The 144,179-nt window shown below is 42.4% G+C and overlaps 2 protein-coding genes across 4 annotated transcripts; one reads left to right on the top strand and one right to left on the bottom strand.

Annotated features, from left to right (window-relative positions):
- Nucleotides 1–35,099: 35,099 nt before the first annotated feature.
- On the bottom strand, nucleotides 35,100–90,056 carry Wasf1 (WASP family member 1). Of its 3 annotated transcripts, none has more exons than XM_052751480.1 (9): nucleotides 89,921–90,056; nucleotides 51,181–51,341; nucleotides 47,221–47,355; nucleotides 43,271–43,424; nucleotides 41,855–41,972; nucleotides 40,584–40,753; nucleotides 39,144–39,323; nucleotides 37,021–37,649; nucleotides 35,100–35,962 (listed from the first exon to the last, which is right to left on the bottom strand). In XM_052751480.1, exons 2-9 carry the CDS (start codon nucleotides 51,311–51,313, stop codon nucleotides 35,805–35,807), a joined length of 1,677 nt encoding a protein of 558 aa, XP_052607440.1. In that variant the 5' UTR covers nucleotides 51,314–51,341; nucleotides 89,921–90,056; the 3' UTR covers nucleotides 35,100–35,804. The 3 variants fall into 3 exon arrangements, with proteins under 3 accessions (XP_052607440.1, XP_052607438.1, XP_052607439.1); XM_052751478.1 differs by having other exon boundaries at nucleotides 40,584–40,756; nucleotides 89,921–90,054; XM_052751479.1 differs by lacking the exon at nucleotides 89,921–90,056 and adding an exon at nucleotides 70,313–70,443 and having other exon boundaries at nucleotides 40,584–40,756.
- Nucleotides 90,057–90,764: 708 nt separating this feature from the next.
- On the top strand, nucleotides 90,765–142,793 carry Cdc40 (cell division cycle 40). Its single transcript, XM_052751477.1, has 15 exons — nucleotides 90,765–91,134; nucleotides 105,742–105,828; nucleotides 115,852–115,981; nucleotides 122,189–122,272; nucleotides 123,879–124,018; nucleotides 125,167–125,263; nucleotides 127,294–127,433; nucleotides 128,197–128,271; nucleotides 130,326–130,371; nucleotides 132,289–132,390; nucleotides 133,662–133,777; nucleotides 133,996–134,129; nucleotides 138,548–138,624; nucleotides 140,292–140,436; nucleotides 141,253–142,793. Exons 1-15 carry the CDS (start codon nucleotides 90,946–90,948, stop codon nucleotides 141,428–141,430), a joined length of 1,740 nt encoding a protein of 579 aa, XP_052607437.1. The 5' UTR covers nucleotides 90,765–90,945; the 3' UTR covers nucleotides 141,431–142,793.
- The last annotated feature ends 1,386 nt before the right edge of the window (nucleotides 142,794–144,179 follow it).

Below are 144,179 nucleotides of genomic sequence, written 5' to 3'. Positions count from 1 at the left end.
GAATCTCAATTCTGTGCCTCCAGCCTACAGTTATTACACATCACACACCACATGCTCACATGCACATGTGCACACACACACACACACACACACACACACACACACACACACACACACACCATACACCACATACCACAAAACTCTTTTGTACCACTGCCACTTTTATGTCAAAAGTTCCCTCAAGCCGGGTGGTGGCGCACGCCTTTAATCCCTGTACTTGGGAGGCAGAGCCAGGTGGATCTCTGTGAGTTTGAGGCCAGTCTGATCTACAGAGTGAGATCCAGGACAGGAACCAAAACTACACAGAGAAACCCTGTCTCAGAAAAACAAAACAAAACAAAAAAGTTCCCTCAAAGGGAATGGGAAGTCCGAGACCACTCCAGGCAGTCCAAAGCCAGGACCCAGTGACAGAGGGCTCTGGCTGGCTGCCAGCTTTTCTGCCTGGAGGGTATGCTTTCTAAAGAGTCCTGAGGAGGAGAGACCCTCAGAGAGGCTCGGGGAACGGCTGTCCCTGCAATAGTTCCTCAATTTCTACCCCACCCAACTCCCCACTCCTGAAAAGATCAGAGAAAGGGCTGTGCTACCCTTTAGATTGAAGGCAGAGTTCCAAGTTAGTGCATTTTTAAGGCAAAAATGCCACCTGCTGTCGGAGCTCAGCCAGAACCTTTCCTCTGGGAGCCTGTAATTCAACACATACAATTCCCTTCTCACTCCCTTCTTCCCTCTCACGTCCCCCGGTAACCTGCCCCTTCCTAGGAGTAGTCAAAGCAGCCTGTGCTGGGGACTTCTACAAGGCATGGTCCTGATGACTTGGGCCTGTCTAATTCAGAAGCAGGGATCTCAATCTGCCATCAAACCCCACACCCTCTGAGGGCTGCTGCTCCCACAGCAAAACCCTGGGCTGTGGGTGGCAGGAGCCTAAGGAAGAAATGAAAATAAGATCCCTCTCCCCACTCACTGGGTCTCTCCCCATCATGTTCTTGGGTACACAGACCTTATAGTTTGTTTTGCGCTGCGGACCCAAAATTACAGTGGGACCCAGTGACCTCACTGCAGTCCCTAGAGAAGGCTGGCATTAGCCAAAATGTCAGAACTGGAGTTTGGGGGGACTTGAGGGCATAGAGTGGCAGTGGGTGATGAGTGGGTGAAGTGTTGGTCTTTTGGCCCTTGCCACCCAGTCTTTGAAGCAGATTTGATGTGTAGCTGTGAGAAAAGCAAGTATCCAGGAAAATGCATGGGCTCGGGCTCGTTGTCATTGAACGTGAACTGTCTCTCACGACCCCACCTTGAACACTTGCTCCCTTGGTGTCGGAGCTGTTCTGGAAGGTTGCGGAACTTCTGAGACTGCAGTCTAACTAGCACTGGTGTCTCTGGGGGTCACCTTTGAAGTTTACAGCCAGGCCTCACCTCCATGAGCTTTCTGACAAATGATAGGACCTGCTACCATATCTTCCCTCCGGGGGACCGTATGCCTGAGTCAGGAGCCACAATGACCCTCTCCTCTCTTACACTGCTTCTGCTTCTGTTGGGTATGGTCACAGTGATAAAAAACAAACAAACAAACAAACAAAAAACCTGACACAGCTTCATGCCTGGCTATATAGAAAGGAGAGGATCCAGCCTGAGGGCTGCTGAGGACATCCAGACATGCTAGTTTAAAAGGCTGTATAGTCAGAGGCACTTGGCTGTTGGACTGTTGGCTGTGACAGGAACATTGGACTAGAAATCTAGTGCATGGCCAAGGTCACGAGGAAACTGTTAAAGCAGGAATCCAGAGAGGGTGGTGTGGTGGTTTGAATGGAAATGGCCCCCATAGGCTCATAGGAAGTGGTATTATTTGGAAGGATCAAGACATGTGGCCTTGTTGGAGTAGGTGTGGCCTTGTTGGAGGAAGTATGTCCCTGAGGGTGGGCTTTGAGGTTTCAGAAGCCCAAGCCAGGCCCAATGGCGCTCTCTCTCTCTCTTCCTGCTGCCTGATGATCAGGATGTAGAACTCCCGGCTCCTTCTCCAGCACCACGTCTACCTACAGGCCACCGTACTTCCTGCCATGCTAATAGTGGACTGAACCTCTGAACCATAAGCCAGCCCCACTTAAATGCTTTCCTTTATAAAATTTGTCATGGTCAGGGCGATTCTTCACAGCAATAGAACAGTGACAGAGACAGACTGGGACAGCTCACTAACGCAGCAGCTCATGGCTGAGTGGAGAAGGAGCTGGCAGAGGGGCCCAAGCAGGGATCCTGAGGAGCCAGGGACAGGACAAGCACAACAGCGGGACCTGGAAGCTACTCAGAAAGACAGTCCTCCATGAGATCCTCCTCGAGAGACGTAGTTCATGTGATAATCTGGTGGAGCTAGATTTGCTCCCCTGCCGTAACTATCAAGACAAAGGGTACAAAACGACCTTTCTTCAGGTTGACAACCAGGTGGCTCAGCACAGGGTCTCTAAGAACAGTTTGTGAGGAGACACCTGGTGGAGACACAGCCGGCCGCTCTGCTGAAGCTTCTGCAGGCTCAAACTAGGGAGAAAGGAACCGGGTCCTGGGCCCAGAGGACAAGAGAGAGAATTCAGAACAATTTCTTCTTCCACCTCTTCTGAGAGCTTGAAGTGCTTAGGACTCTGCCTCCTCCTGGGCCCCCTGAGGCAGAGGGTGGAACTAGCTGCAAGTAGCCTGGTGAGCAGTTTTAGGTAGGGGACCTAGGGGCTGCCTGGAGGAGAATCAGACAAGAGCTTACTCCACCTGCAACGCCCAGGCCCACAGAGGCAGACAGGCTGTGAAGAAGGGTAACCCACACCGAGGAGTGCTGGCCACCTTCGCCCCCTGCTGGTGGCTGCCCTGGCTTGGTTGGATTTGCCTGAAACTGGCCAAGAAGTTCAACAACGCTCAGAAGAAGCCCACCGGTCAGTCCCAGAAGCCCACCCAGTGGAAAAGAAGCGAGCCTGCCGGGCTGAAGCTGAGCCCTTCCCCGCGGCCGAAGCGGCTTGGTGCCTTTCACTCCTGGTCCCTCCAGTGTACCTAAGTGGGGAGCCAAAGAGCCAGAGCTCCCACCAACAGTCCCGGGGCAGCCCAGAGAGAAGAGCAAAGCTGAGCCTCGGCCCCGGAGTCAGCAGAGAGGACACAGACTTTCCTCAACACCTGGGGCCTGGCCGGATCAGGAAGCCAGGGAAGGATGCGAGGGAAGGGCGGGACAGGCTCACACCCAGCCACCACCCACACCCTTCATTAGGCGAACGACAGTCCCAGCTTGTGTCGTGTGTTTCTGTGAAAGGGGGCTGAGGAGAAAGGCAACGTAATGTTCGTATGATGTACCTCACCCACCAAATGTATTACCCTCTGAGTTTCTGTTTAGAACAATTGTGCTTGTCAGATAAGACAGGAACTCAAATTAGGCTCCAAGTGTCACCATTTGTAGTAATTACAGTCGCACACAAACAATAGCAAAACTTCAACAACGGCGCTGATTTGAAACATTAACTTTCAGAAATGTTCCCAGTTGAATCTACAATCAACTTCTATTTTTTTCCCCCTAGAGATAGAACAACAGGTAATTACTTAAAAGAATCAGGGGAATTTTCCATGTACCTAATTTGTGTCCAGAAATAGCTAAAAAACACTTTCCTGAAATGGACAGAACAATTCTCCATACACTTGCTGTCACGGCAGCAAGTCTCCCGAAGTGGGTCCCGAGGAAGAAATTCTACTTGAAAGACATCTGTGATTTCAGGCATGTCAAACTTGAAATGTGCACGTATGACTCTGTGGGTGTGTGCGTGTGCGCCCATAATAGAGTCCCTGTGTTCCTCATTCTCTTCGTAACCCACGCAGAAGTGGGCATGAAGTGATTAAGTTGAAAATGGGGAGAATATCTTCTGGAGCCACACAAAGTAGCACCGAGTCAGCGGCTGCTGTGCTGTGGGGGGAGATCTGGTAACTATAGCAACTTGCTTTAGAAGTTGTTCTTTTCCTGCCAAAAATCAGGTAGGCCCTGGAGTCCTCCCACCGTCACATGGCAGGGAGAGAGAAGCCATTCAGGAGAGGCAGCGGGCCAGCACACAAGAGGCACACGAAGCAAAGCAAACCTAAAATTCCTGTGCTCTGCGGGTCCGCGAGGGAGCAAGCTGGCAGCCGAGGAAGGGCGCGCAGAAAGAGTGGGTTTTACACCCACACGAACAGAATGAGATTTCTCCAGTAGCCCGGCGGCAGCCATGCCAATATAACCTGGCATGGGACCCAGAGAAGGATCAGTGTACAGACATAAAGAGCCAGGACCACCAACAGGAACCCAGCCAGCGCCAGGATTTCCCCTTCAGGCTTCTGGATAAGCCCTCACCAGTCCCTCAGCGAGGAGGCGAGAATGAACACCGAACTCTCCCATGAACAGATTCTGTAGTTGTGCCATTTTTAAAAACTAAAATGAACTGGTGGCAAGTTCCAAATAGTTGGTCCCGTAGGGTGAGCCCGGTCCGTCTCACCAACACCTTTGTTATTGTTAGAAAGTCTGGAGCAAACACCTTCTCAAATATGGCTAGACAAAGGCTCCCATGCACGGTGAGCCTTCAGGTCCTGGGTGTAGGCAGCAGGCAAGTGTCCCACACGGAGTGGCAGCTGTCACCTTGTGCAGGACGCTCTCCTAAGCCCGCCATCCAGTGCCCTGTCTCCACCCCGTCGTGATCACCCCCTCCACTTGGTGGCAGAGTTGGCTTCTCCTCAGTTGAGCACCTGGTGCAACTCTCTTCTCCCCAGCTCCACACGGCCAAAGTCTCCACGACACTTCTCCTCCATCTGCCCCTGCTCCCCACTGGATCTCATTAACAGCATGGGTCTATACCTGTGTGCTGATCCTGCCTCTATTTATATCTGCAACTCGTGGAGTGATCGGCCCAACCACACAGATGTCTAACAGAAACCAGACACGTGTGCCCTGTCTTCTCTTAGGGAATGAGCGACTCCACAATCCAAGTGCAGCCTGCATATGAGCCCCCCGGAACCCCGCTTCTCTCCTGCCTGGGTCCCCGCATTGCCGTCTCTCCTGCCAGCTCTAGTAGTCTCCTGAGTTTCTTACAGTTTCTCCAGGAGGCAGCCAGAATCTTTAACAACACACACACCACATCCTATCACCACGGTGCTCAAGCCCCCGCCCCAACACATACACCAGACATGTCACACCCAGAAGAAAGCCAGAATGCCTGCCTCTCCTGAGCTCAGTGTGATCAGTTGCTGCTGCCCGCTCCATCCTTGCCCCTTCCATCCCCGCCCCTTCCAGTCCTCAGCCTGCTCTTGAAATTGGTTTTCTGTCTTGACCTGCACACTGCAATGGCTCGTTCCCTCTGCCCAGGTTTCTGTTCTCTCCCTGCTTAGTTTAGCAACGTGCCCGCCCCTCTCCATTCCTTTGTGGTGTTCTGTGCTCCTCTGCTACACTGACCACCACTTCTATCCTATCAGAGGCAATCTGTCTTCCTCAGATGAATGTGAGGTTCCTGAAAATGGGTCTTTTTTCTTGTTCGGTGTTTTTTCTTTCCCTCAAGACACAGAATTGCTATAGTATCTGATACCTGGCCTGTGGTAAGTAAATATTTGTAAATGTTGACTAACAACAACAACAGAAGTATACATTTGTGTAACATGTTGGCTGTGTCCTGGTTCAATGGTTTTGTTTTTTTTTTTTTTTTGATTTCTTATGAGTTTGTTGCTAAATGATCTTTAAAAAAAAATCAGGTGGTAAAATATCATTCTGCTAGAAAATTGGAAACATTGAGAGTTAGCACATGGCGCTGTATCTCATGCCTCTGACACATGAGATTTCAGAACGTTAGCTAAGTGGAGGCTAAATAAGGACAGCAGGACTCTGTTCTATCAGACAGACTTTTCATTGGGGCTACTGGAGGACATAGGGGAGATTTCTCCCTCCCCACTCCTTTCCTAGGAGCAGACATGTGAACAGTTCCTCCCAACCTGTGTCCTGTAGGCTCACCCATTTCAGGCTTATCAACCTCCCAATGTAGGGGTGTTCGAGAGGGATTCCCCATGCAGATGTGCAAGTAGACTCCCTCCATATCACCACAACATTTTTTTTTTCGAGACAGGGTTTCTCTGTAGTTTTGCACCTTTCCTGGAACTCACTTTGTAGACCAGGCTGGCCTCGAACTCACAGAGATCCGCCTGCCTCTGCCTCCCCAGTGCTGGGATTAAAGGCGTGCGCCACTACCGTCTGGCTTCACCACAACATTTTAATAACTACTTCAGTGATAGCTCATGAGCAGTAATGATGCATGCACATTTGCCAGATGCAGTCTAGGGGGGCTGAGCAGCACGACCAGGACAGAATCTAACGTTCCAGTCCCCAAACACACAGAGCATGACTCTATGAACCACCTAACCTCTCTAGCCACAGTTCAGTGCCAGAGGATGGGGCTGGATAGTCTGCACCATCCCTGTGGTCTCTTGTGATAGAGAAGCAACCAGCCACAGTGGCAATTATTGAACCCTGAGGCGCTACGTAGTTTATGTACTTCTCACTAAATCCCAATAACATCACGACAAAACAGGGCCCACTCTTATCCTAATTATTCAGCTGAAGAAACTCAAGAAAGCATAGAGAAACTGAAAAACCTGCCCAAGGTGACTCACAGAGCAGCTGAGCTGCAGAGCTGGATGCAAAGCCTGGTAGCCTACCTGCTGATCATCAGGAGGTGGGAGGACTCACTCCATGAACCATGGGCAGGAGAGGCTCCCACAGACCCACAGAGCACCTTCCCTCAGCACAGGGGAAAAGCTACAGACAAGAAGGCATGAGTGATTTGTCCAACTTGACACTGTGAGCATAGGCAGGAGCAATGTGGATTCTCATGACTACTTAATCTTAGGGATGGTCATCCCCCAGTAGCAAGCCTTTGGACCTGGTTTACTCCTCCTTTGCTCAAAGACATACAAAAATAGATGATTTGAATTGTATGTATCTTCTCTGCACTAGATCTACACCTTTTAAAACAGGTTTAGGCTGTCTTTAAAAAAAAAAAAAACACCTGAAATTTTATTTGGAATTTGGATACAGAATGCAACTGGCTTTCATAAGGAAGCTACTAACCACCATTTTGAGGTCCAAGTTCTTCTCCACAGGGGCTATCCTCACGGGTCCACTGAAGGCTGAGCCTGCATAAGCTGAGGCTAAACTAGACTAGCCTCTCCACCACAGTCTACAGACTAGAATTTAAGGCTTTTTAGGCAGTATTCTCTCAGGTACACTGGGATTTCCTGAGTCTTTTAAAAGATTTTGTCTTTTAAGTTGCATGTATGTGTATGTATGTGCCTAACAGTGAGGGTGCCCAAGGAGGCCAAAGGCATCAGATCCCCTTGGAGCTGGAGTTATGAGTGGTTGTGAACCATCTGACGTGGGTGCTGGGAACCACACTCAGGCCCTCTGCAAGAGCAGTAGATGTTGGTATCTGCTGAACCATCTCTCCAGTTCCCCATCCCCAAACACTTTACAAAACTGCATGGGACCCCAGCACACTGAAGCCACCGTAAGTTCAAAAGCCACTCACCAGCTATGTAAAGTGGGAACAGGATGCAGTAATTGTAAATTGCTTTTGGAATGGAGGCCAAGCGGCTGTACCTTAGTTGACTAGAGACCTTTGTTGATTTTGTTGAAAAAAGCCATGTGTGTGTCTCTTAGACTTCCAGAATGAGGGTGGTCCTGAGCCACACGCCCCATAAACCAAATCCTTTCTTTCCATACTCTCTGGGGAGACTGCCTGCCTCTTTTGTGTGTGTTTGTGGGTCCCTCTATGTAGAGCAAGTCTGTGGAGGACTCCATATCTCTAGACCGTTACTTCCTTATCTCGTTAACTGTGAAAAACTGTTCACAGGTCACAGTATTGAAAAGGCACACAATACAGAGTAGACAGGGACATGTCTCCCACTTCTCCATTCATGTCTCCTTTCTGCTGTCACCAGTCAGGAGCTTTGGAATTTCAGATGTGGAGACTGCACATTCAAGAGGATGCTACCGCGATAACACTATAAACTCGACATAGTCTAGTCACCCAGCACAGCCTCTGCACATGTCTGGGAGGGAGTCCCTAGACTAGGTTCCTGAGGTGGAATGCTATGAAGAACACCATTCCATGGGCTGGGCCACTGGACAGAGTGAAAAGGAGAACCTGAACTGAGCACTTCATCTCTGCTTCCTAACTCCGGATGCAATGTGTCCAGCTGCTCACACTCCTGCTGTCCTGACATCTCCACCGAGGTGAGGAGCTGTACCCTCAAACTGTGAGCCCAAATCAACCCTGTCTTCCCCAAGTCGCATTCATCACATATTTTATCACAGCAATAAGAACAGTATCTAACAGTTAGGTACATGTATATGGATTAACTCACATGGCAACCTTTGACACGGGTCAGAACTTGTAAATTCTCATAGTCCTAATCCCAAGGACCTGCTTAGTATGCTGAGGAATACCTGCTCTTTGCTGACCAGAGGAGGGAGCTCTTCACATCTTACTGTCCACCCTTCCTCAAGCCTCACGATGGAGAAGTCCAGTTTTGCTCTTCTGTGAACATGTGTCACTCTACAGTGGTCCTGCATTTACAGTGAAGGACAGATGCTTATGGATAACAGGCCACTCACGACTCCCTAACTTCAACTGGAAAGTGTATGATTCAAAGGGATGTATGGTCCATTGTTGCCCCTCCCCAGGAGCAATCTTTCACATAGTAATTGAGGCAAAGGATGAAGGCCTGGGCTGTGTTACTAAATGCTAGAGTTTAGGAAGAAGTAATGGAACAATGCAATGAGAAATTTGATGTGCCTCAGAAACCCCTGTTCAGGGAGTGTGGAGAAAGAACTGAACAATTCTACACCTTATAATCTACAATCTACACCTTATAAGACTCTACGCTCAGCATCCAGAAGAGTGGATCCCGTCAAACAAGACTTCTCTGGAAAGGGCTTCAAATGCCTCCTTTGGTGGGCGGGCAGTGCTGAATCTTGTACTCATCAAATTTGCGAGACCACCAGCCAGCAGGCACGTCTGTGAGGTAGTTTGTCTCTCACCCTCCTCTGCCTGTATTCCATCGTAAGCTGCTGCCTGATCCCTTGGGACATTCTGCTACAGGGCTGCCTGTCTGACATCTGCTAAGGTCGTGAACAGCATGAGGTGTAGGCTGATAAAGACAAAAGCTGTCTCTCTCTTGGGGGTAGTTACATTTTAAAGAATACCCTGGAAGAAATAAAGTCTTTTTTAAGAAAAAGGAAGGAAGGAAGGGATGGAGAGAAGAATGTACGCAGGAGAGTGAAATTAATGGACCCTTGAGTAAAATTTTCTCAGGCAAGCTAGCTGTCCTCAAATCACATGTAGCTGCTTGGTTACTAGGTGAATTCTGCTGTCCTGACCACTCACTTTCAGCGCCTCTCCTGCCTCAGCATAGATTACTGCCCATTGATAAACAGTAGTGATGCAGGAATGACTTTCTAGAAGTCCATTCAGTTATTTCAGAAGCTGTCAGTACAGGCTGAATAATTCTTTCCCCTATTTCCTGATAGGCTGTTTTGGCGGGGTTTTCTGTGGTCCATAATTGGCCTTGCCTTACTTACTGGGACTATGAAATATTTCCTATCTTGTGGAAGAAAGCAGAAAAAAATCCCATTGCTACATGGAAATCTTTAATAGACACATGGTACTTCTAAAGAGGTAACTCTCCAACCATCAGCAGGATGTAAGAAACTGAGTCAGGTGATGTGTTATCAATGACTACACATCTTCAGACAGAGCCAGAGGCTCAGTAACGTACACCCAATGGGAAGCAGTTCTGCTCTGCCTGGGCTCAGCAGAATCCAGGCACAGAGGATACTCACCACTTAACCCCCTAGAGGTGCCCAACACTGGAAACATTCCATCTGAAGCAGCATGGCCACTGTAGTCAGCCTATTTGGGTCCAAATACTGCTACATAGATGACCGAGCACAAGCCATTTATTTAACCTCTCTGAGCCACAGTTTCATGCAGGAGGATGGCACTAGCTGGTTTGCTACGTTCTCTGTGTGCCTTGCAGTTCCACACACAGCAACAACCACAATCAGACGTTACACTTGTCATCATGTGCCTTGACTCCTCTAAAGTGAGGACACTAATGGAATGGCACAACACACATGAAAGAAACATCTAGTGGTTTCATTCAATCATGGAAACATTCTGTACTACTTTAGATTTTGTACTGTTTTGCAATGAATTTTAGTTTGTTAAAGTGTGTTCATTTTAAAAATAAGCATTAATTTGTCTGTTTTTCAATATTCTGGTGTGTGAGTGACTTGGGCACGGCACACTCGTGGACGTCACAGGACAAGCACACACAGGCTGCCATCTCTTTAAAAATGTGTATACCACATAAGATTTGGGGGAGGTAACATGTGCATCTGAACTATCATCTCAGTGCACAGCAGGTCTGTGACCTCCAAGGCTGAAGTGAAAACCAGAAGCTGGGGAGATTTAGGTAAAGCTGAACAGAGAGAAAAATGAACATTTTGTTTTTGTTTTTAAGCCACAAAGTTTTTATATTGCACCGTGGAGCTATACAAACATTTGTTGAATATTCATGCCAAGCGCTCTCTTTTTAAATGAAATGCCTGTTGCATAAATGTTAATTAATGTTTGTTGATCTGTTGAAGAGTGATGGTAATCTTCAGCATTTAAATTTAGAGGCTGAGAATGTTTTATTTGAAAGTATCACCACTTAGATCATTTATCTGCAGTGTTTGGCATTTAGCTTGGGTGGCTTTTTCTAAAATACAAAAGAAAAACTACTTCATCTTGTTTTGAAGGGGTCCTAATTTGATGGTGGTTAGCAAGATCTCATTACAAGTACCCAGGGTCATGGTGTTGTCATGCCAGGGCTGCTGCCTAGAGTCATGTCTGGGTCCATGGCCCTGCAGTGGCTGGGGTCTGGGGTGATGTCCATGGCTCCTGTTACCACTGAGGGCTCTTCAGATGCTGAGGGTCTGGTCAGTCACCTGAGACCATGTTGGTGTCTGAGAACCATGCTGCCACCAGAGACATACTGATCTGGGTGGCCTGCACTGCCACCAGGGCTATGGTGACGCCCAGGCCCAAGCTGCTGCAGGGGGCCATATCTGGGTCTGCGGTCCTGGTGTGGCTGGGGTCTGTGATGGTGTCTATGGCTGGTGTTAGCACAGGGGGTCATAGCAACCACATGTGTGAAAATCTGAGGGCTGTGCTGAGCCAGCCTTGCCCTTCACTGGCCTTGGGGTAGATGGCCCTGCCCCTCGCTGGAAACTGCAGCTGGCAAACTGGTCAGCTTTGGGAGAGACAGCCCTACCCCTCAACACAGGTGCAACAGCTGGGCAGCACACTAGAGCTGACTCTGTAGTTGGGGATGCAGGTGAGCCGACTCTGATGGTGTGAGAGCAGGAGAGCTTATCCCCCCACAACTCATATACCCCCTATAGCAATCAGGAGACAGGGCCCAGCACCTCACCTGGGCAAAACAGCAGAGCTGGTCCTGGTGGTGTGAGCATGACATGAGGACCTGAGAGCAGAACTGGCTGGGCTCCTTGCTGCAGGCTGCATTGGGTGAGCTAGCCTGGGCAGTGCTGGAGAGCTCATCCAGGTAGTGACAATGAGGGAGAGTTGGCGAGCTGACCAACCCAGCTACCACCCAGGCCTAGAACCAGGGCAATGAGTTGGCCCACCCCAACATCCACCAAATCTATGAACTGTTGGAGCGTGTGAAAGGGACAAACCTACAGATCCAAAATTGCAGGATCCCCATGACACAGGACAACAGGATATCCAAAAGGAGCTCAGTGAGAGCACAGTATTAATGGTGTAGCAGAAGCCAGCGGCCTTGAGCCAGACCAATGACTGACAGCAATGAACACTTGCAAGTAAAGATGAATGGTCTAAAGGGTAAACCGTGTGACTCAACGGGCCACACTACGGCTTCCACGACGAGACTCTTCTCTCTCTCCTCCCTCTCTCTCTCTCTCTCTCTCTCTCTCTCTCTCTCTCGTTCTCTCTCTCTCTCTCTCTCTCTCTCTCTCTCTCTCTCTCTCTCTCGTTCTCTCTCTCTCTCTGGTTCTGTTTTAGGTTTTCTTTTAAATTTTGTTTTGTTTTTGTTGTTGTTGTGTGTGTGGGGGGGGGGGAAGGTACAAGGGCAGAAGGAGGAAGTGAGGGGATGGGGAGACAAATGGGATTGGGATGCATGATTCAAAATCCACGAAGAATCGCTCCCGCCTTTCGGCCTAAAGTCACAAGTTATCATAAGGCAGTTGTTACGCCTATGGTTTTTCTTTTAATTCACTTTAACAGCATTAAAAATATAGTATTCTGAAAGAACTCTGGACTGCACATTTTCCTTGATAGTAATTCTTTCCTGGAGATAAAAGGTCTGAAACAAAGCCTAATAAACTATATTGACAAATTACATTAACACAGATGTCTGGAAGGTAGTTCAGGTTAAAATATAGGAAATAAATTAATGTTTAGTATGTACGTTTTCTATAAATCAACTTACTTTTCTTTTCTTTCTTTCTTCCTTCCTTCCTTTCTTTCTTTTTTTTTTTTTTTTTTGGTTTTTTGAGACAGGGTTCCTCTGTGTAGCTTTGCTCCTTTCCTGGAACTCGCTCTGTAGCTCAGGCTGGCCTTGAACTCACAGAGATCTGCCTAGCTCTGCCTCCCAAGTGCTGGATTTAAAGGCGTGTGCCACCACTACCCGGCTCTATAAATCAATTTTCTAAGAAACCCATGGAAGTATTAACTTGGAGCCAGTTTGGGGATGGCTCCACATCCTCTGTCATCTGACTGATTCCTCTGTTCTTTTTCTCTGGCTCTAGAAGAAGCAGATCTTATATTGGACAATGGATTGCCAAGTACTACTTCGTCTGTCATCTTGAAAGGCTACATCTTGAAAGGTCACTGTGAGTTTAGCCAAGAAAAGCACAGGGTTCTTCCTGACCGGAAGAGGTCAGCTGGCCCATGGCAGCCAGGGACGAACACATGCACCTTTAAAGTTTTGTTTGTCCAGAGACCATTTATAGACTCTTGACATTAAGATAAATCAGACAAGACCCTCAAGCCATCTCAGATTGTGTAAGTCAAAGATACTCAAGAAACCTGGGGCCCAGACCTTCTCAAAATGACCAGTCCCTTGCTCTTATCATTCATTTTGTGTAAGCCTTCCCAGTCGTGAACACCTCCTCTTACAGATCCTGGAGCTAACAGAATACATGGCTAGAGACAAGCTCCTCTGTGATCTCTCACTAGCCACAGGAGAGCTCTGCTGATGAGATGGGGCGAAGCCCTAGTCTCCACAAAGAGAAGCAGGAGGTGGGGTGGGTACAGGGGTGCCACAGACCACAAACTCTCCCAGCACCATGGGCAGAGAGAGTAGTAGGGAGGAAAGCACAGCGTGGGGTCGGTAGGAGAAAGTCCTGGGAGTGAGACGGCCATGGCAGAGAATAGCAGCTATCAAAATTAATGTCCCCACACGATGTCATCGTTCGACAACTATATCTCGGTATATATACAGGTACATTTTGTGTTTCTCCCTTTCCTTCTTACCCTAGTGTGGTCCCAGCTGATGACTCTTAGCATGACTATGGTCTCTAGCCAGGGGCATAGTTCAGTTGAGAGCACTTGCCTACCCCTCACAGGCCCAGCCCTTGCCTACTGTAACTACTACCATACACTTTGTATTTATCTTTTCCACGCATTTATTTGCATTTTTATCACAAGTGTATATGTGAACACATGCATCTATTCATATTTGTTTTATGTGTACATATATGTTCAGAAAATGTAGATATCCCTGAAAAGTACATGGCATTGTTTTATTGTAGAGCTTCCAAACTGTAAACACATAGTATACTATTTTTCTGCAGCATGTGCGTTTCCATGCAGTATGTGTGTTTTCAACCATGGTTGTGTGTGTTGATTAGGCTGACCGACTGTCATGCCAGAGTCGTATTCCAGTGTGGGAACAGACGTCATTGATTTGCTTGGTTTCTTGTGGATGGCATACCCTAGACTTCACGTATGAGGATTTTGTCTTCCCAGAACAAGGAAAGCTCTTTAACACGTTCGTGCATACCTAAACAATTCAGCTGCTACGCAGGGTGCCCCTCCCCAGTGCACCTTAGATCGTCCAAGCACAGAGTGTTCGGCAGTGACATGTGGACCAAGAATGACAGAATCCTCTCAGAGAGGTTAGGGACACTCAGCTCACACTGCTAGCAGGGAACAGCTAGGACAGGCTGACGTCTGCTAAAGGAAGGTGGGTGGTTCCAACAGTGTGTTAGCCGTGGGGCTGGGGGTCACCGGCCAGGAGAGATCAGCAGAGCCCAGAAGACAGCAGGAGGGTCTAGCAACCTAGAACAGTTGTGATGTCAAAAGTGGTGAACTTGGGCCCAGACAAGAAACTATCCTTTCCCCGCCCCCTAGAGAAAGGAAGAGCCTGTCTGGAAGGGGGGACTTGTCCGAGCATAGAGGCGGAAAGCCATCAGGGCCACTGAGCAGTCCGTCTCTCTGCTCTCTCCCACCCCCCACCCACAGGGCTGGAAACTGGTCTGCGGCAGCAGGTGGCACTTACGTTAACCGTAGGTTTACCTTCTGCTGGGTTACAGGGGACAGAAAGGGTGGCGCTCTAGGAAGCTAGAGGAGGAGACATTTCCACTCCATTGGAGGGACAAGGGCTGGCGAGTTATAGCCAACACAGGAATCAAAGTAGAAGAGGAGGTGTGGCCCAGGGCCAGGGCTTGGGAAAGGTGTGTGGGGGCAGCAGCTCTGAGGTTTTCTCTCAAGGCAAAGACATCCTTGAGAAGGATCACAAGCCCCTGGCTGAGGAGAACCACAAACCCCTTACTTACCTAGACAACATAATGATTTCTTTTCAGGAGTTGAGGAAACAGTCTTAGAAATCTTACAGGTAAAAACCCCAAATCATACAAGTATAAATACTTAAATATATCAAAATATCTAAATTATGAAATTGTCCTTTTTCTTACAACTTTACAGTTTCGACATAAAAACATAATTTCAAAAATTGTATTTGAAAAAGTTTTCAGGGCTGGCAAGTAGATTCAACTGTACTGGCTAGCATATATTTCTTAGAATGAAGAGAGCTATGTGGGTGTTTATAAATTTTACTTCCTGAGTAACCAATCAAAAGTCTTCTGGCTTCTTGTGCAACAGTGTACTTCTGATCTTCTAGTGAAACAAGCTATGATAGACTCATTCATTACTAGACTTCTCACAAGGAAAGTTGTGGCAAGGGGCTGCAGGCTCAGTATTCTGAGGAAGATGGCCTCTGCATCACTCTAGTTAACCAGACGCTCCCCTCAGGACCCACCGCAGGAAGCTGCAATCCTAATTAAAACCAGCTCTCTTCATTTCCTTAAAATTAACTGCGGATTTGTTACATTGTGTAGGTCTGCCGGTCTCTAGACCAGCACAGGCAAAAGGGCTCCATTCCTGTCCATCTCTCTTTAGGGGTCACTGTTATAAATTACGATTGGATCATAATAAAATTGTGTTTCAGTCAAGTATAAATTATCACTACTGTTTGGAACTTAATTTTTTTCTTTTATTAAAACACTCAGAGGTATCTTCTGCCTGATCCACTTGGCATTAGAGTGGCACCATGACCACACAGAGAATTTCAGATAATTAGAAAATAAACAGGGTTTCTCTGTGTAGCTTTGTGCCTTTCCTGGAACTCGCTTTGTAGACCAGGCTGGCCTCAAACTGTTCAAAGCGACTTCTACATACAAGACTGGTACTATCTCTCACTGTAAGCCACATCAATTACTAACCATACGGTTAGCATTTACAGGTGCTTCTAACGTGACCATCAAGCTCCTAATGCAAAGCATAAATTACGATGGTAGTCTGAATTAGAACAGGCTCATATATTTGAATGCTTCGTCACCAGGGAGTGGAACTGTTTGAAAGGATTAGAAGGATTGGGGATGTGGCCTTGTTGGAGGAAGTGTGTCATTGGGGGTGGGCTCTGAAGTTTCAAAAGGCCCAGTGTCTCTCTCTGCCTGTGGATTAGGATGTAAAGCTCTCAGCTACCACTCCAGTACCACAATTCCCTCTGCCATGATGATAATGGACTAAACCTTTGAAACTATAAGCAAGCCCCACAATTAAATGCTTTCCTTTATAAGAGTTGCCTTGGTTATGGTGTCTCTTCACAGCAATAGAACAGTGATGAAGGTAATTACCAGCATATATAAAATCTTTGTGACAATATTTTTAAATGATTTGTTCCAAGTAACAGTAGAAGCCAGGAAACTTTATTATATCTTATACCAGGGAAGGAGCAAAATGATACATTTGTAACTGTATTTCTAATAACCATGCTTTGGAGATCGTAATGCATTATATTCACGTGGAACCATGATATAAAATATTATTTCCATGAGATGAAATAGTCATTTCCTTAGAAAAATAGCAGGCATTCAAACTCTCAACCACCAAGTTCCTTAAGTCCTCAAAGGCATTCTAAGTACACACACTTCCAGGCTAATGTTATTCACAACAGAAGTGGATTTGGGAAAAAGTGGACCTCAGTGCAGGCTTATGCCTAAGAGCTGACGGACTGAATATCTACCACGGGCTTTAAAGAGGTTTGACTAAAAAGTGCGCATGCTGGGCTGGCAGGAAGGGTCAGGGGGTAAAATGCTTGCTAGAACTTGAAGACGAAGAGTTCAGATCCCCAGTGGTCTGGATTCCCAGCACCACGCAGACACTGGATAGGCATGCCAGCCTGTTTACAATCCCGGCATGCAGGAGGAGAAACAGCACCTCTCCAGAGCAAGGCGACTAGCCAGAGTTCTGACACAGAAAGGTGAAGAACAGCCGATGAAGACATTGACATCTACCTCGGGACTATACACATGGATATGCACACACACACACACACCACAGAACCACATACATATACATGGATATGCATGTACACAGGTACATCCCCCCACACCCCTACATGATCATATGCCCACAGATATGCACGCACACATGTACATCATATACACATTATGTTAAAAAGTGCACATGGCCAGGCAGTGGTGGTACACACCTTTAATCCCAGCACTTGGGAGGCAGAGGCAGGAGATTCTCTGTGAATTCGAGGCCAGCCTGGTCTACAGAGTGAGTTCCAGGATAGACTCCAAAGCTACACAGAGAAATCTTGTCTCGAAAAACAAACAAACAAAAACAAAAAATAAAAGCAACAAGAACAACAAAAAGATTAAGCTGGGCAGTGGTGGCACATGCCTTTAGTCCCAGCACATGGGAGGCAGAGGCAGGTGAATCACTGTGAGTTCGAGGCCAGCCTGGTCTACAAAAAGAGTTCCAGGACAGCCAGGACTGTTACACAGAGAAACCCTGTCTCAAAAAAAAAAAAGTGTACATGTAGAATACACATCCCATCTCAGACTAGACAGTAAATGATATAAGGCTTTAAAGTTACTGGGATATTTGAGACAGACTGGTTGGGCGTCTCTCCTATTCTGGCAACTTTTCTGTAAGGAACATTAAGAAACCAAGTCAGTGCCCAGTGTTTGGAACTGACAGAAGGCAGGGCATCAAAGTGCGGAAGCTAAATTCCTAGCCAAGCACACAGGAGCTCCCTGGGGCCTGGGACAAGTTTCAGTTCTGACATTGGTCATCCTCTTGCATTAATTATAGGAGGAAAGGCTTTATACAGCTTTGTATGCAGAGCAGAAAGTGCCCCTTTCTGGTCTGGTGTTAGAGGCTAAACTCTGGTTCTGAGAGTAAGGCCTCCTGCTAAGATACACCCATGCTGTGGATGATTGATAAATAAAACACTGATTGGCCAGTAGCCAGGCAGGAATTATAGGCAGGACTAGCAGAGAGGAGAATTGAGAGAACAGGAAGGCAGAGAGGGGGAGATGCCAGCCTGAGGTCCAGAGAGCATCATGTAAAGGCAGCAGGGAAAGCCACGGAACTCGTGGTGACATATAGATGAACAGAAATGGGCTGAGTATAAGAGTAAGAGCTAGACAATGGTAGGCCTGAGCTAATGGCCGAGCAGTTTAAATAATATAAGCGGCTGTATGTTTATTTTATAAGTGGGCTACGGGACTGCCGGGGCTTGGCAGGACCTGGAGAGGAAAACTCTAGCTACACACCCAGTATTCAGAACTATAAGCATTAATACAAGTGAGGCTGAAAGCTAAAAGGAGAAGTTAAGTCTCAGATGAATTCATGGCAGGGCAAATCCCAGATAACCTGATCAATAGGACCATGGTTAGATTCACTCTGTCCAAACTAGGCGTAAGATTTTATTCTACTTGTGGACTGAATTCCATGGAGCTAAAAGAAGTCCTAAGACACCTGGGAAGCAAAGGGCCACCCACAGTAACAGCAGTGTCGGATGTGTGTGATGGTTTCCTGGGCTCCAGGTCACATGTGGGTGAGGACCCAGATACAGACGGATTAGCACGTTAGTGAGCCGTGCACACCAGCAAGCTATCACAGAAGAGTGATGCTTTGGGGGACCTGCTGCTTAGAGCAGAAAATTAGCCAATTCTTTGCTTTGGCTGGAGATTTTTATCTCCCTTCCTTGAGTCACGCACTGTAAAAACATCCGTGAAAAATGACCAGAATGAACAGTGGTCAAGCTGTCATGGAGGATTCCCCCGAGTCTTGGTGATGCAGGCCCAGTGAGCAGTATCGTGCAGGCTGTCAGTCATAACCCACATACTTGGGGCATGTATCTAACGTGGGCGTGCTGCAAAGGAAAACAGCAGTTAGGAACAGATGGATGGGTAGGGAACAGTAGCCATTCAAGACCTCATCACTGCTTAAATTGTAGTGGGTGCAGGAATAAAGCGGGCCCCTTCCAAAATGAGGCTGGACTCCCTAAGGAACATGGGAAAGGGCTCTCCTGTGGGTGTTGTCTGGTTTCCCCTTGCAGCTGCTTCTTCTTCCCCAGATCTTCTTTTTCTCTTGTCCTCTAGGGTGGCATGCTCCTGGCTGGTTGGGCTCCTCTCTCTTTCATGTGTTTCCTGTGCCGGGGTGTGGCCATTTGTGTCTTGCCCTTCACATTGCGTGTGATTTACTGACAGTTCCAACTTTACAATGAAACTCTAAGTTTTCAAAAACACAAAGACCACTTTAAAATCCAAGATTCCCCAAGCCAAGCCACAGTCTAATGTTTGAATGCAAACATTTTTATTGCATTTATTCATTTATTTACTGTATGAGGGCACGGATAACCTGAAGGACCCAGTTCTCTCCTTCCATCATGTGGGGCCTGGGAATTAAACTCAGGTTTTTAGGGCTTGGTAGCAGGCACGTCCACCCACTCAACCATCTCCCCCACCCATCGCGACTAGTCTTAGTTCTTTATTTTTCTAAATGAATTTTAGGATGAGTCTAACAAACACCATGAACAACTTTCTTAGATTTCTTTATTGGACTTGTATAACTTTCTATGTCACTATCTATGCACAGTTTACACCCACAGGGTAAAATACTAATGATGGAAACATCCTGCTGCTGTAGAAGCAGACTGACCTACCCCCAGTGCACACTCACATGCGGGAATGTGACCTATGAGAGAGTGGCATTCTAATTCCGTGGAGATAAGATAGTTTTTATTCATAAAGACAACTGCTAGAGTCCATATTTTGTACCCTAAACAAAACTAAATTCTAAATGGTTAAAGACTTAACAGACTTGATATGCAAAGCTAAGCTTTAAAGCTTCCCCGAGAAATTGAATAAAAGCATCTTTATGACCTCAGGGTATAAGAGATGCCAAGCATAGGCCATAAAAGAAAGTAACAGTAAATCTGGCTATTAGAATTTAATGATAAAATTAAACTCATCACGCTCAAAGTGAATGGGCAAGATAAGTGAATGGGCAAGATACAGATTAGGAGACTATATTTACAGTTCATATCATTATGCAACATAAATCAGTAAGAACAAGAAACGTTCTGTAGGAAAATGGCAAGGGATATTAACAGACAATACACAGGGAAACTTAAGTGGCCAGCCAACGTGTGGAAAATGATAACTAAAGAGAGATTATTTCACGGTCCACAGATTTGTAAAGATTATCAGGCAGTGCCTATATTTGTTGGAACTATCATAAAAGGAATTTTAAAAAGAACAACCATTTAAAGGACCTAGCAGAAAAGATAGACGGCATGCATGAACAGAGAAGGAATTCCAGCAGAGAGAACGATAAGCATGAAACAAAAGCTCTACAAGTAACAAGTCTAGTAACAGCGCTAATGGACTTCTGAAAGTAGACTTGCTACAGCCAAAACACCAACAAACAAAAACATCCCCAGTGAACTTCAGAGACGGAGCAACAGAAACAACCCCGAACCGAAACCGAAAACAAGGAGTGTGTGATGGTCCCGAAGGCAGACAGAGCAGCTAAGACTCGAGACAACATCACACTTGGGAGCATACAGATAATGGGATCCCAGAAGAACACGAAAGAAGAAGAACTATTTGATAAGATGATAAAGGTTGTGAAGTTTCTAAAGGGGCCGATGACCAGCCAGATTGGAAAAGCCCTGGGTAATCGGTAGGCTAGTCCTCCTTGCTACATGAGATAACAATGAAAGCTAACTAAAGCCTGGAGACGGGAAAGACTAGTTACTGTGGATACACCGCACCGAGAGGCCAACAGAAACAGGGAGCATAGAAGGTGTCTTGTTCAGTGTCAGCAAGTTTCCTAAAGTAACTTCCAAAGGAGGCCCTGCTATACACACTCCATGGGGAAACGCGAGCTGCTCCAGCCCTGCCACTCTTTATATGTGTAGGCAGTCTTTTGTCTGGTATATTAGCAAATATTAATTGGACGATGGAAGGAATGATTAAGAAAGCAACATTCGGGTACCAGGACTCTCAACACTTTCCTGTTAGCCTCATGCACTGTAATAAGCCACATCTATTTCTGCTTCTGTATGTTTAGCATCTCACAGTAACTAATTCTGATAATAATGACGCTAATTCATGCATTAAAAAAGTTACTTTAGCAGTCATTTACTGATTGTTTCCTATGAACTTCAACCTAGACCGAAGGCTGAGGGCATAAAAGTTAACAGGATATATAGTTCTTACGGTTCTGGGGAGATGGTTCAGCCAGGGAAGTGTGCAAATGTGAAGACTGAATATGGCAGTGTGCACCTGTAATCCCAGGAAGATAAGGAGGTGGAGACAGGAAAATCCCCAACAGCTTGAGGGCCTGGTTTACACAGTAGCAAAAACGAGAGACCCACCTTAAAGAGAAAGATGAAGACCAACACTTAAAGTTGTCCCCTGATCTCCCCATGTGCACAGTGACACCAACAGCAGACACCTGCACACACGCGTGCACACAAACACAAACACAAGCATGTGTACACTCATACAGATTAAGAGTCTCAGAGTCCAACAGAAAGGTCAGTAATCTCAGCAAGTAATTATAATACACTCTAACAAATGATACACTAGTATTTCAAATGGAAATGATGTCCACGTTATTTCTTAAAAGGTAAATAAATGCATAGTAGCTTCCAGCAAGAACGAGGATTTTTGACAAGTTGTGGAGCTGGATGAGGCTGGGTGCAAACCTAGCCCTTATGCCACATGAACTGTTATAAGATGCAGGCCATGTTGCAACTCAGAGCCTCAGCTCCTTCATCTATGACATGGGGATAATGCATGTCCCATCCTGTTCTAATATCAGAAAAATCAACAGAAAGAAGCCATGTAAACTGTTTGGTAGAGCGCCTGCCACGCAAAATAACAGAGGGCTGGTGGGTCATGATGGCAGTAACGGTTGTTGACACTTCTCTGTAGGGTGTACAATGTTAACCCTTAGGAATCTGAAAAGGGGCTGTATCCACAATGGTAGGGATTCTAGACACTAATATTTTTTTAAAAATATGCACTGGACCAGGAAGCAGGAGGAGAAAGATGGGAAAGACATGGTCTATGCTTTAGCAGAACTATTATTACTGGAGGAGACACCTGGGAGGAGAGCATTTGTGATCAACAAAGACTCTACAGTTACTCAAGTTAAAACAGCCCTGAATTCCAAAACACGTGTCAAACACACAAGTGCCTTCAGATGTATTTATGATAAAGCTGTCCACCTCCAAACGGTGCCCTGAGACCTGAACAATAAACTAGCCATCTGACAGAACCATGAGGCCTGTCACTTCCTATTTCTCAGCCCTCACAACACTGCTGGACACACTGTCTCCACCTCGCACGGAAGCCTCCGTCTCTATGCTTCTGAACATTCCCCTTAGCGAGTTAAAAATAGCCGGCATTATTCACAATCCCCTTTTTGTTGCCGTTGTTTTGACATGTCTTAAAATGCAGCTGCATGCAACAAACAGTTTAATTGTAAGTTTAAAAAACTGTGGAAACTGCATTTTGGGTTACTCACACGCAAGATGAAAAAATGGCCACTAATTTTTGCTTTTATAAGTAACAAAATGGGCTTTACATTGATTTTGATGTGGATAACTGAGCTAGCCAATGTCTTCTGATAATGGTGGGGTAGGGAGTGCTAACCTCTTGCTATGGACAACCAGAAAAGGAGGACAAAATATAAAAACAACAACAACAACAACAACAACACATGCTTGAAGTTACCTGGGAGGTCGGGTAATGAAGAATTATCAGGTCAAGATGGAAAGGGGGGTGTTGATGATTCAATGTTTAAACTCCCCTAGGAGACTCTAATGTTTCCTGAGGAAACTGTTGAGAGAAAAGCAGTACTTCTGCCAGCCTCATGGTGCTAGGTGGCCAGGTCCAGGGAGAAGCCAAGTCAACCTCCCTACTTTAGGCTGAGGCTCTAAAGGGTGAGCCATGGGAATGCCACTGAACCAGAAGACAGGCTTTGTAAAGACAGCAAGACAACCTTACTGAATATGAGCCCCTGGTAGGGTTATCTATCACCAGCAACAGGCTGTAGCACAGCTATTCTTACTATATCCAACGAAATAAAAAGCAGCATTAAAAATGTTGACAGAAGCCGGTGTCGTGGCGCACGCCTGTAATCCCAGCACGCAGGAGGCACAGGCAGGTGGATCTCTGTGAGTTTGAGGCCAGCCTGGTCTACAAAGCGAGATCCAGAACAGCCAGGGCTGTTACATGGAGAAACCCTGTCTCAGGAAAAAAAAAAAAGGTTGACAGGAAACTGGGGACTTTTAAAAAGTGATAAACTGTACAAATGACAAACACTGCAAAATTGCACACAGTTGCAGGCTCGGCTAAGGCTCCCTGAATCCTGAAGGAAGATGGAAGGGCGTATTCAAATGGGACAAGCGGGAGTGTAGCAGCTACAGAACGATGGCTGCTAAGAGCCCGGGAGACAGGAACACCCGACTGAAAGGCCCCTGGAACTCTAGGGGGACATCAAGAAAACCTGGCAGAGAATGTTCCAAAGCGATTCAAGACACCACAGCACAGATTCAGGACACCACTGGATTCCCAGTACCATAGACAAGATGAAACCAGAGTAGCAGACAGATTCTGCCACTCAAGGACAGTAAGTACGCCAATAAACTCAACAGTGAAGCTGGAATGGACGCAACTGATCATCTAAATACATAATTTCCTATCCATTAACAAAGTCAGAAAGACCTTGTTTTTTAAAAAATCCCACAGGGGGTGGTGGGTGGGGGAGATCTATTAACCCAAACAGGTTTAAACGCTTAAAAAAAAAATAAAGATACAATGTCAATCTCACACAAGTTGAGAAAATGCAAGCAAGAACATATTTAAGAGGGCAGTGTGAAAACAAGTGAAACACTTGAAAAAGACATTTTAAAAGGGGGAACTATTTTTTTCTCTTGATCAGCAAATACAAAATCTCTTGACAAAACGTTAACAAATCAAATCCAACAGCATATAAAAGGGGTGATGATCAAGCATCTACTTTTAGAAATGCACATTTAATAAACTAAAGAGAAAACCGCATCAGATTGATATATAGAGGAAAAAAAAACACTGACAAAATTCAACTCCGTATCAGTATTAAAACTTTGCAAATGGGGACTGAGAGAACTCTCCTCATGTGGTAAAGGGCACTATGAAAGCCCTGCAGGTTATAACCTTCGAGGGAAATACGGGCTTTCCCCTAGTGATGAGATCAAAGCATGGAAGCTTTGGGCCCTTACCACCCTTACTCAGCGATGCACTGAAAGTTCCAGCTAGAGTAACAGAAACAGATGACATGTAGATCAGAAAGAGAGCACAGAAACTGCTCACAGGTGACTGAAGATCTGCTCATTAGGGGCAGAGTTCTTCAGACTATGTATCTGTCTTAGGAAGCGATCTTGTTATGTAGCCATGGTACTTCCTTACGAACCAGGCTTGATGCAGACTCCGGATTCCCGTTTCAGCTTCTGGAGGCTGAGGATTATAGGTGGGCATGTGCCATCATGCCCAGCTCCTAGAGATGTGCAACTGAGCAGCTTTGGCTACACCAGTGGCCGGGAGCACGCAAGGCACACGAGAGCAGCAGAAATAAAGGCTACTCAATGATCAGGCTATGCTGCCTCTCAATGTCTTGTCTGTTATCTGCCTACCCGATTCTAAATTTGTATAGAAAAGCAAAGGACCAAGATCACTGAACACAAATGCACAGGAAAACAGGAAGCGGGCTGTGTTCTGGTTATCAATCCTTATTTCAGTCTGTAAGAAAACTGATACTATTATGAGGATGTGAGCTATAAATACCCAGGTATTTGTCTATCTGTGTTTTCAGTACTACGGTCTACACACAATAATCAGTTATAATCTAGATGAAAACGGCTTCTAGAAGTGAAGACAGGACAATCACTCTAATCTTGGCATAGGAAATTCTTAAACAGAACACACATGCACACACACAATGATAAAATGAACTTCCTTTAAATGAGCAATGTTTCCCCAATGGGCACCATTAAAAAAAGAGTGGCTGGGATGTAGAATAGATGAATGTAAGAGGTGGGGGAGAGGAAGAGAGGGGAGGGGGAGAGAGAGAGATCACAAAGGAAGATGATATGGCTAGCAGCCACATAAAAATATGCTGTGTCTTATTAGAAATCAGAGGGAGTAAAATTAATTAAAAATACAAGGACACACTGCCACATATCCACTCAAATGACTAAAATGAAATATATAATCCCCAAGGCCAAGCAAGGGTGTGAAGAAACAGAATTAAGACTGCTGGCAGATTACACATTTATCAGCTGTTTTGGGAAAGAGTTTGGCATTATCTTGTAAGACTAAGGGGTTGAGTGTCCCATGGCTCAGTCCCAAACATGAAGTAATCACCAAAAGTAGAACAGATAAAAATACTGTGACACTTATGTCACAGCCTATCATAAAGCAGACACTGAAAAACACATAAACCTCACAAAATTGTAAGATGTCAGACACACAAAGCATATCTGTGTAATTAAAGAAAAGGTTTGGGCCGGGTGATGGCGGTGCACGCCTTTAATCCCAGCACTCAGGAGGCAGAGCCAGGTGGATCTCTGTGAGTTCGAGGCCAGCCTGGTCTACAGGCAGCAAAACAACACAGAGAAACCCCGTCTCGGGGGGAAGAAAAAAAAAAAGGGTTTATTTATTTATGCATACCCCCAAATTTAGGCAAAATTATATACAACAAAAATTAGATTAAACCTTCCCATTGGGGAAAAGTTACTCATTTCCTTATGCTAAGGTTAGAATGATTGTCCTATGTTGACCACTAGAGACTGCGGTTCCCATCTTTTACATCCCGACTGTAATCTGATAACCTGTGGTTGGAGTTTGGGAAAAACTGGCATTAGAGGCGTCGTGAGAGCCGCCTTTGGAGTAATGACAGTATTCTACTCTGTGATCTGAAAGGGAGACAGCTGACAGATTATGGAGCTGAAAATGTTATCTATTTTCCTATATACATTTCTCACAATAAAAATATTTCAGAATGAAAGCCTGGTATCTACTCAGCGCTCTTACAAGTAATGCTAACCAGTTTACAGAGAATTACCCACATTCTTCCGCTTTTCTGAAAAGCCGTGTTAATGGTAAAAAGTCTACTGTTAAAGAACTGTGGAAAATCAACCAATCCAATAATTAAAACTTTGGTCTCATCTCAATATGCTCTAAAAGGTAAAATTAATAGGACCACACATAAATTCTTCTCTGACCCCAGGACCATGTCTTCAAGAGAAAATGGATTCCTGCTGACAGAGTTAACAGGGCAGACAAGATGGCTCGGACACGAAGGAGGCCGACATCAAATCCTAAAGGGCTTCCCTCTGCTCTTTCTTTGTTCTGAACTACATCCTCATCACGACAGTGTCACCTCTGACAGCACGCTCAGAAGGAAGACTTCTGGACCGCAAAGATGACCACGTGAAGGGCAGCTACAGCTGTAAATCTGGAAAGAAGAAAAATTCTGCAGGTGAGGCAGGAAACGAGGGTCCACATCCGAACCTAAGAGAAGAGGGTCAGGGTGATGCAGAACCTGGGGAGGAACGAAGTCTCACGATGAGAGGGTGGTTGACTTGCATGAGCCGACGGTTCAGAAGAGCCTGTGAATGCACTTAATGGAGGAAAATCAAACAGCCTGTGAATGCACTTAAAAGAGGAAATCCAAACAGCCGTGTAGCGAATTGTGGGAAAGCTTCAACATGGAAATATAATCATGGAATTAGGTCAGGCTGCTGGAAAACAAAACCAACAAGCAAACCAACTCCTATACAGACTGCATACCGGAGTCACCCTAAGTTCAGGGTCACCAACCTCAACAACTGCTTACCGATAAATTTCTCTACAAAGCTCTCACTCCACTCACCCCCAACCTTAATGAATCCCCTGATCTACCTGAAACTCCAAATAGCACCACACATCCTTCCAAACCTGCGTCTCCCTCGATATTCCCTTATAGCCTGGGCCCTAGAAGTCATCTTGACTCTGCCCTCTCCAATAACCCAGTGGTTCTCAACCTGTGGGTCGTGAACCCCTCTGAGGGTTGAACAGCCCTTTCACAGGGGTCACACATCAGATATCCTGCAAACCAGATGTTTACATTATGATTCATAACTAGCAAAATTACAGTTGTGAAGTAGCAATCGTTGGGGGTCACCACAACATGAGGAAATGTATTAAAGGGTCGCAGCGTTAGGAAGGTGAGGACCACTGCTCGAAGTATCCCTCTCTCTCCTGCCAGCAGCCCGTCGCCTATGCTAACTATGACTGGTTCTAATCACCTGCATACACGCTGCTAATTCATTCCCATCTGCAGTCACCAATTAGGTTTTTAAATTATATTCTCATGTCGCCTCTCTCCAGTTTCACGGCCCATGGAGTAAAATGCAAACTCTTTTGAGAAGTTTTTCTGAAGACGTGCTCATGATTCATCCCTCCCTACTCTATTTCTGGCCATTGCATCCCATGCACAATATGCTCCAAACCTTTCTTGCCTTTCATAAAAACTTGTAACTTTTTTAGAAAAATTTATTTATTAGGTATTCAGTGTTCTGCCTGCATGTATGCCTGCATACCAGAAGAGGGCACCAGATCTCATTATAGATGGTTGTGAGCCACCATGTGGTTGCTGGGAATTGAACTCAAGACCTCTGGAAGAGCAGCCCATGCTCTTAACCTCTGAGCCATCTCTTCAGCACCTATCCTGACTTCTTAAGTTTGGTCTCTCTGGTGGTTTGAATGAGATTGGCTCCCATAAGCTCATATATTTGAATACCAAGTCCTCAGTTGGTGGAACTGTTTGGGAAGAATCTCAAAGCCTGGTCTTGTTGGAGGAAGTGTATCACTGATGAGGGCTTTGAGGTTTTAAAAGCCTATGCCATTCGTAGTTAGCGTTCTGATTCATGTTGTGGATCCAGATGTGAGCTCTCGGTTACTGCTCCAGCGTCATGCCTGCCTGCCTGCCTCCTGCTATGTCCCCCATGGACTCTAACCCTCTGGAACCATGAGCCGGTAACTAAATGCTTTCATAAGTTGCTGTGCTGGATGGTTTTATGTCATCTTGACACAAGCTAAAGTTATCCAAGTGGACGGAACCTTGATTAAAAAATAAGATCCAGTTGTAGGACATTTTCCCAATTAGTGATCAATGGGGGAGGGCCCAGCCCATTGCGGGTGGTGCCATCCCTGGTTGGTGGTCCTGGGTTCTATCAGAAAGCAGGCTGAACAAGCCATGAGCAGCAAGCCAGTAAGCAGCACCCTCCATGGTCTCTGCATCAGTTCTTTCCTCCAGGTTCCTGCCCTGTCTTCCTTGGATGATGAACAGTGACGTGGAAATGTAAGTCAAATAAACCCTTTCCTCCTCAACTTGCTTTTTGCTCATGGTGTTTCATCACAGTAACAGAAACTCTAAGTCAGTTGCCTTCATCATGTTTTGTCACAGCAACAGAAAAGTAACGAATCTATTGCTGTAACGGGCCCGACCATGTGGCTTTTTAGAGGTTGTGGAAGACTTTGGGACTTTGTTCTAGGAAAGGGGTTGAATGCTGTAAGCCGGGCTTGAAGTGCCATCCTAGTGAAAGGTTTCTGTACGCCAATATTAAGTCTTTCCGCTGACAAAGTAAGTCAAATCGAGCCGAATTCATTAAGTAAAGGACCAGGTTTAATCTGAGCAAAGCATTCCTGGGTGATTCAGGAAAGGGAGCAGGAGAGAAATCACACGGCCATTCTAAAGTGGTTTAAATACCCTGTAGTGGCATGGGGTGATGACGTTCCCAAAGTGGGTTCCTGCTATGGTAAGCTTTTGGTTGTGGTCTTGGGCAGCCTTGGAACTGGGCTTTGTGGAGGAGAGTGTTTCTCTGAGAGGGTAGGGTTTGGTGGGGGAGGAGTGGGGCGTTCTCAGCTGGGGTGAGCTGTCCAGGGGAACACTTAGGAGGAGCTTGGAAGACAGCAGTGCTAAGATCAACGTGGACTGTGGAGGCCCAGCTAAGAGGTTTCAGAGGGGAACACTAGCAACTGGGCTAGACACCATTCCTGTGATATTCTGGCAAAGAACATGGCTACTTTTTACCTTTCTCCTAAGGATCTACTCGAGGCTAAACTTTAGAAGAGTTTTGAACTAATTTTGCCGGCAGAAGAGATTTCAAGATACCAAATATTGATTCTGTCACTTGATTATTAGTAATGATCCCCAGGCAGGTGACAAAGAGCGAGCAGGGCACAAAGAGATACAAAATGTACAGTTTGAGGAGAAAAAGAACACCAGGGACTTGAATGTTGAGCCAAGGTTTGTGCTGAAGGAGAAAAGGAGAAATGGAAGTTGGAGGCTTGTAAAAAAGAAAGCTTAAGCGACAAAGGAAAGCAACAGCAAATCGAAGTTTATGCAAATGGAATGCGAGGGGGGAGAGGCAGTGTCTACCCCAAGCCAGCAGCCAAATGTGGCAGCATGTGCCACGTGGTTCCGCCTTTAGACTCATGGGGCGGAGGCAAAGGGGTTAGGAACTCTTCCTCCGTTGTTAAAGAAAGCTTCTGAGGCCGGGCATGTGGCAAGGGAGTCCCCGAGAGGCCGCTGCAGAGATCTGTGAGAGTGAGGCCTGGGTTGCGTGGGAGATTCCAAGATGCTGGAGATGAAAGAGCCGTGGGGCAGCTGCCAAGAAGAGCTACAGACGGGATGGGAGCAGCCTAAGGAAGAGACGTGTGCTGCGGTCAGCAGAACTGGAAGGGTATAACCACCTAAACCCTGACGTCAGACCCAGAATTACAGAATCTGAGTTTGTCCTGCTGGGCTTCAGTCTTGCTTTGATCCAGGATTTCCTCACTATGTCCTATTTCCTTCTTTTGGAATGGTAATGTATATTCTGTGCCACATTGGACAAAGTATGTGATCTGCTTTATTTTACAGGGGGTTATAATTAAGAGACTGCCTTGAGTCTCAGAAGAGACTGGATTTTTAAACTATACTGAGACTGTGAAAGACTACGGGAACTTTTGAAGTTGGACAAAGTGCATTTTGCGTTATATGGCTTCGGGCCTGTAAGTGGCCAAGGAGTGGAATGTGGTGGTTTGAATGAGAATGGTGCCCACAGGCTCATATGTTTGAATACTCAAGTCTTCCCTTGATGAAACTGTTTGGGAAGGATCAAGAGGTGTGGCCTCATTGGAGGAGGTGTGTCGCTGGAGTGGGCTTTGAGGTTTCCAAAGTGCACCGCATTCCCAGTCTTGCTCTCTCTCTGCCTTATGCTTATATATCAGGATCCAAGCTTCAGCTATGCCCCAACACCACGCCTTGTCTTCCAGAGGACACATTCACTGCCAATGGTCATGGTCTCACCCTCTGAGACAGAAGACCCCAATACACTCTTCTCTAAGTTGTCTTGGTCATGGTGTTCTGTCACAGTAATTGAAAAGTGACTAACACAGTCTCTGTACTGTAAGCTTCCCTAATAGAATGTTCACTGTGCTTTGTGAACTTATCTGTACGCTCAGAAAGGAGGGCTCTGTCTATTCACTGTTGCGGCCCTGGTACCCAGGCATCAACCCCAAAGGCATAAAAATAAAAGTCGCTCAATAAATAGAAATAGAATAAAAATAAATAGAAAAATAAATAAAAATAAAACATCTCTCACAGGAAGATGTGCTCCTTTTAGAGCGGTCTAAGTATTTCCTATGTATTTCCATTCAAGTTAGAAGTATACTTCATGTCTTTCATGAATACAAATAAAATATACAGTAAGGAACACTGGAAGATGTTAAAATCGAAAACATACTGTGATTGAATAAGTCTTGTGTCCTTTTTGTTGTTTCAGGTCAGAGAGGTAGATGGGGAATTTTATTAGTCATGAAATTATCTGTGTTCCATATCAAAGATAGTATTAGAAAAGGTAGCCTAGAGGCAGGATGGATGAACAAGAAAATTATCAGGAAGTCTTTTAAGTATAACACACACAGAATCCCCTAAGGATACACATGCACACACAATAAAATCTTCAAAATCATTTCACGTTTACAAATAAGAGAGCATATATACCCCCAAAAAGACTTCAACACATGCTCAGTTGTGTGTGTGTGTATGTGTGTGTGTGTGTGTGTGTGTTTCCCCTTAAAGTAGAAAAAGCCAGAGCAGCTGGCCTTACAATAATAAGAAAAAGGTATTGATAACTAGCCTTTAAAAAAAGTGTATCAAATGCCCATTCAAGGCTGTATTCATTCTTCACTCAGAGCCTGGCTGGCAGGCTTGAAAAGGGGCAGCAATTACTTGCATTCTACAGTCCGGTCATGGAGAACATAAATAAATGTGTTCTTCATACAGCAGTGAATAAATGGGGGTGCATTATATGTATTACAAGGGCCTATGCATTCTGCTTGGCTTCAGTAAGTTGCCTTTAATTAACTACAATTATTTATATCCAACTAAGAAATTCCCTAATTTGCATTTTATTAGTTCAACACAGAAACACTATCTTTCAATCCTGATTTGCACAATGAGCATCTTCTTTTAGAACTGGTATATATGCAGCTCTTATCAAGTGTATTTAACAGAGATGATGGACTAAAAAACAAATTTCTTTAACTATTTAGAAGCTTGAAATAATTTATCTTATAGTTACTTCACTTTAGGAAGAAGGTTTTTAAAACAGCTGGTATCAAGAGAAAAACGTAATGTAGGTTGGAGAGATGGCTTAGTAGTTTTAGTTGGAGAGATAGCACCTGAAGCTCTTGCAGAAGATCCAGGTTCAGTTCCCAGCATCCACAGACCAGCTCACAATTGTAACTCTAGTTCCAGGGGATCCAACGACCTCTTCTGGCCTCTGTGGGCACCACGCACACACATGATATACATACAGAACTACAGGCCAAACACCCACAGACATAAAAAATTAATCTTGGAAAAAATAAAAATGAAGTAGACTAAAAATAAAAATAAATAAATAAATAAATAAACACCAGTGCCATGTTTACTGAGGGCAAAGTTAAAGTTCTACTTTGAAAGTAAGTCATGAGAATTCCCATTAAAACACAATTTTGCTTTCTACACTAAGGAAAAAAAAAAAGACTTCAGAAATATTAATGATTGTCTGCTTTTGGCCAGAAGGCACTCCTACACTTTCTATTTACTGGAATACACAGAAAGACACACACACAGGAACACACAGAAACACACACACAAACTGATGATAGCAAGGCTAGCTTCCCATCAACTCTTACTGAGATTAACAGAGATAGACATTTCCACAGGAGGGAGTATTTTAAGAATCCTAGGAGACAGAACAAAAGAGAAGGCATTTCTGAAATTGCTTCTAACACTACTTCTGGAGTTGCCTATAAGCGCCCAGCTGTCTTGTGAGTATCTATTTGGCAATTTCAAAAAGGTAGTAACTGTGATGCGAAGTGGGATGAGTATTTGTTGAGGAAAGCCTGCCGTGAAAGAACCAGAGAAATTAAAAAAGGAATATAGTTTCAGTTGTGGTGTCCAGAGAGACTTCATGAAAATATGATGTGAGAGGATGTGCAAGCAAGGGTAGGACTTTCCAAAAGTAAGACCACAGGAGGCACTTCTTAATTCATGCAGCACAACCCAAATTAATTGTTTTGTCTCTGGGATTCAGCTCATCTGCTCACGTTATTACGAGCTATGGAGGACCATGGTGGCGGCTAAACATGGCTTTTAAGCCTGAAGCTAGTGGATATCCCTCACTTAGGACAGCTAAAGAGAAACAACCTTTCCCTCTAGAGGTAATGGCTGCACTTCATCCCAACATCACTATTGCAAGGGAGCATTTCTCCCCACCTCTGACTCACCATTCCTGGGAAGAAGAAAAGAAGAGCTCACAGATGCCAAAGGGGAGCTGAAAGTCTCAAGCAGGTTAACCAAAAACTGTCGGCTGGATCTGGTGACACGGTGGAGAATGGGTGCCCACAACATACACTCATCTATGCTTTTGGATAGCCCTGTTGGATATGGAGAACAGTTCAGCCATAAGAAGGTGGCCATCACCCAGCAGCTTTCATTCTCCTTATGGAAATAGAGCTGACCTCAGATAACCTGTTTAAAAGAACTCTCTAGCAAAGTGAGCTGAATACCCTACACGAAAAGGGTATTTTGACTCTATAATGGAAGCTGTATCTGGATTCTTCAGTCACGGTATCTCCCAGAAATATTTTCAAAAACAAAAGAGGCTCTATAAACTATAATAATATATACCTCTAGGCTTTACTGATAAGCACATCTACTTTATTATTAAAAAAAAATATCAATTTTCTTTTGTATTTCCCTTAACTGTTCAAACCCCACACCATTATGTTTTGGTTATTTAGTGATAGTTAATCTTTTTTATACATAATTTATTTATTCTTATTTTATTTGCATTGGTGTTTTGCTGCATGTATATGGACTGTGTGAGGGTGTCAGATCTTGGAGTTACAGACAGTTGTGAGCTGCCGTGTGAGTGCTGGGACTTGAACCCAGGTCCTCTGGAAGAGCAGTCAGTGCTCTTAACCACTGAGCCATTTCTCCAGCCCGCAATAGTTAATCTTCAGGCAGCGAACCTGGTGCATGTAGTGGCAAGCAGCAAGAGCCCATCTCCTAAACAAGGTGAAAGATGACAATTGACACCCCACGTCACTTTTGGCCTCCACATGTATACCGTCACGTGTGCCCCACTCCATGTGCATACATACGTATGTACAAACACATACAAAGATTTTTTTAAAAAACTGCAAGTTGTAACTTTTTAATTATGATCACACTTAAGACAGACTTTAAACTGCCATATTCTAAGTTTTAATTTGATACTGTATTTTCCTAAGGCTGGAAAGGAGCTTGAATGGCTTTAAACTCGTTTTAAACTGTGGGTCGCAACCCCTTTAAGGGGAGTGGTCAAACAACCCTCTCACAAGGGTCACATATCAGATATTCAAATTTTAAATTATGATTCAAAACAGTAGCGATGAAAATAATTTTATGGCTGGAAGGTCACCACAACATGAGGAACTGTATTAAAGGGTCTCAGCACTAGGAAAGTTGAGAATCACTGTTCTAAACTAAGCTATTTAAAAGACTGAATCAAATCTTTTATTTAAACTATTAGGAATTTTTTTACTCACAAATCAAATTGCTACAGCTGAACTTAGTTCATCATTCTATTTTACAAAAATCATAGGTCACTGGTTATTTGCTTAAATACCTCCCATATTATCATGATAGCAAGTGACTACAAATCAACCACCTATTTCCCCAATAATGCTTCATGAAATAACTCACCTCAAAACTTAGATGCAGGACAATGAGCACTCACCTTTTGTTCATGAGCTCCTGTGTCTGGTCAAGTTTGTCTGCCTGTTTACAACGTGCCCAGAAGCAAGTGAACCTGGGCTGGGCTGCTTTAGCGGTGTCTTTCCTTGGCATCATTCTCTACACGGGTTCTGATCTGTACGACAGCCCGGAGACCGGGAAGGGGGAGGGGACAGGCATCAGGGAGGAGGCCTAGGTGTAGAACTAGTGTACTTCAGTCAGCCACATGCACCTTGTCTGCAAGTCTCGGAGACCCAGAGTCAAGGAATACAAGGCACCTCTTGATGAAGAACTGGAAAGTGGACTGCAAGATGTGGACACAGGCTCAAGCTACCTAAAATAACAACAACGGAACTGACCTGCCCTAATTCCATTCAGTTTAGCTTGTTTCTTCTGAGTCCAGACCTTCCCACGCAGCCCAGGCTGACCTCAGACTCTCACCCATGTCAGCCTTCCAAGTGCTGGACCGCACCACAGACAAGCACAGTCACAGACGCTTCTCTTAGCATCCTTAACGCAAGTCAAGATGTTAACGTGCCTCCCATCACCTCGAATTGACGCAAATACAAATAACTCATGCCTACACAACCTGTTCACCTGGTGATAAACTGACAATAAGGCACGCAGAGGGCAAGGCGTAAGGAGGAATGTTAGGTAACAAGGAGCTGAATGTAACTGTGCAACTTCAGAAAAGCATGGCATCAACGTTCCCTTACGTAAGAGACAATCTGTATTGTAAAAACCTCAGAGGACTTCCACAGCTCAAGTTGTTCCTCTTTCGCACACTACCTATGCATTCAGAAGCTACCTTATCCACAGATGCATTCAAAGAGCCACACCGGGAACCTTTCAAAGGAAGCATTTATTACATCAGATTGTTATTCTCACATTATGTAAGTTACACATATGCTTATTCTGAGTATTTCACATGGAAAAAATTTAAACTTCTATAGGCAAGCAAAACTGTACCACACAATATATAAGTGGGAAAGGGGTTCTGCTAAACGCTCAAATAAGGCAAGTATTTAAAACAATAAAATGATAACAAAAAAATTAACCATTCCTTAAGAGAATCCAACACTACGAGCTCAATGTTCTTTCTGAGTGTTTTCATATAATCGAGGCAGTGTTTCTTCATTTAAAACATCAAAACATGGAATAAGGCTCATTAACAGACACAGCTGCCTTCAAGATTTCATTCTCAGTTGCTTTCTTTAAATTTAAAAAAAAAAAAAATCACAAAGTGCACAATTAAGGTATACCAAAAACTGAAGCTGCTACTCTAACAACGGCTGTCCATGCTTAATACTTAGTGGTTTATTGGACCAAATTAGATTTTTCCAGGGGGGGAAAAGATAAGCCACTGTAAAATATTTAGTCTGAAATATATGCTAATACTTTTCATAGAAATCAAAAATTATGGAGGAAAAGGGTTATCCATTATGAGGAATAGGAAGCAAAACACTAGAATGACCAAACATTTTCAAAGAACAAGCGCCACAAAGGACATGTGCATTCAGTCTTGCAATACAGAGCAATGCAACCTCCTTACTCCAGCCAGTCTACTTCATCGAACTCCGAGTCATCTTCTGAATCGCTATACTCCACAGCAATGCGGCGAGACAGGATGGTGGCAACATCGTTTTCAATCCGTTCATGCTTCGCTTCCTGTTCACGCTGCTCTTCTACCTTTCGTAGCTGAATACCTGATACAGTGAAGCCAAACCAACCATTTAAAATCAGAATGCAAAAACCACACACAATCCTCATGGATTAAAACTAAAGGTGTATGAGAAATACTAATGGGAAAATAAAAAGCAAGCGCCACTAAAAGAGAATTTGAAGGAACTGTATTTGAGCTTTAAGTCTTTTGCTACATAATCACCTATAAATTAGATCCTGAACCCCCAGCTATTCCTGGGGATATCTGTATTTATCCATCACGCTCTGCTGCACCTTATGCTCATCTGTAACCAGATGACATACTTCTACCACGTCTAGGGACAAATAAACTGCTGAATGTATCTTCTGTGGCCTTATTGTCCCCTGTCCTTGAAGGAAAGGTACTATCATTCTCTATATTCTTACTTCTGCTTAGGAAATGTGGAAATAAGAAATGAATAAACATATCTTTCTTGTTTCTAAGCGAAGAACTTTAATCCTTTAGAGGCATCTGGAGAAACAAATGTCAATTACACCCCAAATAAACAGCTTCTGCACTGAAAATACTATTTTGAGGAGGTTAAAAATATACAGAGGGAGAATTTTTATTAAATTTTCTGTATCACAGAAGTCTAACACTTTAAGTTTCTGCTTTTCTTTTTCAGACAGTCTCATGTAGCCCAGGCTGGCATGGGACTAACCACAGCCAAGAATCACCTAGAACTTCTGATGCCCCTCATGCCTCTAGCTCCCCAGGGCTGGGATTACAAGTGTAGGCCACTATGTCCAGGCGTATGCGGCACCAGGGATCAAGTCCAGGGATCTGTGAATGCTAGGCAAGCACTCTATCAACTGAACCCCACTCCCAACTCCAATGCTTTCGATTTCTCATTCACTTTAATAAACCCCACTAAGTATGAAAATAGGTTAAATGTTATATTTTTCCTGAAAGTCATTTAAAATAGATGTCCTACATAGCTCTGTTCCTTAAATACCATTTGTAAAAAACCACGGTCACCTAAAAGTTTATAAATGAGGAACACAGCATTGTCCTAAGTATTTAGAAGGTTTCCAATGCTTTTCACGGCTCTGAGACAATTACCTTTTCGTATTGCTTCCAGTAGTACACTCCTTGCGTCACTGATGACAGGTAGGGTGGATGGATGACGCTTTGGCTCAGAAGCAGGTATAACTTGTGATGGAGGAGATGGGGGCATTAATGGAACATGGGGACCTGGGGCAGTAGATGGAGCTGGATGGAGCCCAGAGGGAGGGTGAGCAAGAGCTGCAACCGTGACAGGTGATGATGGCCGGATGCCAGGCGGAGGCAGAGGAGGCGGTGGTGGGGGTGGAGGCAGCCCCTGCACTTCCCCTTGTGGGAGTGGATGAACTGGTACAGTCTCACATACTGGGGCAGCTCTAGCTACTGGTGGAGAAGGCTGGACTAGAGGAGGAGCAATTGGAGGAGGAGCTGGGTGAAGAACGCCAGGGGCAATCTGAAGAGGGGCTGGAGGTGGTGGTACTGCGGGAGCCTGCAAGGCAGTGGCTGGAGGTGGAGGTGGGGGAGGTACTGGGGGGGGAGGAGTTGAAGTCATCGAGGCTCTTAATGAAGAAGTTGACAAGGCAGATGGAAGAGGTGGGGGAGGAGGTGGGGGGGTGGGGCTCACAAACACAGGTGTTCTGCCTGCAGCTGGCGACTGGGGGCGATTTTCTATCAAACCTGTAGCAGAGCTGAAATGATAGAATCTACAAGTTACTGAACAGGAAACCAAGAAGAAAGTGACTGTAGAAACTATAAATGACTGCCGGGAGCTGCATCAATAGGCCCAACAACATGTTCCTATAGACATTTTATTTAACAGTATTTCAAAAGAATAAGAACTAAAAGTGTACAAGAAAACTAATGGGTGGTGTGTTGGTTTGTAATAACCTCTGGAACATCAGTCAGTGCTCTTAACCACGGAGCCATCCCTCTCCTCGGTTTGTAATAATCTAACTTTCTCAACAGGCTCGACTTTGTACGTAACTCACATCCACTCGGGAATTTCCTGCCTACTTTAGTCGACAGTGTTCAATCCTGCATTATGATAGGAGTCTGTAGTGAGGCACACTTACACACCGCGGTCGCTGTGCTCACACTCATGACGGTGCATTTACACTTAGCACACTGCAGTCGCTGGACTCACACAGCAGTATTTGGCTAATGTGATGACGGTGCATTCACACTTACCACACCACTGTCGCTGTACTCACACTCACAGCAGTATTTGGCTAATGTGATGACGGTGCATTCACACTTACCACACCACTGTCGCTGTACTCACACTCACAGCAGTATTTGGCTAATGTGATGACGGTGCATTCACACTTACCACACTGCGGTCGCTGTACTCACACTCACAGCAGTATTTGGCTAATGTGATGACGGTGCATTCACACTTACCACACTGCAGTTGCTGTACTCACACTCACAGCAGTATTTGGCTAATGTGATGACGGTGCATTCATACTGAAGCTGTTAAGGCTCATTGTATGTCATTTCAGTGAAGCCAATGCCAGCTCATTAAAAACCACAAAAGGAAATTTACAGCCCTTTTTTTCTTCCTAAGTTAGTGATCTGAGGTTTTTGTGGTTTGTTCTATTTTAAACTAAAAATGGTAAAGCTGGCTGTATTTCTCTGTTAGAAAACTTCTTTAATATACCTATGTTAAAAATGTCTAAGGTGGATAACTGACCACATTAACGTTCAAAATAGCTTCACTGAAATATTGCTACAAGAAACTTTCTGTTCTCTTTGAAGTTACTAAAATATTTTTCTTAATATCAAACTAATATATTTGGCCTCCATATTTTAGACCCTAACCACACTGTAAAAATTCATTTTTTCTTAATAAACTGTATAAGGTATGCTAGTTAACAAAGCTGTAATTACATGAAAACACGAATCTTTAAAGCAATTATCTAAATGTCCCCAGGAGAATGTGCCTGCTCCAATCAGAGGAAAGCAAATACATTTTATAGGCCAAAGGCTCCTTGTTTTGTGAACCAAGTTTTTTTTTAAACAGTTTCTTATGGACATTCTCCGGCTGCTTCCCCACAACGAAGGCAGACTAACGCCCTAGTGAAACTATTTGTCTAGAAAGCCCAAAATGTTTACTATTGATCCTTTAAAGTAAAAGGCCACTGGTCCCTAAGACAAAGCATTATGAGGTTGTCCCCACATACCTGATACAGGTGGGTATGGGCTTTGCATCTCCTGCTCCATGCATTGGTGGAGGTGGAGGTGGCTCATGAGGTCTGACTAAGACCCGTTCCTCAGCTCTGGTCAGAAGTTCACTCATCTGACTGAATGGCAAGGCAGAAAGTGAGTAAGAGCCATCCATATGATCCACATATGTCTGTGGCCTTCAAGAGATAGACAAAGAATAGTGTCTCTATTAGAGAAATGAAATGTTACATAAATGGTTATTCTTTCGAGTGCCAGTAGTTTATTTCTGTGTGAATTATTTTTAACTAATAATTGACAAGTAAAATGTAAAAACTGGAATTTATTACCACTTGGACATTTGTTTTCTTAAACTAATGGCCTCCAAAAGTTTTCTTTTTTTTTCTGGAGCTGAGGACTGAACCCAGGGCCTTGCGCTCTACCACTGAGCTAAATCCCCAACCCCTTCCAAAAGTTTTCTAACAAGAGAAAAATTTCTCTGGTTCTAGGGCCACAGAAAAGACAAGAAAACTGAGAACAGAGCTAAGTAACATAGCAACATGAGAGTTAGATAAAATTTTAGCTGAGCATGGCGAGATTAGTATTTACCAACTGCAGTGCACTCTGGGAACAAAGCTGGATTAACAGATGTGCAGAGCATGTCACAAATTACTCTACTTACACTGGCAAACAGGCCAGACAAACACCTATGTTTAACTGTAACAGAAGCACACAGCTACAGATTTGTTTGTTTAATTTCCACTCTTTCAGTTTCTTTTAGTTATATAGCTACGCAGAACCTCTCAGATATACATTTCTCTCAAACTGGGCCTCAAAGTTTCAGTTACGCCTCCAATACTTTCTATGTGTTATTCAAAAGAAGACGTGAAGCTTGTTTCCAATAACATGAGTATGATAATACATACATGAATTTTCCCACAGAAACTTGAAAACGTGTCTGTTATGATAGCATGTTACTCAGCCAGGACCCCTGGCCACTGAGAAAGGAACAGGACCTAGCACAAGTCTGTAAAAGAAGGTAGGTAATTCTGTCTGAAATCCCCGATATATCTGAATTTGGGGACAGGGAAAGAACAGAACCGAACCTCTCCTTAGCTCCAGTTTCATGAGATAAATCAATACTTCAAAAATATTCCAGACACACTCTACTATGGCATTCATCACAGTCTACCTGAAATATTGGAGGCAGTTAAATCTTCAGATAAAAGCTGAAACAAATCATAAGCATTTCTTTCTACAAACGGCAACATAAAGTCCAAATATGGAAATGGCCTGCCGGAGGAGGTTGGATTTTGCAGGTTCAGTGGTCAGAGCTAAAATCTTTTCTATTACAACAGAGCCTTCCAACTCCAGTTTGGGAGCCAAGACTTAGAAGGATAGAGAGACAGTGTAAGTAAATTCAGTGTTCAGCATTCATTCAAAAACAAAATAAAAGAAACCTTGTTTCAAAATGAGAAGCTGGGCCATTAGCAACTTCAATATGCTTATGTAAGAGATCAGCATCATCTTCCGCCAGTTCTGGACCCTGGGCCAGCTTCTGCCATTCTCGCCGCCTGTCATGAGGTGCTCTTGGCACTTTTTCGGGTTCATGAGGACGATCTAGATTTTTCTGCTATAACAGAAGCAATGACACAAGCCAAGTGGTGAAATGCTAAATACTTAAAAAGAGACTACAATAATCCAAATACAATTCTAAGGTCAATGTTTAAAAAGGCAATGTCATCATGATAGAGCAAAACACAGAACCATTTCACAGGTACACTCAGTTCAAACTGACCGGAGTTTGCTGTAATCCCAGTTTCTCGCCATGGTTCTGTAACTCCATTTCAAACCAAGGGATTAGATGCAAAATGGTGTGCCTAGATTTTAGGCAGAAACCCTCTGAATATAGAAAAGTCACTAACCCTTACTCCCATACCTACTATTAATAAGTCTCAAGGTTTTACCATGGACGGAACTATCTACCCCTAGTCAATAACCAAGACACTAAACTGTCTGTATGGGACATGCCAGAAAGCACAGTCAGGGGAGAGCAACAGAAAGGCCTGGAGAAGGTACAACCAACGTCCAAAGGGACAAGGCAGGCCACATACATGAATGAAGTCTGTCAGGTGTAAGATGGGGCACGCTGTGAATTAGACAGGCATGGCCAGTGAAGGAATTCTATTCAAACAAAGTTTAAAAACCCCTGTGCTTAGCAAACAAAACCTGTGTTCAGGAGCACTCTGGCTTGCCAGTCACCAGTCTGCAGACTCCAGCTAGAACACCAGGGCACTGTCCAGCACGTAAGAATGTAACAAGAGGGTGTTACGGGGACTGAGGAAAGTAGAGATAGACAAAGGCATGATGAAGACAGCCTGTGCCTCTCCTGTGCCAAAAAACTTGTTCCTTCCTTCTATGTACTTTAAATATCAGTATGAAATAGAGCAGATTCAGGAAAATTTTACCAGAAAGTGGAAAATGGCAGCACAACAGACTGGTAACGGGAACTTGGTGAGAATACAACAACCTGCTGACAACAGTTGGGACACACGGTGTGGCGTAATTTACGGCCTTCACTCACATCTACACAATATTCCTGTGATCTGTGCAGTTAAGGACTTCAATGCATGGACCCCATGAGACAAGACTGTCAAAGTGTAGGTTAATAGTCTCCCGTGTGCAACAACACATGAATACAGAACTCCAAGCTCTTAAACCTCTTTAATACCTTCTGCTTTCTCTTTTCCTTCCGCTTATCCTCTGTATCTTGCAACATCTTTTCTTTCCACAGATCAAAGAAATACGAAGGATTGGTATAAAATTTCAGCCCTTCCTTCCCATCGTCCCTGAAATACAGTATGCCAACGCCATGTATTAGGTTAAGACAGGAACAATCAGACAAACTTGTCACCCAAATGTGCTTCCCCTCATATCACAGTCCATTACACAGCACTGTGACACATAGCATGTGCTACAATACTGTCTCCCAGCCATGGTGCATGTCAGTGGTCTTGGCACTCAAGGGAAGAGGGACACAAGTTCAAGGCTATTCTAGACTGCATAAGGAGATCATGTCTCAAAATGAATAAATATTGCCAAAATAAAGCATTGTAGCAATACATTTTTTAAAAATATAAATCAGAAATGAAACAATGGAAAATGAAAAAGCAGGGCTTTTCAGAGTTGATACTTCTGTTCAACATTAAAGCCCACTTTTGCTGAATACGGAATTTTCTAAGTCCTTTGAGAAAAGTCGATAATTAGAAATAGTTCTGCTGAAAACCCAAGTCTGGAAAGCAGGAGTGTCACTTAGAAGAGAACCTCTACCATTTCCAGCAGTATTCTAACCAAGTTAGTATTCTATTAAGTCCAAAAGATGTCTCTTAATTTTCAGTTCAATGTTAGCATTCACTTACATCTGTCAACCTGCCTACTGAACTACAGCTTCAAATAACAATTCCAGAATCATTTTTTTCAGGATATGTGTTGTACATCTCAAATTGCCTATTTAACAAATCCTGTAAAAGAATTCCCAAGAGACACTAATTCGAGACATCACTGGAGTAAGTGGTCCTGTGAAAGAATTCCCAAGAAACACTAATTCGAGACATCACTTGAATAAGTGGTCCTGTGAAAGAATTCCCAAGAAACACTAATTCTGGACTTCACTGGAGTAAGTGGTCCTGTGAAAGAATTCCCATGAAATACTAATTCCAGACTTCATTGGTGGAAAGTATTAAAAAAAACTACATATTCATTATTCAGAAAGTGAAGATACACATATCAAGATCAGATAGACTGCAACAATGATGTTTGTCAGTATTGTGGAATTGTTAGCTTCATTTCCCTATGACTAAAAATTAAATTAGAAAGACAATGACAACTTTATTGACCCAATTCCATGGTAATCAATCACTTTGCTAGTGGCTCTTCATAATAATTACTTGAACAGGTCCTGTCTTTTGTATGTCAGAGCCTGTGAAGCTCGTCTACTGAATAAATTTAAAAGGTTTTCTGAAAGCAACAGGTAGAGAGGCCATTCTGTGGGCTAGAACCAAGTGAGATTCAAACTGTGTGTGAATCAAGCATCTCAATCTCAAGCATGAGAGAGACACAAGGGTTTTTAATGTACTACTCTACTGACCTGTAAGGAGTGAGTATATTGAGTGGCGGAGGTTGCTCACACACATCATATGTCTCCTGCAATGGGATAGGCAAAGTCTTGCGGTCGAAAAGCTGCTGATCTTGAATTGTAGAACTTCGGAAAGCTTTTCTCATCGTTATATCTTGCAAAGATACTAAAACAAAAATCACAACTTCATTTTATTTTCCTAAGACAACTCAGCTGAATGACATTATCAATACTGCATTATTTATTTCAAAGCTAGTATGCCACAACAGGTTGTGTGCCTTTAGTGATTTCATTAACCAGGAGTCATTCTAAATAGTCTGTCATTATATATCCTGATCATTCTCTGCCTGATCTTCCAGGTGAGTTCTGAACACAACTTTCGGTTTCTCAAGCCCAGAGGGTCCTAATGACACATTTCCAGTATTTCTTTTCCTTTGCTGGCTATTCTTGCCCACCCCCACCCAACTTAAACACTTTTCCTTTTTTCTGTCACCTTTTCCCATCTACTTTTATTCCTCATCAGCTGAAGGAACTAATATCTAGTGGCATTCTAGGTTAAACACAGTGTTGACTTCTTGCTATGTATACTATAAATATGACATGTGGGTGATCTATATTAGTTTTGACCTTACTCCTTTTATTTGTACTATAATGATTTCTACCTCACCATAAATTTTTGAAGACTTAAGACTTTCTTGTACATTAGTACCCCCAGTTATTGGTATAGCACAACGGCATACATGATGACTTAAAGCTAATTTCATTTACTTTTGTAGTGTCCTGCATATTAAAATAAGAAATACATCAAAACTGTAGTTTTGACATTTAGAGTGATTTCTTCACATTAAAAAGCCGGGTAAAGCTGGCATGATGGCTCCGAGCACTTGGGAGGTGAAGGCAGGAGATTTGCCACAAGTTCCAAGACAGTCTAGTTTATAGAGGGAGATTCTATCACAAAACAAACTAGAAACAAAAGAAGAAGGTATCTTATATATTGAGTATGCATGACCTTAAGCATACAAATGTTGTATACCACAGCAATGCCAGTAAGCAATCACAATTTTCCACCATTTCCCCTAAAATACAGGATCATTTCTTCCAAGTAAAGTTTGTGAACAACTGGGTCTGTATGGCACAGGCAGAGCAATGGGCCTGGTCTACACTGTGGTCACAGTGTAACTGCATCTTCAACAAGTCCACACCCCCAACTTGTGACGAATTTGTAAACATGAGAATACAATTCAGGGGTAGTAGGAAAAGAAAAGGCTTTCCTGCTGTCATCGGAGAGTGGGTCAGCAGGTACTCAATGAGTAAACACTGTGTGTGATGCATGCTTTCACTAAACTCGTTTCATTCACCCTTTCCATTTTTCAGTGAGACCAGAACTGCTTTTCCATCTTTAAATACAAACAGCCAAAGCTGGAAAACACACAACAGGCTCAGCAAACGTGGCCAAGCAGCCCAGCAGAACAGAAACAGATCTGGTCTGGAGGCTAACTCTTCCCACGATCGCATACTGTTTTCAGGCGATTGTTGCTGCTCCCTCCCTCGACTCAGCAACTTAACCTGCAACCAAACCAGAGCTGCCAATGGACGCCAAAAGCCATCCAAAAGCCATCCGGTAAAGGACATCAAAAGCATGCAAACTAGTCAGTCCTTCTCTGTCTTCAACTCTTCTCTGTCACAGCTTACTGAAAAACACCCCACTGTGACAATGACAATGTCCCTTCCACTTGACAAGATCTTGTATTACCTATATGAGCTCTACATGCTCATAAACAAAATTGAATTAAATATAATTGTATACATTTTTATAACATTTTTACACACTTTCTTAATTACTTGGCAGTTTCATGGCTGCTACCACTTAAAGATAATTGAAAATACTTTTATCACACTGTGTAGTTTAATTATATGTTCACAATGTTATTTTCTTTGAATTTCCACTGAATTTCAAAGTCCAGATTGAATCACAAATCTCCACAAACAATCCCAATTATTCACATTCAAAACAGTTAAGTGTTCAGCTTTTAGATTGAGAATTCTTCTCCATGCTTCACATATTTTGAAGGAGCTACAGAAAAAATAATTCTGACATACTCACACCTTTAGTCATTTACTATTATCAGTACTTTTACTTAATGATCGTATTAAGACATTTATTAGCATTTAAAAGTATGAGAGCAACCAGAATGCAATATATACATGCATCAAACTGCCAAGGAAGAAAATCAATAAATGCTATATTTAAAAAGTAATAGCATTTTGAAATTAAATGTTAATTTTTGTTATATATAAAAATGAAATTTATATAGGAATTATTACATGGCATACATTTGTAACTAAATATTTAAAAAGAAAATGTTGATATAAATTATACTTGAAAGTATGTATGGTTATAAGGTATTTCTCAACAAAAACAATTAGATATATTTCAAGAATTTCATGAAATGTGATTAATGTACACAACTATATTTCAAAGGAAAGCTCTAAGAAAGACAACCTACACGTAAAACATACACGTGACAGAGGATTTGGACCTAGAATCCAGAAACACTCTTACAACTTCACAATAAAAAGATAATTGAATTTCAAAATGAGGTATAGAAGGAAGAACATATAGGGACAAAGAACTGAATGGGTATTTCTCCAAGAAAATATACACAGGGCTCTAAGCTCAGTATCCTTAGTCACCAGAGAAACACACACAGATCTTAAGAACAAAGTGGAAGACACTGGTCACAAGACCACTGACTATGTCGTTCACTCAAATGACATGCCCAGAATAGGAAAGTCCACTGATACAGCAGATTAGGATAAGACACAGGCAGGGTGGGAGAAGGAATGTAGAGTGGGGCCTTTTTATGGAGTGCTAAAAATATTCTAAAATTGACTGCAGTTATAAAACTTGGTTAAATACGTTAAAAAGACCTTGCTGAACTGTATCTCAATTTTAATGAATAATGTACATTAAGAGTAATAAATACTTATTACATTAATGCCAAAAGGAGTTGTTCAATCAAGATATTCACCCTAACACTCTACTCTTTGCTTTAAAAATATTCTTTAATGTTTTCATTGTTTAAATTTGGATCTATAACTTGAATTTATACTAAAAGTGTTACTCAGCAAAAAATCTGATGAGTACAATATCATGAAACAATTCTCTATAGTATATGAATGAAATTTATATTCTCAGTTTCATTTCTTTTTATGAATAAAAAAAGCAAACAATCCAGGCAGTGATGGTGCACGCCTTTGATCCCAGCACTCAAGAGGAAGTGACAGGTACAGCTCTGAGTTCAAGGCCAGCCTTATCTACAGAGTGAGTTCCAGATAGCCAGGTCTACACAGAGAAACCTCTTCTCAAAAAAAAAAAAAAAAAACCACTCAACAACAAAATGCAAAAGAATAATCAGTGTTTCAAGGCATTAAAAAGTTAACATGCAAGGTATCTATAGAAGCTGGGCAGTTCTACCATTAATAAATAACAATGTGGTTTTTAAAAAAAACCTTGTATCTCCATTTTATTCTTGGCATAGAACAATTTGTTTGGGGAATGGTCATTTAGAGCAGACAGTAGCAGCAGTCAATTAAATATCAAAGTCATAGTTTAGCAATACATACACAAAGGCACAGTTAAAGAAGTGACATGAAACCTTAAGATTTCAGACACTTTTCAAATAATTTTAGTTTCTCAGACAAAAAGCACACAAAAAGTAAGGGAGAAAGAACTGAAGAAAGTCTGAAGTCAAGAAATAAATAGTATTCCCAAAAAGGCTATTTTTAAAAGTAGCAATGGAAGCCAAGCTGACAGCTCTTAGATAATACACTGATTTATTTCCACACAGACAGGAAAGGTCAAGGGGTGACTGTAATAAATCCATATTAACACTATTCACAAACACACTCATCTCCTGTTTTAATACAATGTAAAGAAAATACACACAGAGTAAACTTACGTTCTTCTTCTTTAGGGTCAAGCTGTGTGACGCTAACAGACAAACGATCCACACGTTCTTGTAACGAGTTAACTCTGAAGGAAAAACTATGTGCTTCATTGAATAATTCTCCAAATATGTCTTCAGCATACTTACCTAAGCAAAAATGAAACACACCACAGTGTAATGCAGCTGTGATCACTCATTCACAAGAAGCAGGTTAACCCCTGTCACTTAGGGCATTCATCTGGAACTGCATTCATAAGAAGCAGGTCAATTCCTGTTACACAGGGCATTCATCTGGAACTGCTTTACACTTGAAACCCCATCCTAATATTACCCAGCAATACGAGGGCGGTGGAGGCAGGTGTGTGTGTGTGTGTGTGTGTGTGTGTGTGTGTGTGTGTGTGTGTCTGGGGAAACTGACTCTAAACCCTGCCCTATTACATTCTGCTTGGTGACTTGTGTCTGAAATGGGAAGACTTTAAATGTTTTATACTTAACTTTCAGATGAGGGTTAGGGAAGACCATTATGTAAAAACACATACAAAAAAATTTTTTCACTCCGTAATCAGTGTTTGTACACAGACTCTGCTAGAGCCGGATTTCAAGCCAGAGAGCAGAATACAAGACTAGTTACTGTCTCAGGAAACACAGAACCAACACTTATGAGAGACATTTGACCTTCTCTTAGTATAATTGCTTTTAAAAATCATCAAAAAGCTACATTCCTCAACTTTTCTAGTCATGTATATCCCTTATTACCAAAAACTAGAAGCCAAAGATGACCAGAAATCCTCTGTACTTCACCAATTTTAAAAAGAGGATGATATTTAAACAAATATGAAAAGCAATTGAAAAGCAGAGTAGGTTCAACTCTTTCCTTCATTCACAGTGAGGCGCTGCTATCAATTCCTTCAGCTGTCAAATAAGAATAATATATAATAAATAACACATAAAATATATTGTGTGTAATTATATTATAGTTATAGTTATACATACATAAATATAGGTAATAAATAATAACTAACTATCTCAAAAAGAAGTTTTAAGGAAAGAAGACACAGACAACAAGAGGCCTGGTAGTAACCTGGCACAAATACGATTCACAACAGTAGTGTAAGAGCCTGGAGCAGAGAAAGCAGCTGACCGTGGGTGTGGGGCAGTGTTCAAGGTGTTTCCAGACAGTTTCCTGGCAGGTAAGAGAAGCGTTACAAATGGGCTATAAATACAAATGTCAGGGACACAGATGAAAATTACTACTTCATCTCTAAAAGAGATCAGTTTAAAACAAGGACCTTTTTATAGTTTACACATGCCTAAAATTATAAGCAGGTTTTTAGATGCTGCGCTGGCTAGTTTTACGTTAGCTTGACACAAGCTAGTCATGTGGAAAGAGGGAGCCTCGATTACGGAAATGTCTCCACCAGATTGGCCCCACCCAGACTGGCCCATGGGGCGCTTTCTTGATTGATGATTGATAGGGGGGTGCCACACAATGGGTGGTGTCACCCCTAGGAGCTAAAAAAAGCAGGCTCAGCAAGCAGAGGGGAGCAATTCTTCGATGGCCTCTGCATCAATTCCTGCCCCCAGGTTCCTGCCTTGAGTGATGGATGGAGTGTGGTATCAGAGATGCAAGTTGAAATAAATTTTTTCATCCCCAAAGTTGTTTATGACCATGGTGTTTTATCACAGAAACAGAAAACCTAACTATACGACATATATATTTTGATTTTTCTGGAGAAACGGTCTATAGCTTTTCAACAGTTTTAAAGAGTCTATGACATTCTCTCCCAGAAGTTTAAATGCTCAACACTTTAGCTGCCAGAATCCCATCCATTCTCTTTATATTCCTTACATTTCCTATCTACCTCCCTTCCCCTCCCGAAAGAGGTAGTAGTTTCAATGTGAAACCTACATGAAGTTCAACTATGCTTAGATTAGACCACGCCATCATCTATGCGCTCTACCATGCTGTCATCTATGAAAGTGAGCCCGAAGCCTCTCATCTAATATTCTGTCCTCCAGGCAGACTTCACCACATTTGCCAAAGTCAGGTCACTTCACTTCTCTCTGTGAACACGTGATTTTTGCCTCTAGTCTTCTTTTCAAAATATCGCACTCTTTAAAGATCCAATTCAGCCGGGCGGTGGTGGCGCACGCCTTTAATCCCAGCACTCGGGAGGCAGAGCCAGGCGGATCTCTGTGAGTTCGAGGCCAGCCTGGGCTACCAAGTGAGTTCCAGGAAAAGGCGCAAAGCTACACAGAGAAACCCTGTCTCGAAAAAACCAAAAAAAAAAAAAAAAAAAAAAAAAAAAAAAAAGATCCAATTCAATCCAAACTTCAAATAGGAGGGCGCCTTAAATCATAACTCACCTATGATAGGCTTTTTAAAATACTTCCTGCATCTACAGTTCATTCAAACGTTAATTACATATGCCTGTGCATTCTATTCAGAATGGTTTCTATACTTATAATATTTGAGATTCTTCAACTAAAGAAGGAGATGTTATTTTGGGACAACAGCCACAAACTTTTAACATTAAACAGACTGTTCAACTTGATCTGTCCGATGTCTGTCTACTTGCTTTGTCTTACAAATGCACTACACCTATCCCCTCTCCTATTTTCTAGCCTAATCACCCGCCTAGACTCTATGGTCTAGACAGATTGTGGTTCCCTAGAGGTTCATGTGCAGGAAGCCTGGCCTTTGGTCTAGTAGCACTGAGATGGTGGAACATTACAAATTGGGGACTAGGACAAGATGATCAAGTCATGGAGACATCTATCAGAAGGCTCTAATACTGTTCTCCTAGACTGGATTGGTTCTGAAGAGGCTCTGCATGTTAGCAACCTCTTCTTCAGCTAGCGGGTACCCTCTGTTTCTCCATCACACTGTGACACAACCAAGCGGACCCTCACCAGAGGCTGAGCAGAAGGCTGCTCAAACTTAACTTTCAACTTTAAAAGGTGTGACCTAAATAAATTTTCTTTGTAGTATCCAGATTCAAGTATTTTGTTATAGCAACAGGAAATGGAATAATACACTGTCTGTCAAATTATTTACACATGAGAACAAAAACTAGTCAACCCGGCAGTGTAAACTGTTCACAAGGGAAAAACCACAGGAAGGGCGAGAGTAAAAGACACCTTTGAGGAAATCAGAACCACCATGGTTAAGAGACAACAAAACAGAAGAAATTTATAAAGTGAATTTTAAATTTTCATTAATTCTCTATTACAAAGATAGTAATTATTACTTACTTTCTAAAAGGAAAACATAAAATGTTAATGGGGGATGTATGTGCATTGAGAAGCCAGGGGACGTCCCTAAACCACACGAAGCACTGTAGTTTACTTTCACTGATGTGTTCACAAGCAGTTTTTGCACTATCGGGGGTAAGACGGAAAACTCAGAATTGTCAGGAGCTATTTTGTTTTTTGTTTGTTTGCCTGCCAGAATCCGAGGTCTCTTGCCGTTTCACATCACGGTGTGTTTTAGACTCTTGGTCACATATTCTGGCATCCCTTACACAAGTCACATTACTAGCCTACTGCTATCACTGTCCTTGCTCTCTATACCTTTCATTATATGAAGATATTTCCTTATATTAATACAATATATTTAAAAAGAGATCCTAAAGTCCCAAAATGGGAACAATCGAACTCTGCAGAAATAGTAAACAGAAGTAACAACCAAGCAAAGTCCGATCCTGGCTCTATCTTCTGAGATCAAATCACAGTTCCCCATCAATCTCAATAATTCTAATCTCCATGTGATACTGATTTGAGAGATTCTGTTAACAGGAAGAAGAAATTACCATTTAAACTCATTGATTTTATATAAAGTGACTAAAATTCTCATTTAACATTAAAATCTTTCTATGAAGCATCCCTCCTAAATCATAAGTACATTTTCTTAACACTCTAAGTCTAAAGCAAATTCTGGTTTGCAATGTTTAAACTGATATAAATGCTTACTTAGGCTACTCAGTTGTCTAATTATATTTGCCAGGGAAATGTTGGTTACACATTCCAGTTCATTCTTAATGCCCCTGGGCAGCGCTGTGTGGCACAAGTGCCTAGGATCAATGTTTCTTTTCACTAGTGGCATCTTGAGATCAACCGCTGTACCAGCTCACCTGTGAGAAACAGAAAGAGAAACCTGTATTATAGCTGTAACACACAATGGCACATTTAAGACTGAAGTTATACACCGTATGAAGACAAAAGAGAGCCACCTCATCCAAAGCCAAACTTATTTGTTAACTATTTCTTTGCAATTACTAGTACACACATGCGCGCGCACACACACACACACAGCATTCTTGTAAATTTTCAGTATCAGCTGCCCCTGGGGAATTCACACCATTGTTATTTAGCGCAGGTAGAGATTTGTACTATGTGACTCGTGTAAGAGATCCTCGCTAAGGAAGTCTGAAAAAGCTGAGAAAGCACCATCAAGTTTATATTTCTACATGTACCAGCTGTGCTCAACAGTTCACCACCTGAAATCTCATCAAACCTACCAAATCTTTAATTATCAAAAAGTTCTGCTTCTTTGAACTGCAGTCTGTCCTCACCTGAAGGATCCCCATGTGCACAAATTCAGCAAGCAAGGGTTAAACAACATGTCTCCCAACACTGCGGTTCAACTTTCACCGACCAGAAAATGTCAACTATGAATGTATACACTCAAGCGTCATTACGCGCAGTGTGGGTTCAAATCAGTCACCATGAGATGCCCCGTGATCAGGGTGACCAACCAAAGTCAGTTTGTTGCACTGTGTGTGTGTTATGCACTCACAGACAGCAAAGCTTTTCACTGTGATGCCTTCTTGCCTGTCATTCTAAACCCCCACACACTTTTACACAATGGATGCCTGGAAAGGGGAGTCGACAGAGACGAAAGAGCAGCCAATACCAACAAAAGAAGATAACGCTGAAAACGAAATTCAAATATAACCTAAGTGCACTAAAAGACCAAACAGCCAGCTAGACATGCCACTAGTGCCCGTGCTGGAAAGACTCAGCAAAGGTCAGCTTAGGACCACAAATGAGAAATGTGCTGTGACAAAGGGAGTGTGTGCTGCAGACAGTGAACGCTCAAAGAAGAATTTTGCATGCCTGGAAGCCTCGGCGCCTCCGCCGCCGCCGCAGTGCACAGAGGGACGGGAGACTGCATCGGAGGCTGATTCAAATGCAGCAGAGAGAGGCTGAGAGTTTGCCAAGGCACAGGCAGAGGGACCTCACTCTGCTAACTGCGCTTCTGTACGCTGCACAAGGCAAATGCTGTTCAAAACGCTCTTGGCAAGTTCTTTAGTAAGAAATTCTTCATGAATTCTAATGGTTTAAGTTACATTTTACTTATATCCTGTCAATTTTACTTCTTAAAAAAAAAGTCCTTGTACATTTTTAACAGCAAAAGAGTTTTTAAGGTTTTCTGGTTGTTTTTAACTGTGTGTATGATGTGTATGGGACATGCACATGTGGACAGCAGAGAATTTCTCGGCATCTGTTCTCTCCTTCGAGCAAGGGCAGTGGGGATCAAACCCCTGTCTTCAGGCTTGTGGCAAAGTACTTCTACCTGCTGAATCATCTGGCCTTCAAGACACTGCTTTGGAGAATAAAACAAAAACCAGGGGACATTAAAACATCCTAAAGAAAGAGTATAATTTCTCCCATGGATTAAGATAATTTTCTGGAGTCTCAATGGTGTGTGTGTGTATGTGTGTGTGGGTGTGGGGGTGTGTGTGTGTGTGTGTGTGTGTGTGTGTGTGTGTGTAAGCCAGAGGTCAATGTTGAGTATCTTCCTCAATCACTCCACCTTGTTTTTTGAGACAGGGTCTCTCCCTAAACCTAGAGCTCAAAGAATCAAGGCAACCAGGTAGTCTAGCCCCAGGGACTCTTGTGTGTGGCTCCCAGCACCGGAACCGCTGGTGTGCACGGCTACACTAATGTTTCCACAGGTGACAGGATGCTGGACATGGGTCCTTGTGCTCACCCAGTAAGAACTTTACTGACTGAAACATCTCTCCAGCCCCGTGGTTTATTTTTTAAGGGGTGTGTGTGTGTGTGTGTGTGTGTGTGTGTGTTCAGGACTTAGCCCCCCACTCCCCTTCTCCTAGATTCCTCCTTCTACCTGACTCTCACAGTCCTGTCCTCACATGCTGCTCTGCCTAGAACGCCTCCCTTTCTCCTCCCAGGGAATACTAACTATTGAGACTATACTAAGCACCTCTCCCCTGAAACCTCACTGAACTCCCCAGGAAGATGTAACTACAACTTTTGGTGTCCTCAACTTTGACCCATATTTACATTTAACAGAATTCTACCAAGTATATGCTTCTGTATTGGACTGGGTTATATATTTAGACTTAAGTGAAAAATTTGAGAGAACCAAAATCTTGCCTTATTCAACTTATAGTTCTAATATCTAAACAGGTGATGATCAGATGATCAAGAGTTGATCAATATATAAGTGGAAGAAAAAGCAGAGTCACGGCATAGAAGTGCAAGAACAATAAGACTCTTTAGGTCATTGAGAAGGCAGACAAGCACACATACCTTTCTAAAGCAACTATTTAATTATCATTTAAAGAGTTGGGTTTTTTTAATTTGCATAGAAAAGGATATATTGAGAAAAATCATGTCCTACAGATGCACCACGGAATCAACGTTTGCCCGTTTTGTGCAGGGATAAAGGAGGGATATGACTTATTTTTCGGGCACCTGTAGACTTCCAGCTCAAAGGCTAAGGCACAGCAAACACATACATTCTGTTGGAAAAATGTAGAAAGGCTTATGAAGTAGTTTCAAACATTACTGTGATAATAAAAGGAAAATGGCTTTCAGTGTTTACAACAGTGTCTTTCCATACAACGAAAAGGTCCCTGAAATAGCCTGCCCTGGACCCTCCCCTTTACTTCAGTTCACTCCAGACTCATTTCCCATTTCCGTCTAAACTGCAATGACCATCTATCTAATCCAGCTATCAAAATCTTAGCAATAAAACACAAACGAAAGCTATGAAAATGTCAGATTCCTAGTTTTAGAGATCCCTTCACCACTTTTAACACAATACCTTCTGCCAGATTAAAAATAAAAACCAAAATATACAAGAAAACATAAATTAATTACCAAGCGAATATGAAATCAAATTTATTTCATTGTTTTTAATAGACTGAAAATGACATTTTATTTAAAATACAAAACTGCACAGAATGAGCCAATTACATATAACTTAACATCTTTTAAACTATCAATGTTTAACTTGATTAAAGGGAAACTTTAATCTAACAAGAAGGCCAAAATATATTGGGCTATAACATAAAACAACTCGTTTCTGAAATTGTTGCTCTGTTCCCCTAGGTCACAGCTGAAGACACTACCATAGCAACCCCACACTTCCTAACTATTATATAACCCACATGGTTCTAAAAATAATCAGCTGTGGAAGATATAAAAACCTAAAGCAATTCTCAGGTTTTTCAAATGTATATGTTCTTAGCAAATAAATTATCAATTACTGATGCAAACTTATGTGTCACCTAAACAGACCAATTCCTAAATTCTTAAGATTCTTAAAAATCTTAAATTCTTAATTTTTTTTTTCTTTCCCCGAGACAGGGTTTCTCTGTGTAGCTTTGCGCCTTTCCTGGAACTCACTTGGTAGTCCGGGCTGGCCTCGAACTCACAGAGATCCGCCTGGCTCTGCCTCCCGAGTGCTGGGATTAACGGCGTGCGCCACCACCGCCCGGCAAAATAATTTTTAAGATAAAAATTTTAGCAAAAATCTACGTAATGTTTTTAATCAGGAAAACACACCTTTTTATGGGCATATTTGAGAGCAAAGAAAGCGCAACTCAAGAAATCCAACCTCAGCAAATATCTGACAGCATCCGAAACTGAAGCTGCACTTTGGCGACCACATTAATCATTTTCTAAGTTCTTTTAAGCCTGTTTTCTGCTGATTTTTAATGAGGCTCGCCTATGTATAAAAGCATGAAGCAATATGTAAGTGTCAAGATATCCTAAGATCAGATACCATAATGATGTTGAAACTTTAGAGAGCACAAAAACAAGCTATACAAACTCTCATTTTCAGAACTCAGAAAACTAACCTATGGGGAAGCCAGCCACAGGCCTGCTCCACACAGGGCTGGGTGCCACTACGATGAACAGGTATGTAGTGGAGAAATGGGAGAGAAGGAGAAGCAGAGTGGTTCGTGCGCTGTGGAAAGCGGAACTGAAGACACGAGGGTGGTGAGGAACAGGCTGCTATGGGTGGTCTATGCTGCCGCCTGGGGCCATGTAATGTTCTGGCCTGTGCTGCAGTTAAAGGCCATGTCTGGATCTGTGGCCCTAATGAAGCCCAGGTCTGTGTTGATGTTCATGACCCATGATATCACTGAGAGCTATGAGGATGCCCTTGGTCTGGATTGCCACTTGAGGCCATGTTATGTCTGAGGGCCATACTGATCTGAGTGGCCTGAGCTGCTGCTACCCGAGGTCATGCTGACATCCCAGCCTAAGCTGCAGCAGAGGGCCATGTGTGGATCCATGGCCCTACTGCAGCCCGGGTCTGTGTTGAGGTCTGTGGTCCATGCTATTACCAGGGGCCATAGGAGAGCTGGCCCAGGTAGTCTGGGCACCAGAGAACTGGTCCTGCCCCTCATCAGCTGTCTCAGCTGGAGAGCTATTCCCGCTCTGGGGAGAAATGGCCCTAATGGCATCAGCATGGGAGAGCTAGCCCTGACCCTTGCCTGAAGGGCTGTCCCAGCAGAGGCCTGGACTGACCAACTCAGCTACCACCCAGACCCACATCTAGGGCTTTGAGTTGGCCCACCCCAACATCAATCTACCCCATCTATGAGCTGCTGGAGTGTGTGAAGGTACCAGTCCCGTGCAACCATAGCTACAGGATCTCCATGACTCAGGGCATGTGTGCCAGAGGTCAGAGGCCTTGAACCAGACCAATAACTCACTGCAAAAGGGTGTACTGCGGTCATACTGCAGACCCCAAGGCCATTATGACAAATGAGTATGTGATTGAGAGGTGGGAAGGATGGAGGAGCTAAGTGTTTTGTTTTGTTAATTTCCTTTTTTGGAGGGAGGCTCCAAGGGTGGAGGGCGGACACGGAAGGACTGGGATATGAGTGGGATTGGGGGGGAAGATGTGAAATTCACAAAGAATCAATTTAAAAAATTATGAAAAAAAGGGGGAAAACTAACCTATAAAATTACTTAAACTGTTTAAAGGAGTACATGCAAACAATGCAAAAAAAATCACTGCTTAAAAACTATAATAATTATAAACAATAACTATTTTTTAGTTTAAATGCAAAATGTTCTTTGCATACTCATATATTTAAAGGGTCCCCCGCTAGTGACAGCTGGAGCCTACAGAACATTCGAAAAGGCCCTGCTGGCAGAGGTGGGACTTAGAGAGTTATAGCTTGCCTTATCCTGGCCCTCTCTGCTTCTTATCCAGCTGCCATGTGAAGATCTCCACCACGTGTTCCTACAGCCAGGAATCCACACAATTGCTCTGTCATTCCCTCCCCATCAGTCAAAAACAAAACACAAAACAGCCTTCTGTATGTTACTTCTGTCAATACTTTGTTAGCACAACAAGAAAAGTAACTAATACAACCTGCTAAAGCAATTACATATGGAGCATAAGAATTTCAGGTATTTTCCTATGAGATCAGCAATAAGTCTATGTCAGTCTAACAGCCAATGATCATTTCAAGTGGTTTCTTAGTTAAAAAAAAATTAGTATTTTTTTTTTAAAAAAAGACTTAATTCACTTTATTTTTCTTGTGTAAAAACCCTTATGTGGTGGCCACAGCTGGAGCCTGGGTCCCCTGAACAGAGACTCTGGTATGGGTTTTCACAAGATGGTCAGTGAATTTCTGATAAGGAGACTTGGTGAACAGTCACTTTCCAGAGGTTGGGATCAGGTAGCTGTTGTAAGTCTTGGAGATGGCATCAAAGGTGTACTTGACAAAGTTGCCCTGGGTGGCAGTGCAGCCCTTGGCAGTGCAGCAGTTATCAATAGCAGACACTAGCTATCAGCAGCAGCTTCGTAGGCACAGGGGCAGAGACGAAGCCAGTGCCTCTGGGGACAGGGATGAGACGCACCAACACAGAGCCACAGCGGCCTGCACGGAACAGTGTGGGGCTTGCCAATCTTGTTCCCCCAGTAGCCTCTGCACAGGGACAATGGAAAGCTTGGCCAAGACGATGGCCCCTCGGATGGCAGTGGCTACCTCCTTGGAGCACTTAACACCAAGACCAACATGATCATTGTAGTCCACGATAGTGACAAAAGCCTTGAACCTGGTCTGTTGGTCAGCCCGGTTTCTGCAGTGGCATGATCTTTAGAACCTTCTCCTTTAGAGATGCGCCCAGGAAACAGTCAGTGATCTCCAATTCCTTAATGGGCAAGGAGAATAGGTAGATCTGCTCCAGGGACTTGATCTTTGTGTCCTTGACCAGCTTGGTGATGGAGATCCACTCCTTATCTTCAGCTTTACCTCCACGAGCCTGTTGGCCTCAACCACAGTCATGGCCTTGACCTCGACTGTGGTCTAAGGACTAAGACAATGCCAAATCCTCTGAGGAAGCTGCTGCAGCCTCCTAATCCTGGGCCTCCAGTTCCTCCGGACCCTCCTGCTGTACAGCATCATCCATCAATTGATGTTTTCTCGAAGAAGGAACACTAAAAATTTTACATCACAGAAATAATTTTCAATTTCCCTAAGATTATTGGATATTTAGTTACTGAATCTAAAGATCTATTATGTGATCAATGGAGACAGACCAGCATGAAATAATTATTCAAATAAAAAATTCTCGTTTAAATATTTTAAGAAATTTTGACAGAGAAATTTTTTTTTGTGTGTAGTATGTATGTTTGTGTACAGGTGAACTGGCCCATGTGTGTGCATACAGATGTCAAGTATGGGTATAGCTCTATATGCTCTTCACCTTATTTTTACTATTAGTGATGTTATTTTCTTGTGATAGGGTGGCACACTGAACCTGGAGCTTGCTGTTGCAGCTAGAATGCTGGCTAGTGATCCCAGTTTCCGCCTGTCTCTGCTCTCAGTGTCTCAGGGCTGAGGTTACAGGTGAGAGCATCACATCCAGCTTTTCTGTGTCTGCATCTGAACTCATCCTCACACCTATGCTGCCATCACTTTATCCCAAGTTATCTTCCCACCTAAGGAAACACTGTTAACAGAAATGTCCTATTCCCTTGAGATTAGAATTGATGTAATTACATGTAATAAACTAATTAAATAATTTCAGCATGGAAATGTTTAGAGAAATTCTTAGTGGAAAAATTTTTCTTAAAATACTATACAAGTAACAAGATGCTTCACAGTTTTGAAAGGCAAAACTGATTAAGGTAATATAAAAGTTTTGAAAAAGAATTCATAAGAATTACACTAAAACAAAATATATAAATCTAATTTTGAAACACAAATTCAATCATGTAGCCTCACAGACCTCTAAACAACGAATTATTATAAACATACTGTTTAAGAGTACCAGTACAGGGCTTCAAAACTCGCTTCCCTTTAAACCTCCAGGGTCAGATCCCAGACTTTCATTACTGTAAGTGTTCATTATTGTGAGTAAAAATCTGAAGGAAACAAACAGAGCTTAGTGGTGTAATAAAAGAAGCTTGTACGAAACCACCTCAGGATTATACACAAATAACACGCTTCCTCTTTGTTGTGAACATTCAACTACTCCCTGTTCCTGAATCTGCAGTCAAGATAACAAAATCCATTTATGAGCCTAAAGAACTATGAATCAAACTATGAACCACACTGGACGACTGCATGAACCGGGCTGCTTTCAGATGCTCTGGCCTCTGCTTAAAGAATTTGTCCTGAGAGCAAGGCTACCTATACAAAACATTAGGTAATTATATTTTGCACTCCATGTGACAACACTAAAATGTTACATTTGGGTAGTCTGAGACTGAAAAGAATAAATCGTTAGGTGAAATGAAGAAAAAGCAAATGAAATAAGCTACACGGCAATCATCACGTTGACAGTATCGGCCATTTCAAGTGTCGAAAGAGACCATGCACACAAGCAGTAATTAGATCACCAGACCAAGGTTATTATGTGATTCCATGTTACTCTTCAAAAAAACATGTATTTCTTAGGTTAATAAACCAGTACCGAAACTTTACAAATCTGTATTACTACAGCAATGTTCTTTTCAGTAGTTTAAGAGATGTTACTTTGAAATTTGAGATGTCTGCACCACAAATTCAGATTAAGTCACCTGAAAAACAAGATCAAGCACTCTATATTAAAAAGTGCATCTTTAGGCATTTGAGGCACCTCACATTGTAACCCCTGCACTAAAAGGGGTAAAGCAGGCAGACTATTGCGAGTTCAAGGCCAGCCTGAGTGACACAGTGAGTTCTTTGAGGTTCGCCTGGGCCACAGAGTAATGAGTACTGTGTAAAAAGCAGTATTTACCTATGGAGTAGTTATGGCGCCGACACAAGGCTATCCAACAACTCAGAGTTTATTAAACACCAATGAATCTACTACTGTACAGCATGCTGAAGGGGCAAGAAAAACAGGTTGTCTTTGGATTGCCTAGGATCTAGTGTCTAACTATGTAAGATCTATTTTCTTTTTAAAAAGATTTATTTATTATGTATACAGTGCTCTGTTTGCATGTATGCCTGCAAGCCAGAAGAGGGAGCCAGATTTCATTACAGATGGTTGTGAGCCACCATGTGGTTGCTGGGACTTGAACTCAGGACCTCTGGAAGAACAGCCAGTGCTCTAACCACTGAGCCATCTCTCCAGCCAAAGATCGAATTTCTTTAAAAGAGATGCTTAAATCGAGATCAAAGGGATTATCAAGAGTTAGCAAGTTGAGAGAGCTGAACTCTGTTTAGATTTTCACTTGAACTTTAATACCCGAGTTCAAACACCTCAGACACCTCATATGCAAACAAGGCCCAGAACTGGGAAAGACCAGCATGGGTAGAATGTAAATAAAGAAAATGGGGCAACAAGTAGAAGACTGGATTAAATAGGACCCTGAACACCGTCTGAAGATGTTCGACACTACCCTAACAGACGCCTCTGAACAAACTGCAAACCAAGATGGGGCTGACTGTTCTAATCTCCGTTGGTCATCTTTCTTTCTATAAAGACTTGAGCAGCAGGAAATAGCAAAGTGGAGGTGGACCAGTTGGAAGATGAATGAAATAGTCTAGGTGATACAGATGGTAGTCACCAGCACTTGGTGACATTCTGGTGTCAATTTAGGATATATCCTAGAGGTAGAATAAATGAAGAATGATGATTAGGAGTAAGATCCGAATTCTGGGTGTAAGAAAATTTCTACAGTCGGTTCATACCAAAATTATTTCTGAAGCATAGCAATTATATCAACCTATTATTCTGATCCATAAAATCTGTGTACCATGAAGGGATTTATCAACAACTGGGAAAATAACCTTATGTAGAAAGTTAAATGATGTTTGGAGAAGGAACCAATGTAAAAGTGCTAAGTTTTCAGGTGGAAGTCAATTAGGAAGATGAGATGTTTAGTGGTTTCAATCATCTCCCTTAGTATTTTTCCTGTGTTTTATTATTCTCCTGTATGACATACACATTTTACCTATTCTAGGCCAAAGGAGAAAGTTTAGCTCCATATAACCACTCTGTTCTCCTACATCATTCCCATACTCTACCCCTGTAACCTGTATCTTCCGGACTTGTGGACCACACGGCCAAGGCAAAACAATATTCCTAGCACTTCAACTTGCACTGTTAGCCAACCCATGCACACATGCAGTGACGTCTTCTTTTGCAGAGGATGGCATGACAGAAGAGAGTATCTGCATGATCGATGATTCGTTTACTTCTTGACTGTCCTGACTATACTCTTCATATGTCTGAGCAAACTGAATCAATGGTGACCATGTCAATGGCATCATCTGTGAAACTCAACATCCATAACGAGATAAATTTTTTATTTTCTTTTTTAAATGGACTATTCAAAATGGACAGTTCATAGGACTTCAACGATTCCAAGGCTAACAGTACAGTGACATACAGGATTGTTTACTGTTATTGTGTGGGCTTTGCAGTGCATGCCACGGGGCATTTGTAGACATCAGAGGACCTTTATGTGGGTTCTGGGGATCAAACTCTGGTCACCAAGCTTGTGCCCAGGACACAGCATTAATTTTTCCATTTATTAATTATTTAGTGTCACATATGGAGAACAGAGGACAACTTGGGGACTTCTCTCCTCCTACATGAGCTCTGTAATTGAACCCAGGTTGCCAGGCTTGGCAGCAAGTTTCTTTACCCACTGAGCATCTCATCAGCCCCAGGAGAGAAAAGATTTTATGTTTACATAACTGTTAAAAATTGAGTGATATATTATCACCTTTTGAAGAGGAAAAACATCTTTCAGACTTCTGATATTAACATTTTATGTTACTTAGATATATACAAATATCAAATCCTTGTAACTCTTATACAACCATGCAAACAACAGATAAAACCACAAAGCCAACAAATTCTACATAATATTTAGTGTGAGGAGACTCTTGAGCTCTTACGGCACTGCCTGCTGTAGGAACCATGCACTAACTGCTTCAGAGTTAGGCTTTACTTTGTTGAGGTTGTACGCTCACAGCCATTTCTCTGAAGAAACTTGATTTTTACAATACCCGGTTGACACTAGTTAGTCTTACAGTATGAAAATATTTATACAGAAAGCTTGCCTCTATAGGAGGGAGCATCACTAAAGTGAAAGGTTCAAGTTTGACCACTGACCACCAAACAATGTTAACATAAGCAGAAAGAAGCACACTGAAGTCAGCTGACATGCAGCCGTCTAAAAGATCCAGAGTATGCTTTCATTACTCCTTTCCAAGTAAACACTAAAACAAAACAATACATATGATAAACACTCTTGAGCATCTACAAAGATGTCCTGGGTACGAACCACTGTCGGCCAAGCTGAGCACACGTGCTCGAAGGGGGGCACCGCGCCCTGAGGAGGAGGGGCTGGGAGCACAGCCTGCTTCTCCGTGCTCTTCCGACCACACTCTAGTTCCTCTTTAATAGTAAGATGACTCACACACAGTGTGTGTGCACTTTACAAAACGTCTGCATAATTCTTCACTCAGAATAAGTAAAATTTCACTAAGGAGAAGAAGCACAATTATTCTCTTTCCCAACCCAAATGGAAGGTGTAATTTTAAAAAGTAGCAAAGCATATCCTTGATATCACAGAACACAGCCCTGCCCAAGGACTCCTGGCTCATGACTTGTGCCAACATGTGAAAAATTGACACCGGATCCAAACAGCGTGTCATCTTCAGGCCAGAGCTCTTCCTCTTGATATGTATTTCCAGATACTGGCTGGCTGTCCTTTCTTCCAGGTCTCTATGAAGAAAAACTCAAAATCGTGGGCCCTATTTTTCTCCAGGAAAACTAAAAAATAAAAATCTAACTCTTTACTGTAAACAGCTCTATCAAACAACCAAGTCAGAAATCCTGGGATCCTTTCACCTCCAACCACATCACGTTCAATTTGTACAAAAATCTCCATCGGATACATTTCTAGAACTGGTGTGGCATTAAATGCTGACACATCTCTTACAACTTTTAAAGAGCTCAGTGGGTAAAAGCACTTCCTGTGCAAGTGTGAGGACCTGAGTCCCAGTCTCCAGAATCCACATAAATCCTAAAGTGACACAGGACACGGAGGCAGGGGAATCCCCAGAAGCTGCTGGCTAGCTACCAGCGTACACACCAAGGCCCTGAGGGAGGTGAGACTTGACAGCTGAGGTCCTCTGAACTACATGCACACACACACACACAAAGTGCACACACCAAAACTTTTTTTAACTGACAAATAATCTTCCATTTTCTTTGAATTTACATTCCTATTTCCCTCACAAACACTTACTTTAAAGTCTGTAAGATAGGTCGTAATTTAACTTTCCTCTAGTGTTGGACAATTTTATGACTTTTATTTTTTAAAATAATTAACAGTGGGGGAAGCTTTCACCATGGCTCAAGTTTCTATTGACTTAAATGTAAAAAAACTCAAGCCTCTGAAATATGCATTTTCAAAATAGGTCTGACAGGATAATAAAAATGTTCAGCTCTCACACGAGGGCATTTTACTATTTTCTCAGCTCTCTAAGAACCAGGACAGGGTTAACTTCTCTGTGCCCCAATTTCTTATCTTTAAACGGAGGACAACATTTTCTACCTCAAGGAAGTGACATGAGAACAAAAATGGATGTCACCTGCCCAGGCACAGAAGTCCTTAACGCTCAGGAGGAACCCAGTGAGCACCGCCTCCTAGCTCACTGCTAAGAATCACACTGAAGGCTAGGAGACAGAACTGGTTGTCTCTCGGGCTTCTGTTTTTAAAGTGAGAAAACATGTGGATACAGGGTTACAGGGCAAAGATGGCGGCTTCCAAGTACATGTGTGAGCTGTACATATGGGGCATCCTTAGCACTCTCACATAAGAGGGCCTAGATAACATGAATTTCTATTACGGCAAGAAGATGGAAGGTTAAAATTTAGAGAAAAGGCTGAAAATACACGTTATGGATGTTTGCTGGTCACAGAGGCAGAAAATTCTCAAGAATATAGTAGAGGGGTTTAGGAAGGCTGGAGAAATCGGTCAAATAAGGAGTGCTCAAAGGAGTGAGCATTCCTGAGTACAGAAGACAAAAAACAAAGGCTTGTTCTGCTGGCTGACTCAGATAAACAGTAAGATGAGTCACAAAAGAATTATTTCTGGATCTTTTCAAAGCAAAGGGATACTCATGTTTATGTTAGGGTCTAAAGGTACAAGTTACAGCATACAGAAATAAACAGCCTTTCTTTCTAACTTTACTGCATATAAACAACATATTTAATGATGGGCATAACAGGGATAGCGCTCCCTGGCCCAAATTCCAATTCATTGTTTATTCATTTCATTATAATCATGTGGACTTTCTCCTAACTCTTATTCCTGGATTTGCTAATTACTAGAATACATACTCACTTAAATATGGCTTCATTATTCCTTAGTTTTATTCAGTGCCACAAAGAATCTCCTTTGCTATTTTCCAGCCTACTATATATTCCTGACATAATTTTTCATCTTGGCATTTCATTACACAGAACAGTATTTTCTCATACCAAACCTGGGCATTTCAACATGTACTTTTTCTTCCTGGAGACTTCCAAAATACAGAAGAAAAGTACTACTAACTATCATCCTCATTGTTAATAGTTTCAGTTCAGAAAAGCCTGTCTCAAGCAAGACAGGAAGAAACATTAAAAGCTAGGCTAGATTATTATGTCTCATTTCTGTAGATACCTAGACTTGCCTGGAAAAGTTAAGAAAACTGTCGAAGTTCATGAAAGGCACAGCAAAGCTGAGATCAGATCTTCGGTTTGCACACTCTGCACATCATCCTGCTTATTCTGCTCTTAACTGTTACTGTTTCAGATCCACTCTGTATTTCTGACGAGGAGGCCTCCCAACTCTCACAAAATCCTAAAAGATTCCAGTGGGATTTTGAGGCTGCAAATAATGCTTCCCAATTCTCAGATGACTACTACTTTCAAGAAACAGCTGCAGATTATACAGAAGGATTAAAACATAGTGAAGATGCAAAATAATTAAAATGACTCCCCCACCCAGAAGCTTGCGCAACAGGAACAAGGATATAAAGACTTCAAGGACAGTCACAACTAACATTCGCTAATGTCTAAAGCAGGCCAGACAAAAGCAATATAGAAAATGTTATCACAATAAGCGAGAGTTAAGGGAAATATTTACATAGACCAGTGCTATTCAAAATACTAACTTTTAGCCTCATGTGACTAAATTAAGATTTAAAGTAAGTTAAAAATCCACTCCACAGTCATACTAATCATGCCAAAAGTGCTTCCGTGGCCACACGTGGCTCTGGCTGCTCCTCATACTGGGGACTTACAGAACTGTAGGAAGCTCCATGAGACAGCACTGACGTTTTGTGATAGATAAAATGGCAGAGGTGAGGATACTTTAAATCAAGTATAAGAAATGTAAAACACAGAAACTTGTTTGAAAGGAACATAGAAGCAGAAGAAAAAGAACAGACAAAAATGTACTGAAACTACACACTGTGAACTTTGGTTTTCAATGAAGAACTAATTATTAGAAGAGTAAGGTGACAGACATTTGACTTAAAGGGTGTGCCTTGGGGATGAAGGCAGAATGAGGAGTGACTCACTGAATCACAGGGTCTGTACACACATGCATATGCACAGCTTCAGTCAAAACTGCCAGTTTCCCAATGTGCTGGAGCCAGTTTACATCCTACCAGCACCCCGCCAAGAGTCCACTGACACCCCTGCTACCACCTGATGGGTGTTAACAGTCTGACCAGCCAAGCAAGGCCAGCTACACCTTATTACCAAGTTTTACCTAGTCTGTCAAAACCTTTCATTTCAGGCTGGGGAGACGGCTCAGTGACTAAGCGAGTGAGGGAACTGGAACCACCCAAGCATGAGAACTAGTGTTTGGATCCCCAGGACACACGTAAATACTGAGTGAGCTTCAGAAGGAAGAGAAGGGATCTGTTTAGCAAGCACTGGCCGTGAGTGAGGTCTGAGTTTGGTTGGTAAGGTAGAAGAGCAATCAAGGTGGCCTGCCTGGGGTGGGGTGGGGTGGGGTGGGGCATGCAGCACGACAGACAGACAGACAGACACATACACACAGAGTGAATGAGTATGACTGAGTAAGGACGACAGATTAGGCTCCATGTAATGCTGTCACATACTTGGCAGAGCTGCATGATGAAGATGAGAACCACTGACACTGGGACAGCCCCAGGCACGGCCAGATCCCAAGGAAAGACTGATCAGTGAAGTGCAGTCACGTGACAAGATTCTGCCCACATCTTCGGTTCCTTTAGGACTTGATAAGGGTCTTCAAACACTGATTCTTACTGACACCAGATGGTACTTAGTAGAGCCTAGTATTGGGCTGTGGCCAGCAAAGTGAATAAATACCACGAACAAGAAAGAAATAAAAAGCACAGGGTCTGGCAGGGAGGAAATGGGGGTCTTAAATAGGGGTACAGGGAGATTGGAGGGGAGGAGGGGATGGGAAGAGTTAACTCGTCCTAACTTAAACCTTTCCATCTCCAATATTTATTTCCTTCCCTATATCACATGTGTTCCATTACCTCCCCCCATTTAAGGCTGTTTTTCCCCCCTGCCATACCCAGCGCCTTTTATTTCTTATTTATAGCTTTTGTTCATGATATACTAACACAGTTAAATAGTATATTACAGTTTCTATCAACTACCCTCATTTTACTTACTAATGCCATCTTATAAAAAAGCAAAACAAAACAATGAAATAAGAAAATCCTAAAAGAAAGGCAGTGGTTAGTTTAAAGTTTCAGTTAACTAGTAGCCAAGCAAACCCAGAAACCCTACCTATGGTTAGACTGATTTGGCAGCCTGTCTTCCCTCAATTATTTTTTTTTTCTTGTCCAAAATATGTGAGACCATATTCATCAAGACCTATTTTCCTGAAGAGACTTGACAGTATATGATTGTCTTTTAAAATCTTCTTTAACTTCCCATGTTGTCAAGAAAGATTAAGGGGGAAAAAGAGGAGGAACAAAGGAGTGGGTTCAGTGTGCAAAGTGCCTGTTGAAAGGCATAAGGCCCCCAGCTTGTGTCCCTAGCATCCACATAAAAAGACAGGCATAATGGCATGTGCCTGTAGCCCCAGCAGTGGGGGGAGGGGGCAAAGATGGATGGCTCACTAGTTAACCACTCTAGCCAAAAAAAGCAAGTTTCAGATTCAGTGAGAGAGCCCATCTCAAAAAATAAGGTAAAAAGCTACTGAGGAAGATATCCTGATGTCAACTTCCGGCATCCACATAGGTCTGCACGCGTAAGTGCAGACACACAGACACAGACAGACACACACACAGACAGACAAACACACATACACACACACACACACACACACACACACACACACACGGGTGGGAAGGAGGACAGAGAGAAAGAAAGGGAGAAATACATCTCCTTATTCTGCCATACTTTCCTAATGCATTCTTATGATGTCTATATCCCATACTTCCCACTTCCTATGATGAAAAATGTAATTCTGTCTTCTAAGAACGGGCTCCATGAAAGGAAAAAAAAGGAAAAAGCTTTGCCTGACCTCTATGACAGGACCATATTGTAGTAGACCTTAACAACTGGACATCTTCAGCTAATACACATTAAACACATACATTAAAAAATGGTCTGAAAACACAACGGAAGAAGTCTGCTATTTCCAACTGACATATGAAACAATCTCGAAAGACTGTAAGAGCAATGAAATTCAGAATTCTGTCTTGACATACGTAATTCAGCACATATACTTAAGAAAATAAATTCACTATGTTTAAGGAGTAAAGCAGTATGACATGTCACACAGTGTTACCGATTATTACTCCTTTTCTGCTTTCTAGGAAGGGCCTTAGAACAGGGGATCCTGATTCTGGTTGGTTTGTTTTGGGGAGACTCTTCTGAGAGAATCTACTCTGACCTACTCACAATTTAACTTCTCCATTCTTCAATATTTTCAAAACAAGTAAGATGCAAACTGAACCTTTGTTGAGAAAACAGCACATTTACTGGTTTGTATGAAAAGCTGGGGAGAGTGCTCTGCTGCTTTCCTTACTGAGAGCCACATCAGGTCCTCAGAACCCATTTACAAAACCTGTGAGTGAGAAAAATAAAAAAGGGAACCAACCAACCCACCAACCTAGGAGTGGTGGCCTGAAGTTGGAATCCCAGTGCTGGGGAGGCTGAGGCATGTACTACCAAGCCCTGGGCTTGTTACGGCCCAGGTCGTGAGGAACTATGTTTAAGAAAAAGGCAGTCCAAGAACCAACGCCCAAGACCTGTTCTCTAGGCTCCACCCGCACCTACCCACCTCTACACACACCCTCTCTAGGCTCCACCCGCACCTATCCACCTCTTCTCTCTCATATTCATTCATATCCTCCCCCATCCCTTCAATTCCACAAATTACATTTATTCACCATAAGCACCGTCTTTACAGAGAATTGTCAGATTAGCAGTTGTCATGTGACAAAACTTTTCTCTCACACACACACACATACACACACACACACACCCCCTATTCACCCAGACAGAGATCCCATGACAAACCGAAGTATGGATACCAACTGTATAATGCGAGGTTCTCTTCAGCAATAGTTCTCGCCCTATGGGTTGGACTCCCTTGGAGGTCAAATGACCTTTCACATGGGTTGCCTAAGACCATCGGAAAACACAGATATTTACAATACAATACGAGTAACAAAATTAGACTTATGAAGTAGCAACAGAAATAATTTTAAAATTTAAAATGTTGCATGTGTTTAACTCTGTGAAGCTGTGTTACTTTGCCTGTCTAAAACATCTGATGGTCTAATAAAGAGCTGAGTGGCCAATAGTGAGGCAGGAGAGAGAAATAAGCGTGGCTGGCAGGCAGAGGGTAAACAGAAAGAGAAATCTGGGAGGAGGAAGAAGTAGCCAGAGAAGGAGGAGGACTCCAGGGGCCAGCCACCCAGTTACACAGCCAGCCACGGAGTAAGAGTAAGATTACAGAAGTAAGAAAAGGGAAAAGCCCAGAGGCTAAAGGTAGACGGGATAATTCAAAGTTAAGGAAAGCTGGCAAGAAACAAGCCAAGCTAAGGCGGGCATTCATAAGTAAGAATAAGCCTCTGTGTTGTGATTTATTTGACAGCTGGATGGCAGGCCACCCAAAAGAGTAAAAGAGCAAAAACAGCAAACCACTGCTCTAGAGGAACATGAATACATACAGGCTCATACACATAAGATAAAAATAAAATAATCTTCAAACATCAAAAATGAAGAGACCCAGTTTTCAGAGGTCTAGAATTCAACCTGCATTCAATCTGTCCTTTGAAAAATATGCAACTATGAAATTGCTTGTCTTAGTTAGGTTTCTATTGCTGTGATGAAACATCAAGACCAAACAGCAAGTTGGGGGGGGGGAGGGTTTATTTGGCTTACACTTCCACATCACTGTTCATCATCCAAGGAAGCAGGACAGGAACTCAAACAGGGCAGGAGCCTGCAGGCAGGAGCTGGTGCAGAGGCCTTAGAGAGGAGCTGCTTCCTGGCTTTCTCCCCAGGGCTTGCTCAGCCTGCTTTCTTACAGAACCCAGGACCACCAGCCCAGGGTTGGAACCACCCACAATAGGCTGCCCCCCTCCCCATCAATCACTAATTAAGAAAATGCCCTACAGCTGGATTACAGGGGCATTTTCTTAATTGAGCTCCCCTCCTTTCAGATGACTCTAGCTTGTGTTGGGTTGACATAAAATTAGCCAGAACATTGCTCCTTTGTGAGGATCCATTCCCAGCAAATGACATATCTGTGGCTTTTCAGGTCTCAGCCCCAACCCTCTTTATCACATCCTCCCAGAATTACACCCTCCTTGGTGCTACTACCAAGTTACTCAAGTTCAATTCTTGTGTAATTGGTGAATAACTGCGCATAATTACTTGCATGGCTTGCATGAGTTAAGTATTACCTACCCCACCCACCCACCCACCCCCCGGCCGGGCTTGTGTTGAGCCTCAAGGAGGACAGAAAAAATACAACCACGAGATTTAGAACGGGAGGCTTTGAGAGGTGATTAGGGGTAGATAAGGTCTCAGCTGTGGCTACTTGTCTCTTGCCCTGTAGATGGCCTATGATGTCTTAGGACTCCACCAGCAAGAAGGCTGTGATCAGATGCAGACTCTCAATAATGCAGCAAGGCCATGAGCCAAAATAAATTTCACTCTTTACAAGCTTTCAGCCTCACATATTTGTTTTTGTAACAACAAAAGACCAATCAAATTATCCATAAAAATCATGCAACCTAGAAAACATTTAAATGCCTTAGGAACTCTGATAAATTAAAAAGTTACAAATTCTTAGCAAACCTTTAAAAAATTAAGTTTTCATGTGTATTTATTGTACATTAAGCATATTCTGCCCCCATACCTCTCTCTCAGTCAGTGTTCCACTGCTGTGAAGGGACACCATGACCACGGCAACTCTTCCGAAAGAAAGCATTTAATTGGGGCTGGCTTACAGTTCAGAGGTTAAGTCCACTGTCATCATGGTGGGGAGCATGGCAGCATACAAGCAGGCATGGTGCTGGAGAGGGAGCCAAGAGTTCTGCATCACAATCTACAGATAGCAGAAAAGACACTGGGCCTGGCTTGGACTTTGAAAACCTCAAAGTCCACCCCTAGTAACACACTTCCTCCAAGACCACACCTCCTAATCGGTCTGAAGTAGTTCCACTCCCCAGTGTCTAAGCATCCAAACGGATAAGTCTGGAGGGCCGTTCTTACTGAAACCACAGCCGACTCCCACCTCTTTGTACCACCCATCTCCTCCCAGCAGACTCACTCTTTGGTTCCTCCAGACAGTTTTGCATCGATGTTCATGTCATATTTGCATACATTGCTTTGCATATCTTTATAAAAATCTAAGAACCACAAACGAGAGAAAATATACAATATTTGTTTTTCTAAGATTACTAGCTTAATTCATTTGTGATTGTCTCCAAGTGTGCACATTTCCCTACAAATAACATGACTTCATTCTTTATGAATAAAAAAAGCCCAGGCCAGTTTGGGCTATATGAGGTTTCCTTTTAACAAAATATTATGGCAAGTAACAAATACAGCATTCTAAAACTTCTATTCTTCTAATAGTTAATAGTATCCAGTATGGCCCCTGACTTTACCAGTTCTTATTGTTATGCTAAAAAACAGTACCAAAATTAATAGTGTAGAATAACAAACTGATTTTATGGGTCAACAATTTAGGTGGAGATCACTTGTGTTTACGACCAGCTGCCAAGTAGTTGGTAACTGGCTCATCTAAAGTGGCCTAGGCAGGATAGCCTCCATCCATTCTCCATGACTGCACATCATCTACTTGGCCGAGATCTGAAACATGTAGAAACATGTAAAGCCCAATCTCAGAGTCAGAAAACATAAGTTCCACTGAATCTGCTGGCCAAAGCCTATGACAAGGAGGACCAAAACTTAAAAGAATGGAGGAGCAGAGTCATGAAGCTGCTTACTGTGGTTTACAATCTGCCATAGACTTCTATATCAAGTACTGTGTTAATATGCTAGGAAAATAAAATTCTTATTATAATCCCAGCCAGCCTGCTAAGTATTGTACTATATACATACAGTTGTGTAATCTTATGGATTTAATTATTATATCACATTTAATTGTTACACAAAGCCCTCCTACTTTACATGTAGGGCAATGGAAGTTTTTCTTTCTTTTTTTTTTTTGAGATAGAGTTTCTCTGTGTAACAGCCCTGGCTGTCCTGGAACTCAAGAGATCTGCCTGCCTCTTTCTCCTGAGTGCTAGGATTAAAGACGTGACCCAACCCACCAGGCTAGAAATGGAAGTTTCTAAAGCTAGTAACTAACCCCCAAATAACATTATACACATCAGAGTCAAAACCGAAAATTGTATTTGCTAGGTCTTAGGTCAGTATTTTTCCATGATATCAATTTATTACTGCAAGATCCTGGCAGTCATATACCTTAGCTCTGCAATTCAATTCTTTGTAGTAATTCCATAAAGTAGCTTCTCAATGTTAATTTGGGGTGTAAGTTTAAATCAAATTTCCTTGATTACTTTGGTGTAGCCTACTTGTCTTATAAACCACCCATGGTCAACTTAAATGAGAAGCTGTTTATATGCCACAGGAATCATCTTGCCTAAGTTTGATTATGGAAAATGTACTTTTCTTTCAGTGAGTAAAATTCACTCAACAAATCTCCACCAATGTCTCTTGTGTTAGTCACTGTGCCACATGCTAAAGATGCAACAAGATAATATTGTCTCATGAAAAATTTTTTCACACAAGATCTCCTCCTTAAATCTTAAGGAAATATAAACAAGATAATTACTTCCAGAACAATTTCTGGAATCTAATATTTGAGTTGAAGTATTTTACTTGTGCATTTAAAATCTGTAAATGCTAATAACAATAGCAATTTTAAAATTGATTATTTTTTATTTTATAAATGTCTTACCTACATGTATGTTTATGCACCACATTATGTGGTGCCTGTGGAGGCCAGAGAGGGTGCCAGATCCCTGGATACAGAGTTACATATTAATGTGAGCCACCGGGTGGGTGCTGGAAACCAAACTCAGGACCTCTGCAAGCATAGTACATGCTCTTAACTTACTGAGCCATAGGAACAGCAATTTTAAAAAATTCAATCATCTGTATACATTAACATCCATCCACAAATGCCGGGACATATTAGTTATTCTTGACCCTTCCTTCTACTCATTATGCACATTTTTGGTACCATTAGGTTGACTGTATCTTCAAAATAAGTATGAAATTCATCTAGTACTTTCACATCTCCACAACTACCCCAGATCAAGCCACGATAGCCTCTTGCTCAGACTAGAACTGGTGCCCATTTGGTCTACCTGACTCCACTCTTGCCTTCCTAGAGTGGCTAATTCTTAACATGCCAGTTTGATCATGTTGTCTTCTCTGTTGTCCTGGATGGTTTTATGTCAATGGGGCATAAGCCAAAGTCATCTGTGAGGAGGGAAACTTAAGTGGAAAAAAAAAGCCTACATGAGATCAGGTGCAAGCAAGCCGGTAGAGCATTTTCTTAATTAGTGATTGAAGGGGGAGCGCCCAGCTCATTGTGGGTAAAGACACCCTGTTGGAGCCCACTGGGTTTCCTAGTGGCTGTACCCAGCAGGACTACATAAGAGGTTGACAGGACCATGGGCCTGGGTATCAGGTGACTAGCAAGAGGGAGGTCTTTTGCTCCACCCCTTGGCATTGTTATAAATAGACCTTTGGAATAAAGTTCAGGCCTGTTTGGATAAGGACCCAGGCCCACCCAAGTCTACCCTGTGTTTTCTCTCTGTTTCTCTCCCCACTCCTTCTAAGTCTCTTATCCCTTATTTCTCAAAAGTCCTGGGGTAAATAAGTGTGGGGGCTGGTCCCCTACAACACCCCTCAGCTGGTGGTGCTGGGCACTATAAGAAAGCAAGTTGCGCATGCAATGGTCAGCACGCCAGTAAGCAACACCCGTCCCTGGCCTTTGCATCAGCTCCTGGCTTCCCTCAACAGACTGTGATTCGGGGTATATAAGCCACAAATAAACCCTTTCCTCCCCAAGCTGCTTTTGATCATGATGTTTCATCACAGCACCAGTAACCCTGAGACATGTGTTTAAGATTACAGCAGCTTTTGGCTGCATGGTAACACGGATGTAATCCTTTGTTGTTGCTATGTCTTTGCTGTTCGAGCTTCCTCATTAAAGCACAAGTTCTATGTGGGTAGAAACCATGTTACCTTCATTACTACCCCAACAGTTCAGCACAGTTTGATTGTATGTGTGTCTCTCTGTGTGTACAACAGATAGTTGTAAAGATAATTCACATCTACTTTTTTGTGAAGCATCACACAGTCTGTTCTCTAAGAACAGCACAGAGAAAGAAGAGAAAACTAAATTTACCGCAGGAAGTGCGAAGGAAAGATTCCGGGTCAAATTCCAACCATGAAAAGATTCATTACCTAAAAACAAGTGCCGGCGACTGTCAGTCTGCGCAGCGGTTTGTTCCTGAGAAGCAAAGGGCTCCCCGTCACTGCCAGTGACTTTTCTCCACAAGACATCAGTGTGTCCCAATACATAGAAATGCGGTTGATGCATTCATTTCAAGACACAGAAAGTGAAGGTGCAGAGACAGAATCACAGCCTATTTCTGGCACAAAAGCAGTAACTACACTAAAACAAAAATTTTAGTAATGGTTGTTTCCAGGCAGTGAAAAGAGAGAATTTCTAAGGTCTATGAAAGAATAGCAAGTCTTTATGACATGAAACTAGTGTAATAAACCAAAATAGCTAATTTTAAAATTTTAACAAAAAGTAGCACAAAATGGGGCATTTTCCTAACTTTATTCAGAAATATGCATCTTTTAATCTTTTGATATATTGATTGCTGATTATATATGTATTTTCTTACAAAATAAGGCATTTTCCTAACTTCTTTCAGAAGTATGCATCTTTTAATCTTTTGATATATTGATTGCTGCTGATCATATATGTATTTTCTTTTTTGGAAAATACGTATTTACATGTAACAAAAGTAAAAATCATCTCATTTTAAGCAACTTAGAGATTAACAGTTTACATTTTATCCAACAAGTAAGTGTTCTAGGTTGGCTATATTACTATTTAGATATACAATTTCATAGGAATCTTGGGTTGTTTTGGAATATTTTAAAACTTCGGTAATTTCATACTGGTATATAATAAATATATCTTGATCATAGCCACCCCAAACTTCAACCTCTCACCAATCCCCCACCTCCCCAACACATCCTATAGATATTTCTTGAGTTTTTGTTTTCTTTTGAAGGTATGGTCTCATGTTGCCTGAAATGGCCTAGAGCTCCCCAGTTAGATCAGGCTGGGCTTGAACTACTCCTCCTGCACCCAGCCCCTCAGACAGACATCGGCTACCACTCCAGGCTAGACAGAGTGTTAGAGTCCAACTCTCTGAACCCACTCTACACCTACTGCCAGACCCAGCATCTTGTCCTGGTTAATCATCCTTCATAGAATGAATCTGACCCCCTTCTGCTTACCCTTAGGACTGTGGATTATTAGAAGCTAGTCAACCGCTTCATTATCAGATTTCTGTAGTATGGTGATATTTTATTTGTGCTGAAATGTGATTTTATTAGTATGTTAATAAAGTTGCCTGGAGATCAAAGGTCATAGCCATTAAGCAGAAGTCAAGCAGTGGTAGCACATGTCCTTAATCTGATCACATGGCAGGCAGAGTCTCTGTGTGGTCAAGGACACAGTCAAGCAAGGTGACCTGAACTTTTAATCCCAGTACCAACCATAGAGACCTGGAGGTCTGTATAGACAGGCAATGACGAGGAAGTCACGTGGTTGAGTTTAGAGCCAATGAGAAGGCAGAACAGAAAGGCAATAAAAAGACAGTCACACAGGAAGAAGGTCTCTCTCTCTGGGAAAGCAATGGTGGCGAGGTGGTCAGATAAGGTAGTCGTGGCTCTTGCTCTGATCTCTTGGCCTTAACTCTGTATTTGGCTCTGGGTTTCTTATTTAATAAGACCATTTAGAATTTCATCTACACTGTAGGCATTTACTAAAGCACATTCAAAGCCTAGCATATTCGGTGATACATAAAATGGAGTCAAGTCATGGGTTTCTGTTTGCTTGTGTTAACATAAGGAGACATGAAAGCATATGTCCAAAAATGACTGTATAGGAACGCCAAAAGCAAGACATTTTTAAAGTTAAAACCTGCAAATAATCCTAAAAGCCCATAAGCAAGTGAATGAGTAACAGTGGTGTTATTCATTATTATATAATGAAAGAATATTCGGCAATCAATATAAAGAACTAATGATAGATGTAAGAACATAATTCTTCCAGTCATTATGTTAAATGAAAGAAGCTGAATACATATTCCTTTTACATAGAGCTTTTAAAAATGCAAACTAACCTGCAGCAGCAGAAAACAGATGACTATTGCTTAGGGCAGGAGCGGGACTGGTGTAAAGAGTAGAGAGAACACAAAGACTGTAAAATTCGAACAGTGCCTTAGCCTGATTAGCAGGATGGATTCCTATATGAATCTCTAAGTTAAAATGCAGCCAATTGTACAGTTTATTATGTCAATTACATTTCAGTAGAGCGCTCAGAATCCATTTAATCAAATACAATCATCCCAACTATAGAAAACATTCATGTTATGAAACACTACTTTCTATGACCTACAAACAAACAAAAATAAGTGATCTAAGTTTAGTACTACTAAATGTCAAGTTGACAGTATGTAAGTAGGCACAACAGTTTAAAAAAAAAACTTTCTAGAAATATGCAAGCAGAACATCTTGGACACAGACAGACAAAAGCAGATTCAGACAAGCACAAGCCAACCTAAGAGCTTTGCTCTCTACCTTCTGTTAACATATTACAATCTTAGGCCTGACTTGAGAACAAATGTGATCGTACAATGGAAAACTGGTATAGTTATAATAAAGTCTATGGCATCATTACTAAAGATAATCGACATATGAAATAGTAGATAAGTTGCTGGTCTTTCATAATACACTTATTTCAAATGTAAAAAATGTCTTGTGGTGGCTAAATTTCAGGACAGTCCCCAAAGGTACTTAAGCAATAGGGATTAATTACTTTTTCCTCTACACCATTTCCCTTTAGTGAATCACTGCCATCAGCAGAATGCAAAGTGATAATTTCATCCATCTCAAAAAAGAAAAGAAAGTTCTTCTGGTCTCACACTTGTCCCTCTAACCTCCCCTCCCCTCTGTTCTCCTTTCTGGCAAATTCCTTAGCAAGTCCCTTGACTTCTCCAGTCCTCACTAAATCTGTCCATTCACACCATGATTCTGAGTATTGTACCAAATCATGTCACCAGGTTTATTATGACTGAGCTGATTTAGGATGTGAACAGTTGCTCACTCCTTCAGAACAGGTAATCTGACTTTCAGGACAGTTCAAGTTCATGCTTCCCTCCCACCCCAAGCTCAAGGCTCCACCCCTCATACAGGATCCAGGTAGTTTAGCTTTAGCTGTATCCACTTCCTAGTTTTCTCACAACTACATACACTTCAACCTGACATTAAAAACCCTCATACTTTCCTCTCATCACCAAATACCAGTTAAATGTTATTTTACTAGTATTTGTAAGGTAGTGGAAAACGAGAATCAGGTACCAACAGAAACAGAAAAATCAAAGTACGTGTCTTAGTTTTCAATACTATTACCACCTTTCTTTAAAGTTTTACAAGACTAGTATAGTGCCACATGAACTTAAAATACCACAGCTAAGCTAATGAAAAGTAAAGCAAATACTCTTTATTGGATATTTCATAAAAAGTATAAATCATAGTCTTGTCTTTGGTTCTAACCCATGGGCTTAAAATATAGCAATAATACCTACTATATAATATACTTATTTCAAAAGCCTTTCTATAATTCTTTCTTTACCCCCAAAGAATTCTAAGGATGGTAAAGTAAAGACTTTTTAAACCAATAGTTTCTGGACCTAACAATCTCTCACAGGCTTCTTATTGCTTTTGTTATTTTCAAACAGCACCCTCTCACACTGTAGCCCAAGCCGGCGTTGGACTTGAGGTGGGATGCCTGACTGAGCCTCCTCAGGGCTGGGATTACATGCAATCACAGGTATGAGACAGCATGTCCAGCCCACAGCAGGCTTTCGGGGAGTGAACTTAATGAGTGGGCACAGTGGCCCACACTTGCACCTACTCAGGAGGTTGAGGGAAGAGGAGTGGAGTCTAGTTCAGTGCTAGTCTGGCAATATAGCAAGGCTGTCTAAAAGTAAAATCAGAGGACTCGGGAGATGGCTCTGTGGGTAAAGTGTGTGGACTGACGGCTCCCCAGGATCCACACAAAAGCCAAGCATGGTGCTGTGTGTCTGGAACCTAGAACTTCAGGAGGTGATGGTACTAACTAGCCAGCCAGTCTTGCCGAAATGGCTGGTTCCGGGTTCAATGAGAGACTCTACGCTTCCCTCCCCCTCCCCCCCTCCACAAGGTTGAGAATGAGAGAGGAAAATACCCAACGGCAACATCTGGTCTCCACAGGAGCACACAAGAGCAAGCAACACTGCCGCGCGCGCATACACACACACACACACACACACACACACACACACACAAAATTAGAGAATTCATAAATCCATCTCTACTATATGAAACATATACTAAATTTCGTGTTAAATTTATGAAAGATCGTTAATATCATTTTTCTGTACTTAACAACAAAAACTTTTTTTTTTTTTTTGGTTTTTCGAGACAGGGTTTCTCTGGGTAGCTTTGCGCCTTTTCTGGGACTCACTTGGTAGTCCGGGCTGGCCTCGAACTCACAGAGATCCGCCTGGCTCTGCCTCCCGAGTGCTGGGATTAAAGGCGTGCGCCACCACCGCCCGGCGAACAAAAACTTTTTAAAAATATGTGATGTGTGGGAATATGTGCACATGAGTGCAGGCGCCCACAGAGGCTAAAGGCATTGGATCCCACTGGATCTATGGATGCTGGGAACTGAACTCATGAACTCAAGTCCTGTGCAAAACCTGTACTGAGTCATCTTTCCAGCTTGTACATTTTCTTTTTAATGCTAAGAATGAAACTAAAGTCTTTATGTAGAAATCTATTAAGAGACATACTCTGGTTCATTTCCTTCTGTGACAATAAAATGGTGACTTTTATGGTATTTGATTACTGTATATGAAGCACAAGATGGTTAACTATCATAATCAAAGTCGTATTTTTACAAGCAAAGAGAACATATTTCTAAAGAGCAATCAGTAGTAAGTCATGATGCATGGTGTTTTTCATCCCGCCATGATTCTCATACGTCAATATGGCTTGTGCTATTTGCTGAGCAGAGCACATGTTTGAAGCAAGCAGACTAGAACAAGGTTTTTAGATGTGTAACCCTTCTCCTCTCCAGGCCTCTATTACCATTACTTTAGGTTCTAAAGACAGAAGAGTACCTTTCCTTCTACTAAGCATGCCAAGTGCCTGTGTACATTCTTGAACAATTTTATTCCCAAGATTTCCATGTTAGAACTGGCCCTTTCTTACCTAAAAATTCTACTGTGGTGATATATGTGTACCCTGATAAAGTTTGCATGAAGATCAGAGAACAGAACAAGCCACTAGATTAAACATAGAGGCCAGGCAGTGGTGGCACACACCTTTAATCCCAGTATTTGGGAAGCACACACGCCTTTAATGACTGGGTGGAGAAAGGTATATAAGGCGTAAGGAGACAGGAACTAAATAAAGCCTTTTAGGCTGAGGCTCTTTCAGGTTGAGGAGCTGATGTGTAAAGGTGGAGGCTGGGGCCTGCTCTGCTTCTTTGATCTTTCAGCTTTCACCCCAATATCAGGCTCCAGAGTTTTGTTTTTGTTTTTATTAAAAGACCATTTTAGAATTCGTGTTACATTCTACACTATCCCTTTGTTTCCTCATCACTGAACATCTGGCTTTCCTGTTCCCCTTTCATTCTGTTTTCAAAAACAACGGCACAGAGCTCACTTTGCCTCTCTTCCTATTCACTACTTTGGGTTTCTCTTCGAAGACAGACTTGATGGCCTTCGCCTGTGTTTATGTGAGAGTGCATCAGATCACAATGTGACACATCATAGCCTCTCCAATCTCTTCAAGATCTTCTCTCCTCTTCCCACACTTTAAACGAACGAACATCAAGAGGTAAATTTTATTACATGCCAAGTCTTTATACTCGTCCCTTCTCTTTGTGAACCCATCTACTACCAGATCTTGAACTATCAACCCTACATTTGTAGAAACTCAAACAAACAGCATGGAAAAAAGACATGTCACTAATCCAAATCGAACAGACCCCAAATCAAATTCACCATCCATGACTTTCCACTCTCTCCCCAAAGGAAACTTACTCATTGTTTGGAATTAACTATTTCTAGTAACAATACCGTATCATTTAGGCTTTGATTACCTTTAAACTAAAGCAACTTCAAATTAAGGCAAGTATTAGATTCTCTAATAATCAGTACACTCAGGCTTTCTGTACATGACGTGTATGTGAGAGAGACAGTGCTAACACGTGTGTACATCACATGTGAAGACCGGAAAACAACTTTTGGGAGTGGGTTCTCTCCTTCCAGTGTAGATTCCATAGATCCAACTCAGGTTCTCAGGCTCACAAGGCAAGTACGCTTCGCTGCTGAACTATCACACAGGCTGTCAGTCAACTCCCAACTGTGTACAAACCCTGGGAAAACGGCTGCCGACTGTCACTGTGAAGATACTTCCTCTAACTGTGACAGGATTACTGCCATCACGAATCAGAGTTGCTGAAGACCTACAGAACACCTGGACCCACAGTCAGGTCAACAAAATAAGGAGAACAACAGAGTGATGGCCCATGTGTGCTAGGCTACAGTAAAGAGGCTGGTAACATCATCTTCGGTGGGGGGTGGGGATGGGGGTGGGGGGAGAAGTTCAGGAGACCCTCACCTGAGAGACGCCAGTCACCACTTCTTCCTGCCCTAGCTGCAACTGGTCTTGGGGGTGCTAGAGTGTATGGGAAGTAGAAGGCCGACTGGGGGTTGGGACAGTGGTTCAGCTTTTCTGGTTTGTCATCCATTCTCCTGTAAGTAACCCCAACAGTCACAGAGGGGGAATTTAAAGAGGAATCCTTTCTTTGGTCTGTTAGGGCTCTCCCTGGGATGAATAAATGTTTACATTTCTCCAGGAGACGTAATGTGACAGTCTCATTCAAATCTTTTAATGGTAAACTGATCTGGTATGCTACATATAACTTGAACTCTAGAACTAATTCCTAACAACCATCTCCAATATTGCAACTGAGTAAGGGAATTAAAATAATTCTGTTTTCTTCTCTATGTTGACAGAAAGCCTGAGTCAGAAATAGACATAAGGCATTGATGTTTGGCTATCATTATGAAACTTCTGGCATGGTCTATATTTAAAATTTAGTTCTTGCTTTGAAAGTTAAGAATTGCATCTTTTCACGAAGTTGTTTCGAGGAGTACATCAACTGTGTAAGATATGCAGCACATATCAAATCCGAAGTTTTCTAAAACCAGCGACAGAAACCAAACATTACCCATGAAGAACAGCGGGCAGCAGAAAGGCCACACCTCAGCAGGTGGTGCTCACTGCAGAAGACAACAGTAGACCGGCCGGAGTACAGCTCAATACTACAGAACTGACCTACCGTGGACCCCTGCATGAGTTCATTACATCGAAATCTGAAAGGCATGGAAAAACCCTGACGAGGAAAAACTATCTGACTTATAGATGGGCAGGTAACATTTACACTGGACTTCTCATTATTAGCCATTAAAACAAGAGGTAGAATGACATACTTCAAGTTTTAAAAGGACAAAGCTACCAACTTAAAACTGTCTTCAGTCATTCCATAGTGAACAAATTATTTTCTCAGACAAATAAAAACCAAAAGAATTCTTCATCAGTGAATATGCCTGTCAAGAAATGAAAAAGTGGCCGGGCGGTGGTGGCGCATGCCTTAATCCCAGCACTTGGGAGGCAGAGCCAGGTGGATCTCTGTAGCATGAAATCTTAAAAGGTTCTTATGAATAAAATCAAACCTGAAGACAGGTATTGGGGTCAATGCTGGAAGATCAGAGAAGCGGAACAAGCCACAGCCACCTCACCTTGCCAATTCCTCAGCTGATCCTGTTTCCTAAGACTGGAAGCCTCTCAGTCCTCATTCACAATGAATCTCAGCTGAACTACTGTTTGTTGCTAGAAGCCTAAAAGCTTAACCAGCTCTAGTTCTCACGCCTTATATACCTTTCTGCTTCCTGCCATCACTTCCTGGTATTAAAGGCGTGTGTCACCATGCCTAGCTATTTCCAGTGTGGCCTTGGAACTCACAGAGATCCAGACGGATTTCTGCCTCTGGAATGCTAGGATTAAAGGTATGAGTGCCACCATTTTCTGGCCTCTGTATCCAGTGGCTGTTCTATTCTCTGACCCCAGATAAGTTTATTAGGGTGCACAATATTTGGGGGAACACAATATCACCACAGATCTCTGTGAGTTTGAGGCCAGCCTGGTCTACAGAGTGAGATCCAGGACAGGTACCAAAAAACTACACAGAGAAACCCTGTCTCGAAAAACCAAAAGAAAAAAGCAAAAAGAAAAAAGAAAAAAAAAAAGAAATGACAAAGAACTTCTGCAGAAGGAAAGAAAATATTAAAACATAGGCCAGATCTACATAAGGATATGAAGAGTGTAAGAGAATAAAGGAAGGTAAAACAAAATCTTTATAAAGATAGTTATTCATTCAAAATAATACATCAAGGTATTGTGTGATATAATTAGGGAAAATGAATGGCACCTATAAAAGATAGGAGAGGAATTGGGAACACTGTTAAAAGGTCTCTAAACTACCTGTTAAGTAGCATAAGCGTATTCATATGGAGACTTAGATGACCTATAAATGGATCTAAAAAATCTGGGCAAACATTAAAAGAAAGTTTAAAAAGAAATAGCTGGTTTGTTAAGAATGGAGAGAAAAATGGAGCCATACAAAATGTTCAATTAATGTCGGGGAAGATAAAGAGGAAGATTTTTAAAAAGCGAAGTATAAGAGCAATGAATATACGCTAAAAATATGATAGCCATTAATCCAACTGTCATTAATAATAAAGTTAATGTCAATGGTTCAAATACACCAATTAGGAGAGAGATTCACTGAATAAAAAGATGCAACTACAAACTCTCTACAAGAAATGTATTTCAGATAGAAAGACATAGATTAAGAAAGAAAGGACGGAGAAAGCCTTGGAAGAAAAACAAACTTACCAACCTAAAATTCTGTATTCAGTTATTCAAAGGTGAACAAGACTTTTTAGACAAACAAAAACCAGTGGACTCTGTCACCAGTGAACAATGTCAAGAAGGGACAGAACAAGCTCTTCAGAGGAAAACACCAAAGCATGACCTGGAGCCACATGAGGAAACACTAACTATGGCAAAAGCAAGCTTGACGTGGCTGGATTTGACAGAGGAAACCTTGGAGTGAGGGGAAGTATCCGGAATTTAAAAATATGCTATAGGAAGATAAAGGGGTACCTTTACTAAAACAATACGCCAATCTTTTTAACATGCATGTTCTTCAGAAGAGAACACCAAAGTACATGCAGCAAAACTGACAGAATGGCAAGGAGAATGGCTGGATGTACGAGCACAGCTGGAGACTTCAGCATTCCTCTATTAGTATTAACAGATCCAACAGGCGGGAAAATAAGTCACGATATAGTTAAACTAAATAACAATACCAATCAACCGGATCTAAGTGTCGTGTACAAAGTACTTTGATTCCCCAAACAGAATATACACTCTTCTCTAGCTCACATGGTTCCATTCACTGAGACAGATGTTTTAGGTCATAAACACACTTGCAAAAACTTAAAATAGAAACTATACAATGTATGCTCTCAGAGGACAATCAGATTAAATTAGAGAGCACAAAGATAAATAGAAAATACCAAAATATTTGGAGATTGAATACCATGGTTCAAGTCTCAGATGAATTCTTTAAATATTCAGAACTAAAGGAAAATATGTTCTCAAAATCTTTGAGAAAGCCCAAAACAAAGGTAACCAGGAAATAAAAGAGTCTGCCCTGGGGGCCTCTATCTATAATCCTAACACCTTGGAAGTGGAGACAAGAGCTTGGGAGTTCAGGGTCATCCTTGGCTACAAAAGTAAAGACTGAGGCCATCCTGAAGTAAGAGAGTCTATCTCAAAAACCGGGAGAGGGAGGGTGGGAAAGGACGATCTCAAACTTCCAACTAGGAAACTAAGAGTAAACCGGCCGGAGTACGGGGAAAGACACCTGTAAAAGACAGAAATCAGTACAATTCAAAGTTGGAAACAAGCGAGAAAGAAATCAGTGAGCTCACAGAAGCAGTCTTTAGAAATATCAACAGACCTGGCAGATTTCTAAGTCTCTCAGAAAGACTTTATTTTGGTTCCAGGAAATTGTTAGTCTTTTTCTCTACCAGGAAGCAAGTGCTTCACATCTTGACTTTCTCTGGTCAAATTTTCTGGCATGACCTCTAGTATAAGTATATTATAAAAATTACCCCAAATGGAGAAATATAATAAATGGACAGGAGACATTTCTATTAAGGATTAGAAAACAAAACTTAGAAAAATCTGAAAACTAACAAGCAAAAAACCCAAGAGCCTTCTTAATCTTTGACAGAGGAACCAAACAAGCTAATCTACATTCTGACACAAAAGCTTTTTCTTTTAAGTTGATTTAATCAATGCAGAAGCATTAGCCACTCAAGAAAAAGGACAGCAAGAAGCCAGGGGACTATTTGATACAGTCAAAGAGCTTTGCTGCCTTCATTATTCAAATTCAAGAGATAGAGGCATCTAGATCTACTCTGCAGAGCTCCTCTAAGATCCTTAGCCGGAAGAACCGATACTCCTGACAGTCTAGAGTAGCAGGAAAAGAGGAACTGGCAATCACACTGTGGTAAAATCCACCTCCATTTTTATTAATCATGTGACCTCGAACAAACTACCTCATCTAAGACAGAATGCTCTTGGGTAGCTGGCAACTGTCTAAAATACATGTCCAACCAATTCATGCAACAATAAAGACCTATTACAAAGACATGGAACAGAAATGGCGTCTTTGGTGAACTCAATCTCAGGACCATGGACAAAGACACTTCGTCCTACAGTCAGGAAACTAGCAGCTCCCTGTAAGGCCCTTCTGAGCAGCCATTTATTTACCTAGTCTACACGGAAAGGAAACAGTGATCAGGGGTCTCAGAGTTTGTATTTATAGCCTAGACAACTGGAGAGAAAACAAAGCTGCTCACCCTTTGGGCATTTGGGACCCAGGAAAAAAGTTCTAACTTGGTTAAAAGTATCTAGAACTGTAACGAACTCCACAGAATTGACTGGTCTTCCTGGGGCCTCCTTCCCAACAGTCAGGTCTGATTTAAACCTTTCATGGGCTTCCCCACCAGACTCGAAGTCCATTACTTTGTAGCACCAGGCTCTTGCAGACTAGCTCCTATCAAGCAACAATCCTGCCTACTCAGCCTTGGCCCTTACTTTATATAAAGAATGAACAACTGGGTTAGCAGAAGGTTGACAGCCACTGCTGACCACCAGACAGGCAGAGCAGCAGTCTAGCTGACGTCACTGGGAAACACGGGGAGAAGGCAGTTCCCAGACAACCTGGGATTCAGCTTACTTCATTCTTCCCTAAAATCCTCATGAGTACCAATTTGGTAAAATAAATGTAAGAGACTCGATGAAGTGACCTGCATATAAAGCAAGCATGCAATAGGACTTCCTTTCCTCTTCAAAGAACATGCTATACATTATCTTTGAATATCACTAGTCTCCAAATAGGTTAATTAAAAACCTACAAAATACTTCGATTGAAACAGACAGCTGTTTCAGGATTCCGTTTCTCAGGACACTCAGATCTTTCCACACTCAAAGCAGGATGACTCGCCTGCTATTCTGTAGCAATGGCATCCACTCAAAATCCACTTAGCTTAAACTAAAAAGCAGGCACCAGGAACATAAAAATGAAGCAGAGGTGTTGGGGACGGACAAACAACAAAAATGCGTCTCTCCTTGATGCATTTATAATTCAGTTTTTCAGTCTGCCTCCAACCCTACCATACTGCTATTAAAGCATGCCATGCCATTATAATTCCATTTAATTGTACTGAGAGCTTATTTTAAAACTGTCAAAATCAGTAACAACATAAGAACTATACCTTGCTTCCAGAAGGAGGCATATGAAGAAAAGTTGGGAACTATGTTCTTTTCAGAAGTAGGTCTAGAAAGAACAAGTCCCTGACAAGGGTATAGGCGGAAATATTAGAAAGGAAAAACGTCTCACAAGAAAAGGGGGTTCTACAGATTCTTTTAAGCACCTTAGACTCCTGTTCTAAGGAAGAGACCAGCAGGCGCCCCGAGAAGTAAAATCACAACAAGACCCTACACCCCTCCAATTTCTCACACACCCTAACTTCTTGCCCCATATAAGGTGCAGCATTATGAAAATCAAGAAATATCTTCCTCTTCCAGTTCACTAGATGAAAGAAGGCAAGTTCCTAAGAATGCTGTCATTGTTAACAAGGCAAAAGAATTGTTATTTAGTATTATAAATACTTTAAATACAGTATTTACTATTATATTAGTTGTTAGCATAATTTTATAATTTTCTAGAAATTTATTGACTACTAGCATAATCCTCTAAGTCCAATATGTTATGTGTTAAGTAGGCTTTCAGTGGGCTGTGTCTGCCTAATCACTGAGCATACTGTTTCTGAGAAACCCAAGTTCTCAGTCTGTGGTGACTAAGCCTCCTTGGAAACTTTACTGGATGCAGACTCACCCAGGAAACCTCAGGAGGGTTCCAGAGATGGATAACTGACACCCACCCTCAATGTTGGGGACTCCACTCCATGCACTCAGATCCTGGCTGAACAAAACAAAAGAACTAAGCGGAGACCAGCACTCCTCTCCCTCTCAGTCCTATGGTCAGCTGCCTCAGTCTGGCCTCCACGCCACCATGCCGCCCCACCCTCACCCCACCACCTTGAGGGACAGACAGTATCCCTTCAAACGCTAAGACAAATAAACCCTTGCTCTTTTAAGCTGTTTCTGTTAATTTTTTTTAATTCTATCACAGCAATGAGAAGAGGGACTACTACAAAGTCCTACAGCATGGTATAATTTTAAAATGTAATAAAAAGTTAAGACTACCAACTCACAAAAATTCAAGATTCAAAATTAAGAGCAGGAAGTACACAGCTCAGTAGCCGGGTGCCTGGCACACATGAGGATTTTATCCCTAGCACTGAGAAAAAAAGAAAATGAAAAGGGGGAGAAGAGAGAAAATTTAAAAACTATAATCTGCATGGAATAAATAAAAACATATTAATTTTATGAAGTTCCATCTTGAGGCCATTTATTTTTAAAACATGTTACATAAACAAGCACTAGACTTCATTTATATGTATCTTTTTTTTCATTGAGATTTCACTGGAAAACTGACATCACAAAGAACGATAATTTCAGAAACAAAAGTGTTAATGTCCATTTTCAGGAAGTGCACTGCAAGAAGACATTAATATCTTTTCATGTAGGATGCCAACATCTACATCATTCACTCTAGTGCTAGCTCAACAGTATGCGGTAAAAGGACTATAAACGGGGTTACGAAAACCCTCCAAACACATCTTCCTCTTCACAGATAAAACTGCTTGATTAAATAAAATACGGGCTACATCTTATATTTGGGGGCCACTCCTTTTGCTTGTTGAACACAGACGAACCCGTGGCTATTTGTTAAACGTAATGCCACCACCTTTGGATTTGTGACAGTAAGCCCCAGCTTAGTTTTTATCTTCACAGAGCTCAAGAAAAACCACTTTCTAAAAAAAAAGCTAAATTTTCGCTCTTTATATTTAAAACATGATAAAATGTAATCAAGTTAATTTTAAAAAAATCAGCTATTCAATGAATTGTAAACACACTTGTAGAGACTTTTCATCTATATGACTTCCTCCCACAAAGTAACCAAAAGTCTAAATTTGAGTAAAGGCTATAAGGCTTTTTTTTTCAACAGTAGTTTTTGCTGTTAAAATGAAGGAGTTAATCTCTCAATAAGGAAACCAAACATACTCTCTACTGTTACAAAATGAAGATCAAGACTTTGGAAAAGATAAATAATTCTTAAAATTAAGCAAAAACTAGAGTATAATACCACAGTAATGCGCTGTCTCTCGATTTGTGGACATTTATGAACCCTAGTGATAAAGCTGCCCTACAGTGTACCTTACAAGTGATCACAATTATGAATTGTTAGCCCAAATTTTTAAATTAAAAGACCTTCGACATTTTCTAGACTCTTCACAAATTTAATTCAATATTCTACCAGTTACCAATTAATGTCATCAGCTTATCTATAATTATTATACATAGGCATGAAGTCTAAAATTAAAAACCACTGAGAAATAAGGAATTCTTCAAGTTAAAGCCATCTTGCCAAAGCAAAATCAAATGTAAACCAGCCATTATCAGGTGCCATGGAAAAACACACTGAGGCATTTTCATGATTCAGCAATTAAAATACTTAAAATTAGTGTAAAAGTACTATGAAAATATCTTCTCTGAATTAATGCATAATAATATCCTGTGGAATAAAAAGAGTATTGTTTCCATTTACATGTAAGGAAACCAAGGCAAAAAGATGTCCGTTTTGTAAACTGCAAGGTCTTTCCCAGCCAAGTAAATGATTCTGGACCATCAACTTATGTATGTCACTCACAAGTGCCATTAAGCAATTACTGCACCTTTCAACTTTGGCATTGTGGGTAAGCCTGTTTTTATCAAAAGGGTTAACAAAACAAGCTGAAACACAGAAAGATGGGAAGGTGGACAAAAAGGAAAAAAACAGATGTTTCTGGTAGTTAACAATTTGCTTTCAAATAATACCATTTAAATGTAAGTAACTAATGTTTGTTTCTTATGTTTTCAAAGACATATTTCATCCTTAAGGTAGACTATGCAAAACGATCTACTCATCCATGACAAAAGTTAGAAAAAATATAAGGAAAAAATTTTATAATTAGGAATAAAATATACTGTAAAAATAGATAAGTGAAAAGTAAATACAAGTAAGTTAGGGAGTTAAGATCCCCCCTTTAAATATTAAATCCTTCCTTTCATTCAAATGGAGGCTATGATTAGTAATCAAATATTCTACAAATACGAAATACAAAAACTTTATTATTCAAAACAGAAAATTTTGCAGTAAATACTTTATTAAAAATATTCAAAATAAATAAAAATGCTTTCTAACAGAAACTTGGATCATCAAAAATAAACTGTTCTTCCGAGTTCCAACTGGGATTGCATTTGTAATTGTGCTATGACGCTATCAGCAATCAGAAAAATGAAAGTTTGCCAAATTAAATTTACAAACATCACTGGACTGAACAACTAATAAAAATCAATCACACCGATTACTGAACAGAAACAATACTTCGATAATATGTGAACATCAAGAAAAAAATGTAAATAGACTCAGGCACATTTTGTATAGTAAAAGATAAGGTTTGGTATTCAAGTACTTATTCTAGCTAGGTATTAATCAATTAGTCGGTCACCGGGCAGGTCGTGAATGTTCGGATCGGATGAGCTTTCTTTTCACCATTATTCTAGTTCATCATCCGCAAGTGCAAGAGAAGGTGTCAGAGTACGGAAGCTAGGGGGCATGCTGTAGCTAGGGGAAAAGAAAAATGGGAAAGGTGCAATGGATGCTGCATAGTTGAATAATTATCTGGGTGGCACAATGGGCGAGTCCTGCCGATATCAGAGCCCGGCGAGGGTCTCCCTAACTCTGCCCGAGGAACCTCCCGATTCCCAGGCATCACAAGAGCCGGCAGCCGCTTTGCCTCCTCTTCCAAACGGGAAAATAAAGGGATGCCCGCACTCGCTTTACCGTTGTCGTGCAGACAGGGAGCCGAGGCGCAAAGACGCGCAGCCAGAGCTCGCTTTTCAGAGCGGCTGGCACGCAGGGCGAGCCGGGGCTCCGCGGTGGGCTGCATGCAGCCCTCGCCGGCGCCGAGGCACGAGGGCGGAGCGGCGGGATCGGAGCCCGGAGCCCCGCACCGCAGGTGAGAGCCGCAGCCGCTGCTGCCCCGGGTGCAAGCCTCGGGCTGGTCCCCGCACCGGAGATCCCGCGCCTCGTCCTCCACGCGCAGCCCGGGCAGCTAGGCGGCGGGCGCGGGGGGAGCCCGGGATGGGGGCGGGGGCGGCGCGCCCATCACCACCGCCGCCGCCGCCGCTGCAGACCCGGGCTCCTCCACACGCCCCTCTCGGCCCCGGCCGGTGGAGAACAGTTCCCTTGCCAGGACCCGGGGAAGAAAAAAAACAAAAAAGGACACAATCTTGACCGAGTCGTGCTCACCGTGAAACCGTGGGGGGCTCGCGCCTTACCCCTTCTTCATGCTTCGGCGGCGGCCGCCGGTCCCGCTCCGCGCCGGGGCTCCACCGAGAGCCCCTCGGGAGCGTCGGGCGGCGGGGTGGAAGCGGCGCCGGGCAGTGGCTGGGGCGCCGGGCCGCCGGGAATGCCGCCGGGGGCGCCCACTGCTCGCCCGAGCCGCGGAGCGCGCGACGCGCGAGCGAACAACACCGCGAGCCAGCCGCCGCCGCGGCCCTGCGCCGCCCCCTCCCCGCGCGACGCTCCACAACCGGGCGCGGGGACCCCGCGCCTGCAGCGGGGGGAGCCGCGGGGCGCTCTCCGCCTCGCCTCACAGCCTCTCCCCGGAGCTGCGACAGACCGGTCCCAGGTCTCCGAACTTCAGATTGACACTGTCCCCCCTTGAGCCCCGCAGGGCGTGGGGGCGGCGTGGCGGCAGATCCAGCCGCCGCTCACTCACTCGTCCGTGGGCAAGAGGACGGAGCTTCCCCCTGTCCTGAGGCTCTGTGGTATTGCCCAATCCGCACTTTGGGGGAGGGGGCCGGGGAGAACGGTGCTGGGCTAGGGAATGAGGGAAGATGAGATCCAATTGAATGAACCATCCTTTCGGGGGCGGGGTCGAAGGCCGACCCCCTCAGCATCCCGGCTCCGCCTCCTCTCTCCAAACTACATTTCCCATGGTGCGTCGCGTTTTTTCCCCCGCCGCGCTGCACGCCGGGAGTGGAGGACCTCGAGGCTTCAAAGGTATCTCAGAACTGGGTCCTTTAATCAGCGAGGTCCTGAAAGTTATAAGGAGTTGTAAATTCCTCGTGCTTTTCTAGATAAATGTTTGCGAATCTCAAGTTCTGGTACAGTCATAGCAATAATCGTTAAGTCTTTTTTCAATAAGTTTATAAATTATTTTTTTTTATCAAAAAAGGTAAATAACGTGGTCTACGGCAATCTGTCAGGACCTGGGAGTCGCTGCTTCTTCCGCCCTGGCCTGAGCACAGCAGAGGGGATCTGTTGCAGTCATGTCCGCTGCGATTGCATCTCTAGCTGCCTCGTATGGTTCGGGTTCAGGGTCCGAATCGGACTCGGACAGTGAGGGCAGTCGGTGTCCGCTGCCAGCCGCCGACTCTCTCATGCACTTGACCAAATCGCCTTCAGCCAAGCCCTCTCTGACAGTGGCGGTGGACTCGGCTCCAGAGGTGGCAGTTAAGGTAAGTGTTTTGACCACTGATGGGTGCGGGAATTGGTTTCAGCTCCTAAACCGCCCGTCTCCGGTAGGGTGCTGGTTTAGCTTGGCGCTGAGAAGTAAGTTACTAGCGTTTACACGTCTTCCCACATCTTCCTCCACTACCCCCTGCCTCTTGTGCCTCAGTCACATAAAAGTGGTCCAGGAGGGGAAGAAAGTTTGAATTTTAGGCTAGGACGTATCCTTGTTAGAGTAGATGTAAGTTCAGAACATAGCTAAAAGTGGATGAGGACTTCCTAGCTAGGTTGTGTGCCCTCACTAGAAATGAGCAGTGGCCAGGCACTGTTTTGTTTTTGAGAAACTAGTTTCTAATCCTGGCTTCACCACTTGCAAATTACACAGCTTCTTTTCTTGTACAATGGAGATAGTTATTTAAAAACTTACCTATATCGGGAGGTTATTGTAAAGATTAAGTGAAATTATATGGGCACAGAGGCCAATAATCCAGTGAAAGGGCAATGCATGCTAGCTATTGTGATTATATATGTTAAAACAATGAGTGGTGATATTTTGTTGTACGCTAATAAAATTTGCCTGAAGATCAGAGAACAGAACAAGCCACTAGATTAAACATAGAGGCCAGGCAGTGGTGGCACACACCTTTAGTGCTAGTACTCGGGAGGCAGGGATACGTCTGGATCTCTGTGAGTTCAAAGCCACCCTGGATTACATGAGATTCTGTCTAGGAGAGAAAACAGAGCCAGGCAGTGGTGGCACACGCCTTTAATCCCAGTACTTGGGAATCACATGCCTTTAATCCCAGCACTAGGAAGGAAGTAATATGGCTGGACAGAGAAAGGAGAAGGTATGTAAGGCGTGAGGAGCTTTTTCGACTGAAGCCCTTGTGGGCTGGACCCCTTTCTGCTGAGGATTCAGAGACATTCAGTCAGAGGATTGGTGGAGTTGGTGAGGTGAGAAGTAGCTGTGGCTTGTTCCTTTGTCTCTCTGATCTTTCAGCATTTACCCCAATATCTGGCTCTGGGTTTTTTTTTAATCAGGGAAAAGGACACACTTGAGGAAGTAGCATGCATGAACCCAATGAAGGAAGGTGATAAAGAGAAAAACCCAGTTATGTCGTTCTTTATTGAGCATGTATTATTTTCCAGAAACAGCAGGACTGAAAGCCACAAAGACTAACAAAACAGTACATCCTGGGATCGTGAGTGCACACTGGAATCGTTCTAGTGGGTGAAACAGCCCTTTAAATGTGGACAAATAAAGTACTTATAGATTGGATTGAACACTGGGAGGGGAAAAACATGATAAAGAATAAAGCAGAAGTATGATTTTTGTGGAATGCTCAGACAAGTCCTCTCTGAGGAGGGGGAAAAAGGGCCACTTAAAAGAAAGAGAAGCCAAGAAGCTAAAGCAAGAGTTTCCAAGCTTAGGTGACTTGCAAACCTGGGAAGGCAGAGACTTGGTGTATGTGAGGCTATGTGGCTTCAACCCAGTGAAAGTGTCCATCAATCAGTAGTAAGCTCCATGTGGATGCTCAAAGTGTGGAGAGGGAAACTACAAAAATTCCTTCATAAGACGCCCCTAGGTCTTGTTTGTGCCTTAAGTCTTTTACAAGTTTTGATGAGCCATTTATGAAACTTTACTTTTTTTTTTTTAAATAAGGACATCTGGCATGAAAGAATGCTGGGAATTCTATCTTTAGAACAAAACAAAGCTCTCCCAACGGAGAGCTTTTCATCATCAGCCTCCTCAGTCTGTTCCTTAGAAAACTCAACTTTTGGTACTGTGCATCCTTCCCATCTTTGTCATAGCTCCCCCCTCCCCCCGACAAGCTCAGTGTAGTCTGGCCTTAGCGTCTTGATGAACTACTTGATGGGAATGATGTCCTAGGCCTTCCGTTCACCAGGTCCTGTCATCTGCCTTGAATCTCTGCATCAGATAATTCCTGTTATAATTCCTCTGTCTTGATGCATTTTTCCCCTGTGGCTTCCACTGAGCTTTCCTCTGCCTTTAGATTCTCTGCTCTTCTGCCAACCCAACCTCTTCAGCTTCAGTGTTTACTCAGTCTATGCCCTTAGGTCAAGTTTCATCCCACATATTCTCCCATATTTTTCTTACGGCAATTTGCGCTCCCAGTGGCTCATAGGTGACCATTGTGAGGAGGTTAACACAGGCATGAAATGAATCAAGATTCCAGGATTCATATCTTCCTCTAGCACTTACCCACATGGCGACTTGGATACATTACTTAAGAACTCTGAGCAAGCAGGGTGGTGGCAGCAGCGGTGGTGCGCACCTTTAATCCCAGCACTCGGGAGACAGAGGCTGGCGGATCTCTGTGAGTTCGAGGCCAGCCTGGTCTACTGAGCCAGATCCAGGACAGGCACCAAAACAACACAGAGAAACCCTGTCTCGGAAAAAAAAACAAAAAACTCTGAGCCATTTCTTAACTCACTCATCTGTCAAGTAACTTTAGCTACCAATTTTCAAAAATGTGAAGCAATTTTAACTGTACCAAATACATGCTGATTAAATGCCAACTATCCTGGTAAACAGTCCTAAACTCCTTGCCAGCTTAAGCCCTAATTTAAAAAAAAAAAAATCCTATCCAAGATGGTTCTCAGGCCCCATTTGTATGGTGTGCTAAACACTCCAGTTTCTTTCTCTCAAAGTCCACTTTTGTATTCCCATTTTGTTTGATCCACAGCTCACCCAGTGGCCTAAGCCACAACACAGAAGCTCGTCATTTTCCTTTCTGGCCGCCGAAGCCAGTTAGGTGTTCAGCTGGTACTTCTGTTCATTAGGTTTTTGTTTTGTTTTTCAAATCGGTTTTTTCCTCTCTATTTTCCTTAGCACAGCCTTCATAGCACCCTATTTCTCCTAGGAATTATTCTTGACTTTTTCAGCCTTTGCTTTTCCCGCCTTAACTGAGTGATATTTATCAAATTTCTCTTTCTGCTGCTGCTGCCACTGTTTAATTCCGATTCTCATTTCTTCTAAAATCAGAATAACTTTCTATGTGCTTCTTTTTTTTTGTCCTCTAGCTCCATACCCCCTTCTTTCTTCTACGGTACATGTAGAATGTTCATTCTAAATTCAGATTTCATCATGCCACATCTCTGTCCAAAAGTATCATGTTGCCTGTTAGATAAGTACTAGATTCTGTATACAGCTTGTGAAGCCTGCCACCCTCCCATTCTGAATTCTCTATGAAGCCCCGCAAGTCTAATTTTCTTTTCCAGATTCCCTGACCTCTCTCATATTATCCGAAATTGTGGTCCCCCTGCTTCAGTGTACATGTTTCTTCATCTATCTGTCTGTCTGTCTATCTATCTATCTATCTATCTATCTATCTATCTATCTATCCATCTATCTATCTATGTATATCAATATATCCTCCTCTATACTTTGCCATATCCCAGTGACATCACTTACCACATGTCTAAGTTTGTTTCTGGGGCCCAGGGGGTGCTGTATCTCCAATGCCTTATACACAAGATTAAGGGAAATTCGATAAGAGACTGGAAAAACTGAAGGAAAAAGTCTTGACAAAGTACGGACATTGAGAATCGGATTTGGAGTTGAGCAGGCGGTGGCAGGGAGGAAGTTTTCTTGAGGGCTTGCTTAGTTCAGTCTCTAAGGAACTGGTTCAGTGAATAAAAACCAGGTGGAATCAGCGGACTCAGAGGCTCCAGAGGTTCAGTCCGAGCTGGGCTGGATCCCCGGCTCTCTGGGGTCTGATAAGAGATGAGCTTTGTGTACCAGCGCTCGTTTGTATGCAGGGAGAAGAGAAGATCCCCTGTAGTAAATGTAATCGCAAATGATTAGAAGATATCAAGGAAGGAACTGTGAAGCATGCAAATACATATGTCTGTATTGACTCGTTTTCTGGTGACTGAGAGTATTTGACCAAAGATAAATGGATGCCCTGTTGTTGTTGTTTTCTCTTTTGGGGGGGCCTGCCACTCAGCTCCCAAATAAATCATACACGGAGGCTTATTCTTAATTATGAATGCCCAGCCTTAGCCACCTTTTCTAAAATTATCCTGTCTACCTTTTGCCTCTGGGTTTTTTCTTTTCTTTTCCTGTATACCTTTCTTTGTTTCTTACTCCGTGGCTTGCTGCGTAGATGGGTGAGTGGCCCCTGGGTCCTCCTCTTTCTCTGGCTATTTCTTCTTTCCCTTCCAGATTTATCCTTCTATATAATCTCTCTGCCTACCAGCCCTGCCTATCCTTTCTCCTGCCTAGCTATTGGCCGTTCAGCTCTTTATCAGACCATCAGGTGTTTCAGACAGGCACAGTAACACAACTTCACAGAGTTAAACAAATGCAACATAAACAGAAGTAACACACATTAAATAATATTTTGCAACACTTGTGTTATTTTTTGGGGGGAGGGATGAGGAGGGGTAGTGCATATCACAGAACCCATACAGAGGTCAGAAGACAGTTTGTTCCCTGGCTCCCTAACTCACCAGTCTAGCTGAATGAGTAAGCTCTGGGTTTAGTGAGAAACCTGTCTCAAAATCAAATGAAGCATGATGGAGGAAGACGCTTGACATCAACCTCTGGCTTCCACAGGCACACATGTTCACCTGCAGTGTGTACAAGTGTGTTTGCCAGCCCCTGTGCTAGACCACACAACAGTGCTCAGTGACATAGGTCACGTGACACAACCGTCCCTACCCTTACTGCATCTACATTAAAAACTAGGCACAAAGATAAAATTTCCATATAATTGTGAACTTGCCCTTGAGCCAAAGAAAAAAACGTTATAACAAGATATTTGGGGTTGTTTATTTGCAGACAGGACCTCTGGTATCCCAAGCTAACCTTAGGCTCACTGTGAAGCCAAGGATGACCTTGAACTTCTGATCCCAAGTGCTGAGGTTATAGACTTATGCCACCATTCTGTCCACACTACGACTTTGTGTGTGCTGAGGAAGCACTCTTATCATCTGAGCCATATCCTCAGCCCATCATAAAAAATATATACATTAAAATACACACACACACACACACACACACACACACACACACACACATTAAGCTAAAAAATAAAGGTCTAAAACCAGGGAGGTGCAGCCATCTCGCTTTTTTAAAAGTGTGCTTTAGACAATGAAGACTAAATACACTGTTTAGAGAGAGTAGAAGAAAGACAGAAAGCATGCCAGGCACCCTTCTGGATGTTTGTTAGTCATTGTGTTCTTTATCTGGTGTCATTTATAGATCGTGCACCCAGGTTCTATGACGTGGTTACCCTAGGAACTACATGTCCGAGTTACTCAGAGCCTTCACCTTCTAAGCAGTTCAACACCTTCCATTTTACTCACATCCCCTTTTTAAGATACTGTTGTTTGTCATGTGCCCACACACATACACCAGGAGACAGCCCGAATGACAGTGATTCTTGCGTCCTATCAGCCGAGACCCCTGCTTTCTGTCTCCTTTAGACTGTCGTAATATAATGGCTGGTGGTGGCAAGTGAGTTCATTCTAGTTTGTCTTTACGGTGTTTGTGTTTAATGCTCTTTCTTGGGGGATATTTTACTAGGTTTACTTTATTAGCTGAGAATTTCTCTCAGTTCACTCACTTAAGATATTTTATCTTACTCCGTTGTTATTGATAACAGACCAACCTGTCTTTTTCTAATGAATCTAATTTTCTTTGAAAGTGGTTTTCATTACTGATTTTTTTCTTTTCTTTTAACAGTATATAGTACCCACCCACCCACTTTTATTTAAAGTATGGTTTCATTGTTTTTCCTATGGAATAAATTTGTGAATTTCTTTTCATTCTTTTTTCTACTTATAATTCTGCTGAGTCTCTTTAGCAGAAGATAGATTCCTTTGGACTATGGATCTTTTAGTATTTCTGGGAAGTTCATGTTATGCCTGGATCGTGGGACACCCCCCCACACCCCCCACACCCCCCCGCAACAGACCACCATGTCGGGGGAATCCCTTGTTGTAAAAGCAAAGAGCCTTTATTTCAAGCTCAAGGAGCTGGTTTTTTTTGTTTGTTTGTTTTTTTTGAGACAGGGTTTCTTTGTGTAGCTTTGCGCCTTTCCTGGGACTCACTTGGTAGCCCAGGCTGGCCTCGAACTCACAGAGATCCGCCTGGCTCTGCCTCCCGAGTGCTGGGATTAAAGGCGTGCGCCACCACCGCCCGGCGGAGCTGGTTTTTAATTAAGCCTGTCAAGGCAGCAGTGTAGCCAAGCTGTTCTGGGCCCTACATGTCATGGCAACAGTGTAGCCAAGCTGTTCTGGGCCCCCCACAGTTCCCAGTTCTCTTGGCTACATATTACTTTAGCCCTGTTTACCCGGCTGGTTCAGGAACTCCATCTACGCACATTTGTGTTCTCAACTATATAGTAATGATGGAGTTGTTTGTTTGATTCAGTTAGACTTTTAATACAAGATTGTCTTATTTGCATGTTAGAAATCACTACATGTGCCACACTGGGGTAGACATGGTGTCACACATCTGTAATTCCCACACCTGATGCCGAGGTAGGAGAATCATGAGTTCAGGGTCATCCTGGACTTCACAGACAGACCAAAAAACAAAACAAAAATGTGGTAAGCCTCATTGTGTTGCAAGAATTATTGTACTGGCACACTCGGGAGGCAGAGGCCGGTCTCAAAAAACAACAACAAAATTATTAACTTACTTTACAGTAAAAAAAACATTTAAAAGCAGACATTTAGACAACGACTGTTCCTTTCCCCAAATGAATTCCTTGTTTGGCATAGCCAACTTGAGAAAAATGCAAAGTCTGCCTTTTACATCTGTAGCATAGCTTTAATTTCTTTTTGGGTGGGATTTCTTATATTCATGAACTTCAATATAATTACTTTTCCCTCTATATCTGTTAAAGGCCAAGCTCAGAAAATCTGTATATCCAAATTTGTATTGTTTTGTTTTTTGTTTTTTCAAGACAGGGTTTCCTCTGTGTAGTTTTGGAGCCTGTCCTGGATCTTGCTCTGTAGACCAGGCTGTCCTCGAACTCACAGAGATCGGCCTGTCTCTGCCTCCCGAGTGCTGGGATTAAAGGCATGCACCACCACGCCTGGCTTAAATTTGAATTCTTTTACTTCATCCATCCAAACTCTTCATTTTGGGAAATTTAGTCATTTCTAATTCATGATAGGAAACTATGTCATAAATTGATAAAAGCTCCATAATAGTAACTAAAATTTCTGATCTGTTTTCAGTTTACATAGTATTTTCATGTCTGATTTCTTACGTATACACTGGAAGAAATGTGAAAAGAACCTATCAATGGTAACTTTTTTTTTAATCTGAAATTTAAGTCAACAATGATAAACTGTTTAAATTTATTTGACCCATAGTGTACCCTTCAGTTACTGACTTTAAATTTTTGTGGCTAATTGAAACTGGATAGAAATCCTTTGTAATTCTATGGTAATTCTAATTGCATGCCTAATTGGTGTTGGACTCCTTCTGAGATTTAAATCAGGTTGAGGTGCTGTTCGTATTTTCTAATTAAATTTAAAGAAACCACCCTTTTCATGGAGGGCTGTTCAGTCCATTCTGTAATTTTAGCCATAATGAAAGCTTCTGATCTTTCTTGTGTTGTTTATTGGTTACCATTGTTGTTATTATAAAAGGTTAATTTTTAAAATTGCACTTTGTATTTAAAAGTTGATGTCTCTCCATACTGTGTTCAAACTAATTCAAGTTTAGACTCTTCTATTAATTGGGAAATCTGGTAATCCATATATTATAAGTGGTCCTAACAACTGTACCATATAAAGTTCAGGAAGGAGACGGGATGTGGCTAAAAGTTCTTTTAGATAGTCTGCCGGAGTCCAGCTCCGACCTGCTCCCCCAAGCTAGAGTTACCAGAGGAGGGAGCCTCAATTGAGAAAATGCCTCCGATGACTCTAGCTTGTGTCAGGTTGACATAAAACTAGCCAGTATGGTGTTAAATGTTAGATCTTTAATTTTCCAACCCTCGGCTCCCTCCCATAAGAGTCTTGCTGTAAAGAGCATCCCCCCTCGCACCCATCCTTCAAAAAGAGAAACTCCAGTTTCCCATGTGCCCAGCTCCCTTTCTGGTCAGCACTCGGATTTTGGCTTAGCCAGGGGCACCCACCTACCTTCTGATTATTTAATGTTTTTTCTTTTTTTAAAAAAAAATATGTGAGGGCAGTCTGGCTGCAACATTGTTGCTCTGTGGGTTACCAGGGTTGACTCTGCTGATCTGGCTGGCTAGGCAGTTGTCCCTCTCAAAGCTGCACATTGGGAGGGATCTTTCCCGAATACAATAGAGGAGGCCTGGTCAAGGCTACAGGAGTAGCTGGGCTCCCTTCTAGAACCTCCAAACAAGCTCTCAAGGTCCACCTGAACTGTCCAGCTGGAAACTCATCCACAACAGATCAGGGAATGAGGCTGTTGAGTGGCGGTGGTGGCCAATGCTTAGTTTCTCGGGCCAGCATCCCATGGCAGCAACAGCTATTTCGTAGTGGTGTTTAGTCACAGAAAGTTGTTGTGCAAACTGGATTGGTCCTGTGGTATGATTGGCTTTGGATTGTGATTCCATCTGCCCACTTCTCAAACTGCTTTGGATTGTGATTCCATCTGCCCACTTCTAGAAACTCCAAAAGAAACTCTAAGGATTCAATACTGTTTCTCCAGTCTGAGAGATTTCTGTTGCTTGCAGCTAAGGACCCCGACTAATACACCCAGTTAGTATGCCTAGTATGCCAGCAACCCCCCCCCCCCCAGGGTTGATTATTCCTCGTTTGGTCTGATTTTTTTAATGGTTACTTTACATTTTTTCCTAACATTTGTATTTATTATGCATGCCTTTTGGGGTAGAGCACATGTAGAAGTTACAGGACAACGTGGGGAATTGGTTCTCCCCTACCTTACAGGTTCAGGACAAACTCAGGTCATCAGGCTCACCTCTACCTTCTGAGGCATCTCACTGGTCTCTCCTGTGTTACTGCAAACCCACTCCCAGCCCCATTATCGTTAATGTTGTGATATTTTGTTGTATCCTAATAAAATATGCTTGAAGATCAGAGAACAGAACAAGCCACTAGATTAAACATAGAGGCCAGGCAGTGATGGCACACACCTTTAATCATAGCACTCGAGAGCGCAGAGATCCATCTGGATCTCTGTGAGTTCAAAGCCACCCTGGACTACATGAGATTTACTCAGTCTGGGAGAGACTCAGTCTAACAGAGCCAGGCATTGGTGGCACACACCTTTAATCCCAGTATTTGGAAGTCACACGCCCTTAATCCCTAGGAAGGAAGTGATATGGCTAGGCCGAGAAAGGTATATAAGGCATGAAGAGACAGGAACTAGCCCTTTCCAGCTAAGGAAGCCTTTTTGGCTGAGGACTCAGAGGCTTTCATCCAGAGGATTTGTGGAGTTGGTGAGGTGAGACGTAGCAATGGCTTATTCCTTTGTTTTTCTCGTCTTTCAGCATTTACCCCAATATCTGGCTCTGGGTTTTTTATTAAAAGACCACTTAGGAATTTGTACAACACGTTAATTATAACTTAACTCACAGCAAGGATATGAAGATCATACGAAAAGCCGATGAAGATCTTTGGCTGGGGAAATAGCTCAGTTAGTAAATGCTTGCCTTACAATCACAGGACCTGAGTTAGGGCCCCAGAACTCACATAAAAAGAAGCCATAGACTGTGGTGGTGAGAACTTCTCGTCAAGCACAGGGCTGGCGAAGGAGAGACAGAAGGCCCCTGGGGCTCACTTGGCTGGCCAGCCTAGCCTGCTGGCAAGTTTCCGGCCAGTGAGAGACCCTTTCTCAAAACAACAGAGAGGTGAGCAGTACCTAAGAAATGAAACTGGGGATTACATTCTGCCGCACCCCAAAAGATTATATAAATAATGTATCGACCCCATTAGTAACGCCTTTGTATTGTTAAATTCCATTTTTCATGGTATTTATCTTCTTATAGCAAACTATGTATTTGTTTATTGTTTGGGTTATTGCCTTTCTTACCCACTAGACCAAAACTCCATGAAGTCAAGCAGCTTTGTAAAACTATAAAGACAGGCAACTTTGTCCATTTTCTTAGGCCTAGACAGTGTCTGATGCATACAGGCACACGGTCAATACCTGTTGAATGCAAATCTGAAGTTGCTGCCCATGTCTTACCACCTTAACTACACAGAGAAATTAAAAAGACCATTTTTGATTGCCAGCATCTCCCGGTGTCTCCCCCATTACCTGATCTTTGTTATCTCCCAGGTAACAAAGACACTAATGCTTCCAGCTGTATCCTGGATTCCATCACCTCTTACCTCTTCTCGGATAACCATACCATTGATTATCCCCTCATTCTTTTTTCTTTTTGTTTTTCTGTGTGGTAAGGTTGGCCTGAACTCCTAATCCTACCACCCCAACTCCCTGGTGGTGGGATTCCAGGAATGCCACACCACCTCCTACTCACTTGTCCTGCTTATCTCCTGGCCTCCTCCTCCCTCCCACCATCCCTTGCTGTCCTGTGTATCTCCCCACCACCTCCTTCCCTCTAACTCTGTGACTGTCTTTGACTTAGTTATTCTTAAAGGAGGGGAAAAAGAATTGTATCTCTTCTGGTATTTATGGTTGTTTGCTTGTCTGGGGCTTTTGTCTTTTTTAAACTAAAGAGTGAGCAGCATCACCGTGGCTCTAGGTAGGCACCAGCTCAACTTCTCCCTGTCCAGTGAGTTATGTATGTAATAGGTTAGCCTTACCATCAGTTTGCAGAGAGCAACCAATAACGTTGGCAATAACCTGGGTTGTTTGGGGATTTCCATGAAGTTTCTTTCACCAATAACTTGATTAGACGTAACCCATTTCTGGCACTGGAGGTTTGTTTTGGTAGCTAGAGATGTCTAAATTTTTTTCAAGCTGCATCCATTTACCTGTGAATTTCACGATCTGGTTTTCTTTTTATAGTGGAGTGATGTTCCATTGTGTAAATGTACTGTATTTCCTTTATCCGTTTACCTGTTGTCGATCATCTGGTCTGTGTCCAGGTTCTGGCTATTATGAGTAGAGCAGCAGTGAACACGGTTCAGCAAGGCACTCTGTTGTAGGTGTAGAGTCCTTTGAGTATACGTCAAGAGAGGGACAGCTGGATCTTGAGGGAGCTAAGATTCCCAGCTTCCCTGAGGAACCGTCTAAACAATTTCTATAGTGTCTGTACCAGTTTGCACCCTCGGCAGTGATGAAGGAGTGTCCCCTTCCATCCTCACCAGCCAGAGCTCTCGTTTGCTTTATTGAGCTTGGCCATCTGACTGGAATAAGATGAAATCTCAAAGTAGTTTTAATTTGCATTTCCCTGATGACTAAGTGTGCTGAACATTTCTGTAAGTGCTTCTCGGCCATTTGTGTTTCCTGTTTTAAGATTACTCTGTTGAGGTCTGTACCCCGTTTTTTATTTTTAATTGGGTTGTTTTCTTAATGTTCAATTTTTTGAGTTCTTTATATATTTTAAATATTAGCCCTCTATCAGATGTGTAGTTGGTAAGAATCTTTTCCCATGTTGTGAGCTGTTGCTCTGTCCTAATGATGGTGCCCATTGCCATACAGAAGCTTTTCAGTTTTATGAGGTCCCATTTATTAATTGTTGTTCTTAGTGCCTGGGCTATTGGTGTTCTGTTCAGAAAGTCTTTTTCCCGTACCAATGAGTTCAAAACTGTTCCCCACTTTCTCTTCTATCAGATTCAGTGTATCTGGCCTTTCATTGAGGTCTTTGATCCATTTGGAGTTGAGTTTTGTGCAGGATGGTAAGTGGGGATCTGTTTGCATTCTTGAACATGCAGCTCTACAGTTTGAACAGCACCAGTTGTTGAAGAATCTGTCTTTTCCCCAGTGTGTATTTCTGGCTTCTTTAATCAGGTGCAACTCACTCTGTAGACCAAGCTGGTCTTGAACTCACAGAATTCCACCTGCCTCTGCCTCCTGAGTGCTGGGATTAAAGGCGTGTGCCACCAACACTGGGCAAGGTGGCCATTCTTACTATGTTAATCCTACCACCCCGTGAGCATGGGAGATCTTTTCATCCTCTGATATCTTATTCAATTTCTTGCTTTAATGTCTTAAAGTTTTTATCACACAAGTCTTTCACTAGTTTCGTTGAAGTTACCCCCAAGATATTTTTATTGAAGCTATTGTGAAAACTATTGTTTCCCTAATTTCTTTCTCAGTCCATTTGTCATTGGTATCTAGAAAGGCCAACTGACTTTTGTGTATTAATTTTGTGCCCTGCTACTTGGCTGAAAGTGTTGATCAGCTGTAGACGTCTCCTGATGGAGTTTTTAGAGTCACTTATGTATACAGTCGTATTATCTGCAGATAGATACTTTGACTTCTTCCCTTCCTGTTTGTGTCTGTCCCCTTCATCTCCGTCAGCTGGAACGTCAAGTGCTGTATTGAGCAGATACGGAGAGAGTGGACAGCCTTGTCTTGTTCCTGATTTTAGTGGAGTTGCTTTGAGTTTCTCTCCATTTAGGTTGATGCTGGCTGTCGGCTTTCTGTAAATTGCTTTTATTATGTTGGGGTGTGTCCCTTGTATCCCTAGTCTCTCCAGGACTTTTATCATGAAGGAGTGTGGGATTTGGTCAAAGGTCTTTTCTGCATCTAATGAGATGATTATGTGATTTTTGTCTTTCAGTCTGTTTATGTTGTGGATTACATTTATCGATTTATGTATGTTAAACCGTCTCTGCATCTCTGATATGAAGCCTTCTTGATCATGGTAGATGATCTTTTTAATGTGTTCTTATATTTGGTTTGCAAGTATTTTATTGAGAATTTTCGCCTCCGTGTTCATAAGGGAAATTCGTTTGTAATTCTCTTTGTTGGATTTTTATGTGGTTTGGGCATCAGGGTAATTATGACCTCTTAAAAAGAATATGTTTAGTGTTTTGATTATTACGTGTAGTAAGGAGTTTCTTTTCTGATCCAGTCTATTTGGTGTTCTGCATGCTTTGTGTACCTCGATAGGTACCTCTATGTGTTAAGGAAATTTTCTTTCATGGTTTTTCTGAAAATATTGTCTGTGCCTTTGACCTGGGTTTCTTCTCCTTCCTCGATTCCTATTATTCATAGATTTGGTCTTTTCATTAGTGTCCCATGTTTCCTAGATGTTTTATGCTTGCAGGTTTTTTGTTGTTGTTGTTGTTGGTTTTTTTTTTTTTTTTTTTTGATTTAACATTTTCTTTGACTGAGGTATCCCTTTCTTTTATCTTGTCTTTAGTATCTGGGATTCTCTCCTCCATCTCCTGTATTCTGTTGGTGAGGCTTACCCCTGAGGTTTTTGTTTGACTTCCTAAGTTTTTCATTTCCAGTTTTGCCTCAATTTGGGTTTTCTTTAGAGATTCTGTTTCTACCTTCATCTCTTCAACTGTTTTCTTCATTTCATTCACTGTTTGTATTTTCATATGTTTTATTAATTGATTTATTCGTATCCTCTTTCAGGACCTCTAACATATTCATAACAGCTATTTTGAAGTTCTTGTCTTGTGCTTCAGCTGTATTGCATTTCTTAGGGCCTACTGTTGTAGGGTTGCTGGGGTCTAGTGGAGACATAGTGTCCTGGCCGTTTTTTATTGTGTTTTTACTTTGAAATGATCGTGATTCTGGTTGTTGATGTCAGTACATAATCAAAATACCAAATGTACAGAACAAAGGAAGAATATTGAAAGCTGAAAGGGGAAAAGATTGTGTAACATAAAAGCAGACCTATTAGAATTACACTTGACTTCTCAGTGGAGCCTGGGTGGGTGTTCCCTTCCTGGTTTTCTGGATTTTAGGAGAGTGTGCTGGCTGTGGGTTGCTTAGTAGGGAGTGCTTCTGAGTCCTTTCTAGTGGCCACTGGGAGTCCTGGGTAGAAGGTGTTTCTAGATATTGGGGGCTAACCAGAAGGAATGAGCCGGGCAGTGGTGGCACCTTTAATCCCAGCACTCGGGAGGCAGAGCCAGGTGGATCTCTGTGAGTTCGAGGCCAGCCTGGGCTACAGAGTGAGTTTCAGGAAAGGCACCAAAACTACACAGAAAAACCCTGTCTCAAAAAATAAAAAATTAAAAAAAAAAAAAAAAAGGAAGGAATGAGGCTGGGCTAGAAGTGGGGGCTGAAAGGGTCCATTGTGAGGAAAGCTGGGTCTGCTGCTAAGTTGAGCAGAGTCCCCAGGGAGTAGAGGCAGAGGAGGACAGGCTACGCTGCAGGTGGTCTGCTGCAAGGCTGGAGGTGAGACTAAGGATTGGAAACGGAGGACAGGAAAGAATGGGAAGAGAGTCTACCTGATTGCCAGGCTGCAGATGCCAGGGAGTTCCTACCTAGAGAATGCCTCCAAGTACTGGCTTCTTAATGTAAGTGTTGGACAGTGTTAACTGATTTAGTTAATAAAGTTAGAATGTTGGAAAATAAATTTGTCTTTGTATGTCTAAATTACATATGTGTTTCATTGCTCTTTGTTATGATTATTGATGCTGTGGTACTAAAGTAATAGTCATGCAGTCGGTGTCCAGGTGTTTACAGTGCTCATATCACTTTGCTGTGGTCCCTAAAATGTACACTCTCTTGGCGAGTTTGTAACGTTCGTCTGACTTTCTTTTAGGAAGATTTGGAGACTGGAGTTCACCTTGACCCCGCTGTCAAAGAAGTTCAGTATAATCCTACCTACGAGACCATGTTTGCTCCTGAGGTAAGAAAGCAAACCAGGGCTCTCCCTTATGTTAGGCATTTAAATTAATACAGAGGTAGAGAAATGGGTGTTGAATTTTTAAAAATATTTTCTCATTCAGCTATGCTACTATAAGTTTTGGAAAATATATCCTTCTAGTATTCAAAAGCCAAAATAGTTTTTATGAGAATTCTTTTAAAAATCCACTGACTGCATGCAAAAGGCTGGTCATATGGAACTGCCTTTTGAAAAAGGGAATCCGAAAATATTTAATGCTTCACCGTGCACTGCATATCCTTCTCTCAGCATTGATAAGGGGCTGTTCTAATGAACGACAAAGAAAATCGGGTTTATTAACATTAATCCATAGTGTATGATGGAAGTTGCAAATGCCTCTCCAGTGTCACACTCGCGTACTGCTGGGAACAGTCATCCTCCGAGGGAAGCACTGTGCTCTATGGAGTTCTTCCTCCTTCCCTTGGTAATAAATAGTAACAGAAACATTGGGAAGAACCAAGAAAAAATTCGTCATGTCCATTTAAAGTCTTTGAACACTGTCCATTAACAAAAGCTTATTTAAAAAATTAACATCCTTAGACATTAGAATAGCAAAGGCACTTGACTGACGAAAAGAAAACAGAAAATAGTTATACCCTCCACCCCTGCTAAAAAAAAGACTTGAGTAGTAGGATCTTTAAGAAGCATCTTAAAGGTAGACCTGGGGAGCCGTAGCTTGTCGTTCTTGGTAGAAAACGAGGTGCTTTCAATAGTTTCCTTGCATAGCTGCAGACACATGAGCATGCCAGGGGTCTGTCACATTTCACCTGCCTAGGTTCCCATGGCACCTGGACGATTGCCGTAGAGATGTGTAGCACAGCCAGTGCCGTGGCGTCAGCATCCGACGGTGCCCGGCTATTCTGACACAAACACTGAGACTTAGGCACTCGACCCCTTGTGCTGTTGTCTCAGCCCTGCCTCCTGAGCTCTGTAAGCTGTCTCCTCTCCTTGCGTAACATCTCAGCTGGCCCATTGAAGTGCCGCTCATGTATGCTTCATGGTTTTAAAAATGAAAAGGACTTCAGTAAGATAGCGCTTATTTGCATTCAGAGGATGGGAACGTTTGAAAGCAGTGTGACGTATAACATTTTGGTATCAGTTGATTTCTATGAGATCTCTTTTTTTCTAAATTTTGAGTTATTATTAACTGTAATATTGCTATATAATTATATTTTTCAAAACTTTCAATCAGAAGACTAAATGTGAATTAATTAATTTTGTGATGATCTTGGCAAGTCAATCATCCACTCATTATTTCCATCCATCCTTCCTTCCTCGTGTTAAGGAAACTCGTTCATGTTAAGAATACCACATATGTTAAAGTTTAAAAAGGAGTAATACTTGGAAGCAAATTTAGAATCTTTAATAATTACCAAGGAGGCAGTCATCTGTGATATAACAGATTGTGAACTTTGTGTTTTATGACTAGAATCCGAATTACTTGGCCAAGTCTGGAAAGGTGTCAGCAGGGACTTTGTTAGATTCGGTTCAAGTCCCTACATGTTGAGGATCCACGATTAGAAACAGTACATAATCCCTCCCCTCCACCTAGTGCTTGACAGATGGTGTACTGTGTTTCCTTAACCAGACAAATACTAGGATGTTCCCTGAACCTCTAAAGTGGCTCTCCTCACGAGTTAGAGGCGGGAGAGAGATTTCTCTATGAAAGTCCTGTTGGAAGTGGACAGTGGACAATACAGTCTAGGTTTGAAATTTGGAAAGAGACTATCTGTGTGTTAGCTTTTGTAAGACCCTGGATGGTCTTCGTTTTCTCATAGTTAAAATAAATGTGATTTCTGCCGGGCGGTGGTGGCACACGCCTTTAATCCCAGCACTCGGGAGGCAGAGCCAGGCGGATCTCTGTGAGTTCGAGGCCAGCCTGGGCTACCAAGTGAGTTCCAGGAAAAGGCGCAAAGCTACACAGAGAAACCCTGTCTCGAAAAAAAAAAAAAAAAAAAAAAAAAAACAAAAACAAAAACAAAAATGTGATTTCTGCTTTATTGCGTTATAAGAATACATGAGTTTATGCATGGTATGAAAATTGAATTTTCAGGATGAGATGTTGGTTAGAGCTTGAATGATAACAGAGCAGAAGGAGACTAATGGGTTTGATAAAACTAGCGTTTATTTTTACCATATACAGATAGACAGGTGGTGAGATATTTTTGTTCCTTTTGTACTTACCAAACCTGTTTTGTAGAACAGAAACCAAGTCTGATTATACTGCCATCAGGTGAGGACTGTAGGACTCAAGTCCAGATCTCTACTGTCTGTCAGTAGAGCAGCAGAGCAGCATTTGAAGGCCACTGGGTAATCTGCATGGTACATCCTATGATTCTGCTAATTCTGAAAATTAACCAAATTGCTTGTTTTGTAAATATCATTCCTCCATTGCAACCAACCACTTTCCTAGATGGTCTGCCTGTTAATACAAAATTGTTTGCTCGAATTGCAGACTGAAGGGAAAATGTAATAGACTGTGTTTTATACCAGCAGCTTTCTCCCTTGAACTAGATCCTCTTTGGCTTCTTAAAGATACATTATTTATTAGTTTCTTTAAAATCATATTAAATTCACCGGACTCAGGAAGAATTCCAGACCCCTTAAACTAGCAATGCTTTTAGGGGAAAATATATACATCTAAATTCAGAGACCAAATGCTAGTCGCTATTAAAAATGTAACCCTAAGAGCTGCTTAAATATTAATGCGTTAGAATGTTGTAGCTTCCCACTCGTATGAGGAGACTGAGCCCAAGGTTGTCAACAGCAACACCAGTGAAGAGTTGTATATTAGTCATAGTCAGACTTCGCTTACATCTTACAAAATTCTCTGCCAACAGAACTGTCATGACCTTTTCCTGATCTGTAGAAAGTAATTCAGCTAATAATTCTTCTTACTTTAAAACATGTTTATAAATTTTATACATTAATGATGCCATGAATATTAATGAAAAATTTAGCAATAGCTACGATATTAGTTCAGTAATGTGGGTTTTCCTTCTATGTAAACTTATAGTTGTGATTTCATGTAATCTGTTTTTACCAGTATGCATTTTCTTAATTCTAATGATTGAGTCTCCTGAAGACTTCTGAGAACCTCTTCTTTTTCTGTCCTGGAACTCACTCAGAGACCTGTCTGCCTCTGTCTCCCAAGTGCTGGGATTAAAGGCGTGCACTACCACTCAGCTCGAGAACCTCTTGTAATAAGCAGATGTCTGAGACTTATATACCAGCATCTTCACATATTAAAAATGTTTCTTCCCACTGTATGTAAATCACCACTCACACAGTTGAAGATGTCAGAATGCTTCTCTTAGAAGCCATTGTCATTCAGAAAGCTCCACAGGGCTCTTGAATTCAAACCTTACCTCTGACCTGAGTCACCCACACATAACCCTGCTCCCGTTGGTACTTCCTGTTCTGCTTCCTGCTCTCATTGGTGTGGTGTCCGTTCTTGGTTGTCAACTTGACTACATCGGAATTAACTAAAACCCAAGCAGCTGTCAGGGATGTTTTTTCTTAATTCAGTTATTTGAAGTGGGAAGATCCACCTTTAATCCAGTCCACACCTAGTGGCAGCCTATATAAAGGACATGGAAGAAGGAAGCTTTAGCTCTTTGCCTGCTTGTTCTCACTCTTGCTGGCAAGTCCACTCCTTCACTGGCATTAGAGCCTACTTCTTTGGGATTCTGATGAACACTGATGACCAGCCAAGACATCCAGCCTCATGGACTAAACTATTTTATTCTTGGACCTTTCATTGGTAGACAGCCACTGTTGGACTAGCTGCACCACAGCCTGTAAGCCGTACTTATGTATGTGTGTGTGTATGTGTGTGTATATATATATATATATATATATATATATATATATATATATATACACATATACATTCATTCATTCTATAAGTTCTGTTCCGCTAGAGAACCCTGACTAATACAATGTGCAACTCTTTTCAGTTCCACAAATTAGTGAGATCATACAGTGTTTATTTTTCTGGTTCAGGTTTATCTTATTTAACATAGTATTCTCCAAGTTCATCTGTGTTGTTACAAGGACATTCTTTTTTTAAGGTTGGATTGTCTTCTGCTCTTTATATATGCATTTTCTTCTTTTGTTTCGTTTGGGAGATGGTTAGATGGGGGTTCCACTGTGTAGCTCTGACTGGCCCGGAACACACTGCATAGATGAGAGTGGCCCTGATCTTATAATTCTTCTGCCTCTGACTCCTGACTGCCTGGCTTACGACCTTTTCTTTTCCCACTGCCTAGTTGATAGACACTTAAGTTGATTCCATGTTTTGACTGTTGTACATGAGCCTGTAGTGAACATGGGAGTACATATTTCATTGGTGTTGTTTGAATGCATACCCAGTAGTAGTTCTGCTAGATGGCACGACAGTTAGTTTTCCACTCTTGAGGACCCTCCGTGTTGTGTTGCATAGGCTCGGTGCTAATGCACACTCCCTTCAACAGTGTGCATGAATTCCTCTCCCATCTGTGCCGACACACAGTGATTCTCGACTTTTTGATAAGTCAATAGCTGTTCAACAGAGGTGATGTGTTCTTCATTGAGATTTTAATTTATGTGTCTCTGATTACTGATGATGAACATTTTTTAATCTAACTATTGACCATGTCTTTTCTAAAATGGCCATTATGGTCCTTTGTTTTTGTTTGATTGGTTGATTTGGTTTGGTTTGATTTGGTTTGGTTTTTTCAAGACAGGGTTTCTCTGTGTAGCTTTGGAGCCTATCCTGGAACTTGCTCAGTAGACTAGGCTGGCCTCGAACTCATAGAGATCCACCTGCCTCTGCCTCCTAAGTGCTGGGATTAAAGGTGCATGCCACCACTGCCCAGCATGGTCCTTTGTTTTAATCAGTTGTTTTCTTGCTCTTGATCTGTTTGAAATCTATATATTTGGGATATTAACCCCTTATCAGTATATGGTTTGGAGTTATGAATAGTTTCTTGCTTACACTTATAAATGTTATATAGATTACAATTGTAGCTAACTATAGTGCGCTCTAATAATTTTAACTGAAAACAACCCTCATAGTTAATTAACTTGATATGTGAGTATATTATATTTTCATGTACAGATGCTTGTTGTACATTCACTAGTATATATTTGCAGGAAGATCTCTGTGAGTTTGAGGCTAGCCTGCTCTACAGAGTGAGTTCCAGGACAGCCGGGGCTATACAGTGAAATCCTGTCTCGAAAAGCTGGAGAAAAAAAAAAAAACGAACGTGACACATGATTATCATTCACTTAACAGCTAGTATCCACTTATGACTGAGTACATACCATGTTTGTCTTTCTGGTCTGGGTTACCTCACTCAGGATGATTTTTTTCCAGTTCCGTACATTTGCCTGCAAATTTCATGCTGTCATGGGGGGTGTGGGGTTGTTGTTTGTTCTGTTGTTTTAACTGCTCAGTAATACTCCATTGTGTACATGTACTACATTTTCTTTATCCATTCTTTGGTTGAGGGGCATCTAGGTTATTTTCAGTTTCTGGCTATTATGAACAAAGCCACTATGAACATAGTTGAGCAATGTCCTTGTGGTAGGATGGAGCGTCCTTTGGGTATATGCCAGTTTTCTAAGGAACCACCATACTGACTTCCATAGTGACTGTACAAGTTTGCACTCCCACCAGCAGTGGAGGAGTGTTCTTCTTTCTCCGTATCCTTGCCAACATGAGCTGTCGCTTGGGACATAATAACTCTTAAACCCAGTGTATTAGTTTGCTTTTCATCCCTGTGACTGAAATTTCTGATACAAACAGCTTAAGGGAGGGAGGGTTTATTTTCTATTTTTAACTTATGGGTGTTGTTCCTGACTGTATGTCAGTGTAGCACTTATGTATCTAGTACCAGTGGAGGTCAGCAGAGGGCATTGGATTCCCTAGAACTGGAGTTACAGATGTTTGTGAGCCACCATGTGAGTGCTGGGAATTGAACCCAGAGCCTCTGAAAGAATACACGGTGCTCTTAACCAGTGAGTCATCTCTCCAGCCCTCAATTTTTTTTATTTTTTAACTCATGGTTTAACTCGTTCCTTGGCTGCTTGGCCTTGTGAACTTGGACAAGAGCATTTGGCCTCAGGTCGTGTAGCAGAGAAGCTTCTCCATCTCATTAGGGAGGGAAGAGGTGGGGGACCGAGCAGGGGGCCACAGGCAAAATGCCCCCCTCTGGAACAGTGGTCCTCAGCCTGTGGATCGAGTCCCCTTTGGGGGTCCAACAACCCTTTCACAGGGGTCTCATACAGATATTTATGATTCATAACAGTAGCAAAATTACAGTTATGAAGTAGCAATGAAATAATTTTATGGTTGGGGAGTTACCACCTGAGGAACCGTATTAAAGGGTTGCAGCATTAGGAAGGTTGAGAACCTTCCTAGAACCTAGAATCTGCCTGTGCCCAGTGACATTCTGCAGCTAGGTCTCACCAGATAAAAGTTTCCAGAGCCCCCTTAGACTGCCAGCTGGGTGCTAAGGCCCCACACATGAGTTGGGTTTTTTTGCGGCAGGGGGGAGTGGCACCTCATATCCAAACCTTAACACTTAGCTACTAAACCTTGAAAAGAAATACTTGAAATTGCTTTCTACACACACACACACACACACACACACACACACACACACACGCACGCACGCACGCACGCACGCGCGCGCACGCACGCACGCACGCACGCACGTGCACACACACACACTCTTATATGGCTACTCAAGAACTAAAGGAGTTGCATACTCATAGAGACCAGACATCTGGGAAGCATTTCAGTAATGGTTAGAACACACACAGCCCTGTGGAACAGCATTCTCTGCCCCCTGTTATTTTCTGTTTTTAAGGTAAGCTTCAATAGTTGCTAGTAACCTGGCAGTTAGGGAGGTCTGAAGTGGATGGACCCTCCTCTACCACAGCTTCCTATTATTACTAGAAGATTCTTTGCTGTGGTCCCACCTCAGATTTATATCAGATATTTAGATTTTTAAGATTGCTGTGGGCATAACAGCACCATATGTAAAATACACTTAGCTTTAGTACACGTGTTTCTGTGTAGAAATCCCTGTTCCTCAGTACTGCGGATGGATGGTCTGTAAACAGTGGAGTGGGTTTGATGTGTACGCCTACTGCACTGTTGGCGTTGTCTAGAGTAGTGCTCCTTTTCTAGTAGGGAGCACCTGTAAGCACTGGGTACTTCATCACACATGCTTGGAGGACCAGGGCAGTGGGGATTTTGGAGTTTTAGATTCCCTCTTTCCTCCAGACGCTGCTGTGAGGTGTGTCTGAGTGCACAGGTAGTGCATCCTAGGAGCGCGTAAACATTTTATTATCCCTCATTTGTGGCTGTTCCTGTTCATTGTAATAATTTCATGAATAAATGGCATTGTCATTGACTTCCAGCAGTCTGCATTGTCTTCCCTGTGGGTCTTCCTGTGGTGATGTGTTGTGGACCCTAATAAAATTTACCTGAAAATCAGAGGACAGAACAAACCACTGGATTAAACAGAGAGGCCAGGCAGTGGTGGCACACACCTTTAATCCCAGCACTAGGAAGGAAGTGAAATAGCTGGGCAGGGAAAGGTATATAAGGCGTGAGGAGACAGGAACTAACGCCCTTTTTCGGCTGGAGCCCTTTTGGTTAGAGAGCTTTTTCGACTGAGGACTCAGAGGCTTTCAAACAGGATTCATGGAGTTGGTGAGGTGAGATGTGGCAGTGGCTTGTTACTTTGTCTCTCTGATCTTTCAGCATTTACCCCAATGTCTGGCTCCAGTTTTTTTATGATAAGACCTTTTAAGATTCGTGCAACATCTACCCATCAGCAGATATGGGCTGCAAAGTGCTATGTTGTCCTTATAATTGTCCTTTATAGTTTGGAATGAGTACAATTAAATACTTGGTAGAAAATTAGGTGTTTTAAGAAGAAATGCAAGTTTTCAGTCTACAGCAATCTTGTAGTGGTTTATTTTCCTCTAATGTAAAGTGTGTGTTTGTGTGTGTGTGTGTGTGTGTGTGTGTGTGTGTGTGTGTGTGTGTGTGTGTGTGTGATCTGACAGCTAAATTCATTGTTTTCCATGCATGGTATAATGATATCTAGAGAAGAAACAGTACTGGTTAAGAAGGAGCAGGAATTGACATTTGTAGCTTTGAAAATGTATCATAGAAAAGATTATTCTAAAGATGGTAACTTGAGATGTTCTAATGTCAAAATATTTCATCAGGAACAATGAGTGTTCCAGTGATCAAATAAATACCTTTATGTGCCAGGAGTGATGGAATGTGCTGGTACTGCCATCACCCAGGAGATGAAGGCAGGAAGATAGCTAATGTAAGGCCAGTGTGGGCTCCATGCAGGTTCTAAGCCAGCCTGGGCTGTATTGTGAAACAAAACAAAACAATAATAAAGTCAGAGAAATATTCAATTCATTCTTCCCTAGGTGTGAACACTCATTTGACGCTTCATAAATACAAGCAAAAATCAAGAATTTTAGAAAGATTGGTAGGAGTTCAAGGGCAACTTGGGCTACAGAGTGAAACCCTGTATGGATTAAAGGCATGCACCACCACCACCCAGCTCATTTATGTATGTTGGATTTTCCTGAGGTTTTTTTTTTTTATAATAGGATTATTTAATAAGGGTTAACACAGAATATCATGGTCCTTCTTCACTGCGGTGATATTTTGTTTGTGCTCTAACAAATAAAGCTTGTCTGGAGATCAGAGTGTGGAGCTAGCCACTAGAGGCCAGGCAGTGGTGGATCACGCCTTTAATCCCAGCACTTGGGATCTCATGCCTTTCTTTGATCCCAGGTACTTGGGAGGCAGAGGCAGGAGGATCTCTGTGAGTTTGAAGCCAGCCTGGTCTACAGAACAAGTTCCAGAACAGGCTCCAAAGCTACATGGAGAAACCGTGTCTCAAAAAAAAAAGAAAAGAAATCATGTAGATTCTGTGGTTGTACATTTAAGGAATGTTTTCAGGTAGTAAAACGTTTGCCTCAGCTTTGTTCTCGCCTTATTTCTTACAGGTCGTAAAACTTGGCCCTAGGGTGGTAAAACACCCCATTGTAGACTGTTGTTGTCGTTGTTTCGAGACAGGGTTTCTCTGTGTAGCTTTGGAGCCTGTCCTGGTACTCGCTCTGTAGCCCAGGCTGGCCTCGAACTCACAGAGATCTGTCTGCCTCTGCCTCCCCAGTGCTGGAATTAAAGGCGTGCGCAGCCGCCGCCACCACCCAGCTCATTATAGACTTCTTTATGTATGTATGGCTGAGGAGAGTGCCCGACTTTTCAAAAACAAAGTAACATTTGGAAAATAATTCTGGAAAGGCCCCAGCATTGTAAACCAATAGTTACCAGTGCCACTGTTTTGTTTTAGAATATGAATTCTCTGAGTGGAGAAGTTCTATTTACATTTGTGATGTATCTTCTCAGGGAATTGCTCCGAATACTTAGTTTTTAGTTTGTTTCCTGTCCTGTGCCTCCACTGGGATCCTGATTGATTCCTGTTTGATGAATGATATCTGTATTTTCTGTTTGCCAGGCACTGTGGTGAATATAGTGAATTCCGAGTCTCTGCCCTTGAAGAACTCATAATTAGTAGAGGAAAAAAATGTGGCTTTTAGAGCAAAAGCTGTATTTCAGTGCTATCATGACAAAAGATCACCCCAAACCCCCAGTTACAATTTAGAAAAGTCTACAGTAATTCTCAGTTACCCAGAGAAGTGCCTTCAGATTAGACTCCCTGCAGTGCGAACATGTAGCTCTTGAGATAAATATCCACAATGGATTTCCGTGAGCTGCGCTCATCTCCTATCCCAGGGGCTGACAGACAGTGCTAATCAACCCTTGCCTAGTTACACTGAACTGGGTGCAGCTGGCATGATCCCAGATAGATAGATCAGTCAGCCCGATGGTTTAGAGTTGAAAATACGTTATGCGGTAATTTCAGTAACCTTCTTTTCCCCCTTAAAACACTGCAGTTTGGACCAGAAAATCCCTTTCGAACACAGCAAATGGCTGCTCCCAGAAATATGCTCTCCGGCTACGCGGAGCCAGCGCACATCAACGACTTCATGTTCGAACAGCAAAGAAGGACATTCGCCACGTACGGTAAGGTGATGGTGAATCTTCAGCAGCTAGAGTTTGGCTTCACTAAAAGCATGAGCACTGTGTGCCATCACTCATTTTGTTTCTGGCTTTTTCAGTTTATTCGTCTCGAGTTCACCAGAGAGGCAGTGTACCTTCTTACACACACCTCTACATACTGAGTGGGAAGTGGCATTGAATACTGAGCTTTTATTTTAAATCCTCTGATTTCTTCAGTCCTGAAAATAGTCTGTGGTCCTAAAACCAGGATGTTCCTTGTTATTGTTCTTAGTAATGAACATTTGTTATTAAATGTCTAACACATGGAGATTATTATTAAGTTGGTAAATGAAAATATAGTATGAAAAAATATATTCATTATCATATATATTAACTTTATTCTGTTTCTCAAATCTTATTTCTTAAATATTATCTCTTAGTTATTAAAGGATGTTAGCCAATAGAGTAGTAACAAATCCATAGTATAAAATAACTATATTCTCTCAGTGATGGAATTTTTTAAAGTTAACTAGTATTAAAAATGGTTGTGAAAAGGATTTGTTCTATATTATTAGGTCGTGTATCACCATGTCAAGGATACAGCCACAGTGACTACTGCACAGCAGCTGGGAATGTAGCTCAGTGACAGGCCACTGGCTGAGCATATAGGCCCTGGGTTCAGTCACCTGCAGCATAAATCAGGCAGTGTTGTTTGGTTTTTACTCTTTTTTGGGGGACCCACCACCCAGCTCCCAAATAAATTCACACATGGAGGCTTATTATTACTTATGAATGCCCAGCCTTAGCTTGGCTTAGTTTCTAGCCAGCTTTCCTTATCTTAGATTATCCTGTCTACCCTTTGCCTCTGGGCATTTCCCGTTCTCTTACTTCTGTAAATCTTACTCTTACTCTGTGGCTAGCTGGTTGTGTAGCTGGGTGGCTGGCCCCTGGAGTCCTCCTTCTCTTGCTCTTTCTAGATCTCCCCTCCCAGATTTCTCTTCTATATAGTCTCTCTGCCTGCCAGCCCTGCTTATCCTTTCTCCTGCCTTGCTATTGGCCAGTTCTTTATTAGATCATCAGGTGTTTTAGACAGGCACAGTAACACAGCTTCACAGAGTTAAACAAATGCAACATAAACAAAAGTAACACACCTTAATGTATTCTACTACAAAGCAGTGTGGTGATGTATGCCTGTAATCTTAGTATTTCAAGAAGTACAGGGCCTGAGGATCTGCAGTTCAAGGTCATCCTTGTGTACATCCTCAGTTTAGGCCAACCCGGGCCACATGAGATCCTGTCTCAAAAACAAACAACAATAACAACAAAAAAGGACTGCATACTACTATAATCACCCTAAAAGGTTTCATTGATACTTCTAGTCCAGTAAAAGGGTTACAAATTCACTTGGTACCCTTTGCTCTATGAGGAGTACATTGTAAGCCTACAGTAATGGCAGACACTTAAAAACTAAGTCAGGAGAGATGGGAATGTGGCTCAGTGAAGAACACTGTCTGTTCTTCTAGAGGACCTGGGTTCAGTTCCAGCACCCACATGGTGGTTCACAGTTGTCTGTAACTCTAGTTCCAGGAGATCCAAAGCCCTCTTCTGCCTCTGTAGCACCAGGCACTCACATGGTACATGGACATACATGCAGGCAAAACACCCACACACATAAAAAACAAAAACTTAATTTATGAATTTATATATTCTAGCATATACTAAGTCAGACTTAAAGTTTTTGTTTTCATAGATTTTAGAAGGGGGTATTTTAATAATTTAGATAGCTTAAGTCTCCTTAAAACAAAGCAGGATTAAAAAATAACAATAAATTATGTTTTTGCTGACATCTACTTTTCAAGGTACTTTACAGGAAAAATAAGCATGTATAGCCATTAAGATTGCTTAGTTTGGAAGTGGACTGGTTTGAAAAGAAAGCCATTGTGGTGGTGCATGCCTTTAATCCCAGCACTCGGGAGGCAGAGGCAGGTGGATCTCTGTGAGTTCAAGGACAACCTGGTCTATAGAGCGAGTTCCAGGATAACCAGAGCTATAGAAAGAGACCCTGTCTCGAAGGGGTGGGGGTGGGGGTGTTAAGTTTTGCTTCTCCCTGGAGAAGGCAGTGGGTTAGGTCAAAGGCTGTGCTAGCTAGTTAGAGTGTTAAAGACATAAAAAGTAAATGTGCAGCCTGGAAACTAAGAGAACTGATAGGTCTGAACCTGACTCTAGGTAGTAACTCCTAGGCTATGTGTCTAGCCACTTGATTTTTCACTCCTGTACAAAGAATAAATATAAGGTTTTACATTGCTGCCCCTCATTTGGAAAGTCCTAGAGAAGGGCCTTGCTTACACCCTGTGCTACTGTGTGAGAACTAAGAAGATGGCACATAAATCCAGGTTTACCTGAGTATCCTGTCCTAGCTCTGAGAGGCCACTGCTGGAGATAGAACAATACCACTCCTACCATCTCAGTAATGACTTGGGTCGATTTATACTCCATAGTGTGTTTAGTTTATGTTTGAGCTAGCCTGTGAGAGTCCTTATCAGGGAAACTAGTCATTTACTGTAGCGACTCATTTCCTTACTTTATGGTTCAGCTTTTAGCTCCTATTGTTGCTATTTCTCCTGGTGCTCTCGTCCCTGGTGTGTGTGTGAATTCTTTTTTCCTGTTCCTCATTTTTCTCCTGAGTTCCTGGCCTATTTTATTGATGCTCTTAGGTGGGCGGTCTCTGGGTTTGACTTCTACCCAGAATTTTTTCTCATCAGTCTTTAGATTGGGAAAGTAGAATTTTAAGTAAATGCCATTAGTTTCATCATAGTCATTATTATCATGCATTTCACTTCAATATTAGTAGCAATTAACATTTTTTAAAATTGAGGTCTGCTAGACTAACTTCTGTAAGAAATCCTTGAAGTATTAGATTTCATGTTAGTTCCAGATTTCAATATTAAAGATGCCTTTTATAATGCAGTAGTGAATATTCTTATGCATAAACCTTATACTTCTTTATTATTGTTTTCTTAAATATATTTCCAAAGTAGGTCAAAGACTGTGTTTTTAAACTTGTCGTACATTATCAAATTGCTTTCTGAAAGAATCTCCCCAGCTTATTCTACCATGTGATACATGGAAGGCCATGTATGAAAGCTTTGCTTTTACCCAGGACCCATGTGATTGATTTTTCCTTTGTTATATGATAATCAAAATAGTATGTCTCTATTTCAGTTTGATTTTTCTGGACTACTAATGAGATTGAAAGTTTTCCTATATGTTTGCAAGTAATCCTTTGTAAATTGTTTATAATATTTTTTATTAACTTATAATATTTTATAACCATGAAAGTGTAATAATAAACTTAGTGTTACAACCATTTCAAGTATGACTACCAAAAGGAAAAAAAAAGTAAATATTAATCTCGTTGAAAAGGCAAAATGGAATATAAGCTTCAGAAAGATACATGAGTGTACTTTAAAAATCTGCAATGAAGGTCTATTACTTTTTGAGATGGATAATAGAAAACTAGTTGAACTGAGATCCTATAGTGTTAGATTTAGATCTTGTCTTGTCACTGGAGACTTCTAGAAGTATGTGTCCCTACATGTTTTAATCTCTCATTTGTGAAAGGGAGATAATGTGACATACTCATCACCTGGGGTGAAAGGAGGCAGTGGGGATGGTAGAAGTACTGATGAAAGATTTTAACAGAGCCTCAATTCCTTTCCTTGGGACTGGTGAGATGAGCTGGGTGGGGACTGACGGATGAGTTGGGGACTGGCGAGATGAGCTGGGGACTGGTGAGATAGCCAGGGGCTGGCGATGAGCTGGGTGGGGACTGGCGGATGAGCCAGGGGCTGGCAAGATGAGCTGGGGACTGGTGCTTACACAGAACAAGGATGACCAGGAACACCCACCTTCTCCCCTGTTCCACCCCTGCAACACCATGCAATGCCATTCATGTAAACATAAATCTCATTTCAATTACACTTTTGATAAATGTTTACGCTTGAAATGGACATTTTTAAACTTAGACTATTGGTCTGGATTCTGTATAAGACTTATAAAAGTCTCATTAAAAAATTCAGGTACAGGGCTGGAGAACTGGCTCAGTTAAAGGTGAAAGCACAATATTCTGTATATCAAAGGTTACTAAAGGCAAGATGTGCTGCATGTAACTGTGGTCTTCAGTGGTCCAAGAGAACCCAGGGAAAGAAAGTCTACCCAAATGCACTCACGTTAGTTTTTCCCAAGTCCACTACTACAATAAATGCTTGGTATAATCAGTCTTCATAATAGTACAGCTTATTCACAGGAGAAAGCCAGATCATCAGTTAGTCTGTGGTTCACAATCTTTTTTTGTATCAAAGATTACAAAAATGTCTTCTATTATCCCATAATTCAAATAAATTAATGTACAAACATTGTAGGTAAGTATTCTCATGGATCTTGAAGCTTCTTTTCCATTGTGAGTTTTCAGTGGAGTTTATTTTTTTCGTGTTGGTAGTCATCCTTGAAATGGTTGTAACACTAATTTTATCATTATACTCTTAAACCTGAATGAAGTAACTTATGGCGTTTGAGCCTGTGGTTTCCAAGATTCTACTCCAAGCCACTCTTCTGACATCAAGCCCTCTCCTGGCTAAGAACATACGTTAATGGTAGAAAAGGAAAACTCAGTGCAATTGGGCTAACAGCCAGATGGTTGGTTCTATTCCAGTATACTGTAAGGATGATTTGAACTCCTACATCCTCGGCCTGCTTTAAAGTTATACTTCATAACACATCTTTTTTATGTTTCCCCAAAGAAATTCAGTCTTCAGCTGCAAAAATAAAAATAAATGTTTAATCCATCCACTGGTACGTGCCCTTTAAAAAGTGCAATGGTGCTTTTCATGGTTGTGGACATGGTTGTAGGCCATAGCCTGATCTGGTCGACTCTCTGAATATGCTAGATTATTATGAAGACTAACTTTATCAAACATTTATTGTAATAGCACATCCACTCAAGAAAAATCTGATTTGATTGTGCATGTTCTTTGTTTTCCTTGGTTCCCTTTGACCAATGAAGACCACAGATACATGCACCTGTGTGCCGTGTGTGCAGCTGTGTGCCGTGTGTGCACCTGTGTGCCGTGTGTGCACCTGTGTGCCGTGTGTGCAGCTGTGTGTGCTCCTGTGTGCCGTGTGTGCACCTGTGTGTGCAGCCGTGTGTGCACCTGTGTGTGCAGCCGTGTGTGCACCTGTGTGTGCTCCTGTGTGCCGTGTGTGCTCCTGTGTGCCGTGTGTGTGCAGCTGTGTGTGCAGCCGTGTGTGCAGCTGTGTGTGCTCGTGTGTGCCGTGTGTGCAGCTGTGTGTGCAGCCGTGTGTGCAGCCGTGTGTGTGCACCTGTGTGTGCTCCTGTGTGCCGTGTGTGCTCCTGTGTGCCGTGTGTGTGCAGCTGTGTGTGCAGCCGTGTGTGCAGCCGTGTGTGCTCCTGTGTGCCGTGTGTGCAGCTGTGTGTGCAGCCGTGTGTGCAGCTGTGTGTGCTCCTGTGTGCCGTGTGTGCAGTTGTGTGCAGCTGTGTGCCGTGTGTGCAGCTGTGTGTGCACCTGTGTGTGCAGGTGTGTGCCGTGTGTGCACCTGTGTGTGCAGCCGTGTGTGCAGCTGTGTGTGCTCCTGTGTGTGCAGGTGTGTGCCGTGTAACTGGTTGAAGGATCATATTCGTATACCAGCAGACTGCCTTTCTTCTCTTACCACAGAAACATCAGGAACTGCTTTTAAGAGTCATATTTTAAGGGTGGAGACTGCCCTTACTTAAGAAGGATATTTTCTAAATAATAGCTGTATCTTCTATATAACTTCATGTCCTGTCTCTTTTCAGTTTAATAATTAATACTCTAATTGTAATATCCATTATCAAGAAAGAAAAGAAAATACCTTCTAACTTTCTGAATACAGAATGCGCCTCCATTTGAAGCTCTGAGAGAATTTGAAACTGCACTTTGAATTCACAGCTAGAAAGGCTCTTGGTACTGAATGTTTAGTCATCCTCTGAAATACTGCTTCCTCCAGTCTTCCATGATCCAGCCTGACATGGGGGTCAAGTGTTGTAAATGGAAATGGAACTCAGAAAGGAAGGCCTAATCCTTGGGGACACTCTTTCGTTATCTGGAAAGGAAAATATGAAATAGGTGTTTGCAGACAGTAATAAAACCAGTTGTAAAAGGGGAGTTGGTCATTTATACCCTTTGCTTTCAGGCTATGCACTGGACCCTTCCTTAGATAATCATCAAGTGTCTGCTAAATACATCGGTTCTGTGGAAGAAGCTGAAAAGAATCAAGGTAATGTACTTGGAGCAGGTGATTATAATGAGCGTCTCGCAGTCGTCATACAGTAGGGAGAACCAGTGTTTTGTGTAGCTCCCAACACCACGTCAACCACGTAACTACAATCATTCTGTTAGTTACTGCAGAGGTAAATTTGGCAATTGGCCTCTGACTGCCAAGCTACATTTATCAGAAAAATTCCATACTAGGTGTCTGTTGAAGTAATTCTTGACAAAATTACTGTGATAGAAGATTTTTAATGTTGTTAAAATATATTTATGTTCCTACTCACTTAGTAGGTGTGACAAACATTATAACCTAAATGCCACCCTACTACAAAGCTCATCAGAATATTGGAATCTTATTTATAAAATGTGTTTGTTGCTTAACCCTATATTATGAAGCTGCCTTTTTTTTTTTTTTTTTTTTTTTTTTCAAAACCGGGTTTCTCCATGTAGTTTTGGTGCCTGTCCTGGATCTCACTCTGTAGACCAGGCTGGCCTCGAACTCACAGAGATCTGCCTGCCTCTGCCTCCCGAGTGCTGGGATTAAAGACGTGTGCCACCACCGCCCGGCTATGAAACTGCCTTCTTAGTATGGGCTAATTAGTATTGAAATACAATTTTAATTTGCTTTGTTGTAACACAGAGCCCAATAGAAACTGCTTCAAGTTCATGTAGATGGGCTTTTTTTCCCAGTTACTTCCCTCTTCACACACACACACACACACACACACACACACACACACACACAAAATTAGATTCTTAGCTTGTGACCATGACACTCCAACATTTCAGATTAGTGGGTGCAAACAGTATACAGCCTTTAACTACTGATGAAATCAAAAACATCATCCTTTGTCAAACTTTTTAAGGTTAACATTAGAGACCAAGTTGACATCATATGGAATAAATACCAGATTCTGTGAAGCACTGTTCAATTTGTATTGTTGTATACACATGAAATAAAAATGAATTATTAAGCATTTACTGTAGTTTAATTCCAGTTTTAAATGATAAATTATAGTTTATTTTGGTTTTCAGAATTGCTGGTATCTTGCTGGGCATGATAGTACACATCTATAATCTCAGTTAAGGCTATCCTGGGCTACATGAGACCTTGTCTCTAAAACAAAACAAAAAGTCCATCAATACTGGTTTTTCCCCACACCTTACCCCAGATCTGTCATGAGTCTTTAAAAGCCCAAGACCAGCAACCTAGTGGTCCCCGACTGCCTGGGACCTCTCCTGCCAACAGGAACTGTCCTCCACGCTTCTGAGCCAGTGGTAATAAACCTCTTCTAAAACTAAAAACACAAAACCAAAAGAGGCTGTATACCATTGGAAGTTACATGTCTTTTATGAGACTGACGCGCTGCCTACTGCGCTAAGGAGGCAAGTTACATGTCTTTTAAAACCTGTTCCAATTTGAAAAATATCTCAACATCTTTTCCTAGAATGCCGAATTTCTTCTTGTCAGCAAGAGTGGGTCTGTATGGCAGATTCAGACAGATTTTTATTTTGGTTGCTTATAATTACATTAGCCAAATAAAATCATGATGTTGATATTTCTAAAGAATATAGGCTTGCGTTCTTACTGTTTATGTTTGTTGTTAATGTAGGTTTAACTGTATTTGAAACTGGTCAGAAGAAAACAGAAAAGAGGAAAAAGTTCAAAGAAAATGATGCATCTAATATTGATGGTTTCTTGGGACCGTGGGCAAAATATGTGGATGAAAAAGATGTAGCCAAACCTTCAGAAGTAAGCCTTGATGTTTTTCATTGTCAGTTCCAGTGTGTGCTGTCATGTCTGTGTTGATAAATGTGAGATTTCCCTAGAGGACCCATGACTCATCAAACTTGCTCAGCCTGAGCTGGCTGAGAAAATATACAATTTCTTTGCTTTTCTTTGCAGTGTTTGTATTTGCCTTTTTTTTCTTCTGTATAGTCTCCTGTGCTCTTTTGACTAACATAGAAGATGGAACCATTTTTTAATAAAATTCTCTTTAATAATGCTCATAGGTTGCCTGCTTGCTGCCTTCCCATACCTGACAGATTGTTACTACAGAGTCAGCCTTGCTTCACTCTGGAATTGGTGGGAGCTGTACTTACTAATTTATTTTTCAAATCTTAAGTTTTATCTATATTATTTCTGAAAAGACTCCTGGGAAGTTTATAAAGTAAAACTACAGAATTCTCCCCCACCTCTCACCTCTACCCCACTGTCTCCGAGAGCTGGGCTCTGTTCTAGGTTCTGGAACATGGTGATGGGCCAAATCAAGACACTCTTGTCCTTAGGAAGCTTGTACTCTGGCTGGCTGCTTACATCCGTGTGACTTAGTGCATGTGTATGCTAGCCTCTACTTTAGATGTCAGGTCTGACTTGTTTATTACAGATGTGGATTGGCTATTTCCCTCTCTTCCCCTTCCCAGCTCTCCCCAAAAGGTTGATCTTAAATCCATGGTTGTTGCGTAGGTCCTCGTGACGACATGAAAGCAATTCACTGAAAACAATGCTGGCTTCGAAAACTCAGTATCCGCTTTGATAACGGATTTCCTGATGACTTGGCTCCTCATTTGCGTAATTAGCGTAACACATGAAATATATTTCTAGGTGTTCCAGAAGTGTGAACTACACACATACACACACACACACACACACACACACACACACACACACACACACACACACATACACAAACATAATCGGTTTAAAAATATTGCCAGGCATGTGTTTAATGTCATCTTGTGATCTGTATAGGAGATAATCATCTCTGGTTGTGAAAGAGTTGCCATTGCTATCTTAGGAGATGTATTTGTAAACCTCATTTTAGAGAGTATACAACCCAATAGTGGGCATGATGAGGTTTTCAGACAGTCATTTTAAAGTTCACATCTTTGTTTCCTTAGGAAGAGCAAAAGGAGTTGGATGAAATCACAGCAAAGAGGCAGAAAAAAGGCAAACAGGAAGAGGAGAGACCTGGGGAGGAGAAGACAATCTTACATGGTAACACAGTTTTCACGTCTTTACTGTTGTGAAAATCTATGATGTTCATTTCCGTTCCATATAATACCAGTTGTTCTTACTGTCGACTGTTAGTATGTGAACATTATATTAAGGACAATTGGCATGCTACAGAAATCACCATAGACTTTTTATGCCACTAAAAGGGGAAATGCAGTATGATTAAAGGTAAGCACAGATAATTTCTGTATGAGTATCAGTGGATATTTTAAAAAAGAGTAAAGAAGCTTGAATGGTCCATAAGTTCTTTCCTAAAATAATGTTGATGCCTTACGTGTATCGATCATTTAATTTCATTTTTAACCCAAGCCAAATAAATGTTCATGGATCACCATATATTACATTTCACTCTCACAGAATAAACTGTTTTCCATAGGAGTAGATTTGAGATTACTAGACTTTTAAATGTACTATAATATACCTATTCATTAAGAATTAGTTACAGTGAGGGAATTCCGTCATGGTGACCAGCTCAGAGAATGATTCAGCACTGGCCATGCTGCTTTGTCACATTGAATACTTAGATTTTAGGAGGCCACATTTAGCCTCTGTCTAAGGAGTCTGGCAGTGCTGTGGGCTTGTACCATGAGCACCATAAACAGTAACCGGCAGTGTTACCGAACACCTAACCTGTACCAGGCAAGCTGCCAGGTTCTGTAGGTACACTCTGTTATTTCAATCGGCTGCTTAAATTTCTGTGACCCTTGCTGTACCTAATAAGTGTGTAAAACTAGCGTACAAATTAAACAGTTACCTGATAATTAATTAAAGACATTTTTTAATTTTAGTATATAAATTTTACTATTCTTTCAAGATGAAAACAAGTTTTCATACTAATGAAATCAATGTTCTCATTTATTTTTATGTAAGAAATAAATCTTGGTTGAATATTTGATACTGCAGGAGGTAGAGAGCATTTTAATTTTAATTTTTCAGACTTGGTCAATATTTTGACTTTATAGTCATCAATGCTGAGAACACCACTTCACATGAATACAATGGCAGATGAATATTTAGGGCCATTTCAGAAATTGTTGGGAATTCTGTCCTAATTCTAAGCCAGAAGTCATTTAGTAATTTTCAGTGAAGCTCAAACCAACCACTCAAAAAGCAGCGTTTTAAACCAAACAAACCTGGTCCAAAGGTATACTAGTTGGATGCATACATTTAAGGATGATGATAGGGAAATTGAACATCTTTGTTTTCCAAATTGAAGCATTATGTGTCTAGAATGGCACAGAGCTTTGTACAGTAAAAGCACCACAATTTAGAGCGTACAGTAGTCTTAAATCTGAGCGGAGAGTTCTTTAAGCTGCGCTGACGTTACAGGAGTGACAGCGTGCACAGTGCAGAGTGCACATGGTGTATGTTCAAGACTTCGGGGGAGCTGCTGGACCTGCGCAGTGCAGCTCCGAGAAGCTCTGCTGGAAACACCGTAGATTCCTTATGCGTTTGGTTAGAAACTCACGTTGGGCTGCGGCCATACGAGCTGTGGTCTAAGCCGCCCATGTGCCTTTCCTTGTGAAGTTTGCGGTGAAATGGAGAAAGGCAGATGTAGTGGAAGCAGACAGGTAAAGTGGGAAGACAGGGAAAAGGAGAGCTAATACTTGTCCTTTGTTAACTTCTGTCTTGGCCTGTTCCGCCTCCAGTTCTTTAACAGTGACGCCAAAGACCTAACTCTTATCTTTTCATCCCTCATTGTATTGTGTTGTCGTGGAGCCTGTATTACTGACGTGTAGCTGAGTGAGAGAGCTGTAGATCCTATTAGAGGTCTCATGCCTCTTGGGCGTTTCAAAATTCTAAAATACTACCTTTCATTGTAATGATAGCAAGGTCCCAGGAGCTTCATTTTAGCCAACCCATGATCTTAGCATTTAGCATCATCAGCGTGTTATTACCTCAGTCTCAGGATGGACACTAGACCTATGCATTTGTTACTGCTTTAAGAATGCGATTTCAACGACTATGGCTTATGTTTATTTATGGCTTTCTTTTGACTTTTTGTTTTTTAGTTAAAGAAATGTATGACTATCAAGGCAGGTCCTATCTTCACATACCTCAGGATGTTGGTGTTAATCTACGGTCATCTGTGCCACCTGAAAAATGTTACCTTCCCAAAAAACAAATTCATGTATGGTCTGGACATACAAAGGTAAGGCAGCTGAGTGTCCCCACTATAAAACACAAAGGGAAGCCAGTGTGAAACTTCAGGTGTTAATACAGGCCTGTCAGGACAGAATAGGAATATCAAATTCAGGGTAAATACGAGATAGGCTTTGGAGCGTCCTACATGGAGTGGTCACTCAGCAGTCTTCAAGGCTGTCTGGGTTGCTCATGACTTAAGCTTTGTGGATCAGTGTCCATCCTCCAGACTGTTGCTTGTTCCTCCCCCACAAGTACCTGCTGCCATCTGCTTCTGCTTGGCACCACACGGGAAGTACTGGGCAGATGGCAGCGAGTCTCTGCTCGGCCTCAGGAATGCAGCTTTGCTCCTGGGCCTGTTACATACCAGGGGGAGTGCTCCTTGCTCTCTCATCCAAGGCAGCGTTTTGTATTTAAATGATTTTAAAATATTTCAAAGGGAGATATTTGCAGACTTTGGAGGCTGGTGTTCTTTGTCTTCTGCAGTGTCCAGCTGTTGGTTTCCAGATCTTTCCAAGAACAGGGAAGCACAGAGAAGAAGGGAAAGAAGTGGGGCATGTAGCAGGTTGCCTGGCTCAGCATAAGGAAGTGAAAATTTACAGTTTAAAATAAAAAGCCTCTGATAGCTTAGTGTTGTGATACGGCCTCTTGGAGCACTGATAAAGGCTATTCCACAACACGATGCTTGGAATAAAGAAAAATAGCAAATTGGGTTGCTTGCAACATACTGTCTTTTTTAATGCTTCAGGCAATAATGAAGTGTGTTTTTCCAGGGTGTCAGTGCGGTCAGGCTGTTCCCTCTTTCTGGACATTTGTTGCTGTCTTGTTCCATGGACTGTAAAATTAAGGTGAGTTTTCAGGAACTCAGGGAGAGTGCTGCCAGAGCCAGGGTTTGGTTAAGGCTGTTGGAATAATCATAAATAAATTTGGGGTTGTTGGGCAATTAGAGGCTAATTGTTCTCTGTTAAGCCCTATGTATGTAGCTGTTTATGGACTGTGTCCAAACTTGTAGATTCAGATATGGCTCTGTGGTCCAATTGGCTGGACTCTTTTTAAAGCTCAGACGACTGATTAGGATGTAATCCAATCACTTTGGCATTGGGCACATAAATATTGAATCAGGAATAATGCATTTTTTATCGAGGTTATGGATATGTAACTGAGTTTGTTTGCTCCTCAGACTGACTGAGGAAGGAAAGCTATGTGATGGAAACCCCATGTCCAGAGAGTAGACAGTGTAATTTATCCTTTTCTGTTGAACACTTGGACACCAGCTAGCAGCAATGCCCTCAGCCCTCTCCCACTCGGGGTTCTCAGGAAGGTCCATCTTAACCCTCTTCCCAGCTGCAGAGTGTAGCAGGAAAAGCGAGCTGTCAACTCTTGGCTACACGAATATGAAGAAAACTTGTTTGAAACCCTAAGTTTTCAAGAATAGTTGGTATCTTTGTGTCTCTTCTGTGTCCAGATCATTATGGTGGTTCAGTAAATACAACTGTGTAGCAAGTCCTGTGGCTTAGAGAGTCACCTTGTTAAGAATTTGTCCTTTTCAAATAGTGATAAGTATTCTCAATATATAAAGACACTGTGTTTGATGGGAACAGCCCTTTAGGCATTTGTCTGTAATAGAAACCCTTTGTCTCTGATTAAAACAGTTTCTCAGAATACCCCTAATTTTCTTTAACTTCCATTGAGATTACGCTCTTCCCTTGGATCGAGAAACAAAACGTAAAGTGGAATTTAGCTCCCACCTGTAGACTTTTGTAGGTCCAGCCAGGACCCAGGCAGGCACAGGCGTGTGTTCCAGCTTCAGTGGAAGCATACCTGAGCAGGAAGGCCAAGGAAGGGGAGGTGGGGAGAGTGGAGTGTGCTTGGGAGAATGAACAGAGCAAAGCAGCATGATGAGTGCTGGAACCTACAGCAGTGGCGTGGTTGCCAGAGCATGAAATATACGAGGAAAAAGAAATAATTGCAGTCCCAGGCAAGGGAGCAGGTCCCAGAAGTCCTTGTCTGGCGTGTCCAGGACCTGAGGCTTCCATCTGGTTGGCATTAGGTGGCCAGAAAATGCTTTCTGTCTTAGAGCACCAGCAACATTGGGGAATTTGAGGTAGACAAGAGCGACGCTAGTTTTGAAGCCTTTGTGTTTATCTGTTTTGAATATGATGAGAATTAGGAGCCATAGATGATAATTTCATATAGATTCTATATGTGTTACTTCAGAAAAGTATTTTTTTTGGGGGGGGTGGGGGGTTTTGGTTTTTCGAGACAGGGTTTCTCTGTGTAGCTTTGCGCCTTTCCTGGATCTTGCTCTGTAGACCAGGCTGGCCTCGTACTCACAGAGATCCACCTGCCTCTGCCTCCCGAGTGCTGGAATTAAAGGCATGCGCCACCACCGCCCAGCCCAGAAAAGTATTTTTAAAATGCTTTTCCATACTAAAATGGTACATAACAGCAGTCCTAAAAGCACTTAATTCCTTTAAAATTAGTTTATAATGTTACAAAAGTAAAAACTATTTCTCATAGAAAAATACATAAAATATAGAAAAAAACAGTAAGAAAATAAAAATACCCAGATAAACTCCATATATAGCTAAATCCTCTTGATACTTTGATGTAAAAACCTCTTCAAGTATAAAGAATATATGTGTATATATCTGTGTCCCAAAAGTGTAACACAAAGTGGCAAACTAGTCAATATTTAGTAATTAAATCCATAGTGCCTACAAAGATACGCATATACACATAGCTAGCGAAAGACTGTTGCTATTGATAAAGACTTGCATTAAGGTTGATATCCCCAGGGCTAGGGGCAGAGCACATGATTAGTGTACATGAGGTCCTGGGTTCAATTTCTAACACCATAAAGAAAAAAGTTAATATTGTCATGTGTTTTTATTTTCTCCAGCTATGGGAAGTTTATGGAGACCGGCGTTGTCTGAGAACATTTATTGGTAATATTTCTTTTTCTCCCTGACTATAAATCTGTTTAGGAAAGCTTTTGCAAGAATGATAGCATCCGCAGCAGTAATTTGACTCCCTGATGTGAAGGAAAGTACTCAGGTCTACTGAGCCGAGTCAGGAAGGAGTGCATCGCTGTAGGTAGCAAAGAGGTCTAGGGAGTGAGGGTGTCCCAAGCAAAGCTGGTCTGAGAAAGAAAGCTGGCCGCACTGGGGACCACATGGAATGGCCTCGCCAGGGGGTAGGAGGGACGGTGTGGATAAAAGTAGAAGGGGACCAGGGAATGGAGAACCAGGCGTGCCACTGTGACCGAGACTGTATTCTAATGGTGGGGAAGAGCCATTTAACAGCCCTTTCTAGAAAGTAATGTGATTGGAAATCTACAAAGATTACATGGCAATCTGGAGTATACCTTGGTAGGAAAGCCAGAAGTAAGGAAATCAAGTGTTCAGTTATTTTATTAGTCTCTATTCAGAATGGTGAGAGCTTGAACTAAAGCACAGAGACAGAAGAAAGACTTTGATGAGATTCAGTAACAGGATATGAGTGACACACGGCAGAGACCTTAGATGACTCCCAGGTCACCAGATGAGTGGTCGTGCTGTTCAGCAAGGGAGGGAGCAGAAGGTTCTGGACTGTGGGGTCTGAGCAGCTGTGAGGATGTCCGGTGAGCTGTAGGTGAAGCTTGAAAGGAGGTTGGGAGCGAGCAGCTGCAGCATCGGAACAGTGGGGTCGAGAAAACTCCGTGGAGCTAAGAAGTGGACCCCAGGGAGGACAGGCTGTGCCAGTATGGCCTGACAAATGTCTCTGTCCTTGTCCTGTTACTCTTTCCAGATTTAACTGTACCACACTGAAATGTTGCAGATCACAGTGGCTCTGTTTTTAGATTCAAGTGGGAGTCTGTTCTCCCATGCTATGCTAACGGTGTGGGTACTCTATGCAAGCAGATACTAAGATACCACACCAGCACACAAGACCTCTAGGGAAACCGTCACCTGTGTCCAGGGGAATAAATGTCCCTCGGATACAGCGGGTTTGAGCTCTGCCTCACTGATACTGCCAGAATTCTCAGGGGAAAACTGGAATTCTCTGCAGACAGCCACTCTGCAGGGGGTGGGGGACTGCTTGTCGCCATGCTCTCACTTGCTTGTTGCTATGGCACTTCTGCCTGCACCCGCCTGACTGGAGTTCTGTGGTGGGGGTGGTTCCAGGATGCAGCCCATGGTTGACAATTTGAGCCATGGACATTTTGTGAAATTATTTGTGTCTTGGTCATAGTGAAAAATGGGCATGTTTCTGCTTTTGTTTAACTATATTTTATTTGTCTCAAAAACTTTGAAAAGATTCATTGGTCTGGCAAGGTTGGCATCCAGGTACAGCATAATTGGGGCCCTGAAATTAATTTAGTGTCAGAATAACATCTTTTAAAAAATAGAACTAACATCATGGTTTTGAATCAATTTTTATGGCATTAAATAACGTGATCCCAGAAATATACAATTACGGAATAAGGGCTACAATTTCCTGCACTTGAGGTTTGGAGCATTTTGTTTTCACTTCTAACATGGTGAGCAGTCTGGAAGCGAACCCCAAAATCTCACCTTCATTTTTTCGCTGACAGTAATCAGAACTTTAGATCTCAATGAATTCTTGGCTGGTTAGTCATCATTAGGCCTTTTCCCTTGGTTCTTACCGAAATGTAATGTATCAGAACCCCCTGCAGAGCATCTTGAAGGAAGACAGCTGTCACCCCCAGAGCCTGTGCCCACAGATTGTTGGTAAAGCAGGAGATGGGTGACGGGGAGAGTGCCGATTGGCAGCGTCCTTGAGACCACAGTTTAGTACTTCTCTTGTGCAAGGCGCTTCTGCAGGGCAGCACCTGATCTCACCTCTGTTGGCTCTGCTTCTAGGTCACAGTAAAGCCGTGAGAGACATCTGCTTTAACACTGCAGGCACACAGTTCCTCAGTGCGGCCTACGACAGGTACCTGAAACTCTGGGACACTGAGACAGGTAAGTGCGGCTTACTCTCCAGAGTTAACACTGTGTGGCCCTCTGGTGAAATGATGCCTTCTCCAGCTGCCGTTCCTCGTTACTGAAAATCAGCTGATAGCATCAGTGTGTGCATGAACTAAAGCTCGTCTGTATAACCGGTGCTTTCCCTGGGAAGCGCTGTCCTCACACGTATGGTTTATACAGCCCATGTATTGATGGACAAACCAGCGCACACTGGTCTGTCCACTGTCTAATTGATCTCCTTACCCCCACATCCCCTAGTGTAGTCATTGCACAGACCGAAAGCAAATTGAATCAAATTGAGGTGAGTTCTCAGTTCAGACTACACATTGCCATCAACTGGAGAGCAGCAAGTCACTCCTGCCTAGACTCCACCCTCCTGTCAGTGTGTGGACTGGGCTAGTGTCCCCAAGGCTAAAAGGCAACCGTCCTACAGCTCTTAAAAGCTAAGATACATGTAAAGTATAAAGGGCACAGGTGTTGAGTGATTGCTTTTAATAGGGAACTACAGATTTGTTTTAAACACTGCCAAGATCAAGACATAGAGCATTCCAGCATACAGTAGAGTTCTCGTGCCCTTCCCTCGTCTGCACCCACTCCGGCAACCCCAGAGCTGCTCCGTCACCATAGAGCCTTTGCCTGTTCTTAAACTTGTAGATAGAATCACGCCATAACTTCTCTTCATTTCTGACTCCTCACTCAGCTTGCCATCTGATACTCACTCTCATGGCTCATGCCAGAGTGTTTTTCTGTTGCTCAAAATATCCCGTGCATTAATGTAATTAGAATTTGTCTCTAAAACTGGTCGTACATTCCTTTTGGGAAAACTGTATGTGAGTACGTGTGTGTCTGTGTGTGTCCCCACCTTACTGCCTTGAGGTAGGGTGTCTCAATTGAACCGGAAGCTTGCCGGCTTTGCTAGACTGGATGGCCAGAAGGTCCCAGGATCCATGTGTCTTTGCCCCCCAGTGCTGGGTTCACAGACATGCACAGCCATGCCTGGCTGTTGACCTGATGTGGTGATTCAAACCCAAGTGCTTACACTTGCACAGAAAGGGTTCCTACCAATTGGTCCATCTCCCCAACTCCTGAAAAAAAATTTCATCATTCAAAATCTAGGAAAAGTAGCGGTGTAGTGACTGTAAGAGCAAGCAAGCTGCCCTTCCTCAGAATTCATTAAGTAATAACTACTCGGTAGATCTTTATGCCATTGCCATCCTTTAGGAGTGGAACTTATTTTTCTTGTTTAATTTGACTCTTTGGTTTAGGACAGTGTATATCAAGATTTACAAACCGAAAAGTACCCTATTGTGTCAAGTTCAATCCCGATGAAGACAAGCAAAATCTCTTTGTGGCTGGGATGTCTGACAAAAAGATCGTGCAGGTACACCTTTTTCAGTGTCTGTCTCCGTTAGGCCTGGTGAAGAGAACAGAACATCCCCTTCATCAATGTGTGCTGCTTTGAGGGCTCTGGCGTGTTCTCAGAAGGGAGCGGTCCGTTCCTGAGCATGGGAACTAGGAGTCTCTTCAGGTTCCCAGTAGAGCCTGCTGGTTGTTGTGTGTCCTCACCTCTGTCCACCCTTCTCTCCTGTGGCTGCACAGTGGGACATCCGAAGTGGAGAGATTGTTCAGGAGTATGACCGGCATTTGGGAGCTGTCAACACCATTGTGTTTGTTGATGAGAATCGAAGATTCGTGAGCACGTCGGACGATAAGAGCCTAAGAGTTTGGGAATGGTGAGTTTTCATCAGTAAAACATCTGACTCTATAAAGCGAATGAATAAATACATAAAAAATGAAATTTTAGCCAAAGTCAAAGCCTGATAATATGCAGCTATTTGCATTTTTTTCCAGCCAAAGTGTTTTAATTATTAAGTACTAACAATTTGGAAATTGAAATCTAAACATACGAACCTTCACAGTCTTTGGAGAATCCTCCGAAGTAGCTGGTTTTGTGGTCATGGTAACTGTCCTATTGTGGTGTCACAATTCTTGTTTTTATTTTTATTATTTTTGTTCATGTATGTGTACGAGAGTGTTGCCTTGTGTTTCACTGCGGACATGTGGAGGTCAAGGACAGCTCTGAGGAGTCGGTGCTCCTTCATTGGAGGGTCTGAGATCGAACTCGGGTCTGCACAGCAGACTTTCACCCGCCTAGCATCTCGCCAGCCCGTCACGTCCTTTATAGATATCTTATTCATCTTTGCAGATTGACAGGCAAGGTGTAGGGTGTTTGACTACATTTTGTTATGTGGGGGTCACACATAAAGATCCTGGCCTCAGAACGAATCCAAAGAAAATACCAATGTAGTTAGCTTTTAGTTTTCCTAATGCCTGCTTCGTAATCATCCACGCTATAAGTTGCCCTGTATCATCAGCTTTAAACAAGCATTTTGCTTCTTGAATATAATCAGAATATATTGAATACTTTCTCCTTTTATCAAAAAAAATGTTTTTCTAAAGTCAGAAAATACTTAAGCTGGTTTCATTGAGTGGCATGATTGTTTTATGATTCAGTTGCAAGTAAGTAAGTGCTAATCTTTCTTATCAAAATCAGTTGTTGGGTGGAACCCAGCTTGTTTTTATAGTCACAAAGCACAGCTCAGTGGAGGCCACAGCCTTGCAAGGACTCAAAAGTACACCTCCCACCCACCCCCGATGTTGCAATTCAAGAGAAAGCAAGCAGCCTTGAACCTCAGCCAGGGTTTCCTCCTCAGTCTGGCTGCCATGGAGAGCTGGGTGGGCTGACTAGGCCCTTGGTATTGTTAAGACAGTTGAGGGAATTTCAGATTGAATGCAACTTGCAACTTGTACACCAACACTGTGACCTTCAAGATCATCCCCAAGGACACTGGCTGTACTTTGTGCCTAAGCTTAACATTTAGCTTCATTTACCTTCATCCTTATGGGTCTGTCGTCAGAAATGGTGCTTCTTAAGACATTTAGTGGGAGAGTGCTGGCCTAGCAAGGCCCACAATGAAAGAAAGGAAGAGGGAGGGAGGGGAAGGAGGGACTTGTTTCCTACAGGAAATCTGATGTGAACACTGGTGTTTTTGTTTGGATGGTTTAGCTTGGTTGGGGGTGTATGCACATGGTGTATGCACACTTGTGAGGATGCACACATCGTGTCTGCATGTGTACAGAGGCCAGACAAGGACGTCAGGTGTCTTCCTCTATCTCCAGTCACGCCTGGCTATCACATGGGTGCTGGGGATTTGAACTCAGGTCCTCACACTGGTACAGCAAGCACTCTTAACCACCGAACCAACTCCCCAGCCTGACACCAAGTGTGTGTGTGTGTGGGGGGGGGGGTGATGTCAGTGGTATGGTTTTACTTAAGCATTCAGATGTTTGTATCTTGAGTTGCTGCTCCATTGAAGGAGAGTGGTGTAAGAAGGTGGTTCGTACTGAGATGCTGTACCAGTTAGAGGGCTTTGGACATTCGTATTTTCTCAGGATGCTTTGATTGACTTAAGGTGGCAATGTTAGCATCCTTGTTTCCCTCTCGGATCCTAAGAAACACTCCTGAAAGGCACACTGCTCTTTTGTTACAAATGATGGCACACTGCAGATTTCTGTTTGCCTGTCACCTGTTATCAGCGGGTCTATCATAAATGACATTACAGGTGTGGAGCTAGCCCTTTCTGTATATCAGTCACTTGGATAAGCATTTTATATAAACTCTGATTTCATGTGCAAAGCAGTCTCATGAGATAGGTATGTTTATGTGGGTGGGGGTCTTTGTTTCTCTGTCTTTTCTGTATAAGGAAACTAAGATCGTGTAAGTGATCTGCCTAAGGGTATACAGGACATGAAAAGATCAAACTTCAGGTCAGACCGATTCCAGAACTTGGGTTTGTGGCTCTGTGGCTGGGTGAATGATGGGGAGACCTTAGGGAGAGAAGGTGACTTGTGGAGAGCAGACAGCTCGGGACCCCTGGGGATCTCTTGCAGCCTCTGCTGAGAGCACTGGCTGGTGACTCTGATGCCAGCACAGGAGAAGGTGCCCTAAACGCACAGCAGGACTGAGCCCAGGCGAGGAAGTTCCCAGCACTGGGGCTTCTGTCCAAGAGGTGTTTTCCCAAACTTACATGTCCTCTACCTCATTGGAGCATCGTAGAGGAAAAGAACCAGATGGTTCTGTGGTTAAGAGCACCAGCTGCTCTTCCAGAGAACCCAGGTTCAATTCCCACCACCCACATGGCAGCTCAGAACAGTCTATTATATAACTCCAGTTCAAGGGGACTGGATGCTCTCGTCTGTCTTCCACAGGCACCAAGCACACATGTGGTGCACAGACATACGTGTAGACAAGATACCCATACACATAAAAATAAATACTGAAAACAACCAGAGGAAGCTGGGCTTTCTTTAGCAGTGCTATACCAACAAAGACGGTATGTAACGTAACTGAGGAGAACGGGAGGTTATAGCAGACGCCAGCAACCATGGCCTGCCAGTCAGCCGGAAGCATGTCAGTAGGCATGGCGGTTTTGGTTTTGTCTTTTAACCAAAGGTATTTATTTTGGTAAGATGTTTTTTAAAGGAAATTTTACAGAATTTAATAAACATTGCTGTTTATCTTTTATTTTTAAAATGCCACAGATTTGTTAACTTTTTGATAAGTTCATTTCCAAACCAGGTGATCTGAAGTCAGTTCTACCCTTACTATAATTGAATCACGGTGTCTAAGTAGAAAAATGGTGCTGTACTTCTGACGTTTAACTATGCCTAGTAGGCATTATTGCCAGAAATAATGAAGTTGCAAGGGTAGTCCAGAATCAGTTGTTCTTCTAGAGCATGGTTCTCACCCTTCCTAATGCTGCGACCCTTTAATACAGTTCCTCATGGTGTGCTGACCCCAACCATACAATTCTTTCGTTGCTACTTCATAACTGTAATTTTGCTACTGTTATGAATTCTAATGTAAATATCTGATGTGCAGGATATCTGCTATGAAACCCCTGTGAAAGCGTCTTTCTACACTCTAGACCCACAGATTGAGAACTACTGTTACAGAGTTTATTGTACCAAGACTCTGAAATAGGGCACTGGAACTTTTGCTATGTTAACTAAAGATGTGAACCTAAAATGTGGTTGATTAATTTAGAAAGTGCTCTTTAATCCATGTTATAAAATTCACTACCTACTAGTGATGAATACAAAGGGGGGCACATGAATCTTTTTTAGCAACGTGGATCATTCTGAAAGGCGCTTCTCACGGCACTTAGAAACATGAGCTCTGGGAGCTGACAAACGTCACTTCCCTGGTTACAGAAGTCTTTTCCTCTAGTCATCTGTTCCTTCTGGGTGTTGGGTAAATGACAGAGAAATCCGCACATGAAGCGAAGCATAGTTATTTTCCAATTAAGCAAATCGTACCTTAAGATTGAAATCTCTCTTCACCCCATGTTGTCACTGGATTACATTTCCCACATGTTACTCCACACAAGCACTGTTAGTCCCAGAGGAAACAGCAATACCAAAACCCCTTTCAGAATTCCAAGTAATTTTTATAATAAAAAAAAATGAAAATGGAAAGTTACTTAGTACATTTTGTTCTCAATTTAAGTGAATACTTTTGAGTTTTGTTTCATATTAGGCATTTTTATCACACGAGGGTTTTGCTGCTCTGTATTTTGCTTTTTGTCCTGTTCCGTACACTTTGGAAATACTTTCCATGTAAACTGGAAGAGGCTTGGTAGCAAGCACTTATCCCTCTGGCCTGGGCCGTTATCTCTGGGCAGATGGAGCTAGCACATGAGCCCCGCAGCTCGGCCTGTCACCCATGCTCACCTCACTGCTCAGGAGGTGATGAGTGGAGGTGGGCTGCAGGCAAATACCGTTCCTCATAGGCTTGCCCAGACAGCCTCTTCTGCCTCCCATGGTACCTTTGAAGACGAGTTCATCATTAAAGGATATTTAGGAATATAAGGGCCAAAGTTTAAGTCTCATAACTAGAAACTAGAACTACTGACACCATTATAATTTTCATGGAAAGTCATTTGTAAAATAAAAGCTTTTTAATAATAAACTCCATCCTGAAAGTTTAATGAAAAGCAAGTTGCTTTTATTTGGGTACATTTGGGTAATTCTTCTAACCGTGCTTTTGTGAATTACTCGTTCTAATCTGTCCACTATTTTCCATTTTTAGGGACATCCCTGTGGATTTCAAGTACATAGCAGAGCCCAGCATGCACTCGATGCCCGCGGTGACTTTGTCTCCCAATGGTGAGTTGGAACACAGACTGTGCTCTAGACTGAGCTTCTAAGGCCCAGAGTAACTGCTTGAGTCGTGAGAACTGCAGCCCTGGGTGGGCAGCCAGGGTGTTGCCATCCTTGTGTAAGGAAACCTTTCCGGTCGTAGGAGTCATCGCTGGCGTTCATATGTGAATCACCTCACCCGCTCTCTTGTTTTGAAAAAGTAAAAGAATCGGTGATTGACAGTTCACGTTAAGGATTTCTGACAGTTGCTTTTTTGTTCCTTAGTTTTTAATAATTATCCTTCCAACACAAATCAGGTTCAATAAATCATTTAATAAGCACTTTTCTTTCAAGGGAATAGGAAATTTTGGTCTGATTCTTCAAAATAGGAACATTTTAGCAATTTACTTATAAAAGGTTTTTTAAAGCAGTTTTACAGCCCTGTTTGGCCCTCAGGGTTAGTTCCAGGCACATTTTCTTTAGAGTTTGACTGTGGTGGCAGGAATAGGTCCCCACAGTGGAGAGCTTGTCTGTTTACACTTGGTAGACAAACATGCCCGGATATGATGGGGAACTTCATTCCTCTGGCCTAGACGGCTTTGTTGAGCTGGTGTGGGTGCTCACACCTGGAGCCCTTTCTCCTTGTCAAGTTTCTGTCTTTCTCTGACTGTTCAAGGGTTACACTTCATGCAGCCCACTCACTGCATGCATGCGCTTGGGAGTGTTAATGGTATATTCTTTTTTTTTAATGTGCAATAGTGGTTTGCCTGCATGTCTGCCTGTGTGAGGGTGTCTATCAGGTCCCCTGGAACTGTAATTACAGACAGTTGTGAGCTGCCATGTGAGTGCTGGGAAATGAACCCAGGTCCTTAGCATCCAGTGCTCTTAACCACTGAATCATCTCTCCAGCCCTAATGGTGTATTCTTGTTGATGGCAGAGGCCCTTCTCTCCACCCCTCTTTGTGGGAGCCATTTTGCAGGGCCCAAGTTAAAAAGAAAGGGTACAAGGGATTGTAGGAGGGAAAGCTGCATCTCCAAAAGATTTTCTTCAGTGAAACAAAACAAAAAGTCAGTAGTTTCCTATTCCATAATCCATTGTCTTTTAAGTAACAGATAATCATGCTACAGGCATACTGATACCATCAAGTTCTCGTGAGGGGGTGAAGTGTGTTTTCAGAGCTATTCTGGGGTTAGACAGACAGGGAGAATGTGCCCCTCCATCTGCCTGTCTGTGGCAGCTCAGTGACGGTTGGCAAGAACCCTGTCATTCTTAGAAAAACAGCCATGTCCATACCCTTTGACAGTCCCCACATGTGTATATATACCCTTTGTTGTCAGGATTTAAAACTCCATGTACTGGTTTTTAAGTTAAATTAATTCCACTTAGCATGTTTTCTTAATAACTTAGTTCTTTTGACACTAAGCTTGGTTTTGTTTCCTTATTTTTAAAAAGTCAGAAGCTTTGATGTGAAGAGTACTAAATGACAGTGGGTTCCAGGAGTGGAATCCGTTTCTTTGATAAAAACACCTCTTACCATGGCTGATGTATACACTTCACAGGTGCCGTAGGAACTTGCTTTTCTAGTATTAGGAAGTAGTTGAGCACAAAAGTAATGAAAACTAATATATGTAAAATAAAACTTGAAAAAATGTTCACTCTTCCTCTAAAATGTGCCACTTACTGCATTTTACAGGGAAATGGCTGGCATGCCAGTCGATGGATAACCAAATTTTGATTTTTGGAGCACAGAACAGATTCAGATTAAACAAGAAGAAAATTTTTAAGGGCCATATGGTAGCAGGCTACGCTTGTCAGGTGGACTTCTCCCCAGACATGAGGTGAGTTAAGTCTTCATACTCACATATGATGGGATGGTATAGTGTTGTTAATAACAGTACTTTACAAATCACTGTGACTTGTGTAATTGCATGAGAACTAGTCATCTCTCCAAAGGACAGATAGGACAGTTATAAAGGCAAGAACAGGTTCTGAAATTAAGTCTGGCTTTTCTGGAGGGTCTTCCTTCGGTCTGTTTTCTGATCCACTTAGGCCTGTGCCTTTTAACCGCCTAATGCATTCCTGTCTGCATCGCCATGACTTTATCTCTGTTTTTCTGTGTGCTGTGGCTGAATGGATACGAGGAGAATTCCTCATCACAGTGTTGGACAGACTACAAATCTTCTGTACAGATTTGTCTACCCTGAAAACAGAAATGCAGCTTTTGGATATTTCTAGGTCACAAGAGTGAAATTTCTGCATTCATTTTCCTCCTCTTAGTTAAGAATATATAGATAGAAGGAATTCAGCTATCTGCTGGCTTTGTATGTTTAGCATGGGAATTAGGCCTCAGCTTCCTATCTCCGATTCAGTCTTTGACATGTTCAAAGCATATTGAAGCTGAAAATGTTTAAAAGTCCACTGGCTACGTGAGAAACAGGTTCCTCTGTGCAGTCTTCCTGTCTAGAGGCTATCTATAACTTTCTAACTCTTAGAGTGGCAGCTCATCGGAGGGGAGGGGCTAGAGACGTTCGACTGCAGACTGCTTCCTGGCTTGTTCTTCTGAGGACAGTACATTCACATAAGCTCTGTCTCTTCGTTCATCTCACCAGTTTAAGGTGTGTGAGTAATTGGGATTTGTTTTCATTCCATTGCAGCTATGTGATTTCAGGAGATGGAAATGGAAAATTAAACATTTGGGACTGGAAGACCACCAAACTCTACAGTCGGTTTAAAGCCCATGATAAAGTGTGCATAGGTGCGGTATGGCACCCACATGAGACGTCCAAGGTCATCACGTGTGGTTGGGATGGCCTCATTAAATTGTGGGATTAATGGGATTAGTCCTTTCACAATCTGGGATCATTTTTGATCCAGTGTCATATTTAACTATTTAATTATTAAAATGTGTTGGATGACAATTTGATTTCTAGGTAATCTTTTCATCTATGGCCTTATGAAGTTGACCCATGGTTTTTGTTAAGAGCGTTGTAAATGTGCCTCATGGAAGTTCATTGGCAACTTCATTTTGCTCTGTATAGATGTTATTTATGTGAAGAACGACAACTAACTATATTTGACAAAGAGTTATTGTTGGCAGGCAGTTTCCATTTATCCCCGAGATGTCACTGAAAGGATCGTTTTTGGGGTCAAGAAAAAATGCCTTTTGGCTATGGGATCATAGAGGAAATGATGTAATTAGTGCCTCAGAAAGGCACCGGACGCTTCCCAATCCAAGCAGAGCGGAAGGGAAGGAATGATACAGTTGGGTATACTGAAGGAAGGCTGAAGACACTCGGCATTGCTGCTCCTACCATGCTCACTGAATCAAGTTCTAGTCTTGTGGTTTCACAAGTCCCATTATTTTGGTGGCCTGTGATGTATATTTTTACTTGTAAATGAGTGACCTTTCTTGGCTACAGCATTTCTCTAATTATTAAGCAATTTAAAATTCAAAGCAGCCCACAGTTCCTCCCTTGACTCTCCTCCTGATCAGGATGGACAGGGCTGTATAGCCCAAAGCAGAAGTGAGGTGTCTCTGAAGATGAACTCCAGGGAGCGAGCCAAGGCTTTGAATTTTACTTGTAATCACTGTCAGCAAGGACCTGGCTGCACCCTCAGAAATCAGGGCCTCTAGGGCTCTGCTTCACCACTGCTACTAATGAATTCCCTCTGGCCAGAGTATGAAGGCAGAGGGATACCAAAATACTACCTTGTAAGTTCTTTGAAGTCACATTTTGTTTTTTAAATTACTCTGGTTTTGCTTGTGAATACAAACAGTAAAACTTTTGAATGTTAGGAAAGATTAAACTTCCTTTCAGATCTTTGAAAAAACATTGACACTAGAGTCCCCAGTTTGAGAGGCCGTAACCATGTTTTTTAAAAACAATCACATACTGAACTTTCACTGCCAAGCCATCGCCATGTGTGTCTTCAGGAGGGTGGCATGAGGAGGAAAGACTTCGTCCGAAACCTTTCTGTCGTCCCAACCACTATCTGAACAAATGTGAATTACTGAAGTGTGGTAAGAGAAAGACTCCGGCAGCAGGATTGCATGTTGTGAATCATAATTTCGGAATCTCAATTTCTCTTACTGTGTTTTTGACTGTTTCTAAACTGAGTAACTGTACATAAAAGTTTTCTCTTTTTTGAAAAGACCCTATTTTTGAATAAAGCCTTCTTTTTGTATAAAGTGCCATTGTGTCCTTTTTAGTCGTAAGTCTGTGGAAACACCGGACCAAATCATCTTCAGCCTTCAGAGGAACATTTTAGAGGTGGGCGTGGTGTGTTTAGTGTGTTAATGACTTATTCTGATCACATGATCAAACACAACTCAGCACCCTTGAAGCATTTAGGGCATATAGATATGCAGGATTAGGGTATACAGACAGGTGGGTTCTTTCCCAGCATAGGAAACCTAAAGGCATACTCTTGCACGTTGTGAAACCTTGTGCCTCATTGCTACAAGGTTTTTGTCACACCCAGGACAGTTCTTCCTTGAAAGTCAGAATTGTTGACTGCTGTAGAAGATTCAGCTGATTTAATATTTAAACACTGAGGCAGAACCTGGACTGTTTTGCCATAAGTAAACAACCAGTTTTAAGATAAGGAACAGGAAGTTCAGTCAAACAAGCTCTTTCTAAGTAGAAACATTTTATTTGTGTGTGTGTGTGTGTGTGTGTATGTGTGTGTGTGTGTGTTTTGAGACAGAGTCTCATAGACCTCAGTCTGACCTCAAACTCACTATGTAGCCAAGGATGTCTTTGAATTAATTTTCCTGCCTCTGTCTCCCAAATGCTGGGATCACAGGCATGTGACTCTTGAGAAGCGCATTATGGGGCTGGCCACTAACCTTAAAATGTTTAGAAAGTGCCTAAGAGAATATTGGCCGTGAAATGTCAACCTTTGAGTGACAGCCATGGAGATTCTAAGAACAGCAACAATTGCAGATGCTCCTGGAAGATCAACTGACTGGACTGTACATTTTGATTGTGTTGTTTGCCATGATAGAAAATAGTGGCTAGTTGAGGGGCCATGGTAAGTTCACGTGCCAGAAAGGAATGTAAAATGCCACCCAGACCCGCCAGCAGTCTTAAATGTGGATCTCAGTGTGAGAGCAGGGGAATACAGCTGCCATGTTTCATCAGATACATAATGTTCACACTTTAATGTCTCAGACTAAGGCTGTAGTTTAAAGCAATGATGTACCATCGTTTTACTGGCAGCATCCACGAGCAGTGAGTCATAAAGTAGTTGATGTTGTATAGAGTAGACAAGGCAAGTACAGAGGAGCCAGTAGGAGGAAGGTGTCTGTCACACACATTGGAACAAAATTCATGTCATAAAACTCACGATCAGTGGGTAAATAAACAGAATGAAATAACGGAAGATTCAGTTAAAGTGAAAAATACAGATACATATAATCCCTGGAACCTTTCCTTAAAATGGAGAATTCTTGTTTCTAACTCAGACTAAAACTTTTGGTAAGCTCTCCAAATGATCTTCCAGTGAGATTGTACTAATGAAGTTAGAATCACAAATGTATCTTGGACATTTAAAAATCTGGGCTGTTTGGATAAAGAAA

Source organism: Peromyscus californicus, unplaced genomic scaffold, assembly GCF_007827085.1.
Source record: "Peromyscus californicus insignis strain IS unplaced genomic scaffold, ASM782708v3 Scaffold_22__1_contigs__length_63687245, whole genome shotgun sequence".
NCBI classification, from domain to species: Eukaryota; Metazoa; Chordata; class Mammalia; order Rodentia; family Cricetidae; genus Peromyscus; species Peromyscus californicus.
Note: the sequence above shows the minus strand (reverse complement) of the source record. Positions and strands in the feature narration are given on the sequence as shown.

Bases quoted from the DNA above. Each gene is read 5' to 3' on its own strand.
- Cdc40 (XM_052751477.1), top strand. From the start codon at position 90,946: ATGTCCGCTGCGATTGCATCTCTAGCTGCCTCGTATGGTTCGGGTTCA. The intron at 125,264-127,293 runs GTAACACAGTTT...TTTGTTTTTTAG, and splicing joins GGAGAAGACAATCTTACATG to TTAAAGAAATGTATGACTAT. The intron at 130,372-132,288 runs GTAATATTTCTT...CTCTGCTTCTAG, and splicing joins TTGTCTGAGAACATTTATTG to GTCACAGTAAAGCCGTGAGA.
- Wasf1 (XM_052751478.1), bottom strand. From the start codon at position 51,313: ATGCCACTAGTGAAAAGAAACATTGATCCTAGGCACTTGTGCCACACA. The intron at 37,650-39,143 runs GTATGTGGGGAC...CTATCATTTCAG, and splicing joins CCCATACCCACCTGTATCAG to CTCTGCTACAGGTTTGATAG. The intron at 35,963-37,020 runs GTAATTGTCTCA...TCACTGTATCAG, and splicing joins ACTGGAAGCAATACGAAAAG to GTATTCAGCTACGAAAGGTA.